Source organism: Lygodium microphyllum, chromosome 8, assembly GCF_053477565.2.
Source record: "Lygodium microphyllum isolate KBCC chromosome 8, Lygodium_microphyllum_v1.1.10, whole genome shotgun sequence".
Taxonomy (NCBI): domain Eukaryota; kingdom Viridiplantae; phylum Streptophyta; class Polypodiopsida; order Schizaeales; family Lygodiaceae; genus Lygodium; species Lygodium microphyllum.
Genome location: NC_141142.1, coordinates 122,988,868 through 123,133,046, shown reverse-complemented (window position 1 = coordinate 123,133,046; position 144,179 = coordinate 122,988,868).

The window sequence follows — 144,179 nt, the reverse complement described above, 5'->3', positions numbered from 1 at the left end:
GTGTCCACTAGTATCATCCAAGACACGTCTTAGCAGTCCATCGGAAAGGATGTCTGGAAAACTCCGCCCGGCACTCCCATGGAGTGTTACGGGTTTTGCGATCTAGGTCTTCCCGCATCTGCCACGTAGTGGAAGTATCCTGGCCATTCCCACTTAGGATCGACCGGAATTAGGGTTTTCCTAATTGGTCATTAGCTAACAGCAACTAGCGTCAGACCCAAGCGCACTACTTTACGCAAAAACGCCAGGTCTGAAGCGGATTCACGCTGCACTTAGTTCAAGGAGAATGGGAAACGAGAGGGATTCAAGGCTCAACCTCTCTGCCATAAGGCATAGTCCCATTCCGTTCCCCTAAAATAGCATAAATCGGGTAAGACGTAACTCTAGGTCATCACTCTCGTTATTCGTTTTGATGATCATCCCGCTGTTCTTCGAGATTTTTGAGAAAAGTTCACGGTTAACCAGGACCACCCAACCGTAGGACGGACCCATGGCCCATCCTCCGCACTTTCCTCGGTTTGTTTTAGTTATGTAATTATATAACGCATTAATTTGGCATATAACAATCAGTTTCTTTAATTAATCTTGTTAAGCACTAGTTCCTTCACGTAATCTTATCACGTGACATAGAAAAACAATATCAAGAAAGTTCTTTTTTTTAAACATTTCATCATTTTATCTTTGAAATACAAGGAGTTCCGCCCGTAGGCTTGTCCATAATCTGCCCGAAGGCTATCCAGTAATCCATAGTGATCACTATTCCAAGCTTCTGCCCGTAGACTAATATGCGGGCCTCGAGATCCAATCCCGAGTCACGTTAGCCTCTTGTGTAGGACCCGGAAGGCGAGGGATTTACGGCCAGAGTCCCCCCTGGCACCCAAGCGTCCTCCTACTCCAAGTAGAGCTCAACGGAGAGACCTCTCGCGGGGTGGGTTCGGTCCACGTTCCCGGCGCGATGAACAACCCCCTTGGTTAGGGTTAGGCAGGTAGTCGGGGGTAACTGAAACTGCCTCTTCCTTCAGGCCTTTAACCTGAAGTATAGGTACTCATTTACTTTGTAATTCATAATTCAAACAGAGCCCTAAAATCTCTAGCAAGCACAAACATTTCCATTAATTAACCGTGTTGTTTGGCAAACTGCTAAGGAAGTGTTCTTTTCTTTTGAGTGTATCAGCACTCGTTCCCAAGGTGTCTTGTAAATTGGCAAGATCCTTTACATTCCGGTGTAGGGCGTACCTTATTAACCCAACTTGGTCAACCCTAAAGTTCCTTAGATATGCTAGTTTCCGGTTTACAACTTTCCTTATTTAGAAGGATATCCAAAAATACGTCCTTTTGCAAGATAACTTGCGTAGGGATCTACCATCCTTATTGAGGGTTTTTACCCTTTCTCCTTGTGAATCAATCACAAGACTAAATGATTTCGTACTTGCTGCGCAAGTCCTGCGATGGAATAATCCGTTTTAGATCCTTTAAGCTGACATATGTCGGGCCTAGGGTTTCTTTTTTAAGAACCTTAGGGACAAACCCTAGTTCTTTATCTTTACGAATTTATTGACCCTACAATAAGGAAAGTAGTCAAGTGCTTAGGGTATGAATATTTCTATGTTTAGATTGGTTTAGTTATCTTTTGGAAGGTAATATTAATCGTCTTGTCACGGTTTTGCTATCCTTGTGACAATTTACTTTTCAGTCAATACAGTTCAATTTAAACTTCCAATTTCCTTACAGATGAACTCATGCCAAATAACAACATTTGCCTTGCTAAGATGTGCAATTACCAAAGATAACTTCCTAGTAATTTAAGCAACGAAAGAAACCTTTCATGAATTTAATCATTTACAATGATTCGTTGCGAAAAGGAATAAGACCAATGGTGCAAGATATAATTTCTATACCTTTTAGGAATTAACTAAAATATACTACTATAGTAAATAGATAATCTTGCTCGTAATTTATAATGCTCGATGCTATTCGAAGAAAACTAAGTTCTATACATTATCATTCATTCAAATAAGCTAAAATCCTTCATTACAAATAACTCGAACAAATATATCCCATCCTTAACAATTTTCCTTTTCATGATTGACTTAAAACTGAATTAAAGCCAAGAAGAAAAACCTTGTTTTGGGGTGAGATATCCACATGGATACCGGGAGATGACCCTCCCGCACCTACACCTTGGACTTTCTTAGGTGGCATCGTAGTTCGAATGTGAGATAGCATTTTTCTCTTTCTTCTGGAATTCAACCGTCTCTTGGTGAAGTTTATGGGTGAGTGTGGTTTTGCAACCACAAGAACCCTTGGAGAACTTTGACTTGGGGTAAAAGGAATAGAAGGCACTTATTCTCCTTCCTTGCACTTCCTCTATTCCTTCTCTTTTCTAACTCTTTTACTCCTTTCTTACTCTTCTTTATCTTTTCCTCACCCTCTACTTCTTTCACACTACTCCTTTTTTCCCTCACTCCTCCCTACTTCCCTTCCTTATATTTTACTTCCCTTCCTTATCCTCTACTTTCCTTCCCTATATTTTATCTTTTTCCCACTCTTCCTCCTTCACTCCTTCTTTTCACTCCCTCTATTCCCTTGCACTTATTCCCTCTACTCCCTCTATTCCTTCTACTCCCTCTATTCCCTTGCACTTATTCCCTCTACTCCCTCTATTCCCTTGCACTTCCTCTATTCCTTCTCTTTTCTAACTCTTTTACTCCTTTCTTACTCTTCTTTATCTTTTCCTCACCCTCTACTTCTTTCACACTACTTCTTTTTTCCTTCACTCTTCCCTACTTCCCTCCCTTATATTTTACTTCCCTTCCTTATCCTCTACTTTCCTTCCCTATCTTTTACCTTTTTCCCACTCTTCCTCCTTCACTCCTTCTTTTCACTCCCTCTACTTTCCCTCTTTTATTCTTCCTCACGGGCTACTTTTTCCTTACGGGATATCATCCGAGCCCATGATGATGATTTGGATTTGGCGTTCAGGGGGGAAAAAAATTAATGGGGATACGGGGTATTAAGAAAAAGCTTAGGGGGTTGTGAAAAAAAAAGAAAGAGTTATGAGGAGGGTGAAAAGGGTTAAAGGGTTATAAGGGGGTGAAAAGGGGCTTAGGGGGTTTTGTGGGAAAATTTTAAGCCCCGAGGGGAAAAAACAAGGTGAAAAGGGGCTTATTAAGCCCTTTGGAAGCTTCCCCAGGAAACTTCCAAGGTTTCCCCACGTGGGGAAACTTGCTGGCGACGCAGTGTGATGGACAGGTGTCGGTGTGCGACGGTAGGCAGCGGCTCCTCCAGGTAGTCGAGACGTGGCGGCAGCCTCCCCCTCTTTCCCTTCCGGCTTCAGCTCCTCCGTCAGCGTCGAGGTGGTGTTCCTCCTTCTCACTGTGAGGTCCTCGCAGCGTCGTCCTCTCCCTCCCCCTTTCTCCTCGTCTGTTTAGTAGGATATGGCAGCCTCCCCCTCTCCTTTCACAGCGTGTGGACGGTGGTAATTTCAGCTTCATCCCCCCTTCCCCTACCTCTTATGGCCAGGGTTTTATAGGGGGAGGGAGGGAATTCCTCCCTCACTGCGTGTCGCCCTGCATGGACAATATGGATATGCAAGCTCCAAGGAGGAGCTTGATATCCTTACTAAATCCTTACTTCCCTCCAGCTCGACCTGCCGCCAAGAGAGGAAAAAGAATATTTGAAAAAAAATAGAACTGCCGAGACAGCTCGACCCGCCGCCAAGAGAGGAAAAAAGAATATTTGAGATATATTACACAAGAAGCAAGACATGGTGATGATTGTGGCTTGGCTAGTAACATTAGCTCATGTAAGGCCTAATGTAGCAACGGCCCCAGTAGGAGGTGCATGTGCATGATTATGGGAGGAGCCTTGGTTGACCTCGGAGATAGCCCCCAGTTGTTGCACTCCCCTAGCCTACTCCTCTCATTTGTAGCTTCTAGCTCCATTTTGAAGCCATTTAAGGTTATGATATATATAGCTCACATAGTGAGATGTGGTAGAGAATGATAGGAAGAGAAAGCAAAGCCTGGATTGACAACATGGCAACCTTCAACCCACAAGCCATTTCAATGTCTTGATAATGTACTTGATGACTACAAAAAGGAGAGATGAATAATGAGAAGGATGAAAACAAAGGGGCTCTCTTTCCCATTCAACTTCTAAGCTTCTTCCTCTTTTCTTGAGTTGTCACATTGGTGTAGAAGATGGGGAAATGTGATTAGCATGTAAGATATACACTAATTCACCTACCACCAACACTAACATCGATGATTCTAGTACTAACACTACTAGTGGTACTATAGTTGCCACCACCATCACCACCATTAGTACAACGTAAAAGGGACACCTTTTGTAACCATCATTTTGATCATAAATAAATAACACTCCTTTCATGTAAGCAAAAAGTGATTTTAAAAAAAGAAAGCTTTGAAATAGTTCTTCATCAAGCAAAAGATCAAGCCTCATCATAAGCTTCTTAGGATCCTCAACAAGCCATGGGCCTTTTCTATGCTCCTACGGTAGGAGGGGAGATGAGATGCAGATAGGAGAGTATCACCTAGAAGAAATTGTACCATGGGTGTTGATGCACATGGAAATGAATCATGGACATTTGAGGCTTGATAACCACTATAGTGAACTCACATGTAGAGCATTAGATCTAAGTGTTGATTCAGTTTGCATATCTTTGGGTGCAATCTTGACTGTAACATCAAACCAATAGAAGCATTGCAATAGAGGAACACCAAGTTGACTTACGTGCATGATGTATGGTATACTCCTAATTGAGAATTACATGTAGGAGTATGTGATAGCAAGCAACCTAGATATAAGCTATGAATAAAAGGAAATCTGTTTAGGGCCATACACTAACCAAGTTGAACCTTTCAACCATGAGACTATGCAATTGTGCCATGGGTACTGACGCACATGGAAGTGAATGTTGGACATTTGAGGTTTGATGAGACCACTATAGTGAACTCATATGTAGAGAACTAGATCTAAGTGTTGATTCGGTTATTTACAAAGTTCTATTACAAGACAATGCATATCTTGGGGTGCAATTTTGACCGTAACATAAAACCAATAGAAGCATTGCAATGAGAGGAACACCAAGTTGACTTACATGCATGACAAATGGTATAGTCTAAATTGAGAATTATATGTGGAAGTTAGTGATAGCAAGCAACCTAGATATAAGCAATGGATAAAAGGAAAGATATTGGCATAGGGCCATACATTGACCAAGTTGAGCCTTTCAACCACGAAGTCCATCCATTCTACACTCCATTTCATCTCATACTTGGATCTATATCGCGTGTGGACTTTGAGCCATTTCTTGTAGTGTACTTGAAGCCACATAGTCATGGCTACTAAGAGAGCCACAAGCACACTTGACCACAACCAAATTAGGACTCATGTTCACATGAGTCACCTTGACCAAGCAAGATGAAGCCACCACCATAGATGAAGGAACCTACTCAATTCCACTCATCCCATAGTCATGTAGGTCCATATCTTCACAAGCACATGTCACTGACTATATTTCTATAAATCTAGAGATATCTCTATTAATATTATGCCATTAACTATATCTATTAATAGATATATCTCTATTAATACTATATCTCTATTAATAGTATGTTATTGACTATATCTCTATATAGTCATGTAGGTCCATATCTTATGATGTTAAATATCACCAGAATATGAAACACAAAATAAGATTGAAGCTGTCATAAGAGTTGAGGAAGAACAGTTGAAAGACCACGAATACATGTATCTCTCCATGGCCAATCGTACCATGAAGAAGAGTCTTTAAATGTATTATATAGGATTCAATGGGATGAACCAAGCATGATGAAGATTACTCACAACAAGTTATATTTCCTGTAACGTGTCCACTAGTATCATCCAGGACACGTCTTAGCAGTCCATCGGAAAGGATGTCTAGAAAGCTCCGCCTGGCACTCCCATGGAATGTTATGGGATTTGCGATCTAGGGCTTTCTGCGTCTGCCATGTAGCGGAAGTATTCTGGCCGTTCCCACTTAGGATCCGCCGGAATTAGGGTTTTTCTGATTGGTCATTTCCTAATAGCAACTAGCATCGGACCCAAGCGAACTACTTTACGCAGGAACGCCAGGTCCGAAGCGAATTCACGCTACACTTGGTTCAAGGGGAATGGGAAACGAGAGGGATGCAAAGCTCAACCTCTCTGCCATAATGCATAGTCCCATTTCGTTCCCCTAAAACAGCATAAATTGGTTAAGACATAACTCTACGTCAACGCTTTCATTGTTCGTGTCCTTTGACAATCATCCCGCTGTTCTTCGAGACATAACCACCCAACCATAGGACGGACCCATGGCCCATCCTCCGCACTTTCCTCGGTTTGTTTTAATTATGTAATTATCTAACACATTAATGGGACATGTAACAACCAGCTTCTTTAATTAATCCATTAAGCACTAGTTCCTTCACATAATCTTATCACGTGACATAGGAAAACAATATCAGACAAGTTCTTTATTAACATATCATCATATTTATCTTTGAAATACAAGGAGTTCCACCTGTAGGCTTGTCCACAATCCACCCGAAGGCTATCCAGCAATCCACAGGGATCACTATTCCAAGTTTCTGCCTATAGACTAGTATGCGGGCCTCGAGATCCAATCCCGAGTCACGTTAGCCTCTTGTGCAGGACCCAGAAGGCGAGGGATTTACGGCCAGAGCCCCCCTGGCACCCAAGCATCCTCCTGCTCCAAGTAGCACTCAACGAAGAGACCTCTCACGACGGATTTGGTCCACATTTCCGGTGTGGTCAACAACCCCCTTGGTTAGGGTCAGGCAGGCAGTCGGGGGTAACTGAAGCTACCACTCCCTTCAGGCCTTCAACCTGAAGTATAGATACTTATTTAATTTGTAATTAATTGGTCAAACAAGTCAAAAAATGCTCTAAAATCTCTAGCAAGCACAAACATTTCCATTGATCGATTTCTGTTGTTGGCAAACTGCTAAGAAAGGAATCTTTCCTTTCGAATGCATCCAGCACTCTATCCAGGGTGTCTTGCAACTTGGCAAGATCCCTTATATTCTGGGTTAGGGCGTACCCTATTAACCCAACTTGGTCAAACCCTAAAGTTCATTGGATACTTCAGTTTCCGGTTTTTAACCCTTACTTAGAAGGATATCAAATTATACATCCTCTTGCAAGATAACTTGCGTAAGGATCCGCCATCCTTATTGCGAGAATTTAGCCTTTCTTCTTGTGAATTGATCATAAGACCATATGACTTCGTACTTGCCGCGCAAGTCCTGCATCGTATTATGCAATAATGGAGTTACGAAACAATCCGTTTTCAGTTTCTTTAAGCTGACGTTTGTCAGACCTAGGGTTTCCTAACTTTATTATTTTCTTTTAAGAACTCAGGGACAAACCCTAATTTATTTTACGTTTACAATTTACTGACCCTACAATCAAGGAATGTGGGCAAGTATTTAAGGTATAAACGTTTCTTGGATTTTAATTCTTTCCCAATGAATATTTCGCAGCATAGGTATTTCTATTTAAATTTGGTTAACTTTTAGAAGGTAATATCGAGATCACCTCCGCACGATTTGTTATCTATGTGTCGATTGATTTTTCAATCCTAAACTTTATTGATTTGAGGTTAGGTAAATTCAATTAATCTTCCTTTTTCCTTGCAAACAAACTCATGCCAAATAAGCAGTCTTTCCCTTGCTAAGTTATGCAGTTAGCAATGATAACTTCCTAGAGTTTAAGCATCGTAAGAAACCTTTCATGATTCGCACCTTCCATGATGATTCGTTGTAAAAAGAATAGGGGTTAATTGTGCAAGATGCAGTTTTATACCTTCTAGGATTAATCGAAGTATATTACTTTAGTGAGTAAATAATCTTGCTCATAATTCGTTTCAATGCATAATGCTATTTGAAGGAAAACTATGTTTATACTTTATTTATTTTGCATGTTCAATTAAACTAAATTCCTTCGTCATAAATAACTAGGACAAAATATATCTTATCCCTAACAATTCATCTTGCACGATTGAATTAAAATCGATATAAAATTAAGAAGGAAAAACCTGGGTTTGGGGTGAGATATCCACATGGATACCGGGAGATGACCCTCCCGCAGCTACTCCTTGGACTTTCTTAGGAGGCATCGCCGTTGTAGTCCTTCGAACGTGGAAGCAGCTTTACACTCCTTTTCAAAATTCCACCGTCATCCCCTTGCACGTCAATACTCTTCTTCTCTTTTTCGAGTAGGGGAGAAACCAAGTCCAAGGGTATTTTTGGAAAGGCAAGGGACCGCTGAGGGACTAACCACGAGGAGGGGTAATAAGACCTTTAAGGCCTTAATTCTTTTGCGAGGGAAAGGCTTACAAGGCCCAAGGAAAAGGCCCTATAGGGTTTTACACACGGGGGGGAAAAGTAACAAGCCCAAGGAAAGGGGGTTAAGGTTTAAATTACGGGGTTCCATCACCCATGGGATGAGGGCCTTAAAACACGGGGGTTGTGTGTGTGTTTCCAAAGGCATATGAAGGGGGCCTTGGGAGATCTTTGGACACGGAAGTGAAAAAGCCTTAGGGGTTTTAAAACCTAGGGGGAAAAAGAAAGGGTATAAAATAAGCTTGGAAAGGCTTTAATCTTGTGGGGTTTTGGGGTTATAAAAACCTACCTCAGAGGCAATAGGAAAGGGGTTTAAAGGTGGCAAGGACTTATATATCACCGCTTGTGAGAGGTTAAATCCCGGGGTGGAAAAGGGGAAAAGAAACCTTTAAGAGGAAGGTTTAAAAGAAACTCATAGGAAGGGGGGCTTAGATCCTCCCCTTAGAAGCTTCTCAAGAAGCTTCTGAGAAGCTTCCTATGGCTCAAAAAAGCCATATGGAGGGAAGGGAATGACTTAATGGTGGCGGATGGCGATTCCCAGGCGGCAAATGGTGATTTCTAGGTGGCTAATGTTGGCGACGGATGGCAGCGTGGCTCTAAACGACTCCTTCAATGGCGGCGTCTCAGCTCTCCTAGCTTACTCCCTTAGTGTGACGGCTCTTCTCAGCGTCCCGTCCTATCTCCCCACTTCAACTCCACCTCGTCCGTCTGGCAGCGTCGTCCTCCCCAATCACAGTGCCGTCCTCTGTTTAAATAGGGGAGGGAAGGGGGATCCTCCCTCCCCTAACGTGTCAGTACGCATGGTCCTCCACCCTCCAAAGCATCCAACAAGGATGCTTACTTAGTCATCCACCATTCCCTCCCTCTCCCCTAGCACGACAGTCAGCTGGGGGAAGGAGGGAATAATAATTTAAAAAAATTGCCTAATTTAAAAGATAAATATTATCCCTACTAAGAGGGTATTCATGCGAAATGTTTATTTCTACTACGGAGCTGTCACATTTCCTGCCAAGCTCCTAGGTTCCCTCAAAGAGGTAAGATTATTTGGTGTGTCTAAATGCTCCACTTGATTCAATCTAATGAACACAAGGATTGAATTTTCTAGTTTTATAATGTATATATTTATGAGAGTGGGTTGCATTTGGCAAGAAGAAAATTATTTTGCATCTCATGAGCTTAATCAAGGAAAAAGACCCCCAGTTCTTTTACTTTGGAGACTCTAAAACCCTTCAGGGACACATAAAGAAGGAAGTATATTGGGATCACATGTATCTCCAAGATTTCTTAGTAATTTACATGCTTCAGATTCGTGGTTTTGAGCTTCCATTAGATTTTTAGGGCTACTATAAAGCCTCCCTTAAGAGCCACATGCTATATGTTGTAATTGCATCAATGTTGTGCTATCATGCTTGCTTCTATTGTAATCTAAGCTAAATATCCTTGTGGATTTCCGTGCTTGTCATGAAGGCATATGTAACCTTACTATGTTGTTTAGTTCAACATTTTGCTTTGTGGTTGGTTGTGTTGATACTATACCATGTGACTATATTGATTTGTGACCAAATGTGAGTGTTGTTGGTATATTATGTTGAAAAAATTTTGCTAGTACAAAGGAGTCTCTACCCAATATTATCTAAAAGATTGCATGCATTAGGATATTTGATTTGTGCTACGTACCTTGTGACTAAATGGTATGTATGTTTTACTAGTTTTTCGTTGATTATATTGAGAATATTCCATGTTGGTTTTGTTTTGTTGATGTGTGCTCATGTATTGGTGGACACAAGCAATAAATAATTTTACCCTAAACCAATTGGTTATGTTGAAAGTGTGCCATGTCGGCTTTGTTTTTGCTTTTTTTGGATAGCTTTGATCTAAATGAAAAGTGTCATACTCTTTTAGTAATGGTGAAGAATTGTTATTTTCTTATTGTATTCATGAAAATTGTGAACTACAATATTTTCTTGTTCTGGTTGATTGTGTTGCATCAGCCAGGATATTTCCACGTGGGGGTATGTTGCATCGAGATATTTATATGTAGAATGGGTACATTGCATGGAAATGCTAAAAAACAAGGATCGATTGCAAAAGAATGAAAAGGAAAGCTTGCAAAAATAAAATCCCCCTCTCACCTAGTCTACTCATACAATAGATTCACATGAGATGGGGGAACACACTTACCTATACGTAGCTTCTTCGTTGAAGTGAGGTTGTAGTCGCTGTAATAGGTACCTCTTTCTTAATCCAAGTGCATACACCTTTGTCCTTGATGTCCCTTCCTTATTGCCATGAAGGAGAGGATATACTTGCAATTAGCTTAATAGAAGAAGATGATTTTTTCCCTATGTCGTTCACCCTCTTGCACTCAACTCATGTTGTTCTTGCTCACTAAGCTACTCACCATGACAAGATGGAAAAGAGAAGATAACATGCAAAGAGCTTCACACCCCACATGAATACCATCTTCCACTACTTCTCATCCTTTTTATATAAGAAATTTAGGGTTAGAGTTTCCTAATGTCCCTTGTGCATCTTGCACCTTTGTGGCCTTTCAAACCAATCATGGATTTTATTCATGCTTTGAGACCTTAGTACTTAACCAACAATCAACCAATAAAAATAACAAGTTCAAAGTATCTACTAGTTGTTACAATTTGTATGGATATGAACTTAGCTCTTTAAAAATAATAATATAAGCTATTACAATCATGGATTTTATTCATGCTTCGAGACCTTAGTATTTAACCAAAAATCAACCAATACAAATAACAAGTCCAAAGTATCAACTAGTTGTTACAATTTGTATGGATACAAACTTAGCTCTAAACAAAATAATAATATAAGCTATTACAAAATATCTTTTTCAAAAATTTATAGGCCTCTTTTATTTTGTAGTTAGTATTTTTTCTCTACATAAATGGATTTGACTGATTCTTGTCTTCAAAGGAACTTGAAATTAGCTAGGTTCTCTCTACTTGCATATGCAGCTTGATGTATTTGTAAGGCCCTACAAATTTCTACATTTTGAAGATGTCAATCCATTAACCTTCTTGGTCTCATCTCACTTAATATGTTTGAACTTAATTGCGTCTAGTTACCATTCCAATTTTGTAATTCCATACTACCATCCATTAAGATAATCATTCTTGACTTTTTGAATGCCTAAAAGCTTCTTGATAACTAGCAATGCATTCCCTTTGATAATAAGATTGCTTAGTGTACTTATAAAGCCAAATATATATTTATATACTTCTTAATCTAGGAGGTACCAACTTTGGTATAGTGCAAAGAATCCCTATTGGACTTCTTAAAATCCTCCAAAGCATGGATATCACATTTAAATTCTTGAAGTCTATGAGCTAGTCTATGTTAGAATATCAAGCTCATACTATTCTCATGTTAGTATGTATGACCGACATTAGTCTTGTCCAGCTGTATCAGCAAGTGTGGGACATTAAATAAGTCGGTGGTCTTAGACCTAGTGTGAATGGTCCTACGGACCTTAGTACTATAGTACACACTTACTCTATGTGTGTGGTTAAGTGAGTATGAATGAATGAAGAAGATGAACATGGCAAATGCAGAAAGGACAGACAAGATAACCCAGATAGTGGGGGAAAAGCTTGATAGTAACAATTATGCCATATGGAAGTTCCGCATGGAGAACTTCTTAATAGGGAAAGGCTATTGGGAGTTGGTGACTAGAGCGGAAGCTGAACCTAAGTTCCCAGATCAACCTACAGCTTATTAGAGATGATTACACCAAGCTCGGACACAAAGACCTCGTAGAGTCTTGCAGTGGCTCTCTTTATGTATCTCAAATGCCATGGTAATGCAGATAATGAAGTGCAGCTCTCCTAAGGATGCATGGGACATTTTGGTCAAGTATTATGGCACAACCACAAGTGCAAGAAGATACAGTTGAAGCAGAAGTTCAACAACATGGAGAGGAAGAACAGATCTATATAGGATTATGTCATGGAGGTTAAGACCATTGCAGATCAGTTGGCATCTATTGGTTCACAGGTTGAAGATGAAGACATGGTTGCTGTGGCTTTGAATGGCTTGGGGCATGAGTATAAGTCTTTTGACAATTCTGTGTCTGTGCAGGCTGAAATGCCTGATTTCAATGAGCTGGTTGCATTGCTTATCCATGAAGAGGTTAAGCTTGGTTTGGCTACAGGATCTAGTAGTTCTAAAAATAAGGATGCAATTTTTTATTCCAATCAACGCGGCCGTGGAAACTATGGTAGAGGCTATGGATTTGGCAGAGGAGGCCAGCAAAATGCATCCTATGGCAATAACAACTAGTAGGTATCGAATGCAAGAAGTGGTGGAAACTTTAGAGGCAGGGGGAGATCTAGCCCTAGGGGTAGAGACTCCTGGCAATAGCAGCGTCCATCTGACAATCCGAACAAGGATAAGGATTTTCATTACTGCGAGAAGTATGGGCATATTGCCAAGGACTACTGGAAGAAGCAGGGCAATCAGAAAGGCAAACAACATGGGCATTTTGCTACATCTAGTAAGGCAGATGATACTTCAGGAGATAGATTGTTTTCCATGTAGTATGTAAAAGACAAAGTTGCTAAAAAATGCACTGATGATGCAGTTTGGTACATTGATTTCGGGGCATCGAATCACATGACTCCTCATGGTGATTGGTTCACTGATATGGTGGCTGAAAAAAATGGCTATGTCTGTACAGGTGATGACACGTAGCATAGCATTGAGCATAAAGGCAAAGTGCCTCTTGTGGTTCATGATGGCAAAAAGAAAAATTTGCATGATGTATTACATGTTCCTTCGATTACGAAGAACCTACTGTCTGTTGGCGGTGTCATAGAGTTCACGCAAGGGCTGCAGAACACGGGGTTCTAGATGCAGCAATGGAAGAGACTACCAAGAAGAAAATTTGAATTGTTGATGCCAAAATACATTATATTTCAGGTCAAGTGAGTTACTTGAAACTCAGAATGATAATGGTCAGAATGAGCATAGTAATCAGGATCAGTATCCAGCACACTTGAAGAAGCCTATTCTGCAAAGCTACTGTGGAGCTTAAAGCACCATCAAAAGCATCAAACTTTCTTCCTTAGCAATGCAAACAGCAACATTGTTGTCTTCTTTCCTTCTACCAATGTTCAAGACTGACTGAATGAAGGCATGCACTGTTTGGTTGATTAATTCTCCCACTGGTGAACAGTGTACTGTCAGCTTTAGGACACGACATAGTTCCACCCAGAGTATTGTCTAGTATGCACATACAGCATCACATCAGACCACGAAAGATCAGCCTGAGGTGCCTTCACTCTGCACTATCTTAATCACTGTAATACTATACCCATAACAAGACATCAGAGTGAAGCTATACAATCCTTTCGAACTCTTTTCCAAACTCCCAAACTCTTCTTCCATACACGCACAGTGAAAGCTTTAGTTTCTGGAAAGGGTGAAGATCTGACAGCTGAGGACGAAGGAAGCATGTAAAAGTCCGGGCTAAGAGCTTAGAAGATGCCGTGGATGACGATGTGCTCATTGAAGTAAAGGTCAGGGGCGAGGATGGTCTGCTCATCAACGGAAACATGGGCAGAACCAGGAAATCTAACCGTGGGACTTCCCCTAGGGCTGGAGAAGTTGAACGTACAGGAAGAGCTCGAGGATGCCATCTCTATCAATGCTATTGTATACAGAGAGATGACGCAGACGCAATAGCGTAGCCACAGACAAAAACAAAATGAATCGATCTTCTCTTCCTTGACCAGAAGCAATCCATTACTGTCCCCTGTTCATCGAATTGCCCCTTTACACACAATTCTGGTCCATTCAAGATTTCAGTCAGTCGATTTCAATTCCTTATGACAAAAGACAAAGTAAAGAGCTGCAATATTCCTCCTCGTTGAAGAGCTTCAGTTCTCCTTCATCAGTTCCTGGAAGTGCTCCTCCTCATCCAACATGAACTTGGCATTTGTTACATGAACGCTGTACTTGGATTTGCTGCTTCAGCAAATCCACCATCTTGCTGTTGCTGGAGGGCAGAGGGCGCTGCAGAGACAGCCCTGAGAGGGGTAGGTAGACTACACCGACGTCATTCTTGCTGCTACTGGTAGCCCCCACAGAGAGAGAACTCTACCGGAGGAAGAAAATGAGGATGACGAGGACCGATGGAAGACCAGCCACGAGCTCTTCGTGACAAGACTGTCGTCCTGATGCTGTTGAGGCTGCTGCAATAGAGACGTCGAGACACCCCTTACAGCAGCACCCACCATCGCCATAGCCAGGAAGAGCTACTATCGCCTCTGTCCATTGCTTTGTCTGAGCGCTTGAAGGTGTCCTCTGCTGAATCCGCCAGAAATCAGTGAGGCTTTCCTTTGGCATCAACACCAGGGGGTATAATATCGATTGATTGCCCTTCTCAGTATTTCACTAGACCTGCGTGAATTGTAATGATTCATGACCAAAGCAATGCCATCTTCCAGAGAGAAGTTATGTACAGAACCTGCCATTGTGAGAGACAGACTGCCGCCATTCTCATTCGGGAGCTTTTTTTATCTTTCTTCACTATTCTTCTCATCATTCCTTCCAATTCTGAACCGACAGCTTCCTCCATGGCGTCAGTTCTTCCCTCCCTCCGCTATTCCAATTCTCTCCCCAAATTAGTCTTTTCCTTTTCCCTTCCTTTTCTCCTCTGTTTTTAGTTTTTCTTTTTCTTGTTCACATGTCAAAATTAGGCAAGCGACCTTCCTCATTTATCCGAGACTCCAATCTCTTGATTTTTGTGTATATGTCTCGAGAATCCATGCAGCTTTTGTCTCCTGCCACAAAACCATAGAGTCTGTGGTCAATTCCAACAAAAGCTTCTCCTAGCTTCTTATGTAATCTCATGGAACATTGTCACATCTTCTGTATCTCATTAGCTTCTTCCCGCATTCCAGCACTTTTATAAAGGTCTGATATGAGCATAATTTTTGTCAAAGCATTGCTGTGCTAGCAATATGTCACCATTCCTTTTGCATTAATTTAACATTGACATCCAAGCAACAAGATTATTTGCAAGAGGCATATCTTGCAGCAACTCTGCTTCCTCCTTTAAATGTCCTTCTTGTAGCATATCTTCAAAACACTTGCACCAAGGCTGTCATGTTGGAGCAAACTTTGACTGCAGAAACAAAAGTGACTTCATTTGGTTGTTTGAAAATAGTAACCTTTTTCCTCATCCCTGAAGTTCCTGGTTTTTGACCTTCATACCGAGATGTATAGCATGTGGTGATCTTAAAGACTGTCATTGCACATAGACCTAGAACAAATAGCAGTAGGACAAAGATCCTTTGGCATCAGTTTTTCATATTTTTCTAATACACGTACATCATGCATCCAAACAAAATCATGCGCATGCACTAAGGGAATATATACATTGGATGCGGATTATTAAAATGCATCACACAAACAATGAATCACACGCAGAAATTAACACAAATGCACAACAAAAGAAATGGAGGTGTATACGACTCGGATGCGCAGCAACACGACATCCACCCCCTCTAAATCTGCACATCCTCCGGATGTGCCAACTAACCAGGATCATTCAACTCCACAAACAGGTCGAGTCCATCTTCTGATTCTAGTAGACCTATTTCTCCATCAGCTTCATCATCTATGTTTTCTGTCTCTTCTGCTTGTCTTTCTTCTACCTGCTCTTCTTCTGTCAATGCTTCAAGTACATATTCTTCATCTTCTCTTCTCTTGAAAATCTTGACTCGTTTTCCAGCAATAGGTACCCTCAGTACTGTTCCATCTAATTCAGCCAGCTCATAGGTACCATTGTCAAAAACCTGCTTTACTTCATATGGTCCAAACCATCTTTGAACCATTTTTCTCATACTACTATGCTGATTTTCTAGACTACTGTCATAGACTAGAACCCAATCTCCTTCTTTTATGGCTCTAGGCCTCAAGCGATGCCTTAAATCAAACCTGTCCTTATTTCTGAGACGGGCTGCCTTCAAGCGATCAACTGCTAGCTGCACATCTTCTGTCCTTCTCTCTAGTTGACGAATCCGAAGGGTTAACAGCTCTTCCCTTGATAAATTCTCATGCCACGGAAGAACACTCCAAGTGAGAGCACAAATTTCAGTAGGCATGACTGGTTTTTGCCCATACATCAACTCTGCAGGCATGTATCCAGTAGTCACACTATGTGTAGAACGATCAGCCCACAATGCAAAAGGTAGTAATCTCGGCCAATCTCCAATCCGACCTCTACAAGATTTTGCCAATGCTTTAACTATTGGCGGATGTCCTCTTTCACTTTTGCCATTTCCCTCTGGATTATAGGCAGTAGTAAGAGCCAATTTAATCCCAAGCCGTGAGAAGAATTCTCTAGCTTCATCAGCATCTAGCTCTCCATGATTAGCTGTAATCTTGCCTATACATCCATATCTGCAAAATATTTCTTCCAACAAGAATTTACATACTGTAGTGGTGGTCTTCGTCCTCAACGGTCTACCTTCAACATAGTTTGTAAGATCCTCCCTAGCCAAGACAAGATATCTCATCTGTCAAAGTCCCACTGGCAAAGTAACCAAGTCTACCACCCCCTTGTAATGCATACATAGTGGATAAGTCGGATGCAGCTCATCACGATGTCGCACTAAAGAGTAAAGCTGGCAGTCCCTGCAAGTCTCCACAAAGTGAGAAACATCTTTATACATCCCTTTCCACCAGTATCTTTCTTTGATTTTCTCATAAGTAGCCCACACACCTCTATGTCCAGCCCATGAGCTCTCATGAAACTCTCGCATAATCTGTATTTGCATCGCTACATCACAAACTACTCTCAAGGGCAAGCCTCCTCTCTTTCTTGGATGCTTCCAAAGAAAACCATCTTTCGAGAAATACCCATAAGCCTTCCTTCTGATTTTCTTGAATTCATCATCTGTCCAATCAGCTCTTCAAGTCAATGAACTTAGATACTATCCAATTTGCAGCCACTCATCAACATAAAGTTCTTCAATAAAAGCTTCAACAGTAGATACATGACAATCATGAATAAGGACAGAAGCAGCAAACTCTGTCTCATCATCTTCTGCAAGCATTGACTCCTCATCTTCATATCTCGCTCTAGAAAGCATGTCAGCAACTGGATTATCTTTCCCTGCTATGTGTCGAAATTCTGGATTCAATGATTTGATATAGGCAATCCACCGAAGCATCGCTATATCTGGAGTCGAGCAACTAGTAATCATGCCAAGCAAAGGCAAACAATCTGTTTCCACAATAACTGAAGCTCCAATAAAATATCCTTTGTCACACTTTAGTGCAGTGACTACTCCCCACAATTCTCTTTTAATCTGCGGATATCTCCTTTGTCGCTCATTAAGAACTTTAGCTCCAAAGCGGATAGCATACCTATTTCCATCAGCATCATCCTGTCCCACAGCCCAACCTATGCCAATAGGGCTAGTATCAACTATCAACATGATCGGCCGTCCACACTGATAATCCGCCTTGCGTAGAGTAGGAGCTGATTGCAATAGCTTCTTGAGCTTACGCATGGCTTTTGAATGCTTCTCATCCCAATGAAATTTCTGCCCCTTTCGAAGCAGCTGATAGAGAACATCTGCAATATGAGCAAAATGAGGAATCCAAATCATGTAAAATACACAAGCTCCCACAAATCTCCGCACCTCTGAAGTAGTCGAGCAATACTCTGCAATCCTGTTTATGGCATCCACCTTTGCAGGAGAAGGTTTTCTGCCATAATATCCAACCATATGCCCAACTATGATGACTTCATTAACAGCAAAGACAGATTTCAGCCCTGAAAGTGTCAAATTTACCTCCTCTAATCGTGTCAAAATTTGCTCACAAGCAATCAAGTGATCAGCCACAAACTGTCTACATCCACGCAAATCAAGACTTTCATTCTTTTCTTCTTCTGCACAACCCTTAATAGGCACATCATCTAGAAAAGGCATGGTATACTGCGGAATATAGTCTCGAAGAACTCTATGCATAGCATTCATCATATGAGCAACTGAGTTTGTAGCACCTTGAGGCAAGGTACACATCCTCACAAGACCAATAGGTGTCCGCATAGTAGTAATATCCCTGCTTTCCAAGGCAAGCTGAAACTGATCATAACCTGAATACAAGTCTCCTAGAGAATATATGGCTCGTCCTGCAAAAGCCTCAGCAAATTCATCCACAACTGGACCTATTCCCACATTCCTGATTGTCACTTTGTTCACGGGCTGCATATCCTGAATAAATCTCAAAGTACCATTCTTCTTTGGTACAGTAAACCACCTGTTAGAATAGGGTGCAGAAGAGGGTTCCAAAATCCCCATTTTAATCTTCTCATTCAGCAACTCTATCAGCTTTGGCAAGTGTGCTTTAGGCACAGGTATAGGACGTATATTCCATGGTACATGAGGAACAGTGAAGATGACCATAGGTGCAACCAATTCGGGACTAATGCAGCCAATTTCATGTGGAAAGAAAGCAAATGCCTTACCATGACGTCCAAGCATCTCTCTAAAACATTCTTTTTCCACTGGAAGCAAAAAATCATCATTTCCAATCTTCAATTCTGCAAGAGTTTCAGCTGTAAACTTATGTCCAATATTTGCAGGATCCCTCAACATAGGCTGCTTCATAGCTTTTTCAATCTGTTCATCACTATCAGAAGGAAGCGGGCCTGCAACCGGCTTAACCTTCTTATCAACTGTTTTATATTTTGTGTCAACCTTGGCATCATTCAAGCACTCTTTCCTTTGCTGCAATTTCTGCAAATTTTCAGCATCTTTCAACTCTGTTGGCTGAAAAATTTCAGCCTTTAGTTCTATGGACTGCATGGATGCAGTCTGAAACTCTGTATGCAGAAATTTTTCTGCATTCAACTCTGTTGGCTGAATGAATTCAGCCCTTGGCTCTTTGGACTGCATAGATGCATCCTGAAACTCTATATGCAGAAATTTTTCTGCATTCAACTCTGTTGGCTGAATGAATTCAGCCCTCTACAATTCTATTAGCTGATCAAGATCAGCCATAAATTCAGTTTGCTGAGTTTTCTCAGCCTCTAACTCTGTTTGCAGCATAAAACCAGAAATTTCCTGAAACATATCCAAGGTCTGCACAGGTATGATCTTTGAACCCTTGCATACATCAGTTTTCAGCATTGCTCTTATCTCAAACAATGTATCTGCATAAGACATCCCTTCATACAATCCATCCACATGCTCTTCTGCTTGCAAGATACCTGCATTCTTCAACTCTTTCTCCTTACGACCAATGTACTGCCTGGCAGCTCTAGGTAAATCTGAAATTTTCTGATAACTTACTGAACTATCTGAAGTAAACCCAACAAAGTTATTGGAGAAAGACTGGCTGCCAGGAGGCGAGATCTCCTCTTTTCTCCGCTCCGTACCACTGGCGTCTCGCAAGACAGCGGTACCTAATGAAAATCCAACTCCTTCGCAGGTAGTGGTGCCTCACGCAAGGAGTCCCTGTTTCTCGGATGATTTACCCCAACAGTCATAAACTGAACAGCTCGCATACCATCTTTACTGCGTATCCGCGCATAAGCTGACCCATCATCCATCACTTTTGTTTCCATTCTTGCTTCTGTAATGAAAGGTTGTCCAAGAATAATCGGATAAGAACATGAATCCTGAACAAAGCAATGATAATCCTCTTCAACATTACCAATAGAAATTCTGATACTCGGACAAGCAGCATACATATCACCAGAAGTATTGTTGGCGGCTCTCATGCGCCAGCCATGCTCTGCATCCATAGGCCACTTGCCACTCTCATAAACACCTCAAGCAATAAGATTAATCTCAGAACCATGATCAACTAAAGCAATCAAGGGAATTTGTTTCTCTCCAATCCTTACCACTGTCTCAGTGGTTGCTCTAGCCCAATGACTTCGTGAAAAATGGCTGCGATGAATGAGAATAGGGGTCTCATCATCTTCATACTGCATAGGCTGCACTATTTTCTCAAATTGCGGATTAACAGAAGCATTCTCAACCATCACTGCATCATCATGCTCTTCCCCAAGAGCTCCATGCCACAATCCCTGTAAACCAGGTCCTTCCATCGCATGTCGTTTCCTCCGCAAAAGATCCTGCATCTGATCCTGTATTTCTCTTCTAGCAATCCCAAGAGCCTCTCCGACAGTAAAAGTGACTTCACTATTCAAAATTCTTTCATGAAAAATCTTACTCATATCCGTTTGCATATCAAGGTCTGACAAGAGCTTGAATCCTGGCTCTTTTCTTGGTTGCCTCTTTTCTTTCTGCTTGTCTCCCATTGGTTGATCAGAACCTGTTTGAGTTGGAGAATTTGACATAGGTGGAGCTGTAACAGGTGGTGAAACAAAGTCACCCCCTCTAGTCTTTTTGGAGGAGCTAGGACCCTCCTCATCTCTTTTTCTCTTTTCTTCAACCATGGCATCTAAACCCTGCGTTTTAGCCATATAAGCAAAAATAGAATACCTGTCAACAGGAGAATCCCATCCTGTTTCTCCTCGGATGCTAGAGCCCACACAAGTCATAGTAGAAGTTTGAACTTTCCCTCTTCTTGCTATCTCCAAGGCAGAAGACCATAAAGCAGAGTCTCCATCAGATTTCTGCTCAAGCTGGACTCCAAAAGCTGAAGCATCTCCTCTAACACTCACATAAGCTGATCGCGCAGCCATATCATCAACAAGCTTCTTCATACCTCCCTTACCAAAGTTCGTGTCAAGAGGAGCGCCAGTCTCTGTCAGCCATATCTTCCCATCTTGTCCCCAGAACACTACATTCTTCTTACATGCTTCCTGAAAAGCATCACAATCTCTGCAATGTTGGTGCTCTGTACTATCACACCAAATACATCGTCGCCCTTTTCTTTGACCAGCTGGAAAAGTAGTCACTGGAGCAGGTGCTACAGCAGGTACTGACATAAGTTGCTCCTTTAACTTACCAACTTCAGCTTTGACTGCTTCAATCGTCAAATCCGCCAAGCCTTTAATAACATCATCTACAGATAAGGGCACTTGAGCAGCAGGAACTGGTGAATTCACAACAGGAGGAGTAGGCTTAGGCAAAGAAGTTGCAGCAGGGGTAGAAGAAGAAGTCTCCAAGGATTTTTCAGGAACTGATCCTATATTTCGATGCAATCTTACTCTCCTGCGCTGCTTCTTGACAAGAGCATTCACAGCATCAATGACATGTCTCCACTCAGTCTTTAAACCTGAATCAGTAGCTTGATCTTCCAAAAGATCATCCAACTTTTCCTGTAAATCAGCATCTGCAGCTTGCAAAAATAACTCCACTTTCTGCATCTCCAAAGCTTGCTGTTCAGTCCCATCCAACTGATCATAACGGCTTTCAAACTCTCGCAGAAGAGCGGTAACAGAAAGTCCCTTATTAGGCATAGAAACCCATGCTAAAAAATTCCTGCGATTCATAAGACCTGTATCCTCCAGGAAATATTCATCTTTTAATGCCTTTTTAAATTCAGCCCAACCTGCATGTGCCTCTTGAATTTCTGCAATTCGACCTTCAAGAGCGAGCACCACGATCCGAAAGAAGTAGCGGCTCCAAACATCTTGAGAAACCCCAAAAAACTTCATCTTTTCTTCATACAAATGCAGGTAAGTTGACACTTGCTGGCCATTAAACTGCTTCATCTCCTGTTGGACAGCTTTCAAAGCATCCATAGCATCACTGTCCCGTTTTGCATGAGCTTGCTGCTGCATATACATGGTAAATGACTGAAACAGGTTCTTCATGACATTATCATCTCTCATCTCTTCTTGCGAGTCTCCCATCTTGCTGATGACGCAGCACTTTCACGTCGGGTTCACCAAAAATGTCATAGAGTTCACGCAAGGGCTGCAGAACACGGGGTTCTAGATGCAGCAATGGAAGAGACTACCAAGAAGAAAATTTGAATTGTTGATGCCAAAATACATTATATTTCAGGTCAAGTGAGTTACTTGAAACTCAGAATGATAATGGTCAGAATGAGCATAGTAATCAGGATCAGTATCCAGCACACTTGAAGAAGCCTGTTCTGCAAAGCTACTATGGAGCTTAAAGCACCATCAAAAGCATCAAACTTTCTTCCTTAGCAACGCAAACAGCAACATTGTTGTCTTCTTTCCTTCTACCAATGTTCAAGACTGACTGAATGAAGGCATGCACTGTTTGGTTGATTAATTCTCCCACTGGTGAACAGTGTACTGTCAGCTTTAGGACACGACATAGTTCCACCCAGAGTATTGTCTAGTATGCACATATAGCATCACATCAGATCACGAAAGATCAGCCTGAGGTGTCTTCACTCTGCACTATCTTAATCACTGTAATACTATACCCATAACAAGACATCAGAGTGAAGCTATACAATCCTTTCGAACTCTTTTCCAAACTCCCAAACTCTTCTTCCATACACGCACAGTGAAAGCTTTAGTTTCTGGAAAGGGTGAAGATCTGACAGCTGAGGACGAAGGAATCATGTAAAAGTCTGGGCTAAGAGCTTAGAAGTTGCCGTGGATGACGATGTGCTAATTGAAGTAAAGGTCAGGGGCGAGGATGGTCTGCTGATCAACAGAAACATGGGCAGAACCAGGAAGATCTAACCGTGGGACTTTCCCTAGGGCTGGAGAAGTTGAACGTACAGGAAGAGCTCGAGGATGCCATCTCTATCAATGCTATTGTATACAGAGAGATGATGCAGACGCAACAGCGTAGCCACAGACAAAAACAAAATGAATCGATCTTCTCTTCCTTGACCAGAAGCAATCCATTACTGTCCCCTGTTCATCGAATTGCCCCTTTACACACAATTCTGGTCCATTCAAGATTTCAGTCAGTCGATTTCAATTCCTTATGACAAAAGACAAAGTAAAGAGCTGCAATATTCCTCCTCGTTGAAGAGCTTCAGTTCTCCTTCATCAGTTCCTGGAAGTGCTCCTCCTCATCCAGCATGAACTTGGCATTTGTTACATGAACGCTGTACTTGGATTTGCTGCTTCAGCAAATCCACCGTCTTGCTGTTGCTGGAGGGCAGAGGGCGCTGCAAAGACAGCCCTGAGAGGGGTAGGTAGACTACACCGACGTCATTCTTGCTGCTACTGGTAGCCCCCACAGAGAGAGAACTCTACCGGAGGAAGAAAATGAGGATGACGAGGACCGATGGAAGACCAGCCACGAGCTCTTCGTGACAAGACTGTCGTCCTGATGCTGTTGAGGCTGCTGCAATAGAGACGTCGAGACACCCCTTACAGCAGCACCCACCATCGCCATAGCCAGGAAGAGCTACTGTCGCCTCTGTCCATTGCTTTGTCTGAGCGCTTGAAGGTGTCCTCTGCTGAATCCGCCAGAAATCAGTGAGGCTTTCCTTTGGCATCAACACCAGGGGGTATAATATCGATTGATTGCCCTTCTCAGTATTTCACTAGACCTGCGTGAATTGTAATGATTCATGACCAAAGCAATGCCATCTTCCAGAGAGAAGTTATGTACAGAACCTGCCATTGTGAGAGACAGACTGCCGCCATTCTCATTTGGGATCTTTTTTTATCTTTCTTCACTATTCTTCTCATCATTCCTTCCAATTTTGAACCGACAGCTTCCTCCATGGCGTCAGTTCTTCCCTCCCTCCGCTATTCCAATTCTCTCCCCAAATTAGTCTTTTCCTTTTCCCTTCCTTTTCTCCTCTGTTTTTAGTTTTTCTTTTTCTTGTTCACATGTCAAAATTAGGCAAGCGACCTTCCTCATTTATCTGAGACTCCAATCTCTTGATTTTTGTGTATATGTCTCGAGAATCCATGCAGCTTTTGTCTCCTGCCACAAAACCATAGAGTCTGTGGTCAATTCCAACAAAAGCTTCTCCTAGCTTCTTATGTAATCTCATGGAACATTGTCACATCTTCTGTATCTCATTAGCTTCTTCCCGCATTCCAGCACTTTTATAAAGGTCTGATATGAGCATAATTTTTGTCAAAGCATTGCTGTGCTAGCAATATGTCACCATTCCTTTTGCATTAATTTAACATTGACATCCAAGCAACAAGATTATTTTCAAGAGGCATATCTTGCAGCAACTCTGCTTCCTCCTTTAAATGTCCTTCTTGTAGCATATCTTCAAAACACTTGCACCAAGGCTGTCATGTTGGAGCAAACTTTGACTGCAGAAACAAAAGTGACTTCATTTGGTTGTTTGAAAATAGTAACCTTTTTCCTCATCCCTGAAGTTCCTGGTTTTTGACCTTCATACCGAGATGTATAGCATGTGATGATCTTAAAGACTGTCATTGCACATAGAGCTAGAACAAATAGCAGTAGGACAAAGATCCTTTGGCATCAATTTTTCATATTTTTCTAATACACGTACATCATGCATCCAAACAAAATCATGCGCATGCACTAAGGGAATATGTACATTGGATGTGGGATTATTAAAATGCATCACACAAACAATGAATCACACGCAGAAATTAACACAAATGCACAACAAAAGAAATGGAGGTGTATACGACTCGGATGCGCAACAACACGACAGCGGCCGGAGCAAAACTTGTAGGTTAGATTCAACAAGCATGGTTGCTTTATTAAAGAGTTTGGCAATGGATACAAGTTGATAGCTCGTGGTCACAAGAATGACAGAATGTTTACTCTTGATGCTACCTTGCCAGAGCTTAATTCAGCTATGTTTGCCCATGGTTTTGGCACTGTCAGAGACTTGGAAATTTGGCACAAGAGAGTGGGGCATGTAAATTTGCAAAGGCTGTAAATTATGCAAAAAAAACATCTTGTTATAGGTTTACCCAAGTTCCAATATTCAGATATTGGTCATGTATGTGATCCTTGCCAGTTTGGTAAGCAATCAAGGTTGCCATTTGTCAGGCATGTAAGGCAGAGTACACGTCCATTGCAATTAGTGCACTCTGATGTTTGGGGGCTAGCCCATAATGCATCCATGGGAGGCTCGAAGTATTATGTTACATTCATTGATGATTACACTCACTATACTTGGGTTTACATTTTGAAGACAAAGGATGAGGTGTTTGCTATTTTTCAGCAGTTTAAAAAGCAGGTTGAAAAGGAATTTGACTGTTATATCTCTTGCTTGAGATCAGATAGCAGTGGGGAGTATGTATCAAATGAGTTTGACAACTTTTTGGCCCAAAATGGCATACGCAGGCAGCTTACCTACAGCTACACTCCTCAGCAGAATGGGGTAGCTGAAAGAAAGAATAGGGTTTTGATGGAAGCTGCTCGTGCCATGATGAATGAGAAGAAGATGCTACTCTATTATTGGGCTGAGGCTGTTATGATAGCCATGTAAATCTTGAATCAGACTCCCACTGCAGCTATTCATGAGATGACACTGTTTGAGAAGCTGTATGGCTATAAGCAGGATGTAAGTCACATGAAAGTCTTTGGCTATCTTGCTTATGTGCATATTCCAGATGAAAAAAGGAAGAAGATGGATGCAAAAGCGCATAAGTGTATTTTCATTGGATATTCACAGGAGAAGAAGGCATACAAGTGCTATGATCCCTCTACCAGGGAGACCTTGGTGAGCAGGGATGTTATTTTTGATGAGATGGGTTCTTGGTATGTATCACTGGCTACAATGCCATCTGATATGCCTTCTACTCATGTATCCACAGTTGATATGCAATAGAGCATTGATATGACAGGACCTAGTAGTTAGACAACATCCCCATGGACAGGGAGATTGAGGAGCTCACCGTCCACTGACACTAGTATGATAGTGAAGGGAAGATATGATGTCGTGGACAAAGGAAAAGAGAAAGTTACTGAGGATGTATTTGGGATGATGACACCTGGTATAATGACTTCTGGATATGAGTCTACTGACACTTTAGACAGTGAACTTGGTATTCCGACTGCCTATACGCCTTGTGCAAGGCAGAGCAGGTACATTCCGCCTCATGAGAGATGGGAATTGAGTAGTGCACCACAGCTTAGATGCTCACAGAGGGTCAGATACCCTGTTGACAAGTTGGCATATAGTGGCTACACTGCAAAGCATTATGCTTACATGACAAAAGTGATGGAGATCAAAGAACCAGGTACATATGCTGAAGCAGTGGAAAATGAGAACTGGTGTGCAGCCATGGATGAAGAAATGAATGCCTTGGCTGAAAATAAGACATGGGATCTTGTGCCACTACCTGAAGGAAAAAAGACCAGTGGTTGTAAATGGGTCTACAAAATCAAATGCAAGTCAGATGGCAATGTGGAAAGGTACAAAGCCAGGCTGGTTGCTAAGGGGTATGCCCAACAGTATGGACTTGATGATGAGGAAACATTCAGCCCTATTGCCAAGATGGCAACCATACGCACTGTGATTGCCTTGGGTGCTGCTAGAGGTTGGAAATTACAAAAGATGGACATTAAGAATGCATTTATTAACAATGACTTAGCAGAGGATGTCTATATGGTTCAGCCAGAAGGGTATGTTCACCCTGATTTTCAGCATTATGTATGCAAGTTGAAAAAGGCACTGTACGGGCTCCGAGAGCTTGGCATGCTAGGATCAATAACTACTTGCAAAGGTTGGAATTTACTGTTGGTAGGGCTGTTCACAGCCTATTTACAAAGAAGACTAACAGTGGCTTAGTAGTGTTGGTCATATATGTTGATGATTTGATAATCACTAGTGATGATGACTTGGGCATACAGCATGTAATGAAGATGCTCAAATATGAATTTGACATGAAAGATCTAGGTGAATTGAAGTACTTTTTGGGTATTGAGGTAATCAAGGCTAAAAATGGTTTATGGCTGATGCAGAAACATTATGCCATGGAAATGCTGAAGAAGTATGGCATGGCTGAATGCAAACCATTGGATACACCCCTTGATCAGAATGTCAAGCTGGACATTAGCACTGGAGCTAGAATTCAGGATGTGACTATGTACAGGTAGATGGTTGGAAGTCTGATCTACTTGACCATCACTAGGCCGGATTTGAGTTATGCAGTTGGGCTCATAAGTCAGTTTATGCAGAAGCCCAGGAAGCCACATTTGGATGCTATTAGGCGGATTATGAGATATGTTAAGTTCACTATAGATTATGGGTTGTTCTATATGAGAGATAAGCCCTTGAAACTAGTTGGATACACAGATGCAGATTGGGCAAGATGCTCATATGATTGAAAATCTACAAGTGGTTATGCTTTTGGTCTTGGAAGTGGCATGATCAGCTGGAACATCAAGAAGCAACCAACAGTTTCATTATCTAGTACTGAGGCAGCGTACAGGGATGCTGCATTGGCAACATGTGAGATTTCATGGCTGCTCAAGTTTATGTGGCTGATTTGGATATTCAGGTGGGTGCTCTAGTGACCTTATTATGTGACAATCTCAGTAGTGTACTCCTGGCAAACGAATCCAGTATAACATGCCAGGACAAAACACATAGAGGTACACTATCATTTTATTAGAGAGATGGTTCTTGCAGGGAGAGTAGATCTTATGCATGTGAAGAGACTGATGAACAGGTTGCATATATCTTTGCCAAGTCTTTGGGTAAAGATAAGTTTAGTAGTTTTAGACAGCTACTTGGATTTCATCAGATGATTTGAGCTTGAGGGGGAGTGTTAGAATATCAAGCTCATACTATTCTCCTGTTAGTATGTATGATCGACATTAGTCTTGTCCAGCTGTATCAACAAGTGTGGGACATTAAATAAGTCAGTGGTCTTAGACCCAGTGTGAATGGTCCTACGGACCTTAGTACTATTGTATACACTTACTCTATGTGTGTGGTTAAGTAAGTATGAATGAATGAAGAAGATGAGAGCATGCTTGCTCCCCTCACTTTATCTCTGCCTCTCTGAATCTCTACAGTGTATGTAACACTACAAATACTAACCAAGCATCCATACAAATCTACACAAATACTTGAATTTGTGAACAAGTGATGCCAACTCCTTAGTTGTATGAGGAGGACTTATTAGAAGCAATGCTTTAACATCTTCTACATGAGCTTAAATGTTATTTCCTAATATTAAATGGCCCAAAATCTTAGACTTCTTCAAATTTAGATGCCCACTTGACTCAATGCTTTTGAAATGCCATCTCCAAATTATAGCAATGAATTGTCCGAATGCCATCCATGAAAGTTATGAGAAATTTTTTAGAACAAGATGCAAATGCATGGTCCATCCACCCTTACAATGTAGCATAAGCCTTTGGCATAATGATCATTGGAGATTCTTGATCTATATGAGATATTGGATAAATGAAGTCAATCTTGTGTGAGCAATGTTATGCATGAAGACTCATTAATTTCTTGCATTTGATTGGTCATGCTTTATGATTCATTTTCTTTTAGATGCTGGTGATAAACTATGTACTAGAGAGTTAATTTGTGAATTTATCCAAACTTGGACTTGCTCACAACTCCAAATAGAGGCTAATCATGTAGTCTATCCACACTTGGTTGAGTCAAGTGTCTTCTTGTCTACCCTGGACTTGGACTTACTTTAGTTAGTCTATCTATCTACTTGTTCTTGAATTACTCATTGTGCACATGAACTAGAGCAGTCCACCCCATTTAGCCTACTCTACCCATTGAGCCTACTACTCCAAGATCTCCAATCTATTGATTCAAAAGACCAACATATGAATACCTTTTGAGTAGGAGTTCAAAAATGCATGCATGGTTCTTTACCCGCTCTTGATTTAAGACTACCTTAGGGATATCATAGAATAAGCCTACTAGAAGAAATTCCACAAGGACATACGCATCAACATCTCTCCATTTAGGCCATGCCTAGTCCACAATTATCCTATGTGCCAAAGATTGCAACATGGCAACCCATGACCTACTTTCTCATGGCTAGACACCAATTATGCATGCTTGTTACTTTTGGAACCTTGAAAAGCTAGCCTACCAACTAAGGAAAATAAGAAAGTAAGAAAAAATCATACTTGTTAGAGTTCACAACAAAAAACATCTCACATGTGATTGAGATTCCTATCCACAATTATCAAGGGGCTACCCATGATTGCCATAATCCCCACCAGAAACCAAAAACTAATTATGAAGATGTAACGTGTCCACTAGAACCCTCTAGAACACGTCTTAGCAGCCCATCGGAAAGGTTGTCTAGAAAACTCCACCCGGTACTCCCATGGAATGTTGCGGGTTTTGCAATCTAGGACTTTCCGCGTCTGCCACGTAACGGAAGTGTCCTGGCCGTTCCCACTTAGGATCGACCAGAATTGTTTGGTCATTTACTAACAGCGACTAGCATCAGACCTGATCGAACTACTTTACGCAGAAACGCTTGGTCTGAAGCGGATTCACGCTGCACTTGGTTCAAGGAGAATGGGAAACGAGAGGGATGCAAGGCTCGACCTCTCTGCCAAAAGGCATAGCCCATTCCGTTCCCCTAAAACAGCGTGAATCGGGTAATCGGTAATTCCAAGTCATCGTTCTCCTTACTTGTCTCGGTGACGTTGATCATCCTTCTGTTCGTCGAAGACTTTGAGAAAAGTTCCCGGCTAACCGGGACCACCCATCCATAGGACGGACCCATGGTCCATCCTCCGCACTTTCCTCGGTTGGTTTTAGTTATGTAATTACCTACCACATTAGTTTGACATATACAAACAGCTTCTTTGAATTAACCCTCTTATGCACTGGTTCCTTCACGTAATCTTATCACACGACATAAAGAAAACAATGCCAAACAACTTCTTTATTATCATTTTATCCTTTTATCTTTGAAATACAAGGAGTTCCCGCCTGTAGGCGTATTCATAATCCGCTCGAAGGCTATCCAGTAATCCACCAGGGATCACTAATCCAAGTTTCCGCCCGTAGACTAGTATGCGGGCCTCGAGATCCAATCCCGAGTCACGTTAGCCTCTTGTGCAGGGCCCGGAAGGCGAGGGATTTACGGCCAGAGCCCCCTCTGGCACCCAAGCGTCCTCCTGCTCCAAGTAGAACTCAACGGAGAGACCTCTCGCGGCGGGTTCGGTCCACGTTCCCGGCGCGGCTAACAACCCCCTTGGTTAGGGTCAGGCAGGCAGTCGGGGGTAACTGAAGCTGCCTCTCCCTTCAGGCTTCAACCTGAAGTATTTAGATATATTTTTCGTCCTTTAGTTCATTGAGCAAACAATGCAAACAGTGCTTTCCAAACTGATACAAGCACAATCAATTTCCAATGGTCGTTTAGCTGGCAAACTGTTAAGGAGTGACTCCTTTTCTCCGAATGCAACCCGCATTCGATCCGGAATCAATTGCAACTTGGCAAGATTCCTATCATTCTTGGGTTAGGGTCATACCCGACCAGTACTTTAGGTCTTGTTGTGGTAGATTCCAGCGACCATGTCGCTTTAGTTTATTGTCTGGTCATTTGCTTCAAGGCAAATACCTAACTTTCCTTTTCCTTGGCAATTATTTCCCAAGAGAAGTGAGTAACAGGATGATTACTCATCCTCTTGTAAGTTAAATTCTTTCAATAACTTGCCAACCTCATTTCGAGAGATGACAAAACTCTCTTGTGGACAAATCTCGAGTCTATACGATGTTGCAACCTTTTTGCACATGCGTTGCATCATTCCACAGGATCATTCCACCCATTGAATGGCGTCCTCCGGCCACGGAATTACCTCTAGCCGAGTAGCAGGGTTTAGGGTATCCTCCAACCCATTCCTAATTATGTTGGCCCATGGTCTAAGAAATTTGCAACTCCGTCGGAGTTTCATCATTTGAACGAATGATCCTTAGGATAAAACCTTAGATCATTTTATGCATGAACATCCAATTTATTCGACATTTTGTGAACGTGTGTAAGATCTTTGGGTTTGCGGTTTTAGACTTGGCAACAAGTGTAAAACTAGGTCGAAATCTTATTGCCCTTGGCACTTGGGATACCTATCATATCGACTGAGCCATGCCCATATGAATCCTTTGTGTTTTAGGTTACTTAGACAACTCAATATACTTGTATTGCAACAAGGATGAACCTTCTAAAGGTAATAAACTACATCTAATGGAGAACAATAGTTACAACTCCACCAACACGCGTAAACATGCGATTTATTGCTTTTACGCATCACATGGTCCACGATAACTTTATCTTTCTTTGGTGCACGATAATCTGGATACTAACTTTTCCTAGGACCTACTAGGTCTTACATCAATAATCATACCTACAACCTTGTTGTCTACTTTCGAATCTTATGCTTTGACGAACCATGCAACCTTTCCTAAATGCGGTTTCTGATGAATGACGTTTTCGCACGATGACTATGCAATACCCAACATTCTCCTAGCTACAATGTAGTTTAACGAAGTTTATACCAAACTAAAGCTAGTGTTAACTCATTCCATTTTACATGCTATTTGCAAGTCCATCATTTCCGTACTCTATTATTTCTTTTCGGATAATATCTTGTGGTGTTAACCTTGCCTCATGAAATCGTTACGAGAAGGATGTTGCCTAACATGCGGCACACACTTATTCCTACCATGTCTCGGACGAAAAAGAATGCACTTATAAATTCCATTTCTTTGCCTAAGTTTAGACTCATTACTTTGATAATGTACCAAAATAGCTACATGCAACTAGCCTTCTAAGGTGGATAACTCGTTCAAATTCATGACATATTTCAATCTTGCCTAATGTTTCAAGAGATACTTATCAAATGTATTTTTTTCCCAATTTCCACATGCATTAAAATTAAGCGTAAAAATGCAATTCCCTTTATGAACTAAGCGCGCCTAATCATTTCTTTATGCAAAAATAACTCGAAAGAACCTGGACTTGAGGGGTCAGGGAGATATCCACTTGTATACTCGGCGATGAACCTCCCGCAGTCGCATCTTGTGTCCTTTTTGGGCCCATCGTAGGTGTAGAGTCGGCTTCTGATTTGCCTTTGTGGTCTACGGATTTACTTGCCTCGGAATGCAGCTTCCAGACCTTTGCCTTTTTCCCTCGTACGCAGGAGATTCCTTTGCGAGATTTTGGATAAATGGTGCTTGCGAAAAAGGCTCTAGAAGATCTTTAGGGAAAACCCCGGGTTGGCACGGAGTTGATGTCAAGATTGTGGGAGAGAAGGAAGGAGTCTCACTTGAAGCTTTCTTGCTTGCACAATGGGGGAAGACACACAAGGGTGGAGGCTGAAAACAGTTTTCCTCTTCTTAGTTGTGTAAGCCAAAAGAACTCTAGTACAAAGAAATAGAAGAACCCTATATATGGGTCTCAAACCAAACTCAACTAACTAAGGTGGCATACTAACTGAGCCACGAACTAGAGTAGATAAGGATAGCTATCATGTAGCTATTATTCATGGGCGGTGTACCAACCGCGTCTGCAACTGACAAGTCGGTGACATAAATATACAACGGTCACCCTGGCGTATCACGAGTGGAGCTCGATATCTCAACACTCCCCCTCGAGCTCAATCCCAATTCCTGCACACCAAGCAGGTCTCTGAACTTGCGCAGCTTCTCTGCGCCCAATGCCTTCGTGAATATGTCAGCTACCTGATCCTCTGTGCTGACATAAACTAGATCAATAAGACCTAGTAAAACCCTCTCTCGCACATAGTGATAATGCACCTCAATGTGCTTTGTTCTAGCATGATAGACTGGGTTATTTGCCAAGTGTATACTACTCATGTTGTCACAATAAATGACAACTGGCCCATCTGTAGACTGATGCATATCATAAAGTAGCTTATGCAACCAAGCTACCTCACATGCAGCCATTGCTGCACCCCTGTACTCAGCCTCTGTGCTCGACAAGGCAACTGTAGGCTGTTTCTTGCTGCTCCAAGTGACTGCAGCACTCCCAAAAGAGAATACATATCCACTGGTAGATCGTCTATCAGAAATACTACCAGCCCAATCAGCATCAGTGTATCCATGCAACTGTATCTGAACCCCAGTCTCATAAAATAGTCCATACTGCAATGTGGACTTCACATACCTAAGTATGCATCTAGCCGCATCCAAATGTGGTTTCCTTGGAGCCTGCATAAACTGACTTACCAATCCAACAGCATAGCTCAAATCTGGCCTGGTAATAGTCATATAAATCAAACTTCCTACTATGCGTCTGTACATAGTAGGGTCTTCTAGAAGCTCACCTGCATCTGTGCTCAGCTTCACATTTTGCTCCAAAGGAACTGAAATAGGCTTACATCCTATCATCCCATATTTGGACAGCATGTCCAATCCATACTGCCTCTGCAAGAGCTGTATCCCACTTGGTGATCTAATCACCTCAATGCCCAAGAAATAACGCAGCTCTCCCAAATCCTTCATCTCAAACTTCTGCTTCAATAGCATTTTCACATGAAGGATATCTTCATCACTATCACCTGTCATAATCAAATCATCAACATAAATGACAAGCAGCATAATACCTTTCTCTGTTTTTCTCACATAAAGTGAGAAATCTGCCTTGGAAATCTGAAAGCCAATAGTGACAAGATACTGTCCTATCTTGTCAGACCATGCTCTAGGTGCTTGCTTCAAGCCATACAAGGCTTTCTTCAACCTGCAAACAAACTCAGGATGAACAGCATGCACATAACCTGGTGGCTGCTCCATATAGACCTCTTCTTGCAAATCACCATGCAAGAAGGCATTCTTTACATCCATCTGATGTAAAGACCATCCCTTTGATGCAGCCATAGCAATGACTGCTCTTACGGTTGCCATCCTTGCAACAGGACTAAATGTTTCTTCATAGTCAATGCCATATGTTTGTGCATACCCCTTGACTACTAATCTTGCCTTGTATCTGTTCACAGAACCATCAGCATTGTGCTTCACCTTATAAACCCACTTACAGCCAATTGCATTCTTACCTTTAGGCAAAGGTACTAACTCCCATGTAGCATTTGCTTCCAAGGCATCCATTTCTTCATCCATGGCTTTCTCCCATTTTTCTTTTCCCATGGCTTGCTCAAAAGATGTGGGTTCTGGTTCCTGTATCACTTTGACCATATATGCATAGTGAATGGCTGTAAATCCATCATATTTCAGCCTATCCACAGGATACCTAGCTCTTGTAGACCTGCGCAAAGTAGGTTCACTCCCAGGTGCTCTCAAAACATCCCTGGTCTTCCTTACTCCAGGTGTAACAATAGAAGGAATACCCAACTCATCATCAATGCTCTGTTCTGAGCCACTGGATTCACCATCCACATAAGAGTGACCTGCATTCACATCAAACATGGGCTGATCAACCTTCTCTTTTCCTTTTCGTGATACCTGCATACCACTATCTGCATTGCTTTGAGAAGATTCTCCTGATCTCAATCTGCCTGTCCATGGTGAAGAATGTGAACCACTGCTAGAGGACACTCCAGGTCCACTAATATTTTGTGACTGCTGCTGTGAATTCTGTGTAGCATTACCATTTTGTGCATCTTCATCATCAATCACATTTACTGGTTTATACCAGCTACTCATCTCATCAAAAACAACATCTCTGCTCACTGTAAACTTACGAGTAGAAGGGTTATAGCATCTATACCCTTTTTGCTGCAGAGAGTAACCAATAAAGATGCACTTCTCAGCTTTTGGATCCAACTTGGATCTCAGCTCATCTGGCACATGTACATAGGCAATGCAACCAAAAATTTTCAAATGAGAAATATCTGGTTTCCTACCAGTATACCTCTCCTCTGGAGTCATTCCATGTATTGCTGCAGTGGGAGTCCTGTTCATTATGTAGACTGCTGTAGCAACTGCTTCAGCCCAATAAAAATCTGGCAAGTCTTTTTCATTGAGCATGGCACGAGATACCTCTCCAATATGCCTGTTTTTCCTTTCTGCAATTCCATTTTGTTGTGGGGTATAACTGCATGAATATTGCTGCTTTATGCCATGCTCCTGCAAGAACTTTGCAAACTCATTTGAGAGGTACTCTCCCCCTCCATCTGACCTTAGGCATTTTATCTGCAAGCCTGTTTCTTTTTCAACCATAGCTTTAAGAGTTTTGAAATGCCCAAAAACTTCACTTTTCTTTTTCATAAAATACACCCAAACTTTTCTGCTATAGTCATCAATAAAACTGACAAAATAATGACAGCCTCCAAGAGATGCAGCTTTAGTTGTCCACACATCAGAGTGAATTAATTCCAATGGCTTCTCACTCTCTTGAACATGTCTAGGAAATGGTTTCCTTGCCTGTTTTCCAAACTGACAGGCTTCACATACCTTATGCATTTCTGCAACCTTGAATTTGGGCAATCCTGCAACAATATTTTGGGCCTGCATTGATTTAAGTCGCTGTACATTAACATGACCAATGCGTTTATGCCAGATATCAATATCTGCAACTACACCGGTCCCATGTGCAAACATTGCTGCACTCAATTCAGACATGTCTGCATCCAATGTAAACATTCTGCCCTTCTTCTTTCCTTTTGCTATCAAGCGACCTTTATTTTTCATATCCTCAACAAAGCATCCATGAGGATTAAATCTGACCTGCAAGCCCTGTTCAACCATTTGACCAACTGAAACCAGATTCTTGGTGATATTCGGGACATGAAATACATCGGATAGGTATTTCTTTTTCCCACCCTGCATAGACAAGGGAATTTTTCCAATCTGCACAATAGGATGTGCAGTATCATCACCAGTCTCCACAAATCCTGGTTTTTCCATTTTCCTTGCATCCTCCATCCATTCTGCATGACCTGTCATGTGGTTTGATGCACCTGAGTCAACATACCATACATCATTGCTTTCTTCTGCACTTGTCATAGAATTGTTCATGTGCTGCACCATGAACAAATGCTCATTTCTGTCATCACCCTGTCTACTAGAAGATGCATAATTCCCTTGTTGCAGTTTTCCATTCATGATGTCATTCTGCTTTTTATAGCAGTCTTTAGCCATATGACCCATTTTACCACAGTAGTAGCATTCAACATTACTGTTTGCATTTTGGCCTCTTTGCCATCCACCACGACCTCTTTGGCTCCCCCTGCCTCTAGAGTTACCACGTCCTCCTCCATAGGACTGGTTTTCTTGAGTTTGCTGCATATTCTGATTTCTGCCACGGCCTCCAAATCGGCCTCCTCTACCTCTGCCTCTACCTCTTCCAGCATTTGAGTAGAAGACAGCTTCTTTTGATGTTCCTCTTGAAGAAGATGCACCACCATTTCTCTGTTCCTCAGAAATTAGAAGAGCAATCAACTCCTCAAAATCAGGAAATCTTTCACGAACTGAGATGGATGTCCGAAACTGTGCATAATCCTTTCCTAGACCATTCAAGGTCACGGAAACTAAATCATCATCTTCCACTGGCGACCCAATGGAAGCAAGTGCATCTACAATCTTCTTCACCTTCATGTGGTAGTCGTTGATGCTCATACTTTCTCTTTGCACATTATGCAACTCTTGCTTGAGCTGCATTTTCCTGGCTTGCGTATTTGTGCTATACATTTTTGACAAAGTATCCCATGCCTCCTTTGGCGTACTTGCATCCTGAATATGCACAATCATAGAGTCTGAAATACTGATAGACAGCCAATACATAACTTTCCTGGCTCTCTCATGCCATGTTTTAAATGCCTGCATTTGTTGTTGATTGGGAACATCAGGAAGAACTGGTTCTTCTTCATTTCCTGCAACAAATTCCCAATATCCTTTTCCCATAAGGAAATTCGTCATTCTAAACTTCCATGCCTGGAAGTTGTTCTTGTCAAGCTTTTCAGTGACAATCTGTGAAAGAGAATCAGACGCCATTACAGAATACTGCAAGAAATTCTGTCACTGCAAAAAACACAGCTTCACCCTCACAAGGGCAAATCTGCAAAACTGGCGAAAGTGGTATTTGACCACACAGTCACTTCCTAGTGACGATTTTGCATAAACAGGAACCAAGGATGATTCTAAAACTCCCAATGTCTCTGCGCACAAGCATACGATGCAATTTCTACAGTAACTTTTCACCGACCTGTAGAACAGTGGTCGCACAGCATAAAACTGAGCCTTTTCCTGAGTGCGTGCAGAAAACTTCCGTCTGCAAAACAGGCCCCGAAATGGCCTCAAATCAAAAAAACAAGGTCGCCAAGAGCTAAAGCCCTCTCCCGCAGCATATACTGCCCTCTTGCTTCACCGCGAAGGGCGTCTCAACCTGAGACAATGCACTCCTGCAATTTCCGGCTGTGCTACCTGCAGAGATCTGCTCCCAAAACAGGAAATGAAAGCAACACTGCTCCTCTTACCAGACCACCGCGAGCTTGGCTTGCTTTCTTGAGCTCCTTACCACGAACAAGGCTCTGATACCATGTCAAGATTGTGGGAGAGAAGGAAGGAGTCTCGCTTGAAGCTTTCTTGCTTGCACAATGGGGGAAGACACACAAGGGTGGAGGCTGAAAACAGTTTTCCTCTTCTTAGTTGTGTAAGCCAAAAGAACTCTAGTACAAAGAAATAGAAGAACCCTATATATGGGTCTCAAACCAAACTCAACTAACTAAGGTGGCATACTAACTGAGCCACGAACTAGAGTAGATAAGGATAGCTATCATGTAGCTATTATTCATGGGCGGTGTACCAACCGCGTCTGCAACTGACAAGTCGGTGACATAAATATACAACGGTCACCCTGGCGTATCACGAGTGGAGCTCGATATCTCAACAGTTGATTCTTGGATGGCTTGTGTCTTTAATGTCTTTTAACGAAAGCCTTTTCAATGGGTCTAGTGGGGGTCTTTACGGCTTCACCTTCCCCTCTTCAAAGTCCCGGGGAGGGTATGAATGCCCTTTGGGAAATGTGGTGGGAAGGGGGCTTAAGGAGGCCCCCCCTTAGAAGCTTCTAAAGAAGCTTCTAAGAAGCTTCAGCTTCTACAGAACACGTGGGGGGGTCGTGATCAGCGTGGCGGCGGACTGAAGGCCTGGCGACTGGCGGATTGGGCGGCTGCGGCGGACTGGGCGGCAGAGCGACCGGTGGACTGGGCGGCAGCGCGGCGCTCCACGGCGACCTCCTTCTCCTCTCAGCCGGCCTCCTCCCTTCACGTCGGCACCTCCTCCAGCTCCTCTAGCTCTCCCTCTCTCTGCACGGCCCGTCCTCCTCCCAGCTCCTCTAGCTCTCCCTCTCTCTACACGGCCCGTCCTCCTCCCAGCTCTTCTAGCACACCCCCTTGCTAGGGGGTGTTTATATAGGTATGGGGGGTGGGGAAGAGGGCCTCCACACACGTGGAGGACTCCCCCTCATGCAGACCTGACATCACTTCCCCTTGGCCATTCCCCCCCCCCACTCCCTCTCCTCCAGCCATGCATCGGCTGGGGGAAGGGATAATAATAAAAAATTTTGCCTTGAATTTATCCATTTGCCCCTTCCCAAGCGGTCGTTTCCTTGCGGGTTTCACGGTCCTCAACCTCGGTCTTTAATTCACAATGCGGCGGCCTCGTGAATGGTATGGATTAAGTTACTAATAATTTACGAAGTAGGGAATACCTTTGCACAGGGTTTACACGGCGTGCGGAAAGTTAATATTTACGGTACGGGGTACGCGGAAATATTACATTCTCTCCCCCTTAGAAGAATCGAGATGTCCTCATCTCGAGATAAACTGGGGATATTGAAGATTGAGAGAGCTTTCATCCATCCAGGTAGCATCCTCTTCAGGATAATCTTTCCACTGGACGAGGCATTCTCTCAAGGTTCTAGATCTCAACTGTCTCTCCCTGACATCTAAAATCTTTTCCGGTCTTAGTTCAAGGACTCCTTGACTAAGCATTACAACTTGTTGGTCATCAAGTACATGATTTGGGTTGGGTACATATTTTTTTAAGAGACTAACATGGAACACATTGTGAACCTTTAGGTTATCAGGAAGTTGCAATTTATAAGCATTGGGTCCTAGGTATTTGAGGATTTTATATGGTCCACAATACCTTGGACTTAGCTTCTTGCATTTACCTAGAGATAAAGAACTCTTTTTCGGCCGTACACGAATGAAGACCATGTCTCCTTCTCCGAAGATCCTCTCTTGGCGCTTCAAATCCGCATATGCTTTTTGTCTATCTTTGGCTGCTTGTATGTCTTGTCTTATTGACCTTATTTGGTCATCCATGTCCTCCAACATTTGTCTTGAGGCTTCCACTCTCAGGGTAGGATCAGAAAAATTTAGAGGACTTCGACAATCATGACCATACAATGCCTGGAAAGGGGTCATTTGAATGCTCTGCTGGTAAGAAGCATTGTAAGCAAATTCTACTAACGGCAAGTATTGAATCCACCTCTTCGGCTCACGACAGCAGTAAGCCCTAAGCATATCCTCAATGATTTGATTTATTCGTTCTGTTTGTCCATCCGTTTGGGGATGGTAGGCAGTGCTAAAACAGAGCTGAGTTCCAATAGCTTCAAAGATAGCTCTCCAGAAGTGTGAAGTGAAAAGAGAATCTCGATCGCTAACGATCCTTCTAGGTAGCCCATGTAGCTTGAGTATTTCTTTGATAAACACTCTAGCAATGTCGGAGGCTTTATAGTTTGTCTTTACTGGAATCAGGTGTGCAACCTTAGTAAGCATGTCAACTACAACCATAATGGAGTTGTACCCTCCTTGGACTTGGGGTAAGCCCACCACAAAATCCATACTGATGAATTCCCATTTCATTTGGGGAATGTCAAGTGGTTGTAATTTTCCTGGCATCATGACATGTTCAGCCTTGATACGTTGGCAAGACAAACATTCAGTGACATATTTGAGGACGTCACCTTTGAGCCTCTCCCAATGATAGCTCTTCCTAACTGCGTTAAGAGTTTTTGCATAGCCAGGATGTCCTGCGAAAGGGGAGTCATGAGCTTCCCACAATATCTTCTGCTTAAGTGACTGGCTTGCTGGTATACATAGCCTTGTTCTATAGTAAATAAGTCCATTGTCAACAGAAAATTCATGATACTTGGCCTGTAACTTCAAATTCTGATCCTTGGTAGATATTTCTTTTATCATTGCTTGATAGGCTAAGTCATGGCATGCTTCCTCTCTAGCTAGTTCGAGTATAGGGTTGCTTGGCATGGATACCTTTGTAGCCAGAGATCTGGCCGTTGATGGATTCTGCAAGATTAGGGAATTTAGGAATGCCTTGCGACTAAGTGCATCGGCAACTACATTCTCTTTCCCCGATCGATACTTGATTTCAAAATCATATTCCTCCAATACTTCAATCCATCGACGTTGCCTCATGTTGAGCTCGTTCTGGGTAAAAATCCATTTGAGATTCTTATGATCGGTTACTAGAGTGAACTTATTTCCCAACAGATAGTGTCTCCAAAGCTTTAGAGCATGGATGACAGCTAATAACTCCAGATCATGAGTGGCATAATTCTTTTCGTGACTCTTCAATTTCCTTGAAGAATATGCTACTGGATGACCTTCCTGCATAAGAACACACCCCAAGGCAAGAATGCTGGCATCAGTTACTACCTCGAACTCCTTATTGAGGTCAGGAAGTTTTAGAATAGGTGCTGATACCAAACATTGCTTCAATTGGTCGAAGCTATTTTGCTCGGGAGTTGACCATGTAATGGAAGTCTGCTTCTTTAGTAAGTCGGTAAGAGGTGCTGCAATCAAAGCATAGTTTTTGATAAAGACCCTATACCATCCTGTCAAGCCAAGAAAACTGCGTATCTCTTTGACGGATAATGGTATTGGCCATTCAAGCACATCTCTGACTTTGGCTGGATCTACTGATATTCCTTCTGATGATACTATGAATCCTAGATATTCAATCTGACGTTTGAAGAATGCACACTTCTTCATTTTTGCATACAACTTATGAGACCTCATTGTCTCCAACACAATCCGTAATTGAGGTTCATGATCTTCTTCCTGTTTAGAATAGACTAAAATGTCATCGAAGAAGACAAGCACGAAGTCATCAAGATATGGTCTAAAAATATCCTGCATTAATCTATTGAAAGTGGCAGGTGCATTTGTAAGGCCGAATGACATAACCAAGAATTCAAAGTGCCCATATCTTGTATTGAAGGCCGTCTTTGGAATATCCTCATCCTTGATCCTGATTTGATAGTAGCCTGACCTGAGATCAATTTTGGAGAAGATCTTTGCACCTTGAAGGCGATCAAGAAGCTCATCTATTCTAGGAATAGGGTACTTGTTCTTGACTGTTGATTGATTCAACCCACGGTAATCAATACATAGTCGAAGTGTTCCATCTTTCTTCTTCTGGAATAGGACTGGAGCTCCCCATGGTGAGTTGCTAGGCCGGATGTAGCCCTGATCTAACAGTTGCTTGAGTTGTTCCTTCAACTCAATAGCTTCCGGAATAGACATTCTATAAGGTCTCTTTGCAATTGGCGCAGCTCCAGTTATTAGCCTTATCTCATGATCAACTTCTCTTGGGGGTGGAAGTTCAGTTAATTCCTCAGGGAATACGTCAGCATATTCTTTTAGCCAAGAGGGTCCCTCATGAGACTCTTGCTTTTGATCTAACTTGTTGAGTTTGATCAAGTAAACAGGTAATCCTTTCCTAACCCCTTTTATGATCCGAGATACCTTGGCTAGCTGGATTCTCGGCACTCCTGCCTCACCTTGAGTCGTAACAAACTCTCTGTCAGAGTTTCGAAAGGAAACTTGACCCTTTCCACAGTGGATGTGGGCGTCATTGGGCTTAAGCCCATCCATCCCGAGTAGACACTCATGGATGCCTAAGTTCATGACTCTGAATTTGACTGAGGTTTTCTTTCCTCCCAGATAGAACTCCTCCTTAGCAGTTTGCCTAGCACAAGTTACCTCACGACCGTTTGCCAATTCCACAAGTAGGGTAGGTGCTTCTACTGTGGCTATTCCTAATCTCTTAGCACATGCTGGTGAGATAAAGGAATGTGTACTGCCACAATCAATCAAGGTTTTGAAACCTTTACCTTGATAGTCCGACGGTGTTTGAATTACCGAGAACTGGCGATTCGGCCCCTTCTTGTGTAGAGCGGCATGGACCGTCGCTCTTTCGAGATCCGCTTCCATAGTCGGATCCTCCTCTTCCTCTGCTTCACATCTTTGCCTATTGGTAATGCAGGCAGCTCTTCCCCTTCCACGGGCGGCGGCTCCCTGACCGCGGCCAATACCTTGACGGTGTCCCTCGCTGAGCTTGGGGCATTGCTTTTTGAAGTGACCGAGTTCATTGCAGTGGAAACATCGGATGTTTTGGCCATTACCATGAGTAGGAACAAAGTTGTTGACGTTATTTGTCCTTGCTTTCTTTCTTTGTCCCTGATTGTGGCCTTGAACTCTCTTAACCTGGGGTCTGAATGCTCCTCTGCTTGGGTCGCTATAAGACCAATTCTTAATACTCCTTGGTTTAGCTTGTACTTCCTGAATTATAGGTGCCGCTCGAATGAGTGCATCCTGAAGATCTGAGGGACGCATAGATTCGAGACGGGTATTTACAGGTGGATTTAAGCCTGCGCAAAATTTGGACACCTGCTGTCTCGTGTCCATTTGTGGCGCATACTTTAACAGTGAGACAAACTTAGAGTAGTATGCGTCAAGAGTGAGCCCTAACTGTTTTAGCTCATAGAACTCATTCATTTTCTGAGTACGATATGCGGGTGGCAAATATCTCCCTTGCACGGCTTGCTTTAACTTCTCCCAGGTAACGGACCCCTCTGAAATCCCTTGATCCCTGCACCATTGTTTCCACCATAGTCTGGCTTCACCGGTGAGTTTTAATTTGGCGAGCATGGCCTGATTGGTTGGTGCAGTGCCAGCGGCTTCGAAGTAGTCCTCCATAGATTCAATCCAAATCTCAGCGTCCGACTGGACGAATCTGCCTCTCCCGTCAAACTCGGGTGGCTTTATTTGTTTGAGGAGGAACTTCTTCTCCTGGATCACAGTAGTACTTGATGTAGGGGGCGAATTTGGAACCTGTACCTGGGGTTGTGCCTGGCGTAAAAGTTTTCTTAACATTATTATATGATAATTGACATTAGCTTATCTTTAGTTCAGCTAATTCGTAACTCATGAAGCATCTTAACTTTTTGCAACAACCCTGATGCACAATCAGATAGTGGTAAAAGAAATCCTTATTTATATTTATATGGCGTAGCCTCATACAACATCTCGAGTGATGATAATCCAATCATTACATTTAGTTTGGGGAGAACAACATTGTATTGGATTTGTCTACAGGAACTGTGTAATAGTAGGGTTTTGGGTCATGAATCTTTAAGAATCGATAATTCATCGGAAGTTCAGGATATCCTTTCCGCTGGAATCCATACTTCCCATGGCGGCCCAATACCTTAATTCTATCAGCTGGAATTACACGGGTTACTTCCTCATATACATATGAGTTTAATTCAACTCTACGACCTCGAATATGCAAAGTCGAATTCACGTGAGCTTCCACAAAAATGAACAGCTTCACGACTTTCAAATCTTCCAACCACTTGATCCTCTTCAAGTTGGTCTGTAGATAAGCGAACCGGTGGGCAGCTATGTAATAGATTCCTGAAGACCCAGTCCATCTTCGCTCTATATATAGCGGTGATGGATTATAAATTTGCTCCAAGATGTTCATCATTTCAATTCTCTGCCTATAATGCAGAGAATGCATTGCAGTCATGAACATAATCCGGAATACCAAAAACTTGTTCCACGCCTCGTAATTCTGCAAGACAGTATTGAAGATGAGAAAATGTTTGGACAGGAACAATTTCTTTACTTCATTTTTCAATGAAATTTTTATGAAAACAATTCCATTGTAAGTCGGCTCTGATACCAACTGTAACGTGTCCACTAGAACCCTCTAGAACACGTCTTAGCAGCCCATCGGAAAGGTTGTCTAGAAAACTCCACCCGGTACTCCCATGGAATGTTGCGGGTTTTGCAATCTAGGACTTTCCGCGTCTGCCACGTAACGGAAGTGTCCTGGCCGTTCCCACTTAGGATCGACCAGAATTGTTTGGTCATTTACTAACAGCGACTAGCGTCAGACCTGATCGAACTACTTTACGCAGAAACGCCTGGTCTGAAGCGGATTCACGCTGCACTTGGTTCAAGGAGAATGGGAAACGAGAGGGATGCAAGGCTCGACCTCTCTGCCAAAAGGCATAGCCCATTCCGTTCCCCTAAAACAGCGTGAATCGGGTAATCGGTAATTCCAAGTCATCGTTCTCATTACTTGTCTCGGTGACGTTGATCATCCTTCTGTTCGTCGAAGACTTTGAGAAAAGTTCCCGGCTAACCGGGACCACCCATCCATAGGACGGACCCATGGTCCATCCTCCGCACTTTCCTCGGTTGGTTTTAGTTATGTAATTACCTACCACATTAGTTTGACATATACAAACAGCTTCTTTGAATTAACCCTCTTATGCACTGGTTCCTTCACGTAATCTTATCATAGGACATAAAGAAAACAATGCCAAACAACTTCTTTATTATCATTTTATCCTTTTATCTTTGAAATACAAGGAGTTCCCGCCTGTAGGCGTATTCATAATCCGCCCGAAGGCTATCCAGTAATCCACCAGGGATCACTAATCCAAGTTTCCACCCGTAGACTAGTATGCGGGCCTCGAGATCCAATCCCGAGTCACGTTAGCCTCTTGTGCAGGGCCCGGAAGGCGAGGGATTTACGGCCAGAGCCCCCTCTGGCACCCAAGCGTCCTCCTGCTCCAAGTAGAACTCAACGGAGAGACCTCTCGCGGCGGGTTCGGTCCACGTTCCCGGCGCGGCTAACAACCCCCTTGGTTAGGGTCAGGCAGGCAGTCGGGGGTAACTGAAGCTGCCTCTCCCTTCAGGCTTCAACCTGAAGTATTTAGATATATTTTTCGTCCTTTAGTTCATTGAGCAAACAATGCAAACAGTGCTTTCCAAACTGATACAAGCACAATCAATTTCCAATGGTCGTTTAGCTGGCAAACTGTTAAGGAGTGACTCCTTTTCTCCGAATGCAACCCGCATTCGATCCGGAATCAATTGCAACTTGGCAAGATTCCTATCATTCTTGGGTTAGGGTCATACCCTACCAGTACTTTAGGTCTTGTTGTGGTAGATTCCAGCGACCATGTCGCTTTAGTTTATTGTCTGGTCATTTGCTTCAAGGCAAATACCTAACTTTCCTTTTCCTTGGCAATTATTTCCCAAGAGAAGTGAGTAACAGGATGATTACTCATCCTCTTGTAAGTTAAATTCTTTCAATAACTTGCCAACCTCATTTCGAGAGATGACAAAACTCTCTTGTGGACAAATCTCAAGTCTATACGATGTTGCAACCTTTTTGCACATGCGTTGCATCATTCCACGGGATCATTCCACCCATTGAATGGCGTCCTCCGGCCACGGAATTACCTCTAGCCGAGTAGCAGGGTTTAGGGTATCCTCCAACCCATTCCTAATTATGTTGGCCCATGGTCTAAGAAATTTGCAACTCCGTCGGAGTTTCATCATTTGAACGAATGATCCTTAGGATAAAACCTTAGATCATTTTATGCATGAACATCCAATTTATTCGACATTTTGTGAACATGTGTAAGATCTTTGGGTTTGCGGTTTTAGACTTGGCAACAAGTGTAAAACTAGGTCGAAATCTTATTGCCCTTGGCACTTGGGATACCTATCATATCGACTGAGCCATGCCCATATGAATCCTTTGTGTTTTAGGTTACTTAGACAACTCAATATACTTGTATTGCAACAAGGATGAACCTTCTAAAGGTAATAAACTACATCTAATGGAGAACAATAGTTACAACTCCACCAACACGCGTAAACATGCGATTTATTACTTTTACGCATCACATGGTCCACGATAACTTTATCTTTCTTTGGTGCACGATAATCTGGATACTAACTTTTCCTAGGACCTACTAGGTCTTACATCAATAATCATACCTACAACCTTGTTGTCTACTTTCGAATCTTATGCTTTGACGAACCATGCAACCTTTCCTAAATGCGGTTTCTGATGAATGACGTTTTCGCATGATGACTATGCAATACCCAACATTCTCCTAGCTACAATGTAGTTTAACGAAGTTTATACCAAACTAAAGCTAGTGTTAACTCATTCCATTTTACATGCTATTTGCAAGTCCATCATTTCCGTACTCTATTATTTCTTTTCGGATAATATCTTGTGGTGTTAACCTTGCCTCATGAAATCGTTACGAGAAGGATGTTGCCTAACATGCGGCACACACTTATTCCTACCATGTCTCGGACGAAAAAGAATGCACTTATAAATTCCATTTCTTTGCCTAAGTTTAGACTCATTACTTTGATAATGTACCAAAATAGCTACATGCAACTAGCCTTCTAAGGTGGATAACTCGTTCAAATTCATGACATATTTCAATCTTGCCTAATGTTTCAAGAGATACTTATCAAATGTATTTTTTTCCCAATTTCCACATGCATTAAAATTAAGCGTAAAAATGCAATTCCCTTTATGAACTAAGCGTGCCTAATCATTTCTTTATGCGAAAATAACTCGAAAGAACCTGGACTTGAGGGGTCAGGGAGATATCCACTTGTATACTCGGCGATGAACCTCCCGCAGTCGCATCTTGTGTCCTTTTTGGGCCCATCGTAGGTGTAGAGTCGGCTTCTGATTTGCCTTTGTGGTCTACGGATTTACTTGCCTCGGAATGCAGCTTCCAGACCTTTGCCTTTTTCCCTCGTACGCAAGAGATTCCTTTGCGGGATTTTGGATAAATGGTGCTTGCGGAAAAGGCTTTAGAAGATCTTTAGGGAAAACCCCGGGTTGGCACGGAGTTGATTCTTGGATGGCTTGCGTCTTTAATGTCTTTTAACGAAAGCCTTTTCAATGGGTCTAGTGGGGGTCTTTACGGCTTCACCTTCCCCTCTTCAAAGTCCCGGGGAGGGTATGAATGCCCTTTGGGAAATGTGGTGGGAAGGGGGCTTAAGGAGGCCCCCCCCTTAGAAGCTTCTAAAGAAGCTTCTAAGAAGCTTCAGCTTCTACAGAACACGTGGGGGGGTCGTGATCAGCGTGGCGGCGGACTGAAGGCCTGGCGACTGGCGGACTGGGCGGCTGCGGCGGACTGGGCGGCAGAGCGACCGGTGGACTGGGCGGCAGCGCGGCGCTCCACGGCGACCTCCTTCTTCTCTCAGCCGGCCTCCTCCCTTCACGTCGGCACCTCCTCCAGCTCCTCTAGCTCTCCCTCTCTCTGCACGGCCCGTCCTCCTCCCAGCTCCTCTAGCTCTCCCTCTCTCTGCACGGCCCGTCCTCCTCCCAGCTCTTCTAGCACACCCCCTTTCTAGGGGGTGTTTATATAGGTATGGGGGGTGGGGAAGAGGGCCTCCACACACGTGGAGGACTCCCCCTCTTGCAGACCTGACATCACTTCCCCTTGGCCATTCCCCCCCCCACTCCCTCTCCTCCAGCCATGCATCGGCTGGGGGAAGGGATAATAATAAAAAATTTTGCCTTGAATTTATCCATTTGCCCCTTCCCAAGCGGTCATTTCCTTGCGGTTTTCACGGTCCTCAACCTCGGTCTTTAATTCACAATGCGGCAGCCTCGTGAATGGTATGGATTAAGTTACTAATAATTTACGAAGTAGGGAATACCTTTGCACAGGGTTTACACGGCGTGCGGAAAGTTAATATTTACGGTACGGGGTACGCGGAAATATTACAGAAGAACCCATGATTACCTCAGAACTTGTTGCACTCTATGAGCTTAACATGGAGAAGATTGCACACACCCATATTATTTTAGGGGACTTGACACACAAAGTCTATGACTATCTCTCACCTACTCTAATCATACATGCATAAGAGTTTGGCCAGAGTGAGACCCACTTCAAGGAATCTTTCCTTGTTAACATTTATTCCCAATCTAGTTCTTCTCCCAAATGCCAAGAGAAGCTAGACATAGTTCAATTCACTTGCTCTCCTTTGCCTATCAATTATTTATACCTATTTGAACCTAAAAACTTGCTATATAGTAGGGCTTTCCCTAGTCTCCTTTTCTCTTCTAAGTCTAGCATATATCTTGCGATGTCTGTAATATCCCGCATTAATAAAAATGAATTAGTTAATGGAAAAAAAAATTATTCCCCCCTTATCCCTACAGCCGACTGACGAGCTGGAGGGGGAGGGGAATAGAAGGAGCTACTAAGCTCCTTGGTGGAGCCTTAAGAGGGAGGGGGACCATGCGTGTTGACACGCCGTGAGGAAAGATCCCCCTCCCTTCCACTATTTAAACGAGGCAGGGGGGGGCCGGTGGACAGGAAAAAAGGAGGCGGAGCCGTCAGAGAGAAGGTCGAAGGAGACAAGGAGAGCACAGCCATGAAGCTGTACGCCGTCATACTACCGAGAAGGAGAGAGTGAGTCTCTGAGTGCGTGGTGAGGAGGAGTGGAGAGGAGGCGCTGCAGAGGCTGCTGTCATTCGTCTGCTGGCCCAGCAGCCTGATCTTAGCCGCCATCTGTCGATAGCCTCCAACCCCCACGTGCCTTTGTGAGGCTTCCAGAGGGCTTGGAAGCTTCCAAGGGGGCTTCCTAAGCCCCCTTTTCACACCTTTGTCCTTCCCCCCCCCCCCCTCCCGGGTTCTTAATTCCCCCCTAAGCCCTTGTTTCCCCCCTCCCGGGTTTTTAATTCCCCCCTAAGCCCTTGTTTCCCCCCTCCTGGGTTTTTAATTCCCCCCTAAGCCCTTGTTTCCCCCCTCCCGGGTTTTTAATTCCCCCCTAAGCCCTTGTTTCCCCCCTCCCGGATTTTTTAATTCCCCCCTAAGCCCTTGTTTCCCCCCCCCCCCTCCCGGGTTTTAATTCCCCCCTAAGCCCTTGTTCTTTTTTCCCCCCTCTTAGCTCTTAAGACTATTCAAGTCACACCCATAGGCCTACTTTGTCCTTAGGCTACCTTGCGGACTTCCATTCTCTTGCATTAATTCCTTCACTCACTTTTTAGATCTTTTGTGCAAGTGCTCTCTTAGTTGAGCTTTGTGTTCTTAGTTTTATCAAACAAGCCGGTGTCCACACACTCCCATGTCCTAAAAATCCAATTCATCATCATGGCCTCGTATGGTATCCCATAAGGAAGAAATAGCCGTGAGATAAAATATAAGGAGGGAAGTAGAGGGAGTGAAAAGAGAGAGTGAAGGAGGAAGAGTGGGAAAAAGGTAAAAGAAAAGGAAGGAGAAGACTGTGGAATTCCAAGAAGAAAAAGGAAAAGGCTATCTCACATTTGAACTACGATGCCGCTGAAGAAAGTCCAAGGTGTAGCTGCGGGAGGGTCATCTCCCGGTATCCATGTGGATATCTCACCTCAAAGCCAGGTTTTTTCTTCTTGGTGTTAATTCAGTTTTAAGTCAATCAGGCAAAGAAAAATTATTAAGGGTAGGATATATTTGTTCGAGTTATTTTTAACGAAGGAGTTAGCTTATGAATGACAATGTATACAACTTAGCTTCCTTCAAATTGCATCAAGCATTATAAAATTACAAGCAAGATTAACCATTTACTATAGTAATATATTCCTAAAGTGTAGAAATTATATCTTGCATCATTAGTCTTATTCCTTTCGCAACGATTCATGGTAAATAGCTAAATTCAAGAAAGGTCTCTTTCGATGCTCAAATTACTAGGGAGTTATCTTTGCTAGTTGCACATCTTAGCCAGGAAATTGTTGTTATTTGGCAAGAGTTCATCTTTAAAGAAAACGAAAGTTAAATGTTAGGAATTAACAAGTATAAAAATTAGATATACGAACTCATTTGGAAAGAAAATGTAATGGGGGATTGCTAGATGACACTCTACTAACACTTTTCCCTTGCTATTTGAGGACTTGGGACTAATAAAGTGTGTATACACAAATTTCACAGCTAGGCCTTTTTGTTCCAAGAAGTATTGTCGCTCTTTGTATCACCTTGGCATTATGCTACATGCCAAATTAAATTGTATTAATTGGGAAAGTAAATTGTCACAAGGATAGTAAAACCGTGAAAAGACGATTAATATTACCTTCCAAAAGATAACTGAACCAATCTAAACATAGAAACATTCATACCCTAAACACTTGACTACTTTCCTTACCGTAGGGACAATAAATTCATAAAGATAAGAAACTAGGGTTTGTCCCTAAGGTTCTTAAATGAAGAAACCCTAGGCCTGACATACGTCAGCTTAAAGAATCTAAACAAATTATTTCATCGCAGGACTTGCGCAACATGTATGAAATCATTTTGTGATTGATTCACAAGGAGAAAAGTGAAAAATCATCATCAAGGCACGGCAGATCCTTACACAAGTTATCTTGCAAAAAGACGTCTTTTTGGATATCCTTCTAAATAAGGAAAGTTGTAAACCAGAAACTAGCATATCTAAGGTACCTTAGGGTTAACCAAGTTTGGTATGCCCTACACTGGAATGTAAGAGATCTTGCCAAGTTACAAGACACTTTGGGAACGAGTGCTGATACACTCAAAAAGGAAAGAACACTTCCTTAGCAGTTTGCCATACAACTAGGTTGATTAATGGAAATGTTTGTGGTTGCTAGAGATTTTAGGGCTCTGTTTGAATTATGAATTACAAATTAAATAAGTACCTATACTTCAGGTTAAAGGCCTGAAGGGAGAGGCAGCTTCAGTTACCCCCGACTGCCTGCCTGACCCTAACCAAGGGGGTTGTTGACCGCGCCGGGAACGTGGACCAAACCCGCCGCGAGAGGTCTTTCCGTTAAGCTCTACTTGGAGTAGGAGGACGCTTGGGTGCCAGGGGGGCTCTGGCCGTAAATCCCTTGCCTTCCAGGTCCTGCACAAGAGGCTAACGTGACTCGGGATAGGATCTCGAGGCCCGCATACTAGTTGACGGGTGGAAGCTTGTTGGAATAGTGATCCCTGGAGATTACTGGTTAGCCTTCGGGCAGATTACGGACAAGCCTATGGGCAGAACTCCTTATATTTCAAAGATAAAATGATGAAATGTAAAAGAACTTGCTTGATGTTGTTTTTCTATGTCACGTGATAAGATTACGTGAAGGAACCAATGCTTAACAAGGTTAATTAAAGAAGTTGATTGTTATATGTCAAATTAATGTGTTAGATAATTACATAACTAAAACAAACCGAGGAAAGTGCAGAGGATGGACCATGGGTCCGTCCTACGGTTGGGTGGTCCCGGTTAGCTGGGAAGTTTTCTCAAAAATAATCTCGAAGAACAGCGGAATGATCATCATCATCAAAAAGAATAATGAGAACGATGACCTAGAGTTACGTCTTACCCGATTTACGCTGTTTTAGGGGAACGGAATGGGACTATGCCTTATGGCAGAGAGGTTGAGCTTTGCATCCCTCTCATTTCCCATTCTCCTTGAACCAAGTGCAGCGCGAATCCACTTTGGACTTGGCGTTTCTGCGTAAAGTAGTTCGCTCGAGTCTGACGCTAGTTGCTGTTAGCTGATGACCCATCAGGAAAACCCTAATTCCGGTCGATCCTAAGTGGGAACGGCCAGAATACTTCCGCTACATGGCAGACGCGGAAAGACCTAGATCATAAAACCCGTAAGATTCCACGGGAGTGCCGGGCGAAGCTTTCTAGACATCCTTTCCGATGGACTGCTAAGACATATCTTGGATAATACTAGGGGACACGTTACAATGTCCTTCCTACATGCACTATCCTTGTTTGCTAATCATATTGCATGAAAGTTGTTGCTGAATTTTTATTGGAAATTTTCTATGGTTGAACCCTATGTTACCTACATTTGAGCTTGAGGTAAACATGGTCCCTAATTCTTCTCTTTTAACTAAGGTCTCAATATGGCTCAATTTAGATATGGAGACTTTAGCTTTGGAGAAAGACACTTCTCACTATGGAATTTGTCATGTGACTAAAGTTATCATGCTAGGGAAACCATTTCAGCCATAGATGGTTGCATGCTAGGTGCTAAAATGGTCATTGCCTTATTCACCCTCGTTAGTTAGTAATGTCAAGAATCATGTGGTGGGGGGACTTGCTTGAGTTGTTGTGCCAAACACACACCATACATATAAGAGGAAGATCACTCAAGAACACAAGAAGAAAGGTAGAGGCCAGAATGTTTTCTTGCTAGTTTTTTATTCTTCTTCCACACATAATACAATGTACATGAAGTATAGATAAGATATAACATAAAGGAAAGTGGCCTGCTAAGTCAAATAGTGCATAACTGACTATACTAATTGATTGGAACTATAACTATGCCAAGTGTAGGTAGGTGCAACAAACTAAATATAATAAGTGATAAGTCACTGGCTACATGAGGATCATAATGACCACCAACATGCTAAGTGTAGATGTGCAGACAATCCATCATCAATGTCTATATGTGTTGAGATTTCCATCTCAACACTCCCCCTCAAGCTCAATAGTATCTCTGCAACTCCAAGTAAGGTTTGAAACTTTTGAAGCTTCCCTGCACCCAATGACTTTGTAAAAATGTCAGCTATCTGATCCTGTGTACTGACATTTACCAAGTCAATCTCTCATGTAAGTACATTCTCTCTCATAAAGTGGTAATGCACCTCAATGTGTTTTGTCCTAGCATGGAACACAAGGTTTCTAACGAGTATGATGCTCATGTTGTCCTAGTGAATGACAACTAGACTATCTCCCTACACATCCAAATCACCCAATAACTTTTTTATCCATACCACCTCACATGTTGCCATAGTAGTACCTCTATACTCATCCTCTCTACTTGATAAAACAACTATAGGTTACTTTTTGCTGCTCCATGTAATTGCTACACTACCAAGGAAAAACGTGAATCCACTAGTAGATCTTCTATGCTACCAATCCAATCTGTATCTGTGTATCCAAACACATGTATATCCTTACCTACCTCATAAAAAAGTCCATAATATAAAGTGGACTTTAGCTCAAGTTTCGTCGTGTGTGATAGTCATGTTAATCCAACTTCCTATTATCCTCTTGAACATAGTATGGTCTTCTATCTCATTTGTAACATCAACATCAACTTGAAATTTCGCTCCAATGGTACTAAAAGAGACTTTTGTGTTTTCATACCATACTTGATAACATATCTAAGCTATATTGCCTTTTGGACATCCATATACCATTATCACATTTGATCAACTTAATACCAAGAAAGCATCTCCCTCACCCAAATCTTTCATTTCAAACTTCTTCTTTAAAAAATTCTTAACTTCAACAATCCCATTGTCATTGTCACCTATAATAATCAAGTCATCCACATAGATGACTATGATGACCAAGCCTGGATCTCTCTTTCTCACATAAATTGAGTGATCAACATCAAAAATATAAAATCCAATATTGAAAAGATACTCTTTGATCTTATGAGAACATGCTCTAGGTGCTTGCTTCAGCCTATAGAGCACCTTCTTTAATATGCATACATATGTGGGATACTCTAAATCCTCATAACCTGCTGGCTAATCCATATACACCTCTTCTTGCAATTCACTATGCCGAAAGGTATTCTTAATATCCATTTGTTGCAAAGTCCAACCTTTGGTTTCTGCCAAAGCAATCACACATTTAACAGTTGCCATCCTAGTAATTGGATTGAATGTCTCTTCATAATCAATGCCATATGTTTGAGCATAGCCTTTTGCAACCAACCTAGCCTTATACATGCTAACTAAACCATTTGCATTATTCTTGATTTTGTAAACCCACTTACAGCTAATAGCTTTCCGGCCCTTAGGCAAGGGCACCAAATCCCAAATGTTATTGGTTTCTAATGCAGCCATCTCCTCATCCATTGCTACATCCCAATGGGCATGACCAACAACATGCTTAAAACAAGTGGGCTCAACATCCTCAACTACCTTCACCATATAAGCATAGTGGTGAGTTGGATAACCTTCAAAACCAAATCTTTTAATAGGCTATTTGACATTGCTAGACCTGCATACCACTGGATCACTCAGTGGAGCCCTTACATTACTATGTGCTCTCTATACACCTAGTGTCCTAATTGAAGGAATACCAAGCTCATCATCCAAACTCTTTGAAACACTAGAATCTCCATCGAATCTCAAATGACTAGTAGATGTATCATTACCATCCAACACTTTCTTCTTTCCTTTGTCTTTACTTACAATATTTGTAGATCTATCTAAAGATGTGGGGCAACTCCTTAGTCTTCCAAACCAATGGCTAATTGTAGGTATAGTATCATATGATGTTTTTGGTCTACTAAGGCTCCGTGATTCTTACTTTCCTTTGTGCACATAGCTATCATTATCATTATCATCATCTAATATATCACTAGTAGATACCAAGTGCTCATCTCCTAAAAAATAACATCCCTACTCACTCTAAACTCATCTATGACAGGGTTATAACAATGATACTCTTTCTGCTCTAAAGAATATCAAATAAAAATACATTTTTTAGTCTTTGGATCAAGCTTCTTTTGCAACTCATCTGGCACATGAACATATGCAACACAACCAAACCCTTTTAAGTGTGATACATCAAGCCTGTAAAGCATTCTTTGGAGGTCATCCCATGAGCTGTAGCAGTGGGAGTTTCATTCATAATATAGGCAGTAATATGAATAGCTTTAGTCTAGAAATATTTTGGCATATTCTTTTAAGCCATCAATGCATGTGCAACATTTGCAATATATTTGTTTTTTCTTTTTGCAACTCCATTTTGTTGTGGGGTATATCTACAATAAATTGTCTCTTTATCCCATGAGACCTCAAGAAACTAGTAAACTCATTAGAGAGGTACTCTCCCTCTCCATTTGATCTCAAGAACTTAAATTTCAATCTTGTTTCTCTTTCAAAAACTGACTTGAAATATTTAAAGTGCTCAAATATATCACTCTTTTCCTTCATGAAAGATTTTCATTGCTTTCTTGAAAAATCATTAATAAACATGACAAAGTATTTGCTGCCACCAAGAGATACATTTTACATAGGTCCACACACATATGTATGCACAACATCAAGTATATTTCTACTCACATCTCTATCATGTGAAAAGGATTGTCTTGTTTGCTTACCAAACTGGCATACTTCACACACTTTATGAACTTCTATAACTCTAAAAGTAGGCAACCTATAACCAATCCTTTGGATTGTATTAATTTTAGTCTTTGCATGTTTGCATGTCCTTATGTTTATGCTATATTTCAATGTTTGCTACCACTCCTTTTGCTTTAGAATACATAGCAACATTCATTGCAGGAATTCCTACATCCAAAACCAACATGTAGCCAACTCTACTTCCTTCTACGACCAACCTGCACTTATCATTAAAGTCTTCTATAGAACAACCTTTTGCATTAAATTGAAATTACAACTCTTGCTCTACCATTTGGCCAATAAACACTAAATTCTTTCTAATTGATGGCATATGTAATACATTTGACAAACTCTTTGTCTAGCCATCATGCAAGGATAAGGGAACTCCAACGTGCAAAATTGGGTGGCATGAATCATCACCCGTCGGCACATAACCTAGATTTTGTAAGTTCTCCATCTCTCCAAACCATTCAACATAATTGGTCATATGATTAGATGAACTTGAATCAACATACCATACATCATCATGTGTCCCTTTTTCTATAACAATATTCATCATATGTTGCATAACAAACATACATTCGTTTTTATCTTCATTTTGTTGTGAAGATGACACATAGTTTTCTTTCTACAATTTATCACTATGGATATAATCCTTCTTAGCATATTAATGGGATGTAATATAACCTATTTTTCCACAGTAATGACAAACAATAGAAGAATTTTCAAAACCTCTTTTGCCATCCATCTCTTCCTCTAGAGCTCCCCCTGCCTCTAAAGTTTCCATGGCCTCTTGAAACCTACATTTCACCAATTTGCTAATTTAACCTATTTTGCTGGTTATTGTGAAAGACACACGGATCTAGAGCATGGAAAATGCTATGCTAGATGGAAGATGAAGACCAAACTCATGATGACATAGAAAAGTAGAGACAAATTGTTACACAAGTGAATTAGGTTTCAAGATGGCAGCTTGGACTCATAAACACAATCTTGTTTAGGACTGACAAAGACAAGACACTTAATTGAAAGTACAAAGCATCATGATATTGTATTCATTCCATATAAAAAGTGGTAGTCAAGTACAATGCTTTATAGTTGTTGGATGGGTAGCAATTTTCCTTTCTGTGCATATGGGATTCAGTCTACCTGCAGGTCCTAAGCCCAAAACTACCTCATACAAAGAGGCTACAATAGGTGTGATTGCAAATATCTCAACGCCCCTCCTCAATCAAAACCAAAAAGTACAAAGTGTGTAGAGGCTTTAGTGAGAGAAACACCTGAAAAGTGTGGGCACACCACAAACATGGCAAAACACCAGAGGCTATCGTAGAAAAGGCTAAGTGTGGGTACCACAAAAATGATGAACATACAGAGGCTATAACAGGGGCCTCACAAAGTGTACAAAGGCTGTAGTATATGGTTACATGAGGAGTTTATAAGCTTATGATAAAGAAATTTTGGGCTAGCCAATACAAGGTTTAAAAAAGTCAATAAAAAATTGGATCAAGGATCGTTAGGCTCTTGCAGTTTTCAACATTTCTTTTCATATAGATCTTCAATTTATTGTATGTCTTCTTGTCGGTGTGGTCTAGCTTGCACTTTTTGATCATGTACTTGTTCTTCACTTTGCTTGTAGCTTCAGTGTCTTCATGGTTGATCTTCTTCTCCACTGCTTTGCTTGCATTATTCATTTGGTCCTTTTCTTCATGGTCCTCTTTTTCTTAGTCTTCTTTGCTTGCATTAGAATTCATGTCCCCCTCAAGAAAATATATCATTATATTTGAGGCAATGGAAATGACTTCAAACTTGTGCACTTTCATGTCTTCAAGGTCTTCAAATGGATATATTGATGGCATTTGGATATAGGCAACTCCATGTCTTCCTATAGGTAGAGTAACATCTTCTATGTAGTGTACATGGGCCATAAGATACATGTTACTCTTCATAAGAAGCACTCACTTAAAAATCTTCATGTTTGGCATTGGAACTCAACTTCAAATCCTTGACTTTTTTACCAACAAAAAGAGTTGAAACCTAATGTGTCAAAGGACACAAGAAGGTAGTGTGAAAACACACTATGCTTAGTGCTAACAAGCACTATCTTGATGGTTATGCTTCTTGTGTGCCGGCTTGAAAATGCCTTCTAATCTTCCTTGAACTCTTCCAAATCTTCAACAACCTCCAAGGAATGTAACTTAGTGATTAAAATTACTACTAATAACTTCAATGAGAAGAAATAGTGAGAAGATGACGTACAAGAGGAGCTTGAGTTTTGATGTTGGTGCTTGAGATCTTCCAATCTTCAAAAATAAAAACTTCAAAGAACTCCAAGAATTTTCCCTTCCTTGATGTAAGGATTTGCTAGAAACTTCAGTGCTAGGATGGTTATGGTTTGACTTGGTTGGCAAGTGAGAGAAACTGAAGAAGAAATGAAGCCTTGATAGTTTGGCTATGGAGTCGGGATAAGGGTTTCTGAGGAAAGCCTAGTTTTTTCTTCTGTGTACACTATAGATTGAATCATTTCAAGAGCTTTTTATATGGCAAGGAAACTTAGGTGATAGAATAGCAAAGCCCTATCATGGCGGCCAGTCTCGCGGCGTATGGAGAGAGCAGGGAGCAAATTATCAAATTGTGACAATTTTTTACAACAAGCACAAATTTTGAGCAATATCGTGGCAGAAATGGGATGATATTGACTATTGTGGTAGCAAGATGTGAAGAGATCCACAGAAGAGAGTACTCAAAGATTTGGCTTGATTTGGAAGATCTAGCTACTCAAAGTGTTGCAGGTCCAATTTGGATATGGTGGCTACACAGAGCAGAGTCTGAGAAAAGGACAATGTTGAGGGCAATTTCAGGATCTTATGTGATACAAAGAAGCCTTGGAAGCCAAGGAATAGATCTCTAGAAGAGAGCTTGGAGAGATATGGCCTCTATAGAAAGTTATGGAAGCTCAAAGGCAGGGATGTGCAGGCTGGCTATGGCTGCCAAGGTAGAGTAAGTGGAGATGTGTTGAGAGATGAGCTCATTAGTTATGGACTTGAGCTGACCTGAGGTTAAGAGGGACTGAGAGAGTAAAGAAGGGAGTCATGCCGTGTCCAACTTTGCTCTGATACCATGTGAAAGACATGTAGATCTAGAGCATGGTAGATGCTATGAAAAATGGAAGATGAAGACCAAACTCATGATGACATAGACAAGTAGAAACAAACTATTACACAAGTGAATTAGGCTCCAAGATGGCAGCTTGGACTCATAAACACAATCTTGTGTAGGACTGGCAAAGATAGACACTTAGCTGAAAGTACAAAGCATCATGACATTATATTCATTCTATATAAAAAGTGGTAGTCAAGTACAATACTTTATAGTTGTTGGACGGGTAGTAGTTTCCCTTTTTGTGCATATGGGATTCAGTTTGCCTGCTTTTCCTAAGCCTAGAACTACCTCATACAAAGAGGCTACAATAGCTATGATTGCAAATATATCAACAATTATCACCAACACATTCCATACCAAGGCCTCTCAAAGAGGATCTACTATGTCTCCTTCCTGAACTTGAGTAAAATTCTTGGACTTGTTTACCATTTCTTTCAAATGATTCACCCTGCATATTGATCTCTTCGGTAATCATGAGAGAGACCAACTCATTAAAATATGGAAATGGCTTTCGTACATATATGAAAGTGACAAATGATTTCTAAGCCTTCTCATTATTAAGGCCACCCAAAGTAGATGAACCCAAATCATCATCATCAAGCATTGCATCAATCATTGCTAAAGGATATGTTATGCTCGTCACCTTCAAAACATACGCATTGTGACAAACATTTTTTGTTTCTTCAAGGCACTCAACTCTTGCTTGAGTTGAATCTTTTATGCCTTTATATTTACTAAAAACATATTCTCAAAAATTTTCCAAGCTCCATGTGAAGTTTCTGCATTCTTGATATGTCCTAGCATAGTATTATCAATGCATGTAGATAGCCAATACATCACCTTTTTGTCTTTTGTATTTCATTCTTTCCACACCTTTAATTCATCTGTAGGTCGCGTGTAGGGATACTTAGCTCTGGCTCATTTCTTCACTTGAAACAAACTCATAAAAGCCCTTTCCCAATGAGGAAGTTGTCATATGGAACTTCCATGAAGGGTAGTTGTTCTTGTCTAGCTTCTCAATGATGGGATTCCCAGTGTTCTCTACCATGATCATAAAAATGATACAAAACATCAAGCAAGTCTTCTGCAACCTTTCACAACAAGTGCACAGCAATACACCAAGCAATCTTTTTCATTGATTGATCAACAATACATGTAACATGCAACCTATTTGCAGATAAAACTTATGTTTTCTTCTTGGCAAACACCTCAAAAATTACAAATTCAAAATCTGCAACCTATGCATTCACTATTGGTTGATACAATTGAAATCACAATATACCCTGAAACTGTTGTTTGCAACCTTGTAGCTCTAAAACAGGGCTTGAAATGGCTCCAAATGCCCCAAAAAACAATGAAAAAGCCCAAAGGTTTAGTCTACAAAATATACAATGCTCTACTCGCACATCAAATCTCACAACAATCTTAGATTTTCACTCTGTCATGCTTCCAGTGCCTCCACACGTATTATCCAAGAGAGAGAGTGGAAGAATGGGAGAGCTTCTTACCGGTTGCTTGTTTGCTTGAATCCTTGCTTTTTCTCCTTCACTTTATCCTTCAAAACCAACCTCTCACAGTGGCATTGCTTTGATACTATATCGAGAATGGTATGGTGGGGGCAACTGCTTGAGTTACTGTGCCAAACACACACCATATAGATAAAAGGAAGCTTACTCAAGAACACAAGAAGAGAGATAGAGGCCAAAACGTTTTCTTATTGGTTTTTTCTTCTTCTTCCACACATAATACAATGTATACAAAGTATAGATAAATAACAACATAAAGGAAAGTGGCCTACTAACTGAAATAATGCATAACTAACTATACCAATTGACTGACACTATAAGTATGTCAACTGTAGGTAGGTTTCATACAAAGTATATATAAATTACAACATAAAGAAAAGTGGCATGCTAACTGAAACAATGCATAATTGACTATACTAATTGACTGACACTATAAGTATACGAGCTGTAGGTAGGTGCCATAAACTAAATATAATAAGTGATAAGCCAATGGAACCATATGAGGATCATAATGACCACCGACGTGCGAACCCATCTAGCCAAGTGGTCTATCATCAATGTCCACATGTGTTAAGCTTGCCATCTCAACAAGTAAGGCTCATTATACACTTATTCTCTATTGCGCATAAGATCTTGGTTGGTTCTGATAATATGCTTTGTCTTTCAATGAATATTTTCCTTGTCTAAGCTATGGTTCCAGAGTCTACTAATGGTCAAAGTTTTGTCTCCTTCTCTCGCAACTACCTTGGTTTCTCATTTTTTTAAAAGCCCCATTCAGATGTTCTTTTGGGTTGGTTAATCTAATTCCCTTTGTGATTCATTTTCAAATTAATTTGCATATGTGTTTCATGTTTCTTTTAGAAGCAACCAATGTTTTTACCACTTAATGCAATTAAAGGAAAGTGCAATAGGTGCAATCAAGATTTTAATTTTTCTATAATTAGTGTGATCCAATGTAATGCAATGACTTTCACGGTGATGGTGTTCAAGCAACTATGAAGTTTCCAATGCAAATATGATGTATGCAACAAGGTTTAAGCCACAATAAGTGCAATACACTTCATAATCTATTAAAGTCCCTTTTGATGCTTCAAACACTTTTAATTATTTTTGTAGGTTAATTAGGGAAAGTTTGTAGTCTTCACAAGGTTGTCATTTCCTTAAGTCTAATCAAATTTATACAAGTATAGTAGTTCTTGGTAGTCTAGTCATGGTGGGTCTTGACAATTATTGTTGATTAACATATCAAGTTAGGTTATTTTTTTCAAAATGATTCCAAGTGAGTTCATGGATAGTTCTCAAGTTATCACTTGATTTTTCTTGCAAATTATGTGTCAAACCTCTAGCAATCTTTAGTACACAAATCGGATGTTGTATGTATGCGTAGTGAATGCTGAAAGGTCTTCCAAGAACAAATAACTCTACAAACCTTCATAATTTCAAGTAAAAAGCAAAAGGAAATTTGCACGACATGAGACAAAAATACCAATTGGGTGCAATCTCCCCCCATGCCTTGTGTGAGTGCTTCACAAGGCATGCATTTATAGATTTATTTAACTTCAAGCCCAAAAATAGCCTACTTTACAAATATCATGCTTTTGCTTTTGCGTTTACTTTTTCCCAAATATAAAGTAAGGTGTTTGGGCATCCAAAAATCAAGATGTGTCCAAATACAAATATCAAATAATGAAATATTTAACTGAGTGCCTATGCGCATACAAGACAATATATGTTTTGTTCAGCGCTTTAATAAATAAGCACACTTAAATAAATATTGGCACCACGCCTTTAGTGATAAGGCGCGCGTCCATTAAAAATAGTAATTATTTTAGGCATTTGGATTCGCGTCATCGCCCACCAGTGCTACCCAACGCCACCACCGCTTACTCTACACATCAATTGAAGCATTCACAATTGTGAGAAAATAATTAAATAAGACCCAACAAAAGTGAATACCTAGCAGTCTTTAGTTACAAAATAATTAAATAGGTTGGAACTCTGGTCCTGACCTTAATTTAATTCAAGTGTGCACTCTAAACTCGTAAACGTCCATTAATTTAATATGTATTTTACGAAATCACCCGCTGTGGAATCACCCACGTATACATTAAATTAATCTAACACCCGAAAAGGACAAGTGTCCCCGTCAGTTTCTCGCACAAGGAATCCACCTTGTGTACGAGTCCTGCAAATAAATATAATCATGGAATCCACCATAGAATATGCCTCATGCCATCATACCCCCGGGGTGGATAGCAATTGTCCTCAATTGCTATTAGCTCAATGTGGAGCGAGTAGTAAGGGGTTATAAGCACTTAGGTCGCATGCGTGCATCCATTGGCCTCTTCAATAGGATGATTTTTAAACTTAACCAAATATCTAGAATATCTATGACTAGTTCTACTGGTCATAAAGTCAGTGTCTAGAATAGTTTCAGGTTCAAGGATTACAGTTTTTTCTTCTAACCAAGGAGGATTTTCATAGACATGGTGGACATGTAGTTGGCCTCTAAAAGGTCATAATAAACTTATATGAAAAGTATTATGGATCTTCCAATGTTGCGGTAGTTCTAATTTAAATATATTGTCATTGATCTTGTGAATTATTTTGAAAGGTCCATAAAACCTAGGTGCCAGTTTAACAACAAGGTGTTTCTCAACACTTTGCAATCTTCTTTTTTCAATACGTAACCAAACATAATCGCCAATATTGAAACTCATGGCTTGTCTTTTTTTATTAGCTTGTTTAGTGCATGATTGCTAGGCTTTAGCAATCATGTCTTTAACTTGAGCAAAAATAGTAGCATGTGTATTGGCAATATCATCAGTACCTTTAACTTTATTCGACAATGATGTAACAAGTGTAGGCAATTTATGTTCATTTTTTCATAAATGATTTCAAAAGGTTCTTTATGAGCAGTTGTGTGTGGTGTAGTATTGTATGCAAATTGAAGTAGATGTAATTGTGTATCCCATGTTTGTGGTTTTGAAATTGTGTATGCACTCAAAAGGTCTAGAATGGTACTACCAGTAGCTTCTGTTTGCCCATTGGTTCCAAGATGGAATGCAGATGAGAAATCAATCTTAGTACCCAAATTAACAAACAAAGTAGTCCAAAAATTATTACAGAATCTAGAATCACGATCAGAAATAATAACCTTTGGCAAGCCATGATTAGTGAAAACAGTCTTAAAAAACAATTATGCAGCTTTAGATGCAGTTAATGTCTTCTTGCATGGTAGAAAATATGCTTGTTTACTAAATTGATCTACTATAGTCCAAATCATATTATGATTAGCTTGTGTATTAGGCAAACTATTTATAAAATCTATTCAAATATGTTCCCATGGACGATCAGGAATTGATAAAGGCATTAACAAACCAATCAAAGACAAATTTAAAAACATTAGATTCCATTTGCGGCCAGTAAAAATCTTCAACCAATGTTCTTAAAGTGGGAATAATACCTCTATGAGTTTGATATGGAGGACAATGAATTTCGTGCAACACAAATGATCTAAATGGAACAGTGACACACAATCTTTTCTCATAAAATATAAATCCATCAAAATAAGATAATGAATCAATTAGAATCTAGTTATTAGCAACTAATTCGTTTCAATCAACTTGAAAAATGGGATCATGGTCATATGTATCCTTCATAGGAGTAAGGAAATCAAAAGATAAAATGGAAATATTATGGATACTTGGTCTTCTACTCAAGGCATTGGCAAAAACATTTTCTCTTCCTGGCTGATATTGGATAAGTGGATGAAAACTTTGAATGAAAGTAGCCCATTTTATATAATGGTTAGAAATTTGTGGCTGACTAAGAAGATGTTTGATACTTTGTTGGTCAGTTTTAATCATAAATTTGGATCCCATCATATAGTGTTTTCATTGACGTAAAGCTTGAACTACAACTAAAAATTCTTTATCATATATAAAATACTTCAACTCAAAAGGTTTAAGTTTGCAACTAGAATAGTCTATGGGATATGAATCTTGCATGAGGACAGCTTCTATTCCTGATCCGCTAGCATCACATAGATCTCATCTGACATATAAGTCAGGACTCAACCAATGTCCGAGTGCTCACATATGGCTTCTCCTCATAATGGGGGCCTTACAACTTTGAGCACCATGGATCATTGGTGGCACCTTATGAGGGTGGGGCATTGAGCACATCTAACACCCCCCTCAATGCCCACCCGCAGGTGAACTATATCCTCGGCCCAATGCCAAGTCTCTGAAGATGAACTTGAAGCAGATCCTTCATAAGTGCTTTGGTGAAGATATCTACTCCATTCTCCTCTGTTGGACAGTAGACCAGCTCCACTATCCCATCCTCGATCAAATCACGCACATAGTGATACCATATCTCTATATGTTTGGTGCGCGCATGAAACACTCGATTTTTGGTAATGGCAATGCAACTTTGATTGTCACATCTCAGCACAGTTGGTTCTTCATCATGCACTCCCATATGCCATAGGATTCTTCTCAACCATACTGCTTCACATGCAACAAAACAAGCTGCCTTGTACTCTGCTTCGGTAGAAGACAATGCCACTGTTGGCTGCTTCTTACTAATCCAAGAGAAAATCCCTAAACCTAAAGAGAAACAATAACCAAAAACAGACTTCTTGGAATCACTATCTCCTACCCAATCTGAGTCACAATTCCCCAAGAGAAGTTTTGGAACTATATGTGATACCATAGTCAAGAGTTTCCTTCAAGTATATGAGCACCCGCATCCCAGATTTCCAATGACTCTCATGAGGTTTGTTTGAGAACATGCTCAAAACACCAACAACAAAACTGATATCTGGTCTAGTGTTACACAAGTAGGTCAGACTGTCGGCCAACCTTCTGTACCTCCCAATGTCTATTAGGGTTGATGTATCCTCAATGGATAACTTTGCATTCACCTCCATAGGTGTATCTATCTCCTTGCACTCGTGGTCATGCCAAACGCCTTCAAGATCTCCCATGCATACTTCTTCCGAGAGATGAAGATCCTTCCTGGCTCTTGCCAGACTTCAATCCCCAAACAATAGTGCAACAAGCCTAAGTCTTTCATTTCAAACTCATAACTCAAAGCCTTTCGAGTTTGATTGATCATATCTTCATAGTCACTTTTAATAAGAAGGTTCTCCACATATAGGACAATCACTACAAACTTTTTACCATCCCTGTAAACATACAAGTTAGCATCTGAGGCACATCTTTTGAAGTTTAAGCTTAAAAAGAACTTATCTATCTACTAGTACCATGCTCTGGGGGCTTGTTTTAGCCCTTATAATGCCTTCTTCAGCTTACACACTTTGTTCTCAAAATGGGAGCCTCAAACCCTGGTGGCTGAGCCACATACACCTCCTCCTTGAGATCACCATTTAAGAACTCTGATTTAACATCCATTTGGTAAATTGGCACTACTTGTGGGCAGCCACTGCAAGTACTGTGCAAATAGTGGTCATTCTGGCACTTGGAGCAAATGACTCTTGAAAATCAAACCCTTCAACCTGTGAAAATCCCTGGGCAACTAGTCTTGCTTTGTACTTTTCTAAGGTACCATCAGCCTTATACTTTACCTTCCAGATCCACTTGGTGCCAATAACCTTCTGCTTTACTGGCTGATCCACCAGCTCCCAAGTATCATTCTTCATTATGTTGTCATACTCGGCTTGCATAGCTACCTTCCATGCTGGATCTACAAGTGCTTCTTCCAAGTTAGTTGGCTCCTTTACTTCTCTCATAATCTCAGCCATCAAGGCCATATTGACTATGTGAACAGAAGCCCTCCTTTGCTCCTCTATTCTCTAAGACCTCCTTGGTCCTCTGCCTTCTCCTCAATAGATGTAGGCATAGGATTATTGTGGTCATAGAGCTGCTTCACCCAACGCAGCAATGGCTTTTCTGGTGGGGTGATGTCAGGTTGGTGAACTTTTTCCTCATCATCTAAAGATGATGCTTCCTCCTCCTTAGGGACAGCTCTCGGGACAGGTTCATAGTGGACTATTTCTTCACTTGATGATAAAGTGGAAGAAGGTGCCTTCTCCTCCTCCACTGTATGCGGCTCCTCCTTGAATACCACATCACGGGTCGCGATGATATTCTTTGCCTCTTGGTCATATAATTTATAAGCCTTCTGCTCATCACTATAACCCAAGAAGATACATTTTCTGCTTTTTGGTTTTAACTTGTTTCTCTTCTCATCTGGAACATGTGCATAACATTCACATCCAAAAATTCTAAAATGTGAGATAGATGGTTTCTTACTAGTGTAAGCCTCATGATGTGTTTTTTCCTTGAGAGCCTTTGTGTAGCTCTGATTTAGAATGTAGACTGCAGTATTAACATATTCAGTCCAAAAATAGTTAGGCAATCCCTTGCCCTTTAGCATGCATCTTGCCATCTCCACAATGGTGTGATTCCTACGTTCCACAACACCGTTCTGCTAAGGTGTGTGAGGCGTCGTCAATTAATGCTTGATCCCTTTGCTCTTGCAAAATTCTTCAAACTCCTTTGAGTTAAACTCACCACCACCATCTATTCTAAATTTCTTCACAGTTTTCCATGTTTCATTCTCAACAAGTTTTGGCCATTCTTTAAACTTACCAAAAGCTTGAGCCTTATCACAAAGCCTAAGTACACCCACATCTTCCTACTGTAGTCATCGACAATCAACATAAAATAAGAACATCCCCCCAAGGCCTGTGTAGGCATCTTACCGCACAAGTCAGCATGCACCAACTCTAGAGGAGCCTGTGCTCTATTCTTGCTTTCCTGTGGAAATGCCTTTCTCTGTTGCTTGCCCATCATACAAGCTTCACATGGTTCTTTCAATTCAGTCACTATAGGTAGGTGACCAACCATACCTTGCTTTTGCATCTCCTTCAACACTGCAAATCCGATGTGTCCAAACCTTTCATGCCAGATCTTACTTGTGTCCACTCCAGCTGTGGCTATAAGAGCACTTAGCTCATACAGGTTGTTCTTTCTTTCTCCTTTGCCAACAATTTTTCTAGCACTGTCAAGAATTTCTGCACCTGTCTTCTTGAACCTCACTTCATGACCAAGATCAGTTATGGCAGCAAACTGATAATAGATTTCTCATCATTTCAGGAACATACAACACATTTGAAAGCTTTTTGACTTCACCATTTGCAACAACAAAAGAAATAGTACCTGTGCCCGTAGCAAGGCATTTTGCATCATTTCGAACCGTCACAGTGATGGATTCTTGTAGAGGCTTCATAGAACTATATAGACCTTTCTTGTTGGTCATGTGACGGGAGGCCCCACTATCCAACACCCATGAGTCAGTGGTAGATTCTTCTTGCGCCGAGGAGCACACTTCCTCAATGGTCGCCATGAATAACTCCAACTCTCCGTATTGATTGTCTCTTTCCCTTTACTTTTAAGGGTACCATTCTTTTCATCTGTCTTCTTGACACGACAATATGCAATTGCATGTCCTTTCTTCTTGCAATAGAAGCACTCTCCTTGAAACTTCTTCTTACCGCCCTTCTTCTTTTTGTCCCCATCATTTTTGGTGAAGGAACCACCTTTTCATTTTGCATTGGTAGAAAATGCAGCATCTCTATTGTTGCTTCCTTCTCAGGCTTTCAGCCTCAACTCCTCCTCCATCAATAATGCACAAAACTCCTCAAAAGTCAAAGCTTGAGGTCTCACCTGAGTATTAAGGGCAGTTACTAGTCCATCAAACTTTTGTGGACAAATCCGAAGACACCTCCAAGCTAGCTCTTCGCTAGTCTTTTGTATCCTAGCACTAGCCATCTGGTCGCGCAGATTCTGAATCCGAGTGATGAATGTTTCAACCGTCTCTCCTTCAGCAAACTTCTTCATTGCTAGTTGATTCTCCAAGTTTTGAATCCTTGTTTGGTTTCGTGTTTCATACTGACTCCTCAATACACTCTAAGCCTCTGATGCTTTGGTTGTATGCTGAATCAAAGTCAAAACACTATCAGAACAACTTGTAACTAAGGCACACAATGCATCTGCATTCCTTCATTTTCCAAGCTCATAGAAGATCTGCATTCAGAGGAATCATCACACTAGAATTTGATGGGTCGGGGGTAGGCTGTGGTTCTACGTTAGTCCCCAGCACAGTCTCCAAAAGCTCATAAGAATCAAGGACAGTTGTAATTTTGAACTTCCACAAGGTGTAGTTTGTACCATCTAACTTGCCTTCATTGAAGATTGGTGGACGAATCCTCAGTGTTTGAATAGTTGGTACAGCAATACCACCTCCTGTACCACTTCTTGATGCGCCAGAACCGCTTCTCAAAGACGACATCATTTCTCTCTGCCTTTGCCTCTTACGCACTCTTCGATCCCTAGAGCCCCCTGGGCTCTGATACCATGTAAGAATTACACGTCGTAGCGAACACAATCTGAGAAAGAGATAGAGAGTACACAACATATAAGAGGAGAATAACAAAATTTCTTTATCTACAAATAATTGATACAAAGATGGATCTGTCCACCCGTGTGCTTCCACTGTGAAGCTTAGATGGCGATCTAGATAGAAGATAGGTGAGGAACTTAAGGCTAGCTAGAACAACTCTGACTAGGTGAAAGATGGATAGTAGATGGTTCTGAAGGGGTTTAGCTTTTATAGCTTGTGAAGGGGGGTCATGATGGATGACCTTCCATATGCACATGTGTCTATTGACCTTTCATGTGCCCATGTGTTTGTTGACCTTCCATGTACCCCTCCACTAGTTGGTCAGGAAATATTTTAGGGAATATTCTCTTTACCATTGGCTAGGGCCCCTGATAACTCTCTTACCCCACAACTTGATGCAATGTGCCTCGAGTTGCTACCAGCTTAACTACTCTTTCTAACCCAAATATTAGACCCACAATGGTCACCTTTTTACCATCCAGTCACATAGACCTCATTTGACAAACAAGTTAAGACTCAATCAATGTCAGGACTTACATATGTCTTCTCCTCATAATGGGGGCCTTACAACTTTGAGCACCATGGATCATTGGTGGCGCCTTATGAGGGTGGGTCATTGAGCATATTTGACATGTCTTAGTTCACTCCCTTCATAACAATGAAGTGTACATAGAACCGGACACTTGCAATCTTCACTGGCCAATTCTTTAAAACTCCCAACGGACTTACCTTCATTCCATTTGCTAGTATGACATTGAACCTAGCAGTCTCGATGGGAGGGTTTTCCCAAGCCTACAAGACTCTGTGGGTCAAGACACTAACCCCTGCATTCGTGTCTATGATTCCTTTCCGTATCATGCCTCCCAGGGCCAAGTTAGGTAGCATAGCGTGCATCTTGGTGCCCTCATCATGCTCATGCAGGTCAGCAGCAATTTGCTCAGTTGGTTTCTCCACCTAGTGCTTCAATTCCAGCCAAAGCATCGGATGCTACCTAAGCAGGTCTCCTAGGCTCAGGGTTACGAGGGTGGTTACTAATGTCGTGAGTACATTACTCGTCATTTGTCTCTCCTCCATTTCCACACCTCTAGGCCATTGGTCTTGGGTGTTTTGCTAGCATGTGGCTCCTAAGCTTCTCCTAGGTGGTGCTACCTATGGCATAGGCGCATCTCTTGACCTTGGTCGAGAGGGTGAGACTGGGGTGCTCACACTAGAGAAGTCCTCAGTTCCGTCTTCTATGATGGCCTCAGCATCCTTCAGGTTCTCTTGGGATTCCTTTACCAACTCCTTGACCTTTTCAATTGCTTCTAATTGGTGCTTTGGGTGGGGGTACTCCCCTATCTTAGCACTCCCTTTCTCTGTTGTTTCGAAGCGGTGGTTTTAACCTCAGCATCAATTACCTTCTTGCCACTCACTAGTGTCGTCTCTCCGTCAGTTTTGAGAGTGATCTTAGCATCGGTTTTCTTCTTTCTTCACCTACGACTCTTCTTCCCTATTGAGGCAACGTCTAGGTTGCTAGGCCCATGCAGCAGTGATATGTCGGCCTCCCGCATTTGTGCACGTGTTATGACATGTAGCAGGATAGGTGTATCCTCATTGTCAAACGTCTCAACGCCAAATAGTCCCAAAGGTACTGATGGTACATTGCCTAAGCTACAGGATGGCTTTTGTCTAGGGCATTCCCTGAAGAGATGGGTGATGCCTCACTTGACACACCTGAGATCATCTCTCTCCCTATTAGCATGCTCTTTTTTTGGGCATCATGTCGATATGTGACTAGGGTGAACACAAATCCAACACATGACTAGGTCTTGTGCTAGCCCTAAAAAACCTCTGCCTCTTCCCCTTCCTAATGCCATCACCAGCACTGGTTGATAGTCCATGAGGACTGGATTACCCTCTTCATCATATGAGATGTAAGGGTTCACATATGACTCCTTGTCATTGGGCTCTTTCACATAGTGGATGGGAGTGTCACGAAGGGTCCAGGCAGTCTGGGTATGCCCGTGGGATTAATCTCTAATCTAGAAATGGCCATTTTTGCATCATTAGGTGCTGGAAGGGCCAATGGGGCTCCTCTTCCCAAGAAGTTAGGCGGCCTATTCCCGTAGTATGGTGAGTTGTACTGCTATGCATAAGGAAACCTTCTTAGCAATCGATAATGCATTGCATCATGGCCAAACCTTTCGCAATTTGCACAAGGCCTGGATCTTGAATCCTGGCACTCGGCAGGGATGTGATTGCCTCCATAGTGCACACACTAGACATGTGGTCTAGTGGGTCTCTTTACCAACTCCTGCAACCGTGCTAGCTCCATCCTGACTTCGACTAGCTCTTGGTCTTGTGACGTGCTCTTGCCCTTATCTTGCATGTGAGGGGCTAATCTCTTGCTATAGGTTGTGGCTTTCTATGTGATTCTTTGGCTAGAGCCATCTCGATTCGAGCTTCTAGTACTTCTCTCTCTAAGCTGATCATCTACTCTTATTGCCTCATCGAAAACCCTAGTGAGTACATATCTCTGCAAGCTCAAGTTGCTTGCCAGTACCTTGTAAAGTTCCTCGTTGCGAACTCCGTTTATAAAAATAGTAGAGACTGCTCTCTCATTTGGTTGTTTGTTGGTAGAGATTCTCTTAAACATGCTACATATATGAGTGATGTAGTCTCTAATGTCCTCTTTGTCCTTCTGACTAACATTCATTAGTCGAACTATGAGGTTGTCCAAATACCCTGTCTCTGAAAATCTATTGATGAAGAGATCCTTCAAGCGATTGAAGTTTGTTCACTTTACTGTGTCTAGGCTGGTGTACCACGTCCTTCCCTTATCACCCAAGCAAAGCCCAAAATCTTGCGAGCGTTCGGCGAGGTCCATGAACCCGTTGGCTTTGCAAACCTACTCGAACTGCTCCACGAAGCTATAGGGGTCATTGATGAGCTGGTACTTGTCTACTAGCTGCTTGGCCACTGTAGGGATCTTATTGTGGCTCATCACCCCCTACATGACTCCTAAGCCCATGAGCAAAGAGGTGGCTAGTGTAGTTGCACTCTGTTCTGCAGCTGTGTTGTTTATGAGCCACTTGGTGACAAGCTCGCTCAGCGTCAGGTCTACCTCTAGCTCCCTCTTCCTCTCTGTGTTCGGCCATGTCGTGGTCTTACTAGCTAAGGCTAGAATGTGTCATGTCTCATGCACCTCTAAGTCTTGCTACAATTTCCTCGTCCTTTGCTCGTGGTTATATGCCATGATGCTCTACAATGCTTTCCTAGCTGCCTTCCTCTCTTCCTCAAGGCTCATAACTACTTCCTCGATCAGTCTGCCGTGGATCATAGTCCTTGTTAGCTGGTCGTATTGGTCGACCATACGCTGCAATTTGATTGGGAACTCGCCCAAGTCCAACTGGTTATCCTCTCGGTCCGCGTCTGCTCTTAACATTTCTACAGCCTCTCGCTCCACCAAGTTGTTGATTAGTCCAATCAGCTTGGGTAGCGACTTGCCCTCAATCCTATAGTCTTCAAATTCTTTGGGGTCTTCATGGTCCTATTAACGAGGCTCTATGGCACCCAGCTACATCTCAAGGTTTGCTCGTACTGGTGGGTTCTCTGAATTATTATGATTCTATGTGAGTTCCTTGTTATTAAAAGCAGTTGTCAATTTTATTCACACTTGTGATTAGTGCTTTCCAGTGCACAGTGCCAAATCAAGCTTTCTCCCTTTTAGTGCACTTTAAATCATGAAATCAGCATGGGGTGAGAATGCAAAATGAACAATGCAGTTATCGCTTTTCCCCCTTTTGTTTGTAGCCTAATATGGCTCTAAGTGCAATTTTTGGATGTCCTCTTGTATTGTCTAGGGTCTACGATGCACACTCTACACTCCATCAAGGCCGGATTGGAATCTAAGGGTCAGTTTCAGCTCTAAGTCTCGTCTGTTCTATGGCCTGCTACTAGAGGTTGACTCTAGGCTGCCCAGGTGTGGTTTCTCTAATTCCTGGCTTCTGAGAGCCGTGTCAGGTACTCAGGGATGTTTAGGGGTGTGTTAAGAGTGGCCTTGGCCTGAGGAGGTGGCTCACTTACCACTTTAAAATGTTATGCCTTGGTGGTCCGATTCCTAGAATCGTATTGTCCGATCTTGGAGTTGGTCCAACTAGGTGGTGCATCTGATTCTGGGTGGTCTGATCGAATGGGTGGGTCTGAGTCTAAAAATGGGTCCTATTGCCATGTGGCAAGGTCAGTTGGTTCGACTATCTGAGTCGGACTGTTTGATCAGACCGGGTGGTTCAACTCAATTGGAGTTGGTCTGATTGGGTGGTGCGTCCGATTCTAAGTGGTCCGATTGGATGAGTGGTCCAACTAGTGATCTAACTGGTAGAGTCCGACGGTTTGAGTGTCCGATTTTGGGACTCGAACACCTATAGCTTGGTACGACTGCATTTGCCGCGGCACAGTTTTGAGGACATGAACGATGAATGCTACGCGTGGGGGTCCTGGTACAAGCTACAAATTTTCAAATCAAACAAACACAACTCAAAGAAGGTCAAGGAATACCTAGAATGGCTGGGCGATAGCAAAACGACCAGATCGAACCCCTTCTGTATTTACACTCACACACTCTCTCTCAAGCTCTCTCTCTCTCTCTTGATGTTTGACTGCAAAATGAGGCCTCCCCTAACCTTTTGAGCCTCTTATTGCCCTACTCAAGTCTCCTTCAACCTTATGGTTGCCCCTCTTGCACCCATCTACTCAAGATTTAGATTTTATTTCCCTTTCTCCCAGTTTTTAGCCTGTTTTCAACAGCAAAAAACCCTTCTGTTTTCCCTATTTCCTTGGTCCGAATCCTATCCTAGCACAACAAAAATAAAAAATAGTGACTGAGGTTGATTTAGCTACTTGCCTACTCAACAACAAACCAAAATACTTACTTGTTCTGAAGATCAAACCACCTAAATCTCCTATCTATCTCAAGCACCGGTTTGGGCTAAAAACCCTACCTTTATGCTCGATTCGAAGCACGCGGCGCTCAAGGAACGCTTCCATGGTCCCGACAATGGAATCAAAATGAAGGGAGCTACAAGCTCAACCCCCGAGATCTACGGACTACTTATTGGTCAAGTGTTTCAAGAGAGCGGCCATGGCTACCTCTCACATAGCCAATGCACCCTCCCTATCTATGGGGTGTAATGAGCTTACCTTGATGCCCGATCGAGTACCCTCCTCTCCCGTGCATGCTGGTAGCTCCACGATCCTTGAGGCAAGCTCAAGAAACCTCAGTCCCTCTCCAACAAGCTCCATCCTCCATAGCCGTGCGAGACAAGAGAAGAGTAGAGAAGAGAAGAAGATGAAGAGATGAGATGGGGAGCTTCTTCTCGTCGTTCCTCACTATCACACACTCACTCCCTCACACTCGCTCACTCCCTTTCTCAAGCACAAGCAAGGAGGCAAGAAGAAGAGAAGAAGAAGAAGCTTTTTGCCACACACAAGTATGAGCTTCTCATTCACTTTTCAACTTTATATACAAAACCCTAAATCTCTTTTGGGCGGTCATCCCCTTATCTCCTTTTTTACATGGTCGGACATTGCCTAGGACCTTTGTCATATTGTTCTTCTATCTTCCTAGCTTCCTTCCTACCGCCCAACCACCTTTACAAATTGCAGGGGTGAGAGCTCGGCACTCTTAAAATAAATCATGGTGCGCCTTGTGCTTTTTTACAAAAGTATAGACTCACACTTTTTCTCATGCGTCTTTTTCCTTGATTTAGGACTTTTCTTCACTTCTTGTATTTCCAGATTCTTATTGGTGTGCCTTCCTCTTTTGTTTCACTTTTTCCTTGGCCTTGTCTTCTACTTTAGATTTTTCAATTTTTCCACATTGTTGTTTGAGGGTTAACACTACACCAACAACATAGTAATTGTTTTTTCATTCCCCTTTTTGGGCAAGATGAATGCACCAATAAGACAATGTGGTCTTCCTACATTTGGCAAGGAGCGTGTGTAATAGTCACCCTTCTTCATTACTAGGGCAAGAATTGCATTGTGCAAAGAGAAATTGATGTGTATAATCAACCCAAGTGGCAAGCTTTTGCCAAACAAAAAAGTGATGGGGACCGTAGAATGCCCTAACTTTCATACATTTTGCCTTGTCAAGGTTGCACACAAGGAAGAATATTGATAAGTCACCCCAAATTTTGAAGGCTATGAAATTGGTGTGTACTAATGATTGTTTAGCCCTCCACTACTAGGGCACTGGAGATGGAACCTCAACCTATTCAAAAACTGTTCATAAATTTATTTGTAACTTGAATCCTTTTAAAAAAGTGCATTGTCTTGTTTCAATATAATATGTTAAATATGTATCAAAAGTGGGTTTTGTCCTTGTATAGAAGGGCTATACAATGAATATCAGGTTCAAATGAATAGGAATAAATTTAGAGAAAGAGTTACATGGCCTTCCAAACTTCTTTGGAGAAGGAAAAAAGGAGAGAAAGAGTTACATGGCCTTCCAAACTTCTAGACCTAAGACCTTCAGCATGAAAAATTGGGGAGGCCTTCCAATTGGGAGCTTGATCGTTAAGAAGAGGACACATTTATTGATAGCCAATGGCCATCGGTGAATTGGTATACATTATTATTATTATTTCAACTAGGTTGACATGTGCAGCTCAGAAAAGGAGTTTAAAGTTCTATATGCAATTCTTGCATATTTATTATGTAGCAATTTTACTAATGGTGTTTAGATATGCGTCATGTTTTGAAGAGAAGTACGTTTGTAGATAAGTTTTTGCATTGTTTAAATACATGGAGGATGTCAAAAAGGAGAATATGTATGCATATGTAGTTCGAGTCACTCATCATAATTTTGAACATTCACATTTCTTTTGTTGAATGTTCTTGTTCTTTTAATAATATGGTTATCATTCTGTAATATTATGCATGCAAACTCATGTTGATTGGATGTTTGGAATGCCTATCGTTGACTTGGCTCAACTACATTTTTGAGAAACTTGTAACATATTTCATTCTCCTGATCTGCCTAGAGCATTGGGTTGAATAGAGAGCTTTCATGATGGAGCTCTTATATAATCTTTTTGATGGATTCTTGTTGAGGATGCAAAGCCCTGTCCTTGGATATAGATGTTCTGCTATAGCCATGTACTTCTGGATCAGTGGATTATATAGATATTGAAATTAAACACATCCGCAATATTGGATGTAGTTAAGTGAATTCTAGTAGATGGCTGAAAAAGTGATCCATCATTCCAAAAGACTAGAGGGTTATCAAGAATAGATCGATGGTCCAAGATTCCATTTACAATTGCTCTTGTTGTTTTGCAAATCAAGATGGATGTATCAATGATGGTCAATAGTTAAAGTTGTAATGGCTTTGATTGAGAATTTGTTTTGTGTAGTCTAGAAAGAGTGACACCACGTATTTGTTTCTCTCTTTCTTCACAAGACATAGTTGGCATTTAGTTATCATCATGTTGACTCCATGTTTTTGGTATGCAAGGATGTGAATAGTGCTTGGCAAAGCTATTGTAACTTGTATTTCTTCTATAGATGGATCATTCTTTTGCAAGTTGACAGCATGACGTTGCATTGCGACTATATCACAGGATACACACATTGTTAGTCTTCCAATGATGCTTTCACATTCTATCGCCCAAGACGATTCAAATTTTTCTATGTTGTACCAAGTTGCAACAAATGGTTTTAGTGATGTTTTTCTAGAAGCCATAGTTTTCCTTTTTCTAAAAATCATGAAGGGATGCCTTGTGGCTTTGTTTCTTCATAGCATCCATTGATTCTGATGAGAACTATATGTTTTTATCATAAAACTGCAGTACACTTGTTCATGAAAAAATATACTATACTTTGTAATTTTATTTTTAAAAAATAGTTTGTTTTTTCGAAGTATAAGAATGTTACTTTTTTTTTCTCAGTATTACTTCTAATAAAATCAATAAATGAAATCAATAAACAATAACATTAGTTTAAAAACTTTAAAAAACTAAATGAAATAAAAAAAAATGTTACATAGCATGTTGAAGAGTTAGCACAAATCTCTTCATGAGTAAATAATTATGGGAGAAGGTGTCATTCTCCTATCCATTCAAAATATCCGGTTTGTTGAAGTTTACGTTTTTTTTAATACGTTCAAATGTTTGTTATGCTTTCGTTTTCGCTATACATTCAAAAAATCATTTTCATTTCACTACTAATTAAAATAAGAAAACATGCTATATAGTATGTCAAAGAGTTAGCATAAATCTCTTCATAATTAAATAATTATAGGAGAAGGTGCCATTCCTTCATCCATTCAAAATATCCGATTTGTTGAAGTTTTACGTTTTCGTTTTTTTCACTATATTCGAAAGTTCATTATGCTTTCATTTTCACCATACATTCAAAAGATTGTTTTCTTCCATTTTCGTTTCACTATAATTTACTAATGCTAAAACGAACTAATGACGAAGATTTGATTTTAACCTTAAAAAACTGGAGGCTAGGACTTGAACTCTCTAGAAGGCTAATGTGGCAATAGTACCGTCCTACTCTTGCTAACATGGCGGAAGTACCATGATGCCACCTTAATGACGCCAGTGCCTGCATGCAGAAGGGCTCGGTGAAGCGTCAGAGAACTAAGATGCCTGTAGAACCTTCGTCTACGAATGGAAGTTATAAGTACACGTTGAGAAGTCCCCATGTGGACATGGTGGAGATCGAGCGTACCCTGCGTGAGGACCAAGTACATCGCAACAAGGAGTGTAGGGTAAAAGCTGCAAAGGGAGTAGGGGTTCACCAAGCCCCTGTGGCGCTGTCACTTGAGAGTGTCAAACAAAGGTATGCTACTTTTTGGTCTGCTGGTGTGTATTTGTACTTTCTGGGGCGGTCTCCCTTGGAGGAGGATTTTGCACACTGGTTTGAAGGAACCTATCAGGGCAAGGCTACCCTCCACCAGTTCAGGTTTGTCGGGAAGGGTTTTTTCTTGGTGGTGCTGGCCTTGAAAACTGAGAGAGACTTGGTCTTGGCGTCCTCTGTTGGCTATAGAGACAACCTCGTTTATGCTTTGCCCTGGTCGTCCTCTTTCATCCCTGATGGCGTCTTCCAACATGAATGTCATGTTTGGATATCCCTTCCTGATTTGCCTTCATGGCTGGATGGAGAGGCATTGACCATTGCTACAACGTTGGGCAAAGTTTTGTATGCTCCTGGGGTCACAAATGTATGGGGCTTACTCAGAGGAGAGGACCGGATTTGCATCCTTTGGGACCGTCATAATGAACCCCCCGAATACTTGCAACTATAGGATTCCTCAGGGATGGAGATCCTACTCAGTGTTAAATTCTCCCCCTTTCCTAATGCGTGCTACCATTACCGCACCAATGGTCATTTCGCACGTAACTGCCCCCAGAAGCAGGCAGAAGAGAAGGTGGAGGAAGTCAATGGTGAAATTGATACTAACAAATATTCTCCTCATGCAAATCCCCCCCTCCACAGCTTTATATGCCGATGCCTTGTGATCCCAGTGCGAAGGATAAAGCTAAGGTCTTAGATCCAAAGCTACGTGAGGCATCTACCTCAACCCCACAAGCCCCCCCCAAGACTGCAGAAAGCACAAGCAAGGAGAATCGACTCAAACACAAGCAGCTTTTGTCGGATGCTAATAAGGAGAATGCACAAGTCAAAGCTTCCAACAAGAAGAATGGTGGTAAGAAGAAGTCGAACAAGGTCTCTCTCAAATGTCTTGCTCGCCAGCCTCTTGTTGATCGTAACTACTTTGCCCCGATTGATGAGCATGAGTTCATGGATACACTAGATACGCTTTGCTGAACATAGTAGGAGCTCACCAAAAATCAAAATGTTCTCCTGGAACATCAAGGGAATGGGCTCATATCTCAAGAAATAAATAGTGTATGGGATCCTCCGTAGGTATCGCCCGTGTGCAATTGCTCTGCAGGAGGTTAAAATTGATGAGGCAAGTTGCAACACGCTTGACATTCTAGATACTCTATCTATCATGACCTTAGAGGATGGGGATATGGCAGAACCTTACTCATCATTAAAGACTCTCTGAAGCTTGAGTTTACATGGAGTCTTGGAGATGGAGGTGCTGTTGTAGCTAAAGTTGAGATGTGGGGGAAACAATTCTTGATGGTCTCTATCTATGCCAGCAACACATCTGCCCTTAAAGCCAGGCAATGGGAGGCAATAGGACAACTTATTATCCAAGACCAGTCGACTATGCTGGCTGGGGATTGGAACATGACGGTTCTCCCTAGTGACCGGTCTCATGGAATGTGATGCATGGCGTTGGAGGAGTTGGAGGCCTGGAACTAGCTGGAAACTGTGTGTGACCTCCGCGATGTAGCAGTGCTGGTCTTGGGGCATTCAAATGTACCCTACACTTGGCACAACAGGCATTCTGGCCTAACATGGCATGCATGCCGATTGGATCGATTCTACGCCTCCCTGGGAGCTTGGTGGCTAAGTGGCCGCACTACATACCTTTAACTTGGTGAAACTGCTATTTTTTATCACATTCCTATTCTAATTACCTTTAGATTGGCTGTCACAGGTGCTTCCCTGAGCAGTCCCCCTCCATTTCGCTTTAACTGCTCATTTCTGGAGGATGAAGCATTTGTCAAAGCTCACAAGGCTAAGTGGGGGTCTGTAAGTGAGGAAGCAGGAATGGTAGCTTCTAGTGGCTGAACTCCATGCATGCAATCTCTGACTTGTCCAAATCTCATGGGAGGAAGCTTGCTGAAGCAAAAAGATGCAAATAACGAGCTGCTGCAAATGTGAGGACCTATCTATTGGAAGCTTTAGCCCTCAAACCAGAAGATAAAGTGCTACAATCTCTTCTGCTTAACATTGAGCAATTTCTCATAAGGCGTGAGGAGGACTCTGTTAAGACGGACAAGGTCATGTTAAGAGGGAAGTGAAGTATTTTGGGAGATGCTCCGAATTCCTTTTTCCTTAGCTCCCTTAAACTGAAACAAAAAAAGAGACTATTGCAGTACTGGAGGACGAGCACAGCCAACTACACACTAATGAAGTCAGTATTTCCAGAATTCTTGAGAATCATCTCTCCTCAATTGTTGGATCTGAACCAACTACCCCCCTGGACTACCAGGACAGACTGGAAGCCTTCCTACAGGATGTCTCATCTCCGATTTGCATGCAAGATGCATTGCTCCTTGATCGGCCCTTTACCCTTGAGAAGGTACACTTTGCTGTCATGCAGATGAAGAAGGGTAAAGCTCCTGGACTTGATGGTCTCCCTGCAGAATTATTTCAACAATCTGGGATGCCTGTGGTGTAGACTTAGTTGCTTTCATGAACTCTATCAGGGTGTCTGGCACCTTGGAAGCTGAGTTCAATCAGGTTCTAATCAAGTTGGTTCCAAAGACCTCCTTGGCCATTAAGGCCTCTCACTGGAGACCTCTGACAATGCTTAACTTCACCTATAAGGTGATTGCCAAGACACTAGCCATAAGGATCAAGTACCTCCTGGGTAGGGTTATTCACCCTAGACAATACGGGTTTGTTAATGGGAGGAAGATACAGGATGCCATACTTAACCTTGTATTCTCAGTGGACCTTGCTATGACTCACAAGCATGACTTTGTCTTGGAAAATGTCGATTTCAACAAAGCTTATGACAGAATTAATTGGCAATTCATCGAAGGTGTGCTTTAAGCCTTTGTCTTTGGCACAATCTTCAGGAAACTAGTGAGTTCTCTCTTTTCTAATGCTACTGCGTCCATTAGCATAAATGGTGATATCACTGGTGCCTTCCCCCTTAAAAGGTCTATTAGAGGCAGGGTTGTCCGTTGGATCCATTGTTATTTGCCCTGATTACTGACCCTCTGTTGCGCAAGATTGATAAGCAGGTTCAAGATGGAACTATACGCGGGCTTCCTCTACCAGATGGTTCTGTGGCTCCTTCCAAGTTCTTCACGGATGACAGTGCGTCCCATTGTTGCTGCTAAAAAAGCTTCTGTGGATGCCTTCATGGTAACTTTCAATGAATTTGCTGCAGTCTCCTCCTCTATCATTAGTTGCTCCAAGACTGAGATGTTGCCTCTCATGTGGGGGGAACCAATGTCTTGGATGTATAGCTATGGCTTCAAGATTATCTAGCCTGGTGAGACCATTCGTTATCTAGGGGCTCCTGTTGGCATTGGCCTAACAGCAAGATAGAGATTTCTGTGGTTTTGGGAAAAGATCAAGGCTAAGATTAACAAGTGGCACAATGTGCCCCTCTCCCTAGCCGGAAAGATCACGGTGATCAAAACCTTCCTTGTGTCTCTGACTGTATACATGGCTTCAATCTTTGTATTTAGTCAAGCTTCTTGGTCTACTATAGAAAAGTCTCTCAGGGAATTCCTATGGAGCAGGGAGGGCTCAAGCAAAATGCCCCAGTTTAGCTGGGATCTGATCACTTTGGACAAGGAGGAAGGGGGTCTAGGCATTGAACCCATGGTGCTTAAAGCTAAACGGCTTTGCTTTTAAGTGCTACTCAGGATGGGAGAACAACAGCTCTGGTCAGTCATCCTCCGGAGCTGGATAACAAAGGTAGCCCACAAGGGCGGATCATGGTTCGTCGAGCTTGGTTTTGGCAGGATGCAATTTGCAATTACCAAGTTGCAATCAGAATTCCTTAGTCTGATTTAGCCCTAGCTCTGGTAAAGGGCTAGCAATTAGTTATTTCACAAGCTCATTGGTGAGCTACGGCCTGCAGAAATGGTGATTCCTCTCTAAGGACCAGTTTATGGGCAAATCCCTTTGCCTATGATCCTCCTATGAGCTTGATGGCTAGCAACTACAGAATGGCGAATAATATCTCTGACAAAGGCCTGAAGCTATGGATACAAGTTTGGGACCTGGACTTATCTTGGGTGGTCGATATTGGGCTAATCAGTGAGCGCTTTGGGCTAAGTTAGTTGGAAAGTATTTGGCTAGGGAGTACCCTCAGATACAAGTGCCCAGATTGGCCAACTGCCAGTGGTTGTGCCCAATAAACTTGTTCACTCTTTGGTGAGCTGGAGCCCCAAGAGGAACACCAAGGAAAAGGGAATTCTCTTGCAAGAAAATCTATCTTGTAACATCAACAAGCTTTTTTATTAGCTTTTATATTATCACAATGAAGAAAAGAACACCAGGCACAACAAATCTTCATACAGCATCATGTAGATCTCCCACGGATGTGATAGAATCAACCATATTCTTCAATATCTTCACGAAATCCATCAATAGAACAAAGAAAGAAAAGGAATACACCATCTTTGAATGGAAATACATCACGTAGTATTCATCTTCAATGTCTTCATAGTCTTCTCTCTCAATCTCTCATATACAATCACTCTGTTTTAATAGAATTGGCTATCTCTGACTCTCTCTCTCTCTCTCCATCAATAGTACATCATATCCTCACTACAATCTCTCAATAATCACTCACAATAATCCTTCTTAGGTCATGGATACCCCTCCCAAGAGGTATGTCTGATATGAAGAGGCACCAGAGCCACTACACTGTCTTTTCGTAGCTCACCACTGTCACTTCACTTCAGTCTTTACTTGAGTCCTCAGCAGCTACTTCTTTCACTTCTTTTAGCTCTTTTGCACTTGTATTCACCTCTTTTCAAGGCTAGAAAACTTTCCCAATCTACACTCTCATCCATCAGAATACATACAGAAGCATACAGAAGGTCTACAGAAGCTCATCAGAGAGTTACAGAAGGTCAATAGAAAGCATTAGAATCACATAACTCATACCAAAACCATTCCAAACCATAAAAAATCTCTCCATAAGCTTCCAAAAAATCTCAAACCCTATCAATCAATACTCCATCCCTCCATACAGAGAGAAAACAGAACAAAACAGAAGCAATCAGGACCAATCAGAACATATCAAAACATCATCAGAACTTCACATCTCTACTAATAAACATCATGAGCTTAATAAAACCATTCCAACCTATCCAAAACACTCTCAAAACACTTCCCAACCAATCAATCATCTCATAAAATCAACCATTCAGCTCTCAAAAACAACAAAAATCAGCCAAAAAACAGGTCATTTCAACACTCAACATATCTCCACACTTAATAAGGAAGCGTCCTCGCGACCCAAGAAAAAGGGAATACAAGTTCATTCAAAAGCTCAACTTTGATCTTCAATAAATCTTCAAAAACAGTCCATCCAACCACGACCCCAACTTATCACCTGTATCTGATATAAAGAATACAAAAAGGAAAACCCTTTATACATTAACACTTCTTATCAAACTGGAAATCACAACGAACTTGTAAAGGATATAAGAGGTTTCTTCTTCTTCTGCATCAGCATCAACTATCCAACCAACAACACCATCACCACAATTCTCCAAAAATGTAGCTCGCACGAAAGTATATCGAATAGGCAACCACCACGATCTTATTATATAAATTAATCCACAACACAAACACTACACACAACACAACCATCTGAATGACTCCTCCAAAAAGAGAGATTTATCATTAAAAATCATCCACCATACATGGCAAAGGTATCAATGAAGATGATCCCTCTTGAAAGATTGGTGATTTCGGAAACGATCCATAGACAAGGATTCATCTACAAATGTCTTGGGAGGATTCTGAAAAAACTGAAGGCAGCACATCCTTTCCAATAGGACAAGGTATCTGCTAGGCAAACAGAGGGCATGAAAGTACAATACATCCAATTGCTGGGAATCAATGCTCACATTGACATTCATGCACAACTTTGGAATAGGCTTTGAATCATTATGAGAATGCCTATGCATATACGCCAGGTACCAAGTAAAATGAGCAATTAAGCGCACAGAAGGATCTACAAACTGAGAATACTGCTGAGAAAAATGCAGATAATTTTGATAAGCCTGACTAGCACTTATCCATTCTCCTGGGATCAATGGCCAATTGATTTGAGGTCCAGTAAGGGAATCATTTGAACTCTAGTCTCTTCTTCGAAGAATCTTCTGATCAAATCCTGGATACCCAATAACCAAATGAGGAGGATTAGGAATAGAAGTGTTAGGAGACGAAAGGGGGACTAATGAAAGAGGATGAAGTGATGGATAAGCAAAATCATAAAATGAGGAATGGATTAAAGATGGATTGGCTGAAAATTGAGGAGATTCTATTAAGAAAGGTGTTAAAAGATAAGGAGGAAAAGTTGATAGAATATCATGGGATGGGGAAGGACAAGGATCAAGAGGTAGAAAAACTCTATCTTCAATAAAAGAACAATGGGTAAAAATAGGAATTTGAGGAGATCCTTGAGGTTGGAAAAGAAGGGGTAAAATGACTTTTGGGTTAGATTGAAAAAGGGAAATATAAGCATCATACCTATGAGCCATTTGTTGATAATGAGTTAGGCATAGTAAGGATGGACCTAAAAATGATCTACGATGATAGACTTCAAAGAAAGAAGTATCAAATGGAGGTTGATTGGAAAGATAAGCTAAAAGATCCACCCTCAGTTGGTTAGTGTTTTGGGCATGAGCTGAAGCTTTGACCTGTCGGTGATTCAAAATGACAGAATCAACCATAGTGGGCCATGAAAACTCAGGACACTCAGCACCTTTGAAAAATATCCCTGAAAAATCTCATCAATCCTCAACTCCAAATGTCAGACATACAAAGAAGCTTGCAATACCACATCTCTGATATACCAAGCCAGATCTTCCTCATCTGGAATCAGTAAATCACCCCTCAAATACATGTAAGACAGAAGCATCGTATCTGGAGTGACAGAGTCTTAAAAAACCATCCTCACGACCTCTATCAGCAAATCTGATGACCAGGCCCCACTCCATCCATCCTCTGGAATAGGTAAATCCATTGTGGAAAGCTTGATATAGAAGGCCAACTTCTGTTGTTGATAATGGACAAAAAAGGAATGATCTGGTGGAACATATTCTTGATACTGCTCAAAAGAAGACCATAACAAATCCATACGAGATTGCAATCTTTCCACCTTGGCCTGGAGTAAGGGACATAAGGTAGCTTGTCTCTGAAGAGCTGCCAAGTCTGTAGGGGATAAAAGAGAAAGTGGTTGCATAGGACTCTGTGTATTAGACCGAGACTGAGCCAACTGATGTTTGAGTTGCTAGATTGAGCATTGCTTTGGTTTAAGATAGCTGTGGTGGATTTCAACTTCTCTGCTTGGGCAGCTATCTCCTCCGTCATCTCTTGACTCTCCTTCTGTAACTTATCCCTCTCCTCTGTTACAGCAACCACTTGAGACCTAGCCTCTGCCAACTCAGCTTTCAACTTAGAGATTTTAGCTTTCTGAGTATCCACTAGCTTAGTCTGCTGCTCCATTTGCATACAAAGGTCAGAGAATATCTCCTGAGCAGAGGCTAACTTAGTAGTGGTTTTATTCCGTTCCTCCTTAGACTGCTGAACTTCATCATAAAATGAAGAATATAATTGCTGGATACAGGCAATCATCGAAAGTTCAATAGAACTCTGGATATCCTTACACAGGAACGGAATAGTATCTCCTGTTACCAAGCGGTGAATAGAATGAATATTAAGGTCGACCATCCCATCTCTATGGGCTCTGAAAAGGTTTGGCGTCTGAAGGAATGCAGGCAAGCTGCTGCAAGACTGGGCCGGAATTGTCACTGGAACTGGAGGAATAGACATTGAATCAGCCACCCTCTTGAGGTGTTTTCTCTGAATGACCAGGGGAGGAGGAGAATCATCATCCTCAATTATCACATCATCATCTTCATTATGAGGCAGAGGAGGAACTTCTAGAGGATCAACTGGAGGTAAAGGAACTTCCTTTGCTGGGGCAGCATGGAGCAAAAAGACATAGAGGAAGGACCCAAATGTAACATTAGTCACATTTCCTCGAGTAGCTCGGATAAAATGGTGATCCATCTTGGAGAGGAGGTAGGTACTCCAATCAATGGTTATGCCTTTTAAAATCGTTCGGGAAGCTGTAAACAACTCCTTGGAAAGATAATGAGATGGGGATTTTGCAGACATGAACCTGTCCTAAAGGAATTAGCCTATCTGTTTCCATAAGGGATTGGAAATCATGGAAACACCCACTCCTGACGTGGTAATGACCTTCTTTGGATCAAGAATATCTTGAGTCTACTTCTGCAATAGCTTCAAAATATCATCATTGGTAAACAATTGTCTGGCAGCAGGGACAGACTCCCCACGATATGGCAGACCAAGAGCCTTGCCTAGACTCTTCGGTGTCAAAAGAACAGAAGTGCCACGGACTGGACCAGACCTCTTGCTGTAAGAGGTTAGAAACTCGTCACAAAGGGAAGGATCATCTAGAACCAGTGGGAAAGACAAGTGGGAATGACAAGCTGACGAACTTGGACAAGCCCGCTTTAGTAACAACATCCAAATCCAGTAACAAAGAATAATCATGGACAGCCAAAGGAACATACTGAATCGGGGGAGGAGTATGAGAGGTCGCCATTCAGATGGTTACACACACACCACAAACACAGACAAACAAGGAGAATGTCTGCAAAGCAACAGACAAAAACTAAGGATAAGATATCAACCAAAGTGATAAAACATGACTCAACCAACTATCCCCAAGCAAACCACAGCCTAGAAAAAATTCTACATGACCTCTAGACATATGCGACCGAAAGCTTCATGCTATGCAACATGCAAACACCCAAATCCCCAGGTCAGGCAATTTAAAAAAAAAATACACACCGTACCCTTAACTGTATCATAGAAACTAAACCAAAACATAACAATAACCCACACATATCAAGACCACAACTTTGATAATTAGGTTTTGACCATGGAGACAACTCCGAAGACTTCGCGTACCCATCCCACGAAACGAGTTCATTAAAAAGGGGAAATAAGTGCAGTGAGGGGAAATTAATTTAATGAATGGTTCATTTTAATAAATTATTAAAAATTGGTGAATTTTTATTAAGTGATAAACCTTATCAAGAAAACGGCGGTTTCTTCTTAAAATTTTAATTACCAATTATTAGGTTAAAGCAGTGTTTTAATCCGAATCCCAGACTTTGATACCCAGACTGGATCTCTAAATGCAAATTCATTTATTAAAAATTAAGGTGATGTGGAGCACTTTTTTGCCAGTGCGTGCTCTTGTGACGGCTGGTTCATTTTAATTAAAAATATTAAAGTACCTCTTAAGCGCACTTAGTATACTAAGTGAACGAGGGTTAATTTTTATTATAAAATGGTGTATTTGGCGTAAGCCCGCGTGCCATGGTGGTATTTAGGGTTCATTTTAAAAATTAAACGTGAAGTTTTGGGGTAGCAGAAAAAAATAAAAAATATAAAAGGAAAAAATACTTGGTAGTGGGTGTATGTGAATGCAATGAATGCGCTTTTCTCAATCCCAAAATATACGTCAACAATCCAAAAAGAACCAAGATATCTAGATTTTTCTAGAATTTTCAGTTTGTGTTTTTAATTAAAGAGGATTTTGTATGAATTTAGTATTTAATGAAATATTTTTACCATAAAATAATCATTAAAAATGACACATCATTTTCAGCTTAGAAAATCTTTCAAAAATAAGTAAAAAATTTTAATGGAATTTTTAGTAATTTTTTTGCAATTAAATTGGACTTTTTTACCATTTTTAATGAATTATTTTCATTTTGCGGGTATTTGTAAAAGAATTTTTAATTTTAAAATGGTCTGATTTTTTTTCTGAAATGTTCAGTTTAGAAAAATATGGCAATTTACTGTAAAAATATTGAGAATTTTTCAAGTTTTTTTTTTTGAATTTTAAGTGATTTTTAATGAGTTTTTGTTAATTTTTCAATGTAGTTAGAAGGTTTTCGGGTTTGTGGAATTAAAAATCCGGGAATATGCCCAAGAATAGACTGTGTGGCAGCTACGTGTGAACAACCGGCTGCACACCACCTCACAGACCAGCTAACGCGCGTCCCCGTGCGTGAACATCCGCGAACGGACTCCCGCACACAAACACGAGCAATCACACTCTCATGAACAGCCACGCACGCGTGTGTCAAGGGGCTGAGAAAAGGTATTGGCAAGTTCTGCGTGGGACGGCAGGTTTCGGTGGGTTGCCGCTTGTGTCTCGAGTGGTTTCCGCGGGTGGGTCTATGTCTCGGGGGAACAGGGGCTTGGAGGATGGTTTTCTGCGGGGTGTGTTTCTGCAGGGGGGAACACGGGCTTGGAGGGGGGTTTCTGCGGGTCTGCAGGGGGGGAACAGGGGCTTGGAGGGGGGTGTGTGTGTGATTGTCCCGGGGGAGGAAGGGGGCTTGGAGGGTGGGAATGGTGGTTTGGTGTGCTTGGGGGAAAGGGGGGCTTGCAGGGGATGGGAGGGTGGGAATGGTGGTTTGGTGTGCTTGGGGGGAAGGGGGGCTTGCAGGGGATGGGAGGGTGGTGTGCCTCTGTGTGTGTGTGTGTTTGGGGGGGGGGGGGAGGGAAAGGGGGCTTGGAGGGTGGGAATGGTGGGTTGTGACTGTGGGGGGGGGGGAAGGGGGGCTTGCAGGGAGGTGGGGGTGTGAAATGGGGCACGTGGTGGACAGACAGGGGCGCCAAGACAGAGCATACAGGGCGGGTGCGTGGCAGCTACAGGGCGCAGACGGTGGCGAATAGGGCGGCAGTGCACGGCGGGTGCGAGTCGTCGGGCGGCAGGGGTGCAGGTTGGCGACGCTCGGCGGCGTCAGAGGCGCGCAGCACACGAGGCGGCGGGCGCAAGGAGGGGTCCAAGATGGGGCAGGGACGAAGGACAGGGGAGGGAGGGCGTCGTGGAGGAGAGGAGGGAGGAGAAGGGGAGGAGGAGGGAAGGGAGAGGAGGAGGAGGGAAATGAGGAGGTGGAGGAAGAGGGAGTTGGAGATGGAGAGGAGGAGCGAGCAGGACAGGGAGATGGAGATGGGAGATGAAGAGGGGGAGATAGCACGCAGGGAGAGGGATGGAGAGAGGTGGTTGGGGGGGAAGGGGTCGGGGAGAGAGAAAGGTTGGGGTGGGGGGAAGTGAAAGGGTGCCCGGGGTGGGTGGGGGGGGTGCCCATGGGGGTGGGTGGTGGGTAGGTGCCCATAGGGGGGTGCCTATAAGGGAATGGGCATAGGGGAATGGGCGGGGTGCCAATGCGGGAAGGGTAGGGATAGGGTGACTATGGGGTGCCCAGGGGGTTGGGTGCCCAGGGGTGGGAATGGGCGGGGAGCCCATAGCGGTGCCCAGCGGAGAGAATGGGCGGGGTGCCGATAAAAGAAAGGCGTATCCCCGTCCCGCGCGCATGCGCGGGGCGAGGTAAAGAAAATTTGCCATGACAGGATCGAAATAGCACCGGGATGGCAGTACAGGGCACTCCAACGCGACCGGGGAGCGTGGAGACGCGGGAAATTGAAACCGGGCGCGTTCACGCGCGGAACGAGGCACGCGAAAACGCGAAAAAAGAAAGAAAAATGAATATCTCTCAAGCCGGTCATCAAAACGAAATGTCGTAAAAACAAAAAGTGGGCAGGACGGCAGGGGAAAGATAGGGGAAACATGCAACAGGAGTTCCAAGGGAAAGACAAGGCGTTCACATGCAAAAAACACAAAAAACGGGTCCAAAAACACAAATGAAAATTAATAGCGAAAGATCCGTGCATCGGAACGAAGTGCAAAAAAAGGAAAAATGTGCAGAAAGACGTGCCTGAGAATCCTATCACCAAAACATAGTTTCGACTGAGATAAGATGCGTTTACGAGGGAAAACCCCAAAAAACAAACCTGAAAATGGAATTGGAAATTAATATTGGACAAACCGCTGGCCAGAATGTCATGCAGTAAAAAGAAAAAATGTCCGCAAGAAGGGGGTTAGAGGGTTGTCATGTCAAAACGCAGTTCCGATGGAAGTAGGAGGGGTTCACATGCGAAAAACACCAAAAATACACCCGAAAACACATTTAAAAATTAATAATTAAAATTCCAAAAGTCGAAAGAGGGTGGAGGAAAAAGGAAAAAGGTAGGGAAAGACACAGGGGACACAGCTGTCAAATCAAATTGGAATTCTAATGCAAACAGGGCAGGTTCACATGGAAAAATATCAAAAATACGCACGAAAAAGTCTTAAAAAACCGCAAAATTAATATTAGACAAACCGTGCATCAAAATGACATGGAGTAAAAAGGAAAAATTTCAGGGAGAAAATGGCTGTCAGGGCTATTACGTCAGATCAGAGTTCCGAAGCAAGCAAAGCGCGTTCACATGGAAAATCGGCTAATGTACACAAAATGCTTCAAAAATTAATAACTCGAAAATCGTGCACCAGAACAGGGGTGGGTAAAAAGAAAAAATGGTTAGTTCAAAGGGATGAATAGGGCTATAAAGTCAAATTGGAAGTCCACTGAACGTAGGGTGCGTTCACATAAAAATACAGCAAAATAAGGGAAAAAGAAAAATGGAGGAGGAACAGCCCCAAGGGAGGGGGGACAGTGGACGGGTGGGTGGGGAAGGGACCCCATCAGGGTAAAAGCAAGTCATGGCATACATGCATGAGCAGGTTGAGGCATATGCAGAAGGGTATACAATGTGGACGCGCAGGGACGCGTCTCCACACTTACAACCTTAACGAATAGGGTGAACTGAGCAACAGGGACCTAATACCACACAACAGACTAACCACTAACATCCCCACACTTAAAACATGAACGTCATTGAGAAACAGAAGGTGTAGGGTTAGAAAAGCTTGGCCCCTATTGTTGAGAATCAAGGTTGATTGTCGATGGTACGTCTTGTGTTGTTGTCGATTGCAGGAGGAGGTACCAAGGCATCTTCTCAGCACACATCCTTCATGGCAGGGACCACGCAGCAGCACCCAGGGAGGTAGCGGGTTAAAGGAATCGCAGGAAATTCGTCGATGACGAGGAATATTGCACTCAACTTATAATCACTCAAATGGAATGAAAGAACAGTCACTCACCCCATGACTAATTGTTGGGATAAAGGTGCCTCCGCTGTACCGCCCTGTGTATTACTACATTGACAGTACTCGCCACTACACACTGCAGGTGGCGGGCGCCCGTCACGTCACTTTATTCTTTACATTCATTTTTTAGTGACTAGTAAATAAAGGAAGGCACGGTCACACATTGTGACTGTTGGAGTTCCCATTTCTTGTCTCTCTCTTTCTTGCTCTTGCTCTCTCGCCATATCTCGTGTGCAAGCTTCGATCCTTCTCACCTTTCAACTGGTATCAGAGCTTGGCTTCCTCTTGCTCGAGCTCGACTCGGTGCATCTCTACCTTCGCATCGACTCCCTTCACGCATTGGATCTCCATCCCGGCAGCCATATCCGATCTCCCCGAGCTCCCGTCACTCCTCGGCTTTCCGAGCACCTTCCCGGCCTATTGAGGCACCTTCAAGGCATTGATACTGAGGTATTTGATCACTCTTTCAGGGTTTTATTTCAGTCTACAAGTTGCAAACAGCAAGGGCAGCCATGGCTTCAAACCCTTGAAGCTTATTCTCCTCTTATTGTGCCTTACACCTATCAAGGCTCATAGAGGCTTGTCATAGGCCTTTGATAGGCCCTTCTTGAGCCCCCCATTACCCCCTTTTCAGCCCATGTGGAGCAGTAGCAAGTTCAGCACCGACAGGGCAGATTGCACCTTTTTTTTCCAGGCTGTTAGCACTCGTCTACTTCAGCTCCACACTTGGCCATTGCTTCTTGCTCTCTACCTTGATCAAGAGGGCTATAGACTTCATGTTTGATGTCATTCAAGCTTTGCGCATTGGTCTTGATCATTCGGGGCTGATTTCTTCAGATTTGGGACTGTCATAAACTGTCATAACAGGCTGAAAACAGAGCAGCACCATTGGCATTAGCATTTATTGCTTATACTCCATTCCGGTTGTGCTATTTGATGCCCATATGCGGTCTACATGATGCCTAATGCCTTGGGAATGTATGCACATGATTATGCCATGATTTTGGCCTGAAATATTGGCTGATTTGGGACTGTTATTTACTATTATACAGTGCTGGAAATAGGGTAGCCACACTTGGCATTGGCATTTGATGCTTATACTCTACTCCGGTTACCTTGTTTGATGCTCATATGCGGTCTACATGATGTCTAATGTCTTGGGAATGTATGCATTCGATTTGCCCATGATTTGGCATTGTTTTTGGGCTGGAAATTGACAGTTTTGGACTATTTAGAGCTTATGTATATAAGCGGGCTGAAGCTCATTTGTCACATGTATTGCTTCTCTATCGATACCAGATGTATGCTATGGGTTATGTCATGATGTATTACACTTTGGGGATCGACTTCGAACTCATGATCGTGATTCCGGAATGCTTTTGAGCATCGCATTTGCTCCGTTGTTATTGGTTTGTCATTGGCAGTTTGGTCGACTTGACTGGCATTTGGGCTGCTTATGCCTATTGTTTGTACTTGACGGATAAGCTCTATGTATTACATGCTTTGGTCCGTGGTTGATGCCTCTGAGTTCGTCCATGCTTGACAGATATTTTGGAGCTACGATTTGGATGTTTTGAGCACTTCCGAATCACAGGGATTCTGACTTTGGCTTGCTACTGGATCTATTGACTTGACAGAGATCTTGCCATTGGGATTATGTCTTGCTTAGTGGTTGCTATATCAGTTGCTTCATGTATGTCATGCTCTTGGGAAGCGTATGACGCATTGACTTGGTCACTTGTTCACTGGTACTTTGTCTTGGGTTGCTTGAGCCCTTAACTCGATTGTACGCCTTTTGTGCCAGTGGGAGCATCTTGCATGCTTACTTGACCTTGAGCAGGGATTACATGCTATTGGAGCAGTCTATGTCATTGAGCAGTTATGGATGTATTGAGACTTTGGGATTATACTCTGACAATTGGATGTTGCATTGAGTGTATGTCTTGGTTCACAGGATGCTTATGAGCTGAGTCTCAATTTTGGATCTGCTTTCTTTTGAGAAGACACCTATTTGTGTCAGGTTTTGGTAGCTGGTTCTATATTTTGCCTAGATTATCTGGGGTGTGCCTCTTACTGGCAGATGCTATTTGACATCTCTCGGTGTTATGCTCATGTATTTTCACTGTCATTTGGCTTTTCTTTGTCCTCTTTATGCCGGCTTTGGACCTAGCATTGTTTAGTTGACATTAGATCCAGTTTTGGGACAGTTTGCTCTCATTATTGCAATTCTGAAATTTATTACAGCAAGCATTTATTGGTGGACTGAGCAGTATTTTTTATGCTGAAATATCCTGATTTGGTGTACCGCACCTAGTACTAAGTGGGCAACATCTTTTGGCACACTTTTCTCGCCATTTGGAGCTCATTTCAGTGGATTTTGGGCATTTTCTGCAATAAAACAGCTAGCAGTTTTACCTTGTCTGTGCATTTCCAGCCTGCATTATGGCATCCTCTTCGACTGATAATGCCATATTTAACATCACAAAGTTGGATGGTACCAACTACTCTTATTGGAAGAGTCAAATTTGGCAGGTCTTGGTGCAGAAATCTCAGATTAAGCCACTTCGGTTGAGTGGGAAGCAGCCTGAAGCTATGGACAATGACGACTGGCTTGAACTTGATAAGCTATGCAAGTCCGCGATTGTATTGTCTTTCACTAAACAAGTACATTATAATGTATTTGAGGAAGCACAGAGTGCATGGGATCTAGGGAATAAGATCAAGAATCTTTATGATAAGAAAAGTCCGGCGAGTCAGATGTACTGGTTGAAGCAACTTATGGATCTGTGCATGAAGGATAATGCGACTATGTTTGCTCACTTGAGCCAGTTCCATGCTATACTGAAGAACCTGACTTTGCAGGATATCACCTTTGGAGAGGAAGTAACTCCTCTTTTCTTGCTTAGGACTCTGAATGAGTCATAGGATGTATTCCGCACTGCCCTATGTGCCTCTAGTGCTACTCTGAAACTGAATGATGTTGGGAGTACTCTTCTCCAGGAAGAGGTTAATCGCAAAAACTTGGATGCCTCTCGTGTTTCACATGCTTTGACAGTTAGAGGTAGGAATGACAGGAATGATCGTGGTAATAACCATGGCCGTGACTCGCAGAAGGGTTGGTCTAAATCTCGTGGAAAGTCGCGTGGGCGCAATGCTAATGTCACTTGTCATCATTGTGGGAAAAAGGGCCATATCAGACCATAGTGTCATGAGTTGCACAATGAGAAGCGCAAGGATAAGGACAAAGAGAAAGTGCAGGAGAAGTCCTCTGATCGCAGCATAGTACCTGCGAAGTCCAGCGTCAAGATTGAAGAAATTAATGTCATGCAGACCGAGGATTCCGATGGTAGTGATGAGTTCATACTTGCAGCTAGTTCTTCTAATGCTTCACACTTGACAGAGACACCTAGTATGTATGCACAGTGCTGGTTATTGGATTCAGGTGCGTCCTTCCATGTGACGCCTTACCGTGAGTGGTTTCACTCTTACCGTACTGTATCTGGATCAGTCAGACTTGGAGATGACAGGTCTCTTGATATTGTGGACTGTGGAGATATTCAGTTGCAGTTTTCCACTGGCAGTTCCTTTTTGCTCAGGGATGTACATCATGTACCTGCGCTTACACGCAGTCTTATGTCTGCAGGACAGTTGGATGATGCAGGGTTTCATGTCTATTTTGGGGATTCTGCCTGGAAGATTACCAAAGGCAGACTTGTGCTTGCTAGAGGTGCCAAGGCTGGCAGCCTCTATCCTCTTGTTGTATCTGGGTCTTCTGTAGACCATGTTTAGGCAGTGGACTCCATCCCACATGTATCACTTTGGCATGCCCATTTGGGGCATATGTCTTTGAAGGGAATGAAAATGTTATCTGGTTTGCAGTATCTTCCGCCTTTGGACTATGCACGTTTTGACTTGTGTGATCATTGTCTTTATAGTAAGCAAAATAGGTCTACGCATAAGAAATCGGGTAGGCCATGCATGAGTGAGCCCTTGGCTTTGGTGCATTATTCAGATGTTTGTGAGCCCATGCCGTGTATGTCTATGGATGGCGGGAAGTACTTTGTTACCTTCATTGATGATTTTTCTAGGAAAGTGTGGGCTTATCCCATAAAGCAAAAGTTCGATGTCTTAGCAGTCTTTCAGCGTTGGCTTGCTCTTGTTGAGAACTAGACTGGGTATAGGCTGAAATGCCTTAGGACTGACAATGGGGGAGAATATGTCTCACGTGCTTTTGAGCAGTTTTGTAATGACAGGAGTATTAAGCGTCAGTTGACCGCCCCTTACACCCCCGCCCAGAATGGTTTGGCTGAGCAGATGAACAGGACTATTCAGGAGCGTGTCCGCTCTATGCTTAGCCATGCAGGCTTATCACAGAGCTTTTGGGCTGAGGCAGTTAGTACGGCAGTGCATATCATAAACCGATCGCCTTCTAGTGGATTGGATTTCCAGGTTGCAGAGAAAGTTTGGGCTGGTAAGCCACCCTCTTATGCGCATCTTTGTGTCTTTGGATGTGAGGCATTCTGCCATGTGCCCAAAGACAAGAGGAGTAAGTTGGATCCAAAGAGCATTAAATGCATCTTTCTTGGTTATGGTGATTTAGGAGAGATGGGCTATCGCCTATGGGATCCGCAGGCGCGGAAAATAGTACGTAGCCATGATGTAGTCTTCCATGAAGACAAGATGCACAGGCAGCCTGAGAAAGTGGTTGAGATCTGCAGAGTGATCTTTCAGGAGGAGCCTAGAGCTCCTGCATAGCCAGTTGGATAGCCTACAACTGCAGCAGATGCTCATGGTCAGGGTGTTGGACAGGCAGCTGGGCAGGCAGCAAAGCCTGCAGTGAGACGGTTTGCTAGAGACAGACGTCCACCTGATAGATTTCAGCCCTCTATGCATTATATTTTGGTTACAGATGCAGGAGAGCCTTTTACTTATGATGAGGCTATGCGCAGGGGTGACAGTCACTCCTGGGAGAGGGCTATGCAGTCTGAGATCGACTCCTTGCATAAGAATGAGACTTGGGATTTGGTTGCCTTGCCTAAGGGCAAGAAGGCTTGCCATGCAAGTGGGTGTACAAGCTAAAAAGTACCCCTGGACACCCCAAGCCAGCATACAAGGCTAGATTGGTAGCAAAGGGTTTTAAGCAGGAGCATGGTATAGACTTTGATAAGGTCTTTTCTCCTGTGGTTAAGATGACCACCCTGCGCATGGTCTTGGCTTTGGTTGCTCAGCTTGACTTAGATCTATATCAGATGGATGTCAAGACGGCTTTCTTACATGGAGACTTGCATGATGAGATCTATATGGAGCAGCCTAAGGGCTTTGCAGAACCTGGCAGGGAGCACCTAGTGTGCAAGTTGAAGAAAAGTCTTTATGGCTTGAAGCAGGCACCTAGGGAATGGTATCATAAGTTTGATGCCTTTATGCAGTCATAGGGCTACAGCAGGAGTGCTATGGATCCGTGTCTTTACACGAAGAAAGCCGTGATGGTTCATTGCTTATTTTGGTACTCTATGTGGATGATATGATGATAGCAAGGAAAGCTCATGATGAGCTGGATGCTCTTAAATCTTAGTTGAAGAAGAGCTTTGAGATGAAGGATTTGGGACAGGCCTCTCACATACTTGGTATGCGCATTCGACGCGACAGGCATCAGGGACTCCTCTACTTATCACAGAGGGAGTATATTCATAAAGTCCTTGAGCGCTTCCGCATGCAGGACGTAAAGCCTATTGGCTGTCCATTGCCTTATTATGTGAAGGTATCATAGGCCGATTGTCCACAGACAGATGAGCAGAGGGCCGAGATGGCCCAGATCCCTTATGCTTCAGCCGTGGGCAGTTTGATGTATGCCACGATAGCCACTCGTCCAGATATTGCCTTTGCAGTTGGTGTTGTGGCACGCTATATGGCTACACCTGGTAGGAAACATTGGGATGCCGTGAAGGGTATCATGAGGTACCTGAAGGGCACAACAGATATATGTATTTGCTATGGCAGCCAGGATATAGGGGTCGTGGGGTACACTGACTCCGATTATGCAGGACATGAAGATAGTAGAAAGTCCACTTCTGGCTATGTATTCACTATGTTGGAGGTGCTGTCTCTTGGATGTCCAGGGTTCAAAAGTGTACGGCTTTGTCTACCACTGAGGCCGAGTACATTGCAACCACTGAGGCTTGCAAGGAGGCCATATGGCTAGGCCGTCTAGTTGTTGACCTTAGGATTAATGCTATATCTACACTGCATTTAGATTCTATGAGTGCCATTTAGTTGGCTAAGAATCCAGTCTTCCATGTGAAGACAAAACACATTGAGGTGAGATATCACTTCATACGTGGTGTCGTGGAGGACAAGTCTGTTGACCTTGTTAATATCTCCACTGACGAGAATCCTGCAGATCTGCTCATGAAAAGCCTCACTACTGAGCGCTTTGCCTTCCTTAGGAGATTGATGGGCGTTGGATGAGATGTTGCCTTTCCTCATCCCTTGTACCTATGTACAGTTGTACTGTATTTTTCTTTTCTTTCTCTCTCATTGGGGCAGATTCGCCTTTAGGTGGGAGATTGTTGGGGTAAAGGAGCCTCCGCCGTGCTGCCCCGTGTATTACTACACTAACAGTACCCGCCATTGCACACTGCAGGTGGCGGGCGCCCGTCACGTCACTTTATTCTTTACATTCATTTTTTAGTGACTAGTAAATAAAGAAAGGCCCGGTCACACATTGTGACTGTTGGAGTTCCCATTTCTTGTCTCTCTCTTTCTTGCTCTTGCTCTCCCACCATAGCTCGTGTGCAAGCTTCGATCCTTCTCACCTTTCACTAATATCACTCGAGGAAGAATGATTGAAATCCATATCTCATACCCGGTTTAGAAATCGACAAGGGGGATGGTGCAGAGGGAGTATGCCAGGGTGCACAATTGATGGTGCATCAGTGCATCCAACCCGTCTAGCATAAGTGCAAGGAGGAAGGCAAGAGAGCCTTACAGTGCAGTGTACAGAATAGGGTGACGTGTCTTGTGATGACGACAAGGACCCACCCCATGGGTACATAGGGAAACGGGAACGTACCTGACTCCAAGTGTCGTAACGTCCCTCAATCTCACCTCTCGATAATTGATTGAGGAAACACCAGTCACACTCAGCCCACCCTCTGTCTCACGCTCTGCTAATAGATACAGGAGGGCAGCCCTTTCCTAAAACCCATTAATGTAATCCTCACGATCACTTGTGCCAATGTTATATGCCTTGTGCGCATTTGATGGTGCAACTGTGCATCCCGCCCAGTGCCGGCATACGGTACGAGAAGAAAGGCCAGGGAGCCTTATGGTGTAGTGCACAAAAACAGATCGTGCTTTGTGCATTGAGAGGCCCATCCCGTGCGTGCAACACTCCATTCACACGTCGCACCTCTCATTTGATTGGAAGGGAAAAGACTGGTCTCTCGCCCCACCCTCTGTCTCACACTCTGTTGATAGATACAGAGGGCAACCGTACTCACTTCCCCATCCGGTTAGGATGAAAGCTCGCGTCACTCGATTGTTTGTCGATGAAGATCGAGTCGTCAGTTGTTGAAGAGGCATACCCAGGGAGGTAGCCATCAAATCGAACGTTGTGTTACATAGGACATGTCGTCTGCTAGAGGACAGTTAGACGCTCTGCAGAGAGACCCAGGATACAGTGTACCAAGGGAGGTAGCGTCGGAACTAGATCCTGGGGATATCAATTGAGGAATCCACTTTCTGAACTGCTGGGTGTTACCACCTTTTCCACAGCCAGCTTCTCGCCCAAGGGTGTTAAACACCTTTTCTTGGAACGAGGCCTGCTATGACAAGGAATTGCTTCCTTTTCTCCCATAACTGTTTTTTTTCGTTTTCTTATCTTGTTTTTTTTTTCTTCTCATTTTTGTTTTCTTATTTTTCCCTATTCCTGAGGGTGTCTCCACCTTTTCTCGAAGAATAGGTCGGCATGACAGGGACCGAAGTCCTTTTTTCCCATGAGCAATATGTATATATATATATATTTATTTATTTATTTATTTTTTAATTTTTTTTTCTTTGTTCATTTCGAATTAAGCAAGGGAATGGTAGAAATACCATTTGTTAAAACCCACCTCGCCACTGTCGCTGGTGGAAAATAGAGGATAAGAGATCAAGGCTGGAAGATGGGGTTGAGGGGACAGAGGGTTGTGTCCACCTCATCAGGAGTGGCTGAAGAACGGCTATCAGAAGTAGCATCATATGAGTGATAGTGCCACGCCAACGAGGGAAAGGATCAGGTGACCGTGATTGTAAAGATCCCCAAGGAGGGAAGTACTTCTTCAGGCGATATCCATTGATCAGGAAGGGATCATCAGAGGCATCAACGGTCTGCACTTGGACAAAGCCATTAGGGTTGACAGCAAGTACCTTATATGGGCCCATCCACCGCTGTTGAAGCTTGCCAGGAAACTTTCCAAATCATGAATCATAGGCTAGGACCAAATCACTTTCTTGAACTCCTTGTACTTGATGAAGCTGTCATGGTAAGCCTTGCGTCGAGCTTGCATGGCTTCCATGCACTGTAGAGCCATCTTGCGAGTTTCGTCCAAACATTCCAAGTGTAAGAGACGGCATTGCAGTGAATCATCATCCCCCAAACGCTCTTTGATAGCCACTCTCAAAGAGGGTAATTCCAGTTCAACAGGGAAAATAGCTTCTGTACTATACACCAGCTGAAAGGGTGTCTGTCATGTTGCTACTTTATCAGAGGTTCTGTACGCCCAGAGGGCCTCTGTAAGTCGATCATCCCAGTCACGATGATGTGCGACAATTGTCTAGCTCTAAGGGACTGCCAAAACGGGTGATGATATTCTCGTACATGAACAGGGCCACGCTGTTACCATCGTCCCGCTTTAGGGCTTTAGCTTCACACCACTTTGTGACATAATCCGTACATACAAGGATGTATCGGTTCTACTTCCTTCTGGTAGGAGGATTGATTGGGCATACGAAGTTGATGCCCCACTTCTCAAACGGCTTCAAAGGAAGGATAGGTTGCAGTGGCATGGCACTTGTCTTGGTAGGTTTCCCCATTCTCTGACAAGCATCACATCTTTTACAGTAATCATAGGCATCCTTGTGGAGGGCCGGCCACCAGTAACCTGCTAGCAGAGCCTTCCTGGCTGTGGCTTCTCCTGCAAAGTGGCCTCCACATGGCTCGTCATGGCAAGCCTTTAGAACAATCTCAATCTCATCTCCTGCAACACATCTTCTGAGCACTTCATCTTTGCCTTTCTTGTACAGTGCGCCGCCTAACATGGTGTAGGGGGCTGATGTAACATAAGCTTCTTTCTTTCCCGACTAAAAATACCAGGAGGGTACTATTGGGTTGCCAGCAGATTGGCAATGTCTACATACTAGGGAGTTATAGTTTCTACCAAGAATAGTGAAGCATCAGGAAGGTCTGGATCATCCTACTCCTCGTTTGCAGTTTGTGGGATACACGACAAATGATGAGCCAGAACATGGGAACAACCATGTTTGGTAATTACCTCAAAGTCGAACTCCTGAAATAAGAGCAACCATCTCATCATTCATCCTTTCATATCTTCTTTGTTCATCAGGAAGGATAGGGCCTCATGATCCACATAAAATTTAAAGTGGGTAGACAGTAGATAGTGGAGGAACTTCTCTAGGGCAAACACCATTGCCAAGCACTCCAGCTCTGTCACTGTATAGTTTCGTTCTCTATCAGTGACTTTTCGGCTTGTGTAATAGATGGGTTGATCCAGCTTTGAGGAGCCCTTCTGGCAGAGAATTGCACCTAAGCCTTCAATTGATGCATCAGTGTGTACATGGAACTCCTTCGTCCAATCAGGAGGTTGCAGAATGGGTGCCTCAATCAAACACTGCTTCAGAGTGTTGAAGGCTGTGTCACATTCTTCCGTCCAAGTATACTCTGCATCTTTCCTCAGAAGCTTGTGCAAGGAGGTTGCCTTTGTTGCAAAATGAGCTATGAACCTTCTGTAGTAACCCACATGGCCTAGGAAACCCATTCAACTATTTAAGGTTGGTGGGTGATGTCAGAGATGCGATCTTTTCGATCTTTGCAAGGTCTGTTGATATCCCTTGTGTAGAGACAATGTGGCCCAACAGAACTCCAGAAGAGACCCCAAAGATGCATTTATTGGGGTTGAGGGAAATCCCATACTCCCGGCATCGGTCAAAGCATTGTTCCAAATGTCCCCAGTGTTCACGGATCAAAGTATAGACATACAAGTCATCCTAATATACCTCAATAAAGTTGTGTAGATGATTTTGGAATGCGGCCATCATGACTCGCTAGAAGGTAGCAGGGGCGTGGCAGAGCCCAAATGGCATCACTCGATAAGCGTAGGTCCCCCACTCTGTGATAAAGGTTGTTTTAGATTGGTCTTCTTCTGCTATCTACACTTGGTTGTATCCGCTAAATCCATCCAGAAGGGAATAAAGCTCATGTCTTGCCACTGTGTCCAACAGTTGGTTTGTGAAAGGGATAGAAAAGTGATCCTTCTTCGTCTTGGAATTCAACTTGCGGAAATCCACACATATACGAAGCTTGCCATTTTTCTTGGATACAACCACGATGGGCGAAACCCATTCACTATTTGCCACTGGATAGATGAACTCAGCTTCCAGAAGCTTCAGCAGCTCTGCTTTCACCAAGGTCGAATAATTCGGGTTCATTCGCCTCTGTCGTTGCTGTACTGGCTTGGCATCAGGCTCCAAGTCAATATGATGCTGATATATTGTGGGATAAATCCCCTTTAGGTCTTTGTAGGACCACGCAAACACGTCCAAATTCTCTTTCAACAAGTTGTACAAAGTTGACAACTCCTCTTCTGGTAGGCTGCTACCCACCTTCAAGTGGCGTTCAGTGCCATCTGCATCCACAAAAGTTAACTGCCTTTCACCTTCTACTTTACGGATGAAGGTCCCGCAGACTGCTTCTGGGTACAGATCCGACTCCTTCAAGGGAGTGGTGTCCTCTTCGGATATCCCACTAGAACCAACTTCGTCTTTTGGTGGAGACTTAGGTTTCTCCTTGAGATGTTGAAATGGGATTAGAGCCATTTCGGGTTTGGTTTCAAGATTAGTTACCTCTTAGCTTGAAGACTCATCTTCTGATGACACGTCCATGAACTTCACATAACAGGGACCCTCTGATTTCTGTTGGAATTGTGAGACTGATGCTTGTTGGCACGGTGCATCATCATCATCTTTCTTTGTCAAGGGTGGTTGAGGACGGCAAGAGCCACTGCTGAAAGACGGCTTGGTCTTCTTTAACCATATCTTATAAAGATTTTGCATATGAGAAGATCCATTTACCAGACCAAATGGTACCCTCGTTATTCTATCCCACAGCATGAGCTCGTCTGCTTTTGATGCTTCTGGAACTTCTTCTTCATATGCATCCCCTTTAGGTGGGATAGATTCTTCCATCTCACTTTCATAACCTTATTCTTTCATATCATCTCCCTCCTCTTCTGTCTCTGTCTCTATCTCTGTCTCTGGCTCTGTCTCTGTCTCTGGCTCTGGCTCTGGCTCTGTCTCTGTCTCTGTCTCTGTCTTTGTCTCTGGCTCTGGCTCTGGCTTTGTCTCTGTAGGAGCTCTTTAAGAGAAGAATAGGTTCTCTGTTTTATCTTTTGCCTCTGTCTCTGGCTCTGCTCTGGCCATGTAACAAGGAGAGCAGTACATCCATGCTTCTATCTCCGTGTCAGAAGTGATTTCGGAGATCGTTCCTGGTTGAGGTAGGAAGTATTCACCCATTGACAGGGACTTTGCATCTTTTGGGAGTCGGCTTACAGTATCCACTGTTAAGGAACGTGCCACTGTTTTCTTGGGAAGGATTTGTTTGACAGCATCTTCGATTGCTGATGTTCCATCTGTAGCCTCATTGGGGGAGTCAGAAGATGATTCCAAGGAGGTGGATCCATGTCCTTTTTGAGAACCATATAGCTTCAACACCACTTTTTTGGGTCCTCTACCCAAGGTCAAGGTTCCTTTGAACCAATTCGTCCTTGCTCTGGCTTCAAAAAGCCATGGTCTACCCAGTAACAGAGGGTAGGATGTACCATAAGAGTTTGGCTTCACTACCAGATAAGTTAGCCAATAATCTCTTCCAGCCACTGTAGTCTTCACATATGGGAGAATGCCCAAAGGCTTGATTCTTCTCTGATCCGCCAGTCTAATGAGCCATTGGGTGGGTTGCACACCTTGTAGGCCTAGATCCTTCATTATCACATCCGTCATAATGTTCACTGATGAACCACCATCAATCAGTGCATTTGCAATAAAGCAGCCTTCTATCAACAAGCCAGTCTCTGGGGTACCCGGATCTAGGAAGGCGTTAGCCACATCCACTTCTTTTACAGGCTCTGAAGCTTTGTTAGACTTTGTTGCTGTTGAGGAAGCAATCCTTAAGCCACGTCTTCTTGTCAGTATACTTTTGAACCTTTTTCGGCAACTGGGAGACAACATCAATAATTGTCGGAATGTGAGGTTTGGTTTAAAGATATCTAGATCTCTGACCGGATCATATTCCTTAATAGGATCCACTGGCTTCTCTAACCAGTTAGGGAATGGGGCAACACCCATTTTCATTTTCCTTCTTTCTTCCAACAGGGGCATCATGGGGACTTCTTCTGCCACTTGTGGCACTTCCTCCTCTTCTATCTCATGGACCTCTGGTCCTGTCTCTGAAACTGTCTCTGTGACTCTCTGTGGCACTGTGGTGCTCTGTACGGCACTGTCAGGCTCTATTCTGTTCTGTTCTTCTGGTGGAAGATTGAACTTCACTGTTCTGGCAAGAGGATTATTTTCTTTCTGGATAGGTAGTTCCTTCTTCTTTGCATGCGTGATGGCAGTAACTTCCAATTTCACTAAATTGGAGGTAGACTCTTGGGCCTTGGCCGGATTATCAGTAGCATTGTTTTTCACTGGGGTTGGGCTTGGACAGTCTTTTGCAGTGTGGCCTTCTCCTTTGCATCGACTGCATAATCCACTGACCTTCTGGGATTTGGACAATTTGGTGAAATGTGTCCCTTTTCTCCGCATCTGTAACACTCTACTTCTGATCTCTGACCACCGTCAGACTGTCTTCCTCTGTAACTTTGGGATGGAAATCTTCTGGGTCCGAAATTAGGACCAAACTCTCTAGGCTTGGGTCCAATATCTTGTGTTGTCATTTTGAATTCCAACAAGTTGAATCTTGCGTCTTCTTCCTTCCTTCTCCTATCATGCATCTCCTTTAGAGAGCAAATATCCTCTGTATGGTTCTTCCGCAAATAGTAGGAACAGAAAGCTCCAAGGATGGTTGGTTTTCGTGTACATTCAGTGGCTAAATGGCCTGCTTGATGACACTTACCACACCAAGTATTTGATCGCATCACATCTCTTCTTGCTCCTGCAACGTTGGATATGCTAGCGGTATTCACTTTCAGCGTCTGTAGATGCTCTGTAATCACATCCATCAACTCCTTTTTTATATTTGCAACTGAGTTGGATAAATAATCCTTCAAGATTTCTCCTCATGAGGTACTGGTAGTAGGGTTTTGAGGAGTCTCTGTAATCACTGCATAAACAAGTTGGGCTGGTGCAGAGGGATCTTTGTTCTAATTTTGATTCAGAGCTCCTGTTTGAGCTGTTGGCTGTTGGCTGTTGGCTCCAGTTGGTAGGGTTCCACTGTTGCTACTGATTTGGCATTGGGAAAATTGGTTGGGACCATTGTTGTTGTGGTTGAACCATCATTTGAGGCATTCATTGTGGCCACTGTGGATTTGGTGCATTGTACTGTGATACTGGGGGCATCTGTGGGTAAGGGTAGGGGACTGTCCCTGGGACTGCATTTGGTGGGTACATCATTCCTGGCATTAGAGGAGGTAGGACTCTTCTTCTTGGATTCATCGCCAATCTAGCTTCCACTTCATCGTACAGTCTTGCACCTTCGGTTACAGCTTGCAGTGTGGCTGGTCTTTGCAGCTCCACAAACTTACGAACTTCTGGTTGTAATCCTCTGAGAAACACCCCTTTCTGAATGCCATCATCTAGATTATGGTCAGTCCATCTCTTAAGGATGGATTCCATTCGTGAGACATAAGCTTTTACTCTTTCTCCAAAGGACTGACTTAGGTTTATAAATTCCTCTCGTATCCGCTCTTCAAAACCTTCGCGCCTAAATTTAATGAGGAAGGCCAACTTCAGGTCGTCCCATGTGCCAAAAGTTCTTGCTGTTTGTCTCTTATACCACTGAAACGCCACGCCCTTGAAAGTGGCGGGGAATATTGCTAACCAATGCTCAGGGGTTCTGGCATTGTTAGCCACACATGCTACCATAAACTCTGCTACATGAAGATCGGGATCTTCATTGTACTCTCCCTTAAAAACTGGCAATGGAATTACATTGTTGGCCTGTCATCAATATTTTCAGGACGGATCTGGCTTGGAAGTGGACCTCTAGTAGGAGGAGGAAGGGCTTGATGTGCCATTGGGACTTCTGTAAAGAGTTCCGCAAGGGCGTCAAAGGTGGCTTCTGCTGCGAGCTTGTTTTCAGCTTTGATTTTTGCTTTCTCTCTTCTCACGTACCTCTAGACTCGTTCTAATGCTTGCCTCTTTATTGCGTGATTCATCAGGGGGTTGGCTCCACTATGTTGTTAGTGCTCCACAGAGGGTTAACAAAAGGCTTCAGTCTCTGAAGGACTCTCTTGCCAACATTTCTTCTACTTCTTCCTTTTCAACGTCTCTGAATTTTGCTTTCATGCCACTGCACAGAGGAAGGTATTCGGTTCTGAAGGTGTCAAAATGCATACGTATAAGCATTGTGGTGGTGCCATCATCATAGTAATGCCAGGTTCTGATGGTTTCAACAGTGTATGTTGTGAAAAACACTCTGTCTACCAACTTCTAGTGGATTACTAATTGGACAAACAGAAGATTATCAGTGCACCAAACATCCCATGTATCTTGTTGTTGAGCATCTATGAACAAATTCCAACTCTTTTCCTTCTTGTCTTTGTGAACCTCCACAAACCAAGACTCCTAAAGCTTCTTCACAATCTCCCACTTGATGATGTCTAGAAACTTCTCAATGAATGCCAAATCTTCCATGGATGGCCATTCTCTCTATTTCTGCTCTTCAGTTTGTCCCCAAATAGTTTGCCACCAAGATGCAGGTTTCTACTGCTTTAAAGGAAGAGGAAACTGTCCACCACATAGAGCATGCATCATGATGGTGATGTGTTTCCGCCATTGTGGGATGAACTTCTTGTGGAAAGTGGCTTTGATTATGAGAAATTCCAACTTTTCAATGGAAGAAGGAACTTTACAAACATCCATTGAATTCTTCTCTTCTTGGCAATGCCATTTCCTTCATTTTCAGCCTCTTCTAGTGCTTGTTGATGGCAAGATTCCCCGGCTGCGCACCAAAAACATGGAGCCCCAAGAGGAACACCAAGGAAAAGGAAATTCTCTTGCAAGAAAATCTATCTTGTAACATCAACAAGCTTTTTTATTAGCTTTTATATTATCACAATGAAGAAAAAAACACCAGGCACAACAAATCTTCATACAGCATCATGTAGATCTCCCACGGATTTGATAGAATCAACCATATTCTTCAATATCTTCACAAAATCCATCAATAGAACAAAGAAAAAAAATGAATACACCATCTTTGAATGGAAATACATCACATAGTATTCATCTTCAATGTCTTTATAGTCTTCTCTCTCAATCTCTCATATACAATCACTCTGTTTTAATAGAATTGGCTATCTCTGACTCTCTCTCTCTCTCCATCAATAGTACATCATATCCTCACTACAATCTCTCAATAATCACTCAAAATAATCCTTCTTAGGTCGTGGATAGCCCTCCCAAGAGGTATGTCTGATATGAAGAGGCACCAGAGCCACTACAATGTCTTTTCATAGCTCACCACTGTCACTTCACTTCAGTCTTTACTTGAGTCTTCAGCAGCTACTTCTTTCACTTCTTTAAGCTCTTTTGCACTTGTATTCACCTCTTTCCAAGGCTAGAAAACTTTCCCAATATATACTCTCATCCATCAGAACACATACAGAAGCATACAGAAGGTCTAAAGAAGCTCATCAAAAGCTCATTAGAGAGTTACAGAAGGTCAACAAAAAGCATCAGAACCACATAACTCATACCAAAACCATTCCAAACCATAAAAAATAACTCAATAAGCTTCCAAACAATCTCAAACCCTATCAATAAATACTCCATACAGAGAGAAAACAGAACAAAAAAAAACAAACCAGAACAAAACAAAAGCAAGCAAGACCAATTAGAACATCATCAGAACTTCACATCTCTACTAATAAACATCATGAGCTTAATAAACCATTACAACCTATCCAAAACACTCTCAAAAAAATATCCAACCAATCAATCATCTCACAAAATCAACCATTCAGCTCTCAAAAACAACAAAAATCAGCCAAAAAACAGGTCATTTCAACACTCAACATGAGCCCTGCGGGTGTACAACTGATCAAATGTCACATGAGGTCCGATTTCTCTACTCCCTCTCTGGCTATACATCTCCTTTTGGGGGACAAATGGAGATCCTCTTGCCCAATGGCTAGAGTCAGTTCATGGAAAAGAAGAATCAAGCAGGTGTGGAAAGCTACCCCTGTCTACAAGCTTAACTTCTATATATGGAGGGTTATTACTAAGAAGCTCCCCTTAAGAGCTCGGTTGGCCAAGAAGATAGTAATTTTCCCAATGTGTCCCCATTGTAAGCATGTTGAAGAATATGAAAAGCATGCATTCTGGGACTGCAGGTACATTACCCCAATTTGGGCTAAGATTTGGAAGTGGCTGCGGGAGGCGAATCTCAGAGCAGGTTTTACCCTTACCTCGGCCCTCTTTGCAGATCAAGGCCTCTTGGATGAGGCTTCTTGGAAACTCCTAAGCCTATTGACAGCGGTCACGCTGAAGTTTATTTGGGATAGAAGAAAATATATTGCTTTCAGGAGCAAGCAGCTTTTTGTGCCTATGGATGTTATTCGAATGCTGAAGGAAAAAATGTTTTCTGTGTTAAATCCTCTTAGGAGGTCTCATTGGATATTCAAACTTTTTGCTAGGAAGCTGGACAACATGGCCCTGTAATCTTTTTTGTAATCAGCTGCCCCAATGGTCCTGAGACCTATTACACTTCTCAGTCTTGTATTTACTTTACATTAATATCAACCTTGTTTTTTTTAAAAAAAAACTTAAAAAACTAAAAAGACAAATGATAAAATTGTTTAAACTAATCTTAAAAAGAATGAATGATGAAGATTTGAATCTAACATTTTAGCTTGTAAACACAATGATTGAAAAATTGATGTACACGTCTCCATACACTTGTGTATGACCTTTTTCTCTCCTCAAATAAGAGACGAATTTCGTAAGAAACAAAATAGCCCATACTACTGACGAAGGAAATTCGGTATGGCAGCCTCTATACTATGCCAAACTCCATTCAAAGTGAATGAGATAAGGGCACCACCTAGTCATGGAAGAGTGGAATAGGATGCTATGCAAGAGGAAAAAGAGCTTGTGAGGGAGAAGAGAGAAAAACTGAGAGAGAGAGAGAGAGAGAGAGAGAGAAAGAGAGAGAGAGAACTACAAAAAATAGATGAATCAATAAAACTTAAGAGGGCACAAGAGATGGAGAACTCTCAAGACATAACCAATATATACAATATGGACACCAATAGCATGGGCTTATTACACTGTAGAGCATGCATAAGCTATAGTAAGGGAATGAACTGCATAAGCTCATGAGAGATAATGGGGAAGGCTCAATAGGGCTAAAGAAGGCCTCTTGGCTCTCTCTTTTTTTTGCAAATTACAAAGAAGAATGCCTCTTTATATACGCCTTGAGGGTGTTTAGGGAGGAGGTTAAGATAGAATAGGAATTAACACCACCAAAGCTGCATTAAGGCAGTTCCACCAATGTGGAAGCTCCATCTAGATGTTTTGTTGACCAATTTTGTACTTAATCAAGTTCCATCATAGGTGAGTTGTCTCCATTATCCCCCCCATAGCTTGAGTCCAAGAGCTCTCCTATAAAAAAATATAGAGAATCTTCATAAAATAAGATCATATCTAGCAATAATGGAGAGAGAGTGGTGAGAATTCATACATTACTACTACAATTAAGGATGATTTGAGGGTGATTTAGGAGGGAAATTCTAATGGATTATTAGCTTGAGAGAGAGGAGAAGAGAGAGGAAAGGGTTGGGAGTCTAATGAATGATGTTCTATGGAAGTGTTAAGTGCGGGGAAGAAAGTGTGGGTATGTATAAAATTGGGAGGTGATCTCCACCATAGTTGGAAAAAGTTGGCATCCACCATTTTGGCCATATCTCCCGACTCGTAGATCCAAAAAATTATTTAAAAATACCAACCAAAACTTTAGCTCACGCGCTACAACTTTCATGTTGAAAAGTTTTTTTGAATCAAAGTGAAAGTATTTTAAATATTATGAGCCTCACATGCCCTTTGGATGGCTCCAAATCTATTTTATGCCTTTTCTTTTCACATTACACATTTTCCCTTCACCTTCCTCCATTGATCTTTACTCTTCACCCCCCTTGAGAAACCAATCCATGAAATATTTTCATCCACTGATTTCTTGGATTTCCCAAGAGGTTGTTCCCACCCTCTTCTTTATTTCAAATCTCCAAATGTACAAAAAATCAACAAAGTGTTAGACAAATATTTTTTTGTGATTTTCTTGGATCACTACTTAACTCTTTCCTTTTTATATAGGCTTAAGGCTTCCCAACATTCAAAGCTTTCCTTTAAGCTTTTTAAATATTCAAAGCTTTTTTAAAGCTTTTATAGTTTACAAAACTTGAAAAACTTAAAAGCTTTCAAATATTTAAACTTTTCTTTAAAAAGTTTTTTTCAATTTTAAATGTACGCTTATGTTTTCCTTCTTTAACTCAAAAAAATAACAAAAAATATAATTACAAAACTTCACATAGCTACATCTCTAAAAAAGACGAATTTATTGACATTCCCATAATTGTTGGGATGATGCTAGAAAATAATGCCCATTGCCTACATTTTATGAACTGTTGCGAATCATAGATATTTGTCCAGTTGCATGATTGATGGTAATAATGATAAGAATAATGATTTCCGTATTATTGACATGGTTATGACGGGGGCTATTGCGCTTCGAGGTCGTCGGTGGTGGTGGTGGTGGTGGTGGCAGAGAGACGCGGGGCGGGGGGCAAGGGGCAAGGGGGGCCGTGGACAAAGTTGCCCAGTGGGAGGTGGAGCAAGGGCTGCGCTTGCGCCTCGAGGAGCTCCGCCAGGGCGTTGTAAAGGGCCAGCACGCCTATGAACAGGCCCATGAAACCCCCAGCGCTGTGGAGGCAGCGAACTCTCTGGAGGTGAGCAGGACGAACATGGGGACTACGGCATAGAAGAGCAAGAAGAGGGCCCGAGAGGTGCTCGCACTTGCCACCAGCATCACAAAGGTGAAGAGGGTCCAGCCCAACAGGTACACGGCCTTGGCGTGAAAGAGCATCGCTCTAGTAGTATTTGATTCGGCGTAGGTGCAGTTGACACCAAAGAACTGCAGGAGGAAGCAAGTGAAGGAGATCCAAAAGGCTCCGTAAGAGGCGAACACCATGGCTGAGAAGATGTCGACGTATGGGAACTCCAGGAGGCCTGCCACTACCTGGTCGGTAGAAGGCTGCCAGGCCCACCACCGCATTGATGGAATCAGAGGCGCGGACGCTGAAGATGCCCGCGTTGTAGCACGATAGAATCAGCATCGTGACAGCGAAGCCAAATAGCCCAGAGGAGCAGGATTAGCCATTACGCGTGCCACTGCTACTGCTGGGCGTGCAATTGTTGCGGAGAATTATAGGAGCTCTGGTTGGACATGCAGATTACTCTGTGCTGGTCTATGATATGTTCAAATTTCAATGTGATATGTTGAATGGGAATGTGGTTCTATGAATTTATTGACATTCCCATAATTGTTGGGATGATGCTAGAAAAATAATGCCCATTCCCTACATTTGCGGAACTGTTGCGAATCATCAATATTTGTCCACTTGTGCAATTGATGGTAATAATGATAAGAATAATGATTTTCATATTATTGACACGGTTTGATGGGGGCTATGGTGCCTCGAGGTCGTCGGTGGCGGTGGCAGGGAGATGTGGGACTAGAGCTATAAGCTCATATCCTTGTAGTGACTCATACCCTTGAGACGCCCATTACTATACGCTCATATCCTTGTAGTGACTAGAGGTTGGTGTATTCCTCGAATAATAGCTCATGGTACATGTCTAAAAGCTGGTGGTCTAAGTCATGATTGAGCTCATTGTTTGGTAGAGGGAGATATGAGCTATTACTAGAGGTTCATGGTGGTTTTTGTTGCAGAGATGGAAAACAATACTCTTCTAAACAAACAAAGGTTGTGTTGGAAATGCCATCTAGTGTGCTCAAAATGAGGGTGGAACTATAGGTGTTGCATGGAGACACACGTAGTTGATCCTCATTGATTCAAGAGTGCAAACATGTCATAGTATCTTGTGGACATTGAGCCTTTTCATGAGGATGGACATGTACTTGGAGATGAGCCTTGTGAGGTCAAATGTCTAAAGGTTCTCCACCATGCACAACATCATATGGGAGGGGTTCGAGTGTACACTACATGTAGGAGTTCACGAACTATTGCCCCACCTTCTTACTACCCTCTATCCAACCATTGGTTGAAATGGGAAACAATTGTGCTTATCACATCTAAACAAGAACAAGTGTTGAGGAAGCCACATTTGTTTGCCTAGCACCTAGTATCTTGTGATCTTTTCAAGCCATTATTGATGGCCATCACCAATTGTTGTTTTATGCAAGGGAAGTTGTGCACAATCTTCTTAAGAACACCTATACACTTAGTGTTCAAGTCTTCAAATTTTGATAGTAGGCTCTTCCTTTGTCCATGTACTATTTGTGTGCCTCTCATAAGAAAACTACTCTCTAGGTCACTACTTACTCACATAAGTTTTAGAATAGAGAGTCAAAAATCTTGTGGTATGTCATGATCAAGATCATTGTCTTGTAGAGGGATACATGAGCTATTACTAGAGGTTCGTGTATTCCTCTAATAATAGCTCATGGTACATGTCTAAAAGCTTGTGGTCTATGTCATGATTGGGTCCCCCGAGGCCCGCCCCGCGTCTCCCCGCCAACGCCACCAACGACCTCGAGGCACCTAGCCCCCATCAAACCGTGTCAATAATACGAAAATCATTATCCTTATCATTATTACCATCAATTGCGCAAGTGGACAAATATCGATGTCGCAGCAGTTCCGCAAATGTAGGGAATGGGCATTATTTTTCTAGCATCATCCCAACAATTATGGGAATGTCAATAAATTCGTAGAACCACATTCCCATTCGACATATCACATTGAGCTCATAGACCAGTATAGAGTAATCTGCATGTCCGACCAAAGCTCCTATAATTCTCCGCAACAATTGCCGGTGCCGCGCCCAGCAGTAGTAGCAGCGGCACGCATAATGGCTAATCCTACGTCTTTGGGCTATTCGGCTTCGCCGTCACGACGCTGGTTCTGTCATGCTACAACGCGGGCATCTTCGGCGCCCGCGCCTTCGATCCCATCAATGCGGTGGTGGGCCTGGCGGCCTTCTACCGGCCAAGTAGTGGCAGGCCTCCTGGAGTTCCCATACGCGGACACCTTCTCGGCCAAGAGCCTTTTGGATCTCCTTCACTTGCTTCCTCCTACCATCCTTCGATGTCAACTCCGCCTACGCCCAATCAAATACTACTAGAGCGATACTCTCTCACACCAAGGCCGTGTACCTGTTGGGCTGGACCCTCTTCACCTTTGTGATGTTGGTGGCAAGCGCGACCACCTCTCGTGCCCTCTTCTTTCTCTTCTGTGCCGTGGTCCCCACGTTCGTCCTACTCACCTCCAGAGAGTTTGCCGCCTCCATCCGCCTCCACAGCGTCAAGGGTTTCATGGGCCTATTCACGGGCGTGCTGGCCCTTTACAATGCCCTGGCGGAGCTCCTCGAGATGCAAGCGCAACCCTTGCTCCGCCTCCCGCTGGGCAACTTCGTCCCTTGCCCCCCGCCCCACATCTCTCCGCCACCACCACCGAGGACCTCAAAGCACAATAGCCCCCATCACAACCGTGTGAATAATATGGAAATCATTATTCTTATCATTATTACCATCAATCACGCAAGTGGACAAATATCTATGATTCACAGCAATTCCTCAAATGTAGGCAATGGGTATTATTTTTCTAGCATCATCCCAACCATTATGGGAATGTCAATAAATTCATCTTTTTGAGAGATGTAGCTGTGTGAAGTTTTGTAATTATATTTTTTGTTATTTTTTTCAGTTAAAGAAGGAAAACATAAGCGTACATTTAAAATTGAAGAAAACTTTTTAAAGAAAAGTTTAAACATTTGAAAGCTTTTAAGTTTTTCAAGTTTTATAAACTATAAAAGCTTTAAAAAATCTTTGAATATTTAAAAAGCGTAAAGGAAAGCTTTGAATGTTGGGAAGCCTTACACCTATATAAAAAGGGAAGAGTTAAGTGGTGATCCGAGAAAATCACAAAAAAATATTTGTCTAACACTTTGTTGATTTTTTATATATTTGGATGTTTGAAATAAAGAAGAGGATGGGAACAACCTCTTGAGAAATCCAAGAAATCACTGGATGGAAATATTTCATAGACCGGTTTCTCAAGGGGAGGTGAAGAGTAAAGATCGATGGAGGAAGGTTAAGGGAAAATGTGTAATGTGAAAAGAAAATAGATGAAATGGATTTGGAGCCATCCAAAGGGCATGTGAGACTCATAATGTCATCGCTTTGGAGCCTTATGATAATTCAAACATGAATTATACAAAAAATAAGTAAGAGAGAGAGAGAGAGAGAACTTCCTTTCCCTCTCTCAATACACACGAATTATACCAAATATAAGTAAAAGAGAGAGAGAAAACTTCCTCTCCCTCTCTCATTTTCTCTCCCTCCCCCTCTCCGTCTCCCTCTCTTTCTTCTCCATTCCTCTCCCTCTCTCATTTCCTCTCCCTCCCTCTCCCTCTCCCTCTCTTTCTCTCTCATTTCCTCTCCCTCTCTCAATACACACGAATTTATATATCAAAAACAAGTAAAAGAGAGAAAAAAATCCCTCTCACTCTCATTTTCTCTCCGTCCCCCTCTCCCTCTCTTTCTCTCTCCCTTCCTCTCCCATTTCCTCCCTCTCACTCTCCCTCTCTCATTTCCTCTCCCTCCCTCTCCCTCTCCCTCTCTGTCTCTCTCATTTCCTCTCTCTCTCTTAATATACACAAATTATACAAAAAACAAGAGAGAGAGAGAAAATACAAAAGCAAAGCAAGAATGAACAATGCACTCACCGTAAAGACACGAAAAAGGGTTTGGCGGCTCCTTTTCTTGACGGCGGCTCCTCTTCGCCCTCCGTACACCTTCTCCTCTTCTTCATGAACGGCGGTGGCAATGGCGGCGATGGCGATGAGAAGCTTTCTTTCTCTCTTTCTCTCCCTCTCAGTAAGATGGTCGCTCTCTCTCTCGCTCTCTCTTTCGTGAATGTGTGAAAAATGACACGCTCAGGTTTCGACCCTCGTTTTTTTGCGATAGATACTACCCCGGTCGGTACACCAAATGTACAAGGGTCTCATGGATATGCCCAGGAGCGTGGATGCACGTCGGAGGGACCCATCTTAGACATACCCCAGAGGGATATACCTATCTTGTCGATGATAGGTCAGGAGCCATCATCATGAATGATGAGGGGAGGAGGGTGATGGTTTGCATGAGAGAGTTGTGCCAACAAGTTTTTCGGCACGTCTTAGATCATTGGAAAAATATATCGAAGGGGAGAAAGGACTACATAGTAGCATCCTTGCATGAGGAGTTTCCGATTCCAATCACTATAGATAGATTTTCTACGGGCTGGATGATGGATTGTATGCGTGCCTATATGTCACACAGACGATCGGACGCACGCAAGGCACTCAAGAGTGGGGCTGCAAAGTCCGAGTGACTAGATGCGGACGACTGGCGCTGATTGAGGGAGGAGGCTACAGATTCTTCAAGACATTAGAGTCAGCAACGCGAGGCGGCGAGGGCATGACTAGAGACTGGAGTGGTCCATCATCTTGGGAGTAGCGGCCACATGATATATCTAGAGGACTTTGTAAGTTTTTCTTTTGTTTTGCTTGCCTTTTTTTTTGCAATATCCTTTGTACTGACAATCATGTTTCTAACAATTAGTATTTTGTTTTCTTTGCAGCACTCCATTACAAATCGCGATCCGACCGGCCTTGAGACTCGATACGCAGAGAGGCACGGTCTCACTTCATTGATCAACCGATTGTATAGACGTGGCGGTCCTGTAAGTCACTCATCTTTCTTGTCTGTAGTTACCATGTTTAATTAAAATGCATTATTGTATGGTGGATTGATGTATTTTTGTTTCTTTTTTTGCAGAGTCCGTTCAATGCTCCTTTGCAACAGAACGAGCTTTCGGACGGCAAGGATATGTAGCTCGCCCTTCGATCCCTGGAGCTCACACACCCTTCTTTTTTGGTCAGCCTATCTATGTAGACATTTTCTATGTAGTAGTGATATCTTGTCATGATTGTACCAATCGCTTTCATTATGCGATCATGTGTTTATTTCATGTATCGGTATTATGATTTCAATACATTTTGTTTTTGTTTACACGAGCATTGTACACAATGCACAAACTATTTTATATGGCCCAAATATAGCGCAAGCTGCCCTACCACAAAAAAAAAAAATACATGTTACTGTCGCTATTAGCGTCGCAAATTTACCTGCACGCGTCGTTATTTGCGTTGCAAAGTGTCGTTATCAGCATCGTTATTTGCGTCGCGATGCTGATACCAACGCAAATAGCGACGCTGATAACGACGCTAATACCAACTGTTCTATGGCATCGCCAATAATGACATTGTTTACGACGACAGGGATAAATTTTTTTATTTACATTTTCGTCACTTTTAATATCGGTATAAGGTCTATATCTTGTAGTGAGTAATAGCTTATGTATTCCTCTACCAGACAATGAGCTCGATGATATATACCACAAGCTTTTTGACTCTATTCTAAAACTCATGTAAGTAAGTAGTGACCAAGAGTGTAGTTTTCTCATGAGAGACACACAAATAGTACATGGACAAAGGTTGACACGTGCAGCTCGGTAAAGAAGTTTGAAGTTCTATATGCAATTCGTGCATGTTTATTATGTAGCAATTTTACTAATGGTGTTTAGACATGCGTCATGTTTTGAAGCGAAGTACGTTTGTAGATAAGTTTTTGCATCGTTTAAATACATGGAGGATGTTAAAAAGGAGAATATGTATGCATATGTAGTTCGAGTCACTCATCATAACTTTGAACATTCACATTTCTTTTGTTGAATGTTGTTGTTCTTTCAACAAGATGGTTATTATTCCATAATATTATGCATGCAAACGCATGCTAATTGCCTTTTTGGAATGTCTAGCTTGACTACATTTTCGAGAAAATTGTAATATCTTTCATTCTGCCTGGAGCATTGGGTTGAATAAAGAGATTTCACAATGGAGCTCTATAATCTTTTTGATAGATTCTTATTGAGGATGCAAAGCCCAATCCTTGGGTGTGGATGTTCTACTATAGCCATGTACTTCTGGATCAACGGATTATATAGCATATTGAAAGTAAATACATCCACAATATTGGATGTAGTTTAGTGAATTCTAGTAGATGGTTGAAAAAGTGATCCATCATTCCAAAAGAGTAGAGGGTTATCAAGAATAGATCGATGGTCTAAGATTCCGTTCGCAATTGCTCTTGTTGTTTTGCGAATCAAGATGAATATATCAATGATGGTCAATAGTTGAAGTTGTAATGGCTTTGATTGAGAATTTGTTTTGTGTAGTCTAGAAAGAGTGACACCACGTATTTGTTTATCTCTTTCTTCGCAAGACATAGTCAACATTTAGTTATCATCATGTTGATTCCGTGTGTTGGTATACAAGGATGAGAATATTGCTTGGCAAAGACGTTGTAACCTGTATTTCTTCTGTAGATGGATCATTCTTTTGCAAGTTGACAGCATAATGTTGCATTGCAACTATACCACAGGATACGCACATTGTTAGTCTTTCAATGATGCTTTCACATTCTATCATCCAAGATTATTTAAATTTTTCTATGTTGTACCAAGTTACAACAAATGGTTTTAGTGACGTTTTTCTAGAAGCCATAGTTTTCCTTTTTCTATAAGTCATGAAGGAATGTCTTGTGACTTATTTCTTCATAGCATCCGTTGATACTGATGAAAACTATATGTTTTATCATAAAACTGGAGTACACTTGTTCACGAAAAAACATACTATACTTTTTTATTTTATTTTTCAAAAATAGTTTACTTTTTCAAAGTATAAGAATGTTATTTTTTTTCTTAGTAGTAATTCTAATAAAATAAATAAATAAAATCAATAAACAATAATAATAGTTAAAAAACGTTAAAAATTTAAATAAAATTAAAAAACATATTATATAACATGTTGAAGAGTTGGCACAAATCTCTTCGTAAGTAAATAATTATGGGAAAAGGTGTTATTCTCCTATCCATTCAAAATATCTGGTTTGTTGAAGTTTTACGTTTTTTTTTTTGTACGTTTCGAAAGTTTGTTATGCTTTCGTTTTCGCTATACATTCAAAAAATCATTTTCTTTCATTTTCGTTTCACTATTAATTGAAATAAGAAAACATGCTATATAGCATGTCGAAGAGTTAGCACAAATCTCTTCAAAATTAAATAATTATAAAGAAATGTGCCATTTCTCCATCCATTCAAAATATCCAAATTGTTGAAGTTTTATGTTTTCGTTTTTTTCAGTATATTTGAATGTTCATTATGCATTTATTTTCACCATGCATTCAAAAGATTGTTTTTTTCCATTTTCGTTTCACTATAATTTACTAATCCTAAAACGAACGAATGCTAAAGATTTGATTCTAACCTTAGAAAACTAAAAAGATGAATGATAAAATTGTTTAAACTAATCTTAAAAAGAAAGACCGATGAAGATTTGAATCTAATATTTAGCTTGCAAACACAATGATTGAAAAATTGACATACACTTCTCCACACACTTGTGTAGGACTTTTTTCTTTCCTCAAATAAGAGACAAATTTCGCAAGGAACAAAATAGCCCATACTACTTAACTCTTCCCCTTTTATATGGGCTTAAGGCTTCCCAAAGTTCAAAGCTTTCCTTTAAACTTTTTAAAGATTCAAAGCTTTTTTAAAGCTTTTATAGTTTATAGAACTTCAAAAGCTTAAAAGCTTTCAAATGTTTAAACTTTTCTTTTTAATTTTTTTTTCAATTTTAGATGTATGCTTATGTTTTCCTTCTTTAACTCAAAAAAATAACAAAAAATATAATTACAAAACTTCACATGGCTGCATCTGGAAAAAGGACGAATTTATTGACATTCCCATAATTGTTGGGATGATGCTAGAAAAATGTCCATTCCCTACATTTGCGGAACTGCTGCGAATCATCGATATTTGTCCACTTGCGTAATCGATGGTAATAATGATAAGAATAATGTATACCGTATTATTGACACGGTTGTGATGGGAGCTATGGTGCCTCGAGGTCGTCGGTGGCGGTGGCGGGGAGACGCGGGGCGGGGGGCCCTGGACGAAGTTGCCCAGCGGGAGGCGGAGCAAGGGCTGCGCTTGCGCCTCGAATAGCTCCGCCAGGGCGTTGTAAAGGGCCAGCACGCCCGTGAACAGGCCCATGAAACCCCCGGCGCTGTGGAGGCGGATGGAGGCGGCGAACTCTCCGGAGGTGAGCAGGACGAACAAGGGGACCACGGCACAGAAGAGCAAGAAGAGGGCCCGAGAGGTGCTCGCGCTTGCCACCAGCATCACAAAGGTGAAGAGGGTCCAGCCCAACAGGTACACGGCCTTGGCGTGAGAGAGCATCGCTCTACTAGTATCTGATTGGGCGTAGGCGGAGTTGACACCGAAGGACGGCAGGAGGAATTAGCAAGCGAAGGAGATCCAAAAGGCTCCGTAAGAGGCGAACGCCTTGGCCGAGAAGGTGTCGGCGTATGGGAACTCCAGGAGGCCTGCCACTCCCTGGCCGGTAGAAGGCCGCCAGGCCCACCACCGCATTGATGGGATCGGAGGCGCGGACGCCGAAGATGCCCGCGTTGTAGCACGACAGAACCAGCGTCGTGATGGCGAAGCCGAATAGCCCAAGGGCGCAGGATTAGCCATTACGCGCGCCATTACGCGCGCCGCTGCTGCTGCTGGGCGCGGCACCGGTAATTGTTGCGGAGAATTACAGGAGCTCTTGTCGGACATGCAGATTACTCTGTACTGGTCTATGAGACGATCAAATTTCGATGTGATATGTCGAATGCGGTTCTAGTGTTCTACGAAAGGATATTCAATGCTGTATGTCCTCAAGTGCGCGAGAGAGAGAGAGAGAGAGAGAGAGAGCGCTATAAGTAATGTGATGTTTCTGACTCTGGAGTGGGTGGCAGCTGCCTGTGGGAAGTTGGGAGTGATGTCGCTTCTTATAGCTGGCGCCTGGCACACCGCCCGCCGCCTTCTCCGTGGGCGCGCCCTCCTGTCAGCTGCAACCGGAGCCCACAACCAAAACGACAACAAACGCAAATGCAAGTTGCAACTTCATCGACGATTCAGGTTCGATGGACGTCATTACGTAGACCTTAGCAAAATAACCCATCGACAAACGCGATCATTTCAATTCACAAGTCACGTCTTAGCAAGATCCTACATGCTACTTGTAGCCCTTTTGGCCCGCCTAAAGTCCCCGTCTAGGATCTATAAGCTTTTGTGAAGGGACTGCCAACCTTGGCATACCCACGTTGCCTCCACAATGGTGGTGCTGTGATTCCTCTTTTTTACTTATGAAATACAAAGTCACCCCATTATTAAAAAAATATACTAGGTGCTAGGCAAACAAACGTGGCTTCCTCAACACTTGTTCTTGTTTAGGTGTGAGAAGCGGGATTGTTTCCCATTTCCATCGATGGTTGGATAGAGGATAGTAAGAAGGTGGGGCAATAGTTCGTGAACTCCTACATGTAGTGTACACTCGCACCCCTCCCATATGAAGGTGTGCATGGTGGAGAACCTTCACACATTTGACCTCAGAAGGCTCATCTCCAAGTGCATGTTTATCCTCATGCAAAGGCTCAATGTCCACAAGATACTACGACATGTTTACACTCTTGAATCAACGAGGATCAACTATGTGTGTCTCCATGCAACACCTGTAGTTCCTCCCGCATTTTGAGCACACTAGATGGCATTTCCAACACAACCTATTTTTGTTTAGAAGGGTATTGTTTTCCACCTCTGCAACAAAAACCACCATGAACCTCTAGTAATAGCTCATATCTCCCTCTACCAGACAATGAGCTCAATCATGACATAGACCACAAGCTTTTAGACATGTACCATGAGCTATTATTAGAGGAATACACCAACCTCTAGTAATAGCTCGTGTATTCCTCTACCAGACAATGAGCTCGATCATGACATATACCACAAGCTTTTTGACTCTCTATTCTAGAACTTATGTGATATAGTGACCTAGAGAGTACTTTCCTCACGAGAGGCATGCAAATAGTACATGGACAAGGAGGAGCTTACTATCAAAATTTGAGGACTTGAACACTAAGTGTATAGGTGTTCTTAAGAAGCTTGTGCACAACTTCCCTTGCATAAAACAACAATTGGTGATGCCCATCAATAATGGCTTGAAAAGCTCCAAGACCCATTGGAGCCAGTCTAGAATCGAAGAGTTATCAATCTATCTATGTGTGTGTGTTGATATGCCCTTCTTTTCATTTGTTCCTACCATTCATTCATCTTCAGTTTGCAACATGCCTTACTTTATACACACATCTCTCATATCTTAATTCACATTATATGTCATGATAGGCCTTTCTTTTTCCTCTTCATTTTACAACATGCCTTGCTTTTACTACATTGTGTCATAGTTATGCCTTCCTTCCTTATTCCCCTTCCAATCTCATCCTTATAGGTTTGAGGAATCTAACAGGTTACATTTCAAATCAGTGATTTGTGATAAAGAGGACAAGAGCACAAGGGTCATCATCACTCTAGCCTCACTTCACATTCTTGAAATTTTCCACGGTGCATTTCGTTTCAAAAACAACAATCAAACATTTAACTAAATAAGATTAAGACTAGGAAAAGAGCGAGAGAGAGAGAGAGAGAGAGAGAGAGAGAGAGAGAGAGAGAGAGAGAGAATGCACAACAATTCTTGTCTATGATTTCAAGATTAAGGGTTGTTTGGTGAAGTATCTTAATTAGTAGTTCCAAGGTTTGTAAGCCTAGAACAATGTCTAGCTAGACTTGCCCCTCAACTTGTATGTGGCACTACAAGTAGTGCAAGGAAAGGCAAACAAACATCCAAAAGATTAGATCATAAAAATGAATGTGATTTTGCACGCAAACTAGCCTTATTATGTCTCTACCTCATAATCTTCAAGTAAGAGATACATAAAACGAGCTCATCACAATCTTCAAGTTCCCAACTTATCAAACTCGAATTTTAATAGTTTGGTTATAATTTTAATAGCTGGACCTACAAGCACTTCTACCACTAATGCAATCAAAACCAATTTTGTATCTTGTGGAGTACAAATAGACTAGCACCCCCTTCCACTAGAGTGGAACTGCAAGGGGTGTAATATTTGGCAAGGCCTTTGATCTCCAGTTCTTCAAAGGGGCAATCCAAGGATGTTGGCAGCCTCTAGATATTTCTAGAACCTCATAATCCTCTTGGATGTCGACACTCTAGTGGATCTCAAGAACTCAATTAACAAGACATTAGAATTAGTGATGTGGCTTGCCCATGACGTATATAATACAATTGCATGCATTGCTATGTGATGGTGACAATCTTGGTAGGTTACTAATTGGGACCCTACACAATACTAAAGATCTCACCTTAGAACTTCGTGTTTTCTTTTTCTCTTGTTGCTAATTGCAATGGAGTGCCAACGAGGTCATTAAGGTAGCTCCAATGACATCGTAGTTTCTAGATTCCTTCATTGTCACCACTATCAATTGTAGATATAATATCATGCCACATTTTTCTCTCATATAAGATTACTAAAACACACCTGTTGCATATGAAGGGATGCAAAAAGGTATTGAGAAAGTGGGCAAGACAGGGCTCATCTTGAGGGAGAAAGAGGGAGCTTGAGCTCTTGCAAGAACAATATCACATAGAGAGAACGCACATAAGATAGGAAGCTAAAACCCTAGTCTTTCTTCTTTGCCTTCTTCACCATATAAAGCTACCAAAAATGAGAGAGTACAACATACATAATACACAAGCAATCTATAGTGTGAACATCCTAAGTAGAAATATAACTAGATAGATATCCTATAACTTAAGTAGGTGGACGAACTGATGTTTAAATGTAAGGCATCACTGGAATGATATCTCGATGCAAGTACCAACCACATCGGTGATATGAATGCAAAAAGAGATATCCACGTATGTGAGTATCAGCTCTTATTGAGCTTGGCACCTCAACATCTTATTTCTTCAAGAGCTTCCACTCTCTATAGGCCTCAAGTTACCTCTCACATAGTCGTCTTGTACTATAGCTCTAAATTGGCAATGCTTTCTCCACTCCACTCCAAGATTGTAAAAGAGTAATAGCAAGATTAAAGGGTATATTAGATTGATGAGAGCTTACCTCCCTATAATTATAATCCAATTTATTAAGAAGACTTTGATGGTTTCACAATTCAAATGTGGCTCCACTTTGTTTATTGTAGCCTTCCATTCCTCCATGCACCCATCTTTGCCACCACAGGCAAGAGGAATAATGATTGAAAAATCTAGGAACAACAAAACAGTTGGCTTTTCCCAAGCTCTCACTCACATTCTCTTAGCTTATGTGTGAGTCTAAGTTGCAGAGGCTTGGGTTTATTAATTAGGTTATTTAGGCAATTTTTACCATGTCATTTTATGGTCATATTGGGCATTTATTACTGGTCGACTTGACATATTTTATAGTATTATTCATGCCTATTTATTCTGGGCTCCTCCTCCTCAATTGGTCAGTTCACCACCTGGAGGTCCCCAGAAGAGAGGAGTTGGTGTCGATGCCCACGTAGCCAGTGATTCACTGTTGTATACGACAGTCTTATGTCTGATATATGGATTCCATTTTCCAAGCATACATATGACTTCTCATCTATATTGTGTTCTTTCTTTCCCTTTCTCTTTTGTCTTGTGTTTCAACAGTTTATTGCAGCTTATGTTTATGCTTCCATTGCCACACCACTTCTCACAAGAAAGAGGGGTGGTGTGCTAATAGATTTTCCCTCTTTCCACATTTCCACAGAGAGCTAGGTAGAGCTATGCCTCAACAACATTGTGAAGGGGTTCAACTCCCTTGCTCTCTTTTTCAATACTAATTTGTGTTAGTTTTATTAGTTTTTTTTTGTTTGGTAACATCAATTTGTGATACTTATAGTCAATGATTGTGTAAATTGTGAATTGTGATAATAATTATTGTGCTAATAATGATTAACATGGATTCTTATGTCAATAACATGTATTGGTTTTATGAATTGTATTCCCTCTTTCCCATCAATAATATGAACTTGTGTTATCTATCATCAATGATTGTGTTTAATTAGGCATTCGAATACTAGTTATTATGTCAACGATGATCAACACCCATAGCATCCCTTCATTCACATGTGATCAAAATATAATTTGGGATGTGTTCAATGTATAAGTGGTGATGAGTGTGTAAACAATTGCGAAGAACAACATATGGACACTTATTGGCCAGGAAAAGTGTCCACGGCCTAGTGTATAAGTCGATGGATTGCCCAAGTCGACTTTTCTTGTGCCCACCAACTGGGCACAAATTGGGCCGGCAATGGGGGTGTGTAACCCGCCTGAGAAAAGTTTCACTCTGGTCAAAGTAATGACGTCCAAAAGCTTCATCGATGAGGTTGTATTTCCAGAAGCTGGGTGGCATCTGAAAACTTTCATTTACCTACGCAAGGGGGTTTGCAGAGCGCGTGCAGTCGTGGGGGCTCACAATTTACAAACGCTGAGAAATTGTTGTTGTTTTCATGCTTCATTGATGAGGTTGTATTTCCGGAAGCTGGGTGCCATCGGAAACTTTTATTGACGCAAGAAGGTTGCAGAGCGCACAATGTCGTTGGGGCTCGTAAATGCTTGGAAATTGTTGTTTTCATGCTGCAAACGTTTTGCTTTGTGGCGTGCCGCTGCACATGCTGAAAGGGGCCGCGGGGAGCGGGGCGCCCATAGAAAAGGCGGCGGGTGGTGTGCTAGCTTATAAGAAGCGCCATCACTCCAGCGTCACAACCACTCCAAAGAGTACTCAGAACACACGATATTGCTTATAGCTCTCTCTCTCTCTCTCTCTCTCTCTCTCTCTCTCTCATTCGACATATAGCATTGACCATCCTTTTGTATATAGTCGGAGACAGATTAATCGGCATGTCCTGCAAGAGCTCCTCTAGCTCTCCGCAGCCTTTGTCTGCGCCGCATCCAGCAGCAGCAGCGGCGCGGGCACGCGTAATGGCCAATCCTGCGCCCTTGGGACTATTCGGCTTCGCCGTCACGACGCTGGTGCTGTCGTGCTATAACGCGGGGATCTTCGGCGTGCGCGCCTCCGATCCCATTAATGCGGTGGTGGGCCTGGCGGCCTTCTACGGGGGCGCCGCCCAGGCAGTGGCAGGCCTCCTGGAGTTCCCATACGGCGACACCTTCTCGGCCACGGCGTTCGTCTCCTACGGAGCCTTCTGGATCTCCTTCGCTTGCTTCCTCCTGCCATCCTTCGGTGTCAATGGCGCTTACGTCCAATCAGCTCCGACTAGAGCGGTGCTCTCTCACGCCAAGGCCATCTACCTGCTTGGCTGGACCCTCTTCACCTTCGTGATGCTGGTGGCAAGCGCAAGGACCTCCCGGGCCCTCTTCTTGCTCTTCTGCGCCGTGGCCGCCACCTTCGTCCTGCTCACCTCCGGCGAGTTCGCCGCCTGCGTCCGCGTCCACAGGGCCGGGGGCTTCATGGGCCTGTTCACGGGCGTGCTGGCCCTTTACAACGCCCTGGCGGAGCTCCTGGAGGCGCAAGCGCAGCCCCTGCTGCGTCTCCCGCTGGGCAAGTTCGTCCATAGCCCCCTTCCCCCGCCCCGCGTCTCCCCGCACGCCGCCGCCGCCGACCTGGAGGCGCAATAGCCCCAACTTCAACTGTGTCAATAACAAGGGATTCTGCATTCCCAACAAAATTATGCAATTGTATATAGCCATTTAGCCTAACGTCTCCTTGGGATTACAAAATTATGCAATTGTAAATAATACATTAGAGTTTGTTAGAGTTTCTTGGCCTTTAGCCTAACGTCTCCTTGGGATTTTGTTACAAGGCTAGCTCGGTGACATATGCTTTGACTTTTCCTTTTGTGCATTGTAGTCTTTTTATCTCTTTGTTGTGTACCTTCCTTCTTCATATGTTGCAATATATTTAAGTTAGTGTGTGGAAATAAAGTTTTTATTATTGATATGTGTGCTAATGTTTTTATAGTTCTCCCTAACCTTTTTGCATCATAAGTGTTTCTCCTTAACTTGTTTATTATCACATATGGGCCAACGCACTTGTGTTGTCCCGATTCATTTATATATTTCTTTCTCTTTGGATAGTAGATTAGTACTTTATCTCCTACCTCCAATGGTTCATATATTCTATTCTTATCATAACATCTTTTTTCTCATAATTGTGCTATTTTTAGATTATAATAAATAGTTGATCTAATCTATTCTATTCTCATCATAACATCTTTTTTCTCATGATTGTGCTAAGTTTAGATTATTATAAATAGCTAATCTAATTAGTGGTTGTTTTCATTTTAGCTCCAAATACCAATCTATTGCATCTTTATACTTATTGGAATATTTAATTGTGGTAATTTTGGAGGAAATATTGGGTTTGTACCATATAATGGTTTGAACGGGCTTACTTTAGTTGAGGCTTGGAGAGAGAGTATGGATATGCATGTATTGCATAAGGAAGAATTTCATCCCAATTTTGTTGAAGGGGTTCTATATACATTGAAATCATTTGTTTAATTGTTTTATTTAGTCACTCGATCAAACGATTTGTTTGAGGATGATGCAAGGATGCCAACGTCTATTTTACTCCTAAACATTGACATACAATCTTAATTACTTTCGATGAAAAATTTGTCCCTTGGTTAGATAATATTGTTGTTGGCAAGAATGACAGATTATCCCATCTTCTATAAAAAAGTTGGCAATTGAGCTAGCTATAGCATCAATTAGTTTAGCTTCATACCACCTTGTTAGGTATTTTGTGAGTACTATATCATATTTATTTCCCTTGTATGTTTCTAGAAGTGGGTAGAAGTGGGTCGATGATGTCCTATGCTACCACTTCAAATGGTCTGGTTACTTTTGTAGGTTGAAGTAAACCTAATGGTTTGCCTATTGGTGTTTTGTATGTTCGACACTCATACAATTTTTTAAATATTGCGTTATAGATTGCCCGAGTTTTTCCCAATAAAATTTCTTTAATATATATTCTAAACATTTATGAAAACCTAGATGACAAAATAAAGGATGTTCATGAAAATATTTAGTATATTGGTTTTGCAATGCTTTAGAAAAAACTATTTTTGATTCCTTCAAATGGTCTACATAATGTAACGTATTATTTTCTATACAATAATTCTTTTGAATTTTATTACTACTAATATCATAAATTATTTTTTGCATTTTGGGATCTTGTTGTTGTACTCTTGCAGTTAATTAAGAATTTGTGGCTAGTTCTTCAATTAATGTGTTTTGTAATTGTGTTATCCTAGAAAGTGCGTCAGCAATATCATTTTTCGATCTTTTACAATATTTGATTTCAAAATTATATTCTTGAATTGCAAAAATCCAACAAAGTACATGTCTTGAGGGGTGAGATTTTTTTATTAATGTTACTAATGGTTGATGATCTATTACTATAGTTAGTTTGGATCCATGAACATATGGGTGTAATTTCTACAATGACCAAACAATCCATAGAAGTTCCTTTTTTGTTGTAGAATAATTAATATCCATTTTTGTTTAAGAATGAATGATGAAACAAATTGGCCTCCAATTATTAAGGTTGTCTTGTTGTAACAATACTGCTCCTAAACCCACATTAGAGACATCTATCTTTAAAAGAAATGGTTTTCCAAAGTCAGGGTAGTTCGAGACAATTGCTTTAGAAATTAGATCTTTACGTTGTTTAAAAGCTTTTTTACATTTATCCATCCATATAAATTTTTCTTTATTTTTTAATAATTTACGTAGTGGGTTACTAAGTTCTACAAATCTTGGTAAAAATCAATTTGAGAAATTCATCATACATAAAAACCATTGTAATTGTTTAATATTTTTAGGTTTGGAAAATGCTTTTATTGTAGTCATCTTTTTGGGGTTTTATTTCTTCCTTAGATATGATGAATCCTAAAAGTTGGACTTGAGCTGCTTGAGCCCATCTACACTTTTTTAATTGTAATTTTAGATCATATATTTCTAATATTGATAAAACTTCCTCTATTACTTACAAGTGTTCGTTCTAGTTCTTAGTATGAATTAAAATATCATCTAGATTGACAACAAGTGCCTTTTTAGCAATTAGATGAGCAAACAATTTATCAACTAAACATTGAAAGGAACTTAGAGCATCTGAAAGTTCAAAAGCCATCACCTTAAATTCATATAGTCCCTTAGATGATGTACAAAAGGTTGTCTTTTAATATTCACCTTTGTTTATTGAGATTTGTCAATACCCTAATGCTAAATCCAATGAAATAAAGTATTCTAGTTGACCTAGCTCATCTATTAGAGCATCTATTCTTGGCATTGGATAAACATAATGGTGTGTTATCTTATTTAATGGTCGATAGTCATCACAAAATTGTTATTCACTATTATTATTTTTTACCAAACATGTTTTGGTTGCCCCACATACTAGCATTTCTTTAATTGCTTATTCAATTATCTCATTTTCTTTAAGTGAACGTCTACAATGTGCCATTTTTATGGATACATGGTTTAATGTGTTGATATTATGTTCAATGGGGACATAAGTAGTAGAAGGTTGAATAAAGAGAGTTACTCTGGGTATTTCTTAAGTTGTTTAATTATATATTTTACCCTTTTTTCACAAAGGACCATTTGATGGCAATGAATTGTAATCGCCTTTGTCAGTATCTCAATCTCTATCCAATTTCCTCATGGAAGAAAGAGTTTCTTGTGTTAGAAATCAACACTCCCTTGTACCTTCTCAAGACAATCGCATCCTAATGTTAGAGGAAAAAGTTATCTTGGGAGTATATAATATTCATAAAAATAATTTGTTCCACTTATGTCAACTTTTATTGCTACTACTTCATTGGAGTTGTAAATATGTTAGTTATCACTAAATAAAAGTGTTTTTCACGACCTCTTTATCGATAAATGATGCTAGGAGACATATTCCATGATGGATTTCATTAGACTATAGTGGGTTCGGTGAGGTTTTTATTCCACAGTGGATTTTGTGAGATTTTGCGGTGGATTTCATAAAACCATATTTATTTGCCGAGGCTCATACACAAGGTGAATTCCTTGTGTGAGAAATTGATGGGGATGCCTGCCCTTTTCGGACGTCATGTTAATTTAATGTGTACGTGGGTGATTCCATAGCGGGTGATTATGTAAAATACATATTTAAATTAATGGACGTTTATCAGTTTAGAGTGCACTCGTATTAAATTAAGGTTAAGACTGAGTTCAAACCTATTTATTTATTTTGTAGCTATTGACTGTTAGGTATTCACTTTTGTCGGTTTAATTTTATTATTTTTTAACAATTTTGAATACTTCAGTTGATATGTAGAGCAGGCAGTGGTGGTGTTGGGAAGCACTAAGCGATGGGGTGTATTCAAATTACCTAGAAGAAATTATCAATTTTTGATGGATATGCGCCTTATCATTAAAGGCCTACGCCTATTATTTATTTAGATACGCTTATTTACTCAAGCGCTTGACAAAAATTTATTATTTTGTATGCGCATAGGCACTCGATGTAAATATTTTATTATTGGACATTGTATTTGGGCACAACCTGATTTTGAGAATGCCCAATCTCTTTATTCTTTATTTGGGCAAAAGCAAACACAAAAGCCAAAGCATGCTAATTGTAAATTGGGCTATTTGTTAGCTTGGAGATGAATAAATTTATAAATACATGCCTTGTGGAGCGCTCACACAAGGCATGGGCGGAGATTGTACCCAATTTGTCTTTTTGCCTCATATCGTGCAAAACCTTCTTCTTACTTTATGAGTTTTAGTAAAGTTCTTTGTTCTTGTGGACCTTCCGGCATTGTCGTAGTGTGTAGGGTTGAAGGTTACCACAGGGGTTTGACAAGAGAAGAATGTATGGGGGTTCAAGAGCTTTTACTTTGGAGATGGTAGAGATAAGAGAAGGGTTGAAGGTTTCAAGCCAAGTTCTTGAAGATAAGAGACAATAGGGTGAAGGTAGATTTAGGAAGAGGATTAGGCGGAAGAGAAGGGATTCGAAGAGATTGAAGATGTAGAAGAACACTCCCAAAAAGAATTAGAAAATATAGAAGAATACTAACAGAGATGAAGCCTGTCAATTTCTTTTAGCATTATGAGAAAATATAACTCTAATAGATAAAAACATGTACAAAATAATACCTTCCTCTATGCTGCTTAGATCGCCAATATGATGTCTCCATTAGCTCCTAAAGGGGGGTTAAATGCCAAGAAACTTGGCCAAAATTTAGCTAGATCACTCCTTCATCTTCCACTTCGGAGTGCTTTTCACTACCTGAAAATAGCGATCTCGCATCGCACGATTTCGTCAATCTCTCTTTTACATAAAATCCTCTCAAATTGGCTGAAAGCTACATGCTTTCTTTTACATGTCATACTAATTTAAAAGTTGTCTATAGTTTTATGGATTTTTACAAGAGATAATATCTAGAATATCAAAAATTGATTAAAAACTTGTCAAAAAAAAATCTAATATTTTGAACCATGGACACTAACACTAATGCCTGAAGTGGCATTGGCTCTCTAAATCTATAAGGAAGCCACACTCTAGATTTTTTTACACGGTGTGTGTGTAACGACATGACAACGTTTACTACGCACATATAAAACATTCGATTTGTGCACCAGTGGTATGAGAGCGAAACTGAGCACAAGGGTTTCCCATTGCTTACTATCTCGTGTGACCACTTCCCAAGCTTCTTTGTGAAGACATTTTTTTTTTCTTCTCAGACAGACATAAAGTGTCAACCTTTTTATCAGTTACTAAGCTTATTGTTTAAGCTTAAAGCTTAAGCTCCCAAAATTCAGTGTCTACGGCGGTAGTATGAACTCAACGGCGACGATCGCATCCATAAGCCACTGTCCTGTTACGATTGATCTTCAATAGTTAAGATTTTTAAAAGCTTAAAGATTCTAAGCTTTCTAAAGCTTCAAAACTTCAATATTAAACTTTTCCATAGTGGGTCTTCACGTCGAGCTTATCCCGAACCCGTTTTGAACCTTCAACGAGCCTCTGTTCACACCTGCACCCTGGCAGAGTCGATTTCTAGCAAGCAAGATGATATACGTAGTCTATTTTTCGCTTGCAAGAAGACAATCATCAATCACTGTACTCGCAAAAGATGCAAGATTGCAAAAAGCCATAGAAAAAAAAAGCAAGCCTTGTAAACCCAAACTTGAGCTACGCTCATCCCTCTAACGAGATTTCGAGTATGTGAGGTTGTTTGAGATTTTGCAGGATGTTCGATCAAAACATAGAAGATTTTATGACCGAAGGTGATTTACCGGAACCTACCATGGAGCAAAAATTAGACCTAATTATGATGCAACTTCAAGAGAAATGAAAGTATGTCAAAATTTATAGGCTCAACTAGCTCCTCTTCAACGATCCACTGTCAATCAAGATAGAGTGCAATCCACAGTTGCAATTCAACGTACGATTGATGCAACACTCAAAGCACAGTCTCTTAGAAAAGAAGCCAAGATAAGTAAAATAAATTTCAAATTTCGTACTTTTAATGGGCAATGTGACAGAAAAACTATTCTTAATTTTATTAGTAAATTTGATGATTATTTTCATGAAGAGTAGTATGCTGAAAAAGATAAACTCAAATGTGTCACTAACCATCTAGTGGATAGAGCATTGTTATGGTGGACTGTTGTTCGCAAGAGTATTGATTGTCCTACTACTTGGGAGGCCTTTCAAAAGAAAATTTTTGTAGAATTTTCTTCCACCTCAATTCCATGAAAAAGCAATTAAATAGTGGGATCTTCTGCAACAAAGAGATCGGTGAACCTATTGCGCAATACACTTAGCATTTCTAGGGTACCTTAGTGCAAATTCGAATGCTTAAAGATGTTCCCGAGCGATCCACAAATGCAAGTATATGTCCAATTTGCTTGGTCAGTTCTATGGGGAAGTGAACATGTTCAAGTCAAAGACTTTGGAGGATGTGATTTCTTTGGCCCATGATGCTGAAGACAAAATTCGTGGACAAGAAAAGCGACCACAACAATTTCCAACTAACGGTAACTTTGGTATAAAGCAATTTAATTCTAACTTTCGAAGATTCAATCAAAATCGCTTTGTTCCTTCTTCTTTTTGTAAACCCTAGATTCGACCCTCACTCGACCTCCTCCTTTACTATCAAACACAAATTCAAACCCTAACCCATCTCTCTAGCCAAATCCCAACATACCCATTTCTAGCCATTATCAATAATGTTTCCAAAGTAAAGTCTATAGTTTGCTACAAGTACCATAAACTTGGACACTTAGTAGTGAACTGTCAATCCAAGAAGCCAGCTGTTCAAATCAATTGCTTGGGAGTGACTAAAGACGAAGACCATGAAGATATGCTAGATTTTATGAAAGATGATGATGATATCGGTGATGCTTTTATACACTTTACTAGGTATGCCAAATCCTCATTCATTATTAATGATGAAATGCCTTGTACATGGTCACAAAAAGATTGTTTTGCATGATGATGGGAGTACACATGATTTTATTTCTACAAAGTTGGTAAAAGAATTGAATTTACATATTGTTCCAACTCATTATTGCATAAAAGTTGTATTCTTAGGCACTAGATACAATGATACACAAGAAGTCCATGATTAAGAAATTAAAATTGATGATTATGCTGAGGGCAGAAATTTCTTGGTTGTGCCTTTGCAAGCTAGTGACATTATTTTAAAATTGCCTTGGCATCACAAATATAATCCCGACATAGATTATTCCACACATTCAATGAAAATTCATTCTAACGGAAAACAAATCACATTATATAGAACATGCACCTTTGATAATTTTCCATTGCTTAGTCACACACAAGCTAAACGTGTATTGAGAAAAGGTAGAAAATCATACTTAGTATGGGTGAATGAAATTGAAGCTCATGAAATTTAGATGCATCCTAGGCACGCAGAATTTCTTTCATAATTTAAAGATTATTTTAACTGCTGATTTACCCCTTGGTTTACCACCAACACGTCCTGAAGATCATAAAATAGATTTAATCCCTGACTCTTAACCACCATGTAAAGCACCTTATAGACACAATCAGATTGAATGGAAAGAAATCCAAGCACAAGTTGAAGAACTGTTAACCTGAGGAATCATTAGGCCCAGTAGTTGTCCTTTTGGTGCACTTGTCCTATTAGTTAATAAGAAAAATAATACCTATAGGATGTGCATTGATTATCTTGCCCTAAACAAGATCATTATTTAGAATAGATATCAGATCCCTAGGGTAGACGACCTTATGGATAAACTACAAGAAGCTACTATTTTTAGCAAAATAGATCTCAAATCTGGATATCATCAAGTACGATTGGATATACCTAACATTTTCAAAACTGCGTTTAGAACTCAATTTGGTCATTATGAATTCCTTATTATGCCTTTTAGTTTGACTAATGCACCTACATTCAGTCGTATGATGAATTGTATATTTTTGAAGTATTAGCATTGTGTAATAGTTTTCTTTCATGTCATATTGGTTTTCAGTAAAAATGAGAATGAGCATTATGAACATTTATATTTGATTTTTAAATTATTGAAAGAATAAATTATATGCTAACCCTGAAAAGAGTAAAATTTTTCAAACCCACATTGAATACTTAGGTCACATTGTTTCTTCTTATGGTATTCAAGTTGATCCTAAAAAGATAGAACCAATTTTGAATTGGCCAATCCCTAAAAATGTGCCTGAGTTACGTTTTTTCTTAAGTCTTGTTAGCTTTTATAGAAAATTTGTAAGAAAACTTTCATTGCTTGCATTACCTTTGACAAAATTGTTAAAAAAAGGTGTTGTATATCATTGGTTCGATAACCAACAAAAGTCTTTTGATTTATTGAAACATGCTTTAACACATGCATTTGTTTTACAATTACCTGATTTTAATAGACCATTCTTCCTAGTAGTTATCACTAATGCTAGTAGATCAAGAATGGGAGCTATCCTTATGCAATATTCACATTCCATAGCCCATTCTAGTTGCAAACTTAAACCCTCTAAACTGAAGTGTTCTACCTATGATAAGAAATTGTTAGCTGTAGTTCAAGCTTTACGTCAATGGGATTTGAATTCATGATCAAAACTGACCAACAAAGTATTAAACATCTTCTTAGTCAGCCACAAATTTCTAACCATCAGATCAAATGGGCTGTTTTCATTCAAAGTTTCCATCCACTTATCCAATATCAACCTAAAAGAGAGAATGTTGTTGCCAATGCATTGAGTAGAAGATTAAGTATCCATAATATTTCCCTTCTATCTTTTTATTCCCTTACCCCTATGAAGGATACTTATGACCATGACCCTAGTTTTCAAGCTGATTGGAATAAATTAGTTGCTAATAACTGGATTCCAATTGATTCTTTGTCTTATTCTGATGGATTTATGTTTTATGAGAAAAGATCGTGTCTCACTATTCCATTTAGATAATTTGTATTGCACGAAATTCATTGTCCTCCATATCAAGGCCATAAAGGTATTATTTCTACTTTAAGAACATTGGTTGAAGATTTTTACTGGCCGTAAATGGAGTCTAATGTTTCTAACTTTGTTTCTGAATGTTTAATTTGTCAACGAGTTAAGCGACACCATGGTAAGCAATATGGTTTGTTAATGCCTTTACCAATTCTTGAAGGACCATGGAAACATATTTCAATGGATTTCATAACTAGTTTTCCTAACACACAAGCTAATCATGATATGATTTGGATTATCATAGATCGATTTAGCAAACAAGCATATTTCCTTCCATGCAAGAAAACTTTAACTGCATCTCAAGCTGCACAATTGTTTTTAAAGGTTGTTTTCACTAACCATGGTTTGCCAAAAGTTATTATTTCAAATCTGATTCTAGATTTTGCAATAATTTTTGAACTACTTTGTTTGCTAATTTAGGTACTAAGTTTGATTTTTCATTTGCATTTCATCCTGAAACCAATGGGCAAACAGAAGATACTAACAATACAATTCTAGATCTTTTGTGTGCATACACAATTTCAAAACCACAAACATGGGATACACACTTGCATCTACTTCAATTTGCCTACAATAATACACCATATATAGCTACACAAAAGCACATTTTGAAATCATTTATGGAAATAGATTGCCTACACTGTTACATCATTGTCAAACAAAGTTAAAGCTGTTGACAATATTGCCAATATGCATGCTACTATTTTTGATAAAGTTAAAGATATGATTGGGAAAGCCTAGCAATCATACACTAAACAAGCTAATAAGAAAAGAAAAGCCATGAGTTTTAAAGTTGACGATTATGTTTGGTTACGTTGTCAAGCGTTTTTTTGAATATGCAAAACCCCTAGTCAAATTGTAGTTACGCTTGGTTTTTGTTAGAGCTTAGTTGTTTGCGTGATAGTTTGCATTGTCATTTTGTAATTGGATTTATTGTGTTTGTCTAGCTTAGGATTTGTTTCTATCATTTTGTTTGATTTTTTGAGTGTGAAAACTTGATAGCCTTGGTCAAGCTTAGTATTTTTTTGGACAGGTTGAAGCTGGAGTTTGCCAGTAGCTACTAAACATTGTGAAACATGTTTGTTTTCTTGTCAAAACTCTTGCATATCACAAGGATTATGGTTCACGAGCACTTCATGTTGCACTTGTTAATGCACTGCATTCGGGGGTCATCTCGTGATTTCTCAAATACTTCCATGCTATGGGTTGGGATTATGCATGTTTTGCACCATCGTTGAGCACTAGCATGGCATGAGACCCATTGTAGCTATATGCAATAAATCTTAGTTGCACACACACATGAGAGAGCACCTTCATTGAGCACACACATTTCTTGCACACATGATATTTGGGATATGCATCACCAAATTAGGAACATTTGGTTGAGTGTGTAAGGTGGTGAGGTGAGTTTGAGGGTCCTGAAGGATGCGGTCAATTATGAGATGGGTTATTCTTATTTGGTCAAAATCTTGAGGACTACCATTTTCTTGAGTGTTTGTGAGAATTTGGATGGAGGGGAGATTAGCATTTCTTTTGTTGAGTATTGAGAGGTGAGGATAAGGATTTAAATAATCAAGGAACTTTGTTTACACTTTGCATGAAGCACAATCACGTGTAGATAGGCTAGTCACAATTCTTTAGTGCATACATAATTTTTGTGTGAGCATTGATTGATTGGGTATATATCATCGATCCACTATTGCATATTTCTCAAATCATGTATGAATGGACACAACATACATTTTCATAGCATATTTTTGTTAGGGCACACTGCATTAAAAATAGGTTCATATCCAAATAGTGTTTATGAAGACTCAATGATCAAAGGAAAATGTCGTAAGTTTTATATCATCAGCGAGTATTTCTTGAAGAAAAAGAGGACATGTGTACTAAAAGTGTGTGCAATTACAAGAAAAATAGGAGAAGGAAGGGAATAAGCCATCCAAGATAAAAGATGGAGAAAGATTATGCGATTTGTAAACATCGATATTTTTGCCCATTTTTGATGGATTTTTGCAATTTTGCTAGTGCAAGCTTATCGACTAGATGTGTTTGGACCATTTTGAGTACCTGAATGAGTATATTCGGAGTTCATATGATGAAGTTATGATCCAAACAAGTTGCAAATAGGCATAGGGCAGAAAAAAAGAAAATAGCGAGAAGCAGTAGAAAAGCAAAAACCAAAAGCTAAAAGCTAAAAGCCTTATGTATGTGAGAGAACTTGTGAAAACTATATAAGGATGAGGAAAAGAAGAGTTAGGAAAAGTGTGTGCAATAAAAGAAGAGTTAGGAAAAGAAGAGTTATGTGAAAATAGAAACTTGTGTTAAAAAAGATGATCAGTGTATTGAGGACTTTGCTAGGGAGTTTGAAAGATTGTGGAATCGATGGAGTTTGACATTGTCAGAAGGTGAGATAACCCCAGTTATGTTGAAGATAATGTATTTTGTAAATAGGTTGAAATTAGAAGATTTGAGAGTGAAATTAGAGGTTAAGAACCCTAAGAATTTTGAGGAAGCGGTGAAGATAGCTAAATATCATGATAGAAAGACCAAAAGAAAAAAAGAGTCAGGGTTTGATGAACAAAGGGAAAGGTTGAGTTCAAGGCGAGCTGAGAGAAAAGTTTTTGGGGAGAAGAGAGTTAGTTATGTCAATCATGAGAGAGGTATATCATATTCTCTGTTTAGGATGGATGAGTTGACTTGTGAGAAATCAATTGAAGTCAATGAGGAGAAACTCCCTAGGGTGGTTGAGGAGAAAATTTCTTGTTTGACTGATTTGAGTGAAGAATCTAGGAGTTTGAATTCATACCCATTAACCACGTATACTTCTAGTCTAGTGATTATGATTTAACTAAAGAGGAGGGATCAACTGATGATACTTTGGAGCTTGAGGACTATAGAGATGAGCGGATTTGAGTTGTAAGGAAGAAAAATAGAGTCCTGATTGTTTTAAGAACCAAGAGTTCTCATGTTCCTTGGGAGAGGATGAGAGTCAAGAAAGTTTTGATATTTCTGAGAGGGAAGGTGTGATGAAAGTTCTAATAGTCATGGTAGTGTTGAAGAGAGTAAATACAATTTAGAGAGTGAGATTGTTTGCCTTGGTGATAGTATAGATGGACTTAAGTGTTTGAGAGAAGAAGAGAGAATAGAGGATGAATTTTTGAGTCTGTTAGAAGACCATGAGGGGAAGGGCTTAAAAACTGTAAGGTTTCAAGATGAAGTTGAGGGTTCGAATTTGTTACTTGATGAGAATGTTGAGGTTTGTTGTGAGATTGGTTGTGAGTTTGTTGATTAAGAGAGTATTGAGGTTTTAAGGGTTTTAGGTTCTGACTCTTGTTGTGATTTTAGTGTTTGTGTTGTTCACTCTGATGAGTCTTGTGAGTTGGTTATTGATTGTTTGAGTAGCCCTGGAGAGGCTTTTGTTTGTGATGTTTCTAATGTTGTTTTGAGTAGACCTAACCTCATGCTTCTAGATAGTTATATGGATAATTGTTTGGTTGATTTTGGCAACAATGTCAAAGAGAAAACTTCATCTAATAGTCTTGTGGTTTCTTTGAGTTCTCTTAAAGTTTATGATAATGTTTGTGATGATTTTGATTGGGGTTTTGAGGATACTGAGTGTGACATTGATGAGGATATGAGAGAGAATTTGAGTAAGGCTTTGAAAAGAATTGAGAATTTGAGGGAGGAGAGGTTTAAAACCAAGGAAATAGAGTTGGTTTGTGAGGTTTCTTGTAAGGATACTATGGAAGGTGTTTACCACTCTTTGTGTGTGAAAGACTTAATGGAGTCTTGTATTGTTGATGAGTTAAGTGATGTGGCTGGGTGTCCTAGAGTGATCCCATTTGTGGATGTTATTGATTCTTGTGGTGTTGTGAGTGTAAAGTTGACTCCTTTTGATGTTGTGTTTGATTTGGAGATTGAGTTGGGAGATCCTTGCATAGTATCTTTGAGAGAAGTTGTTCATGATTGCATAGATAAATCAATGAATGAATTTGAGTTTGGCAACAAAGAAAGGGTCAAAACTTTATTTAGAGACTCAAGAAGTAACATGTTTTTTCCTAGGGAGGATAGTTGGGATTTGAAAATTTTCAAGTGTGGTTGCAATTTGAGGGATTAAAAAATTTTGGACTCTGGTTGGGATTTGAAGAATTTGGAGGATGATGTATTTTCCTTACATGGTGAGGATTGTCCCAAGGATTTTGATGAAAATTTCATGGATGAGTTTTGTCTACCTATAAAGGAGTTGTTTGAGAGAAATGTGCCATGTGTGTTTGTAGAGAAGCTTGTGGATAGATTGTTGGATTCGATTTTTGATTGGCTCATAAATGTTGCATCATTTTATGAGAAACTGCTGCACATGAATGTTTGCACACTAGGGGGAGGGCTAAATATGTCAAGCATTTTTCTAAAAACTAAAAACCCCTACTCAAATTGTAGTTATGTTTGTTTTTGTTAGCTTAGTTATTTGCGTGATAGTTTGTGTTGTCATTTCGTAATTGGTTTTCTTGTGTTTATCTGGCTTAGGATTTGTTTTTGTCATTTTGTTTGATTTTTTGAGTGTGAAAACTTGATAGCCTTGGTCAAGCTTAGTATTTTTTTGGATAGGTTGAAGCTGGAGTTTGCCAGTAGCTACTAAACATTGTGAAATATGTTTGTTTTCTCGTTGAAACTCTTACACATCGTAGGAATTATGGTTCACGAGTACTTCACATTGCACTTGTTGATGCATTGCATTCGGGGGTTGTCACCTGATTTTCTCAAATACTTCCATGCCATGGGTTGGGATTATGCATGTTTTGCACCATCATTGAGCACTAGCATGGTATGAGGCCCGCTGCAACTATATGCAGTAAATCTTAGTTGCACGCACACATGAGAGAGCACCTTCATTGATCACACACATTTCTTGTACGCACGATATTTGGAATATGCATCACCAAATTAGGAACCTTTGGTAGAGTGTGTAAGGTGGTTAATTGTTTGAGGGTTGTGAAGGATGCTGCCAATTGTGAGATGGGTTGTTCATATTTGGTCAACATCTTGAGGACCATCATTTTCTTGAGTGTTTGTGAGAATTTGGATGGAGGGGAGATTGACATTTCTTTTGTTGAGCGTTGTCGAAGGTTTTGTGAAAGCAATGTCGCAACCACAGAGGATCTTGATTAATTTCAGGATAGAAGATCAATCATACAAATAAGCAAGATGAGAGGATTTGTGAACAGCAAAAGCACTAATATTGTACCAGAAAAATCTTGCAGAATCCACTATTCAATCAGCTAAATATTTCGACAATCTATGAAACTCTTGACCAATATATATCAGTCTTCAACTCTGTCGCTGATAGATATCAGCCCTCAATAACTTTGGAAACCATAAAATCACAGCCTATGTCTCAATATGTTGACATACAATAGCAAACTCTGTCTCTTGCTGAGTGATCTCAGCTATCTACTCATCTCTCATAGAAACTGTAGTCTCTGGATGCATAACAAGGAAAGAATCCACTCAGTGCATCCATATCCTGAGCTACACCACCATAGCTGCTATGACGTGCATTCAGGTGAGCTCTTGTGCTGAATCCCTGCATTATATTTAGTTCACAGTCTTGAAAACCTTGGGCAGGTGTCCATTTAAGCCTGTGTGTCCATATTCATGTGGAAGAGCATACTCAGGCAAGAAAATTCTGAGGGAGGGGGTGTATATTCCCTTTGAAGAAACACCATCAATAAAGGAAGGATTGGCACAAGCTGCGGTACTGAACTCCAAAGAAGAGCTGAATCCATCCTTATTGTTGTTTAGCAACCTGTGAGCTTTAAAACGTTGTGTAGAACAGAACTCAATTTGGAGTAAGCAGCTGGTAGTACTTTTGCATCAAGTTTCTCGAGGTAGTTCTGGAAGAAGCGCAGAGAAGGATCCTATTTTCCAAGGTTGCAGGAATATGGACGAGTGAGGTTTGAAAGATCACTACCAATTATACTGCTGATTCTCGCACTTAAATGTTGAGAAAACCAATTAATGGGAGAGAATTAAGAAGGTAGACGCCTGCAAACGACATATATGTGCTGAAGGGTTACAGTTGCTCAAAGATGAAGAGGCATGAAGAAGACAAGCTGCAATAACACCCGGTGGAACCAGACAGAAGATCAGAGCCAAGTTTTGCTTCTTCAAAGGCAGTAACAATCGAGAAGTTTGAACTCCTGGGCCATGGGCGGACACAGCGCTTGCTCTATTTGACAGCTTTCTTGAAATTGTTCCGATAGGTTTGCGAGATCACAAATAAGACTGGCCAAGCGAGAGTGAGCGCCAATTTTGTAGAAGGTGTATCCCTATAGGTAGTATTTGAAAAGCCGGAGTAAAACTTGAAGGCGCCGAAAGCATAAATAGCCATGACTGCGAGAGGGCTGAAGAGTGCGTTAAGGAGAGGATCGACAACGGGAACTGCTGATACCACAGGCAAGCCAGCCCTGATCCCTTGTCGGGTTGTGAAAGGAGTAGGCCTGCTTTGCCACAGTAGCTGTTCCTTCCTCTGGTGCTGCCGCCTACACCTTTGCTGATGAGGAAACCCTCCCGGAAGCATACCGCTCTTCAGTGAACCTGGAAGCAAGTGTCCACCACCTAAAATCGACTGCTTCCATCACCGTACTCCCTTATTCCCCAATTGCCGAGCTTTTTTTCTTCATGAAGTTCATAAAACCAATAAAAACCTGCGTATCTGCATCTCCCAGGTTTTCTTTTCCCCCCAAAAAGCCTCCTTTTTCAAAAATAGCCCAAAAGCTTCTCCCTTTTTTTTTTCCTCAAAGCACGGCTTCCCTGTCCCAGAAAAGATTGACCCAAATACTGCTCTGTCCAGTAATCTGCACTTCACAGTAAAAAAAAACCTCCCAAGGGGTTTTCTATAGCATTCAAATTATCCAAATCCGCCCAAAATTGGTGGTTGCCCAAATAGCAAACACTTCAACTGAAGAAAGTTTCCATGTTGTGTAACCATCGCATGTACTCTCGTTGCTCCTTTGACCTTAGATAATCCAGCATATTTGCTGCAAGTTTTACAGTAAGCCCTTTGGCTTTTATGATATCCAGGAATGCCCGTTGAAGGTTCTCATCAAGCTCCTCAAAAGAAGGCCTTCATATTGTGCCAAGGGTTTTTCAGACTTCTCGGTCTCATCTTCATTAACATATACAACAGACTCGACCATAATCTCTATGGCTCCACTGATGAAGCTACCATGTATTTCCACAGTAGGTTTTGTTTCACTTTTCTTAATGTTGCAATGCATATGTATGACATCAACATAACCATTGTCAGAACCAGAGCCCTCTTCCTCCTCAATGAGGGCATCACATGCTTGAAATGTGATCTTAAATGTCTACTGATTTGAGAAAATATCCTCCTCTTGCATCTGTTTGTATAGTTGTAATGTCTTGTTCAACATAGACTGAAATCAACCCTTCATGCTCGCTACTATACTCATACGCAGTGAATAAATGTAATCACAACAACTAAATATGTACAAAGTACCAAATCCCATGCACAACTTTTGAGTGGTTTACACACCTCAAATGCGCAGCAATACGACAGCGTTGAGAGGTGAGGATAATGATTTAAATAATCAAGGAACTTTGTTTACATTTTGGATGACGCACAATCACATGTAGGTAGGCTAGTCAAAATTCTTTAGTGCATACATAATTTTCGTGTGAGCATTGATTGATTGGATCCATATTATTGATCCACTATTGCATATTTCTCAAATCATGTATGAATGGACACAACATACATTTTTCATAGCATATTTCTGTTAGGGCACACTGCATAAAAAACAAGTTCATATCTAGAGAATGTTTATTTTAAAGACTCAAGGATCAAAGGAAAAGGTTGTAAGTTTTACATCGTCAGTAAGTATTTCTTGAAGAAAAAGAGGACATGTGTGCTGAAAGTATGTGCAATTACAAGAATAATAGGCCAATGAAGGGAATAATTCGTCCAAAATAAAAGATGGAGAAAAATGTTGTGATTCACAAAAATAGATATTTTTACCCACTTTTAATGGATTTTTGCAATTCTGCCCACACTAACTTGTTGACCAGATGTGTTTCGATCTTTTTGAGTACCCGAATGACTATATTCAGAGTTCACATAACGAAGTTATAATCCAAACAAGTTGCAAAAAGGCATAGGGCAGAAAAAATAAAAATAGTGAGAAACAGTAGAAAAGCAAAGGCCAAAAGCTGAAAGTAAAAAGCCTAATGTATGTGAGAGAACTTGTGAAAACTATATAAGAATGAGGAAAAGAAGAGTTAGGGGCATTTCCCCTCAATTCTAATTGTACCTTGTGAGAGAGGTGAGAGGAGGGTCTCATGCGAGAGGATACTCTTGACGTGCTAATTCATAAGTTGAAGAATTTGGACTTTGTGGTGCCGAGTGTTGGCTCAAGGCTTTCAAGGTATGAGAATACAATTTATTTGGTTTTGTATTCGAATTATTGGTATTTTTGAAATTTGAGTTAAAGTGATGCTGGTGCACAGATCGGATGCCGTAAGCGCGCGTAGTGAGCGTCAGAAGGTCCCCAAGAACAAAAGAACTCTACTTTTTGCACACAAATCAATGTAGAAAGCCTGCACGACATGAACAAGAGACCAATTGGGTGTAATCTCCCCCCATGCCTTGTGTGAGCACTCCACAAAGCATGTATTTCATATATTAATCATCTTCAAGCTTAAATAATAGCCCAAATTACAAAATAGCAAACTTTAGCTTTTGAGTTTGCTTTTGTGCCAAATAGAATTAAAGCTAATGGGCGCCCAAGAAGTCAGGCGTACCCAAATACAATGTCCAAATACAAATATCTAAATCGTGCGCCCATGAGCATACAAAAATAATAAATGAATATCAAGCGCTTTGATAAATAAGCACGATAAAATATAGGCGTCATGCCTAAGGTATACGCCCATCAAAATATTGACAATAACTTGAATACACACTATCCTCCAATGCTTTCCATGGCCACCGCTGCTTGCTCTACACATCAACTAAAGCATTCACAATCGTTAGTAAAATAATACAATTAAACGGACAAAAGTGAATAGCTAGCAGTCTTTAGCTACATAAATAAATTGGTTAGAAATCAATCCTAACCTTAATTTATCACGAGTGTGCACTAAATTCATAAATGTTTATTAATTTAAATATGTATTTTGCGGAATCACCCGCTATGGAATCACCCATGTACACATAAAATTAACAAAACACCCGAAAAGGATAGGTGTCCCCATCGACTTCTCGCACAAGGAATCCACTTTGTGTACGAGCCCCGGTAATAAAATCTTACGGTATCCACCGTAAAACCTCACGGAATCCACCGTGGCACAGAATCCACCGTGAAATATGCCTCCTAGCATCATACCCCTAGGGTGGGATAGCAATTGACCTCAATTGCTATTAGCTCAATGTGGAGCTAACAGAGTAGCGAAAGCATTTAAGTCTCTCGCGTGCATCCATTGGGCCTCTTCAACAGGATGGTTTTTAAACTTGACCAAATATCTAGAATATGTACGGCCAGTTCTAGTAGTCATAAAGTCAATATCTATAATAGTTTCAGGCTCAAGGATTTCAGTCTCATCATCTAGTAAAGGAGGGTTTTCATAGACAGGATGTATAGGTAATTGGCCTCTAAAAGGTCGTAATAAACTGATATGGAAGGTATTATGGATTTTCCAATGTTGTGGTAGTTCTAGTTTAAATGCATTGTTATTGATTTTGTGTATGATCTTGAATGGTACATAGAATCTAGGTGCTAATTTCACTACTGGGTGTTTATCTACACTTTGTAATCTACGTTTTTCTATTCGTAACCAAACATAATCATCAACTTTAAAATTCATAGCTTGCCTTTTTTTATTTGCTTGTTTTGTATATGATTATTGGGCTTTGGCAATCATATCTTTAACATCATAAAAAATAGTAGCATACATGTTAGCAATATCATCAACAGTTTGAATTTTGTTTGATAATGATGCAACATGTGTAGGCAATCTATATCCATAAATAACTTCAAATGGTGCTTTCTTTGTTGATATATGTGGTGTATTATTATATGCAAATTGAAGTAAATGTAGATATGTATCCCATGTGTGTGGTTTTGAAATAGTGTAAGCACATAAAATATCTAAAATAGTACTGTTAGTAGCTTCTGTTTGTCCATTTGTTTTAGGATGAAATGTAGATGAAAAATCAATATTTGTTCCTAAGTTAGCAAATAAAGTAATCCAAAAATTATTACAGAATCTAGAATCACAATAAAAAATAATAACTTTTGATAAACCATGATTAGTAAAAACTATTTTAAAAAACAATTGAGTAGCTTGAGATGCAGTTAAAGTTTTCTTGCATGGAATAAAATATGCTTGTTTGCTAAACCTGTCGACAACA